The 143503-nt window shown below is 48.5% G+C and overlaps 1 protein-coding gene, 1 long non-coding RNA gene and 1 other non-coding gene across 6 annotated transcripts; 1 reads left to right on the plus strand and 2 right to left on the minus strand.

The window, feature by feature from the left end:
• The first annotated feature begins 3429 nt into the window (after positions 1-3429).
• On the plus strand, positions 3430-118249 carry KCNB1 (potassium voltage-gated channel subfamily B member 1). Its single transcript, XM_025263308.3, has 3 exons — positions 3430-3770; positions 4975-5707; positions 112689-118249. The coding sequence occupies exons 2-3, from the start codon at positions 5141-5143 to the stop codon at positions 114696-114698; spliced, it is 2577 nt and encodes an 858-aa protein (XP_025119093.1). The 5' UTR covers positions 3430-3770; positions 4975-5140; the 3' UTR covers positions 114699-118249.
• Positions 62564-74378, minus strand: LOC102390067. 4 transcript variants are annotated; one of them, XR_006544311.2, is made up of 8 exons: positions 73405-74168; positions 72591-72686; positions 71833-72011; positions 71557-71729; positions 68826-69086; positions 68094-68278; positions 65406-65690; positions 62564-64626 (listed from the first exon to the last, which is right to left on the minus strand). It is a non-coding gene; the product is annotated as an uncharacterized LOC102390067 (long non-coding RNA). The 4 variants fall into 4 exon arrangements; XR_006544310.2 differs by lacking the exons at positions 71833-72011; positions 73405-74168 and adding an exon at positions 74278-74378; XR_006544308.2 differs by lacking the exon at positions 71833-72011 and having other exon boundaries at positions 73431-74168.
• Positions 82002-82074, minus strand: TRNAE-UUC. The gene has a single exon. It is a non-coding gene; the product is annotated as a tRNA-Glu (tRNA).
• Positions 118250-143503: the final 25254 nt, after the last annotated feature.

A 143503-nucleotide genomic window follows, 5' to 3' on the forward strand; every position in this document is an offset into this window, starting at 1 on the left:
GGCACTGTGGGAATAGTGTGGCAGACACTGTTGACTGGCCACCCAACTTTAATCTCCACTTCTTCCTTGTTAAATAAACTTCAATTTTGTAAAGGCAGTAATTGGCCTAGGCTTCTGGTATGAATCTTATTTTCTTTGACAGTGATTGGTATGGAAGTGACCCATGAAATGGAACCTGGTAGAGACTGCCGGGGGATAAAAGCATAAAAGGAGAAATATTTTTTGCCACATTGGCCATCTCCTTTCTGCCTTTGAATATGGCTTTATGGAGGCCAGTGCCTGGAGTGGTGGCAGCCATTTTGTGACTATGAGGCAACAAGCCTGGGACAAAAAGCCAATATGTTGAATAAGGCAGAGCAAAAAATGGAAGAAGCCAAGGTCCTTAATAGCATAATGAGCTGTTTAATCAATGTTTATACCACCCTCTTCCTGAATTTTTATGTGAGATAACTAAATATCCTTATTCTCTAAAATCCTGTTAAGTATTCTGATAGTTGAGATGTGCAAGACAGACCACTTCCTGCCCTTGGGTAACCTATAATCTATCAGATGATGAAAGCTAGCAATGAGTACATGCTTTCTATGCATTCCTCATAATAATTTCCATCCTTATTTTACACAGAAAAAAATCAAGACTCAGAGAAGTTAAACTACTTGCCCAAAAAAACTTCTTGCTGCAAGAAATGGCACCAGTCGTTCTGACTCCAGAACTCACTCTCTGAGACACTAGCCACACTTCCTTCTTGAGTAAGTTTGCACTTAATCCTTTGCACTGAGTAAATGAATAAACAAGTAGTAGCAATATGACTTTTGCAAAAAAAAAGTTACAGAGCTGTTTGTACTATCTGGGCTTCTAAGATCCACTGTACACAGATCTTTATCTGAATCTGGAGCCAGAGTAAGAACTTTGCAGGAATCAGGCCACCTGGAGTGATGAACCTGAATGACATGGAATATCTAGCCTTGGGCTTGCAGAGGACTCTCCCTTGTCAGAGCCCTGTGACTGTGAAGTTGCCCGGCCATTCCACTGCCACCATCCCAGTCCAAACCACATTATCTTTGACCTGGACAATTGTGGAAGCCTCATGATGGGTCTTCCTGCTGCTACCTTTTGTCCCTCAAATTCTGTAAAGCACACAGCAGCTAGAAGAATCACCACAAAATATATAGCAGCACATGGATCTTCTCTGCTTAAAACTCTATCATGGCTTCCCATTATGATTAAGAAAAAAGCCAAACTCATTCTTTAACCTTGAGAATAAAATTCCAACAGGGATCTGCCTGGCCTGACCCCGTCCACCTCTCTAACCTCTTTTCCCAAGCTCATTTCTACTTTAGGACTTTTGCTCTTTCTGTTTCCCCTGCCTGTTTCCCCTGCCCCCTGAGGATGGGGGCAAGGTATATAGAACTTCACATGATTTTCTTCTCCCTGCCCTCAGGTTCTCATCTTAGATATACACCTCCTCCAGGAAGCCCTCCCTGCCTTATCACCCTATCTAAAGTTGCTGATGCCTCTTCCAGTCATGCTGTCTCTCACTTCCTCTCACTTATTTTTCTTCACAGCATTTCTCACTATTCAAATAATCTGGTTTATTCATTTACTTGTTCATTAACTGTATCCCCCACCAGAATAAAAACCCATGGGTATAGAGGCTGCCTGATTTAGTCTCACTGTATCTCCAGTGTTCAGAGTAGTTGCTGTTTAGTCATTAAGTTGCGTTTGACTCTTTGTGACCCCTTGAACTGTAGTCTGCCAGGCTCCTTCATCCATGGGATTTTCCAGGCAAGAATACTGGAGCGGGTTGCCATTTCTTTCTCCAGGGGATCTTCCCTACCCAGGGATCGAACCCACGCCTCCTGCATTGGCAGGCAGATTCCTTACCACCGAGCCACCAGGGAAGCCTGTTAACCTGACACATAACATAGTAGGTGCTCACTAGTTACTGGCTGAGAGAATAAAATTTTCAGACTGGGAAATACCTTTGCCTTCTATTAAATTGATCTAAGGTTTATTGACCTCGACACTATTGACATTCAGGGCTGGAGAATTCTTTATTGTGGGGCTCTGACTTGGGCACTGGAGGATGTCTACCCACATCTGTGGCCTCTACCTACAAGAGGATGGCCTCTGGGACATGGATCATGATAATGGAGATGGCGAGAAATGAACTGATTAAAATATATAATAATATTATAGCAACTATGTGGAAATGAATCTCAATTTTAGAAATGAAGGAAAGGGTTGGGGTGGGGCGGGGGGGACCTGTACCTTAGGGCACTGTGACTTGCTCAGTTTTTGCTCCAGCACAAGGGGCTCACTGCTGTGTCCGCAGCATCCATTTACTTACCAGGCAGGAGATATGTATTTGAAAGAGTAGACAAGTGGGGATTTCCCTGGCAGTCAACTAGTTACGACTTCGCCTTCCAGTACAGGGAGTGCGGCCTGGGAGCTAAGATTCCATATCCCTCACGGCCAAAAATCATAAAGCAGAAGCAATACTGCAACAAATTCAATAAAGACTTTTTAAATGGCCCACATTTTAAAAATCTTTAAACAAAAAAAGAAGAGTAAACATGGGGGCCCAACTGTGGCATCCTTAGGGAGGCCTTGCTCACTTCTCCAGGTAAGTTATTCAACATTTTTATTCATTTCTGGAGATTATTCAATCCATCCATTCTCCCCCACTGGACAGGGAGCTCCAGAGAAGGACATGTTCCTTGCTGAGCCTGGCATAGGACCTGGCACACAAGAAGCTCTCAAAACCAATTGTCCAAAGTAACATGAATGAATGAATCATCAAGGTTTATAAGCTAGCTTACCCCTCACTCTCTCTTCCCATCACCTTGCTTTATTTTTCTTCTTAGCAGTTATCACCAGCTGCCACACTGGATATTTATTTGTTGATATACTCATTGCTCACCTTCCCCCACTAGAATCTAGAATTCATTTCTAGAATTAGAGTTTAGAGTCTAGAATGGAAGCTTATGAAACCAAGGGCTATTTAAAATTGCAATTCTCCCCCCTCACTCCATCTCCCCTCCCTCCTCACCACCACCCCCATCCCCCATTCCCTTTCCTCGGCGCTTATCATGGTCTGACATATTCTTTGACTTTCTTGGTTTTGATCTGCTTCCAACCAGCTCCACAAGGGCTGGATGTTTGCGTTTGGTTTACAGCTGTATCTCAGACGCTTATCTCAGGACCTTGCATACAGTAGGCGCTCAAGCCACACTGATGACCGGATGAAGGAAGGTGGAATTGAGAGGCAGGCAGTCGTTAGGGGCACATCCTTTGCCCAAATCCCTAACCCGCCCCCAGCCTCACCAACCGGCCGGGCCGGGCAGGCAGGAGTTAAGAGGCGCGCACGCTTCCAACCCGCAGGTGGCGCCGTCCCGCCTCGGTGCCCGACTCCGGGCACTCAGAAGTGCGGGACAGAATCGCAGCGAGCGCGGAGCCAAGCTCAGCCCCGACTTGTTGATCTCGCCCAAGCAGCCGCCACCGCTGCCGCGGGAGCAGAAGAGGAGGAGGTGGATCGCGAGGCGCCGCCCGACCTCAGTCCTGCCGCCCGCGCCCCCAGCGCCCGCCCGAGCCCCCAGCCTCGGAGAGCGCGCTCCGGCCCCGCAGCGCCTGCAGCTTCGGCGCGTCGCCTGCCCGGCCGGCGTAGGCCAGGCCCAGCCCGGCCCCGGGTCCGCCGCTGCCCGTGGGCGGGGGCGCCCGGGCGACCGCGGCAATGCGCGGTCCCTGGTCCTGGGAGGCGGCCACCCTGGGGGTGAGTGTTGGGGCGCGCGGCGGGGACGCAGGGGTGCCAGGAGAGGGGCTCGCTTGTCGTGGTTCGGCCTGTTGGTCTACCCAGGCTCCGCGGTTTCAGGCTGGGGGGTGGAGGGGGGGTGGCGGGGCTCAGGGGAGACGCGCGATCCTCATTCTTGGGTGAGGGGGTAGGGCGTGAGCTTCACATGCCTAGGGGCTCAAAGGAGCCCTGAGATCACCAGTGCGCGGAGGGAGGAGGGCTCGTTTTGAAAAGGCCAGAAAATTCAGCTCCTTTCCCCGCCTCCCACCTCCCCCACCCCTTCCCTTCCAAGCCCCGGGAAAGGCGCAGAACCCGGAGTTATAAAAAGCCATCGCAGGAGAGGAGCGAGGAGGAGGAGGAGGAGGAGGAGGAGAAGGAGAAGGGGGCGGGGAAGGAACTAGGGGAGGACGGGCCAGGTGGGTCCCCCGGACTTTGTGCGCCAACCCCCGCCGTGGGGCAGGGGGCGCGGAGGGAGGGGCGGGACCCCGCGCAGAGCTTGGCTTTGCGTCTTCAGTGTTCACCTCGTCTCCGGAGAGACCTCAAGAGGTGCTCCCGTGTGGCCTGGGGAGAGGGGTCGCTCCAGGACAGTGGGGCTGTCGTGACTATCCGGTCTGTTCTGACCGACAGGTGGGCACCTGAAACGCTCCAGAATTCCCCCAAATCTTTAAAGGTTTAGAAAAAGCAATCCCCCTGCCACCGCCCCGCCGCCTCCACCCAGCCTTCAAATCCTAATTATCTCGGAGCAGGGGAAGGAAAAGATAAGTATTAAAAAAAAATAAAAATAAAAAGTTTTTTCATTCAGCTGCCCTCCTCTCCGCATGGCGGGGCCAGGTGCGGCCCTCGACGGGGAGACCCAGAGAAAAGCGAGTTTCAGCACTCGACGGGGCGGACAGCGCCCCAGGCGGCAGAACAGAGCCAGGGCGGCGGAAGGCCGGGGTGGGGCCTCCCGGGTCCCCCCTGCGCCTCTTGAGGGCCCTCTCCCCGCTCCGGAGGGCGGCCCCTCCCTCCAGCCACGGGGTGGGGCGGACTTCAGCACCGGCGGGAGGGACAGCGCCCAGCCCGGCTGCGGCCCTGAGCCGCTTAAGCGCCGGGAAGGTCAAGGCCGGCAGGGGCCGGGGTGGAGAGGTGGGGAGGGGCCGCGCACAGCTCCTCGTCCGCTGACCTGCGTCCGCTTTCTGCCTCACAGCCGTCGGGATGGAGGTGAGAAGACGGCCGTGACGCGCGCCCGCGCGGCCCCCTGCACCCCCAGCAGCCCAAAGCGCTCCCTGCCCCCCTCCCCCGCGGCGGCTGGCCTCGCCGTCCAGTGACAGCGGCCTGGGGGGGCAGGGGGGGCGGGGGCGGCCGGACCAGCGATGCCGGCGGGCATGACGAAGCATGGCTCCCGCTCCACTAGCTCGCTGCCACCCGAGCCCATGGAGATCGTGCGCAGCAAGGCGTGCTCGAGGCGCGTCCGCCTCAACGTCGGCGGGCTGGCACACGAGGTGCTCTGGCGCACCCTGGACCGCCTGCCCCGCACGCGGCTGGGCAAGCTCCGCGACTGCAACACGCACGACTCGCTGCTGGAGGTGTGCGACGACTACAGCCTCGACGACAACGAGTACTTCTTCGACCGCCATCCGGGCGCCTTCACCTCCATCCTCAACTTTTACCGCACCGGGAGGCTGCACATGATGGAGGAGATGTGCGCACTCAGCTTCAGCCAAGAGCTGGACTACTGGGGCATCGACGAAATCTACCTGGAGTCCTGCTGCCAGGCCCGCTACCACCAGAAGAAGGAGCAGATGAACGAGGAGCTCAAGCGCGAGGCGGAAACTCTCCGCGAGCGGGAGGGCGAGGAGTTCGATAACACATGCTGCGCGGAGAAGAGGAAGAAACTCTGGGACTTACTGGAGAAGCCCAATTCCTCTGTGGCCGCCAAGGTGAGTGTGAAATCCGGGCGGTGCTGGACTGGGGCGGGGCAGGGGGGGAGTTCTGCCTGTGTGCCCAGATCGAGGACCATGGCTTGGGGACTGTGGCTTAATTCCCACAACTATGAAGACCAGGAAAGAGAAAGGGCTGTGGCTGAGACCTCACAGGTGAGAACCAACAGCCTCTTCAGACTGTTCGTTCCTGTATGGCTCTGGCCACCTCATCCTTTTATTATTCAATACTTTATACCCCAGCTTTGCTGGAGAAAAGCCTTTATGGAGACTTAGGAAAACCCACATCAAGAGAATGGACACTGCAAATAACAGGGCACAGAGGGACAATAAAGCCTCGAGATGGAGTAGAGTTGGGTTAGGTCTGTTCTACATAATGCTCCCTTGTGGATGCCTAGACCCAGGCTGGAGGAGAGTCACTCTGCAATTTTAATACTTATCCCTATATTTATAACCCCACTTTGCTCCAAGGAGAGAATGAAGCAGCTTACAGACCTGCTTGGAGGACATTGAGATACTGAGAGGCAGTTTTAACATAAGTGAGAAAAATGAGGCAAAGGGACTGAGTGCATGATGCCTGCGGCCGGGTGTGGATGCCTGTGGGCGAAGGGTCACCCCTGGTTTGTTCTTTCTTCATTTATTTGGTGAATTGATTTCCAGAATGCTTGATGCAGCTTCTAAAGATGCTTTGGCTGTCGGAAGAGGATGTAAATTTTGAAATAGGGGAGAAAAAAATGAGGCAATGTGAAAAAGAAAGCAGAAGAAAGAGGCAGGAATGGGTCTCATCACAATGGATAGAACTATGTGCTGCCAGGTTAAAAAAAGGGGGGGGGGCTGTAAGGGATGAAGGAAGGCTTGGGGTGTGAACCAGACCAGGGCAGGAGGTCATCTGCTGATGAGCAACTTGTCTGTGTTAGGCTGGGACTCGGGGATGCCTCAGAGAGATGGGGCCTATCTTCACGTGGCCAAGGTGCTGGGAGTCACGAGGAAATGACAACACACTGTGTGCAGCGCGACAAAAGAGGCCACGCGGGGCCAAGGGAGCCAGAAAAGAGAGGCGCTCTGGTCAGAATCCAGGGAGACCACGCTGGGAAAGATACGTTGAACATAACTCATTCCCTGAGAGCAGGGCCAATAAGACAGGGGAAGAACAGGTAAATGTATTCATGGCAAAAAGAAAAAGAGAGAAGGAAATCTGCATACCAGCCATGATGTGTGAGCTCGGGCTGCCTCCTCGACAGCCTACTGTCCAGAGGCCTGTCCTGCCCTCTCATTGTGGGTGCCCCCTGGCTCAACTGGCCCCTCACTAAAGGCCCACGTGGAGGGCCAGGTCTAGAGGGGGTTTTGAGGGGGCCCTCTCTCCAGAACTGGCTGCCCCGGGAGAGGCCTTTAAGAATGTGAATGTAGGACTGAGTGGCTTGTTGGAGCATGGAGAGAGGTTTTCTCTTTTCCCTGTCCACCCTAAAGAGGACGCAGAGATTCCTAGGCCCGTCTCCTCTTTGCGGGCTGCCTCTGGCCATAATCCTGCCCCAGGTTTCGTGTCCAAAAAGCCTCTGTCTTAAGACATAGTCACTCGCCTTTAACCAGCTTAGGATCAGCAGACTTATTTTGCTATTTCCAGGCCTGACCAGGTTTCTCCCTTCTACACCTGGTTTAGACCCAGATATGACTCCCTCCTCTCTGTTCTGTCCCTAAGACAAGAGAGTGAGGGGCAGAGCAGGGGAGGGTCCATTTCCCAGAAGAAGTAGGCAAAGGGCTCTGTTTGGGTTGGTGCCTGGCAGCTAGGCAGGTGGCTCAGGCTTGTAAAAGGTGCTGGTTGGGAATAAACAGCTTCATCACTCCCTTGGGTTAATCCGATCATAGGGATGAGTTTCATGACCTCTCTGTGATCATGGGCTGGGGCTGCTGGCTAGTCCTGGCAGATGGTTGGTCTAGGATATTTGCAGCCAAGGCTGAAATAGTGTGGCAGGCAGGCTCATTGGCCCTCAGCATAGAAATCCTGCCATTGATCACATGTCCACTGTATATGGAAAACACATTTAGGCTTATACCTATTATTATATCCTACATTTCAAAAAGAGGGAAGATCAGAGAGGTTAAGTAACTTGCCTAAGGTCACACAGCAGACAAATGGGAGTAGCCAGAAATTTAGACTCAAGTGTGATTTTGAATTACTCTTCTTTCCACAGTGATTAAGTACCATAGTCTCCTTCCCAGTCTCCCTGCTTCCACCTTTGCCTCCTGCAATCCATTCCCCATTCAGCAGCCAGAGTGAGCTTTTCTAGGTATAATTGGATCACATTATTCATCCGCTCAAAATGCTCCAGAGAGTTTTCCCATTACAGAATGAAGTCCAAACCCTTCACCACAAATCCGGCCCCATGACCTCTCCAGACTCATCTCTTGTCTCCTCTGGTTCACTCAGTTTCAGCCCCACTGGCCTCCTTGCTCTTCCCTACACAGACCCGTCTCTGTCCTGACTCAGGGCCTTGGCACTTGTTCTTGCCACCTGGGATTCTCTTCCCCATATTGTCCCATGGCTGGTCACTCTCTCATTCCTTTTAGGAGCTGGTCCCCATGCAGATGTCCCCTCCTCTAAAAGACCTTTCCTGACCTCTATCTAAGACAGCCTCTCTCTTCTTACACTGACATCTTGCAGTGTCCTTCTTGCACAGGGCTTGGGCACTATCTGAAATTGTACCGGCTTCCTTGTATTTCTCAGTTCCTCCTCTATAAGAATATGAGTGTCATGAGTTGTATTCACTGCCCCATTCCCAGTACCCATCATGGTGCCTGGCACAGAGCATCTCCAGATAAATCCAGGTGGAAGGAATGAATGCAGCGACCAGTCAGTGAGTGTGTCTCAAGGACCTGTCACTCCTTCCTGTCAACCCACCTGCAGCCCAGCTCTCTGTGCCTCTGGCCTCCTTAGGGGATTTGTTCTTTGCCCTTCCCACCCGCCCCCAGCTCCCCAACTCGGAAGCTTCAGTTGTTAGAACATCAAGGCCTGTAGAAATTTCTCAGAGTTCGCAGGATTAGAAGTCAAATGGAGGACCACGGCTGGGTGATTATGAGATACAGAAATGCCATATCTTACATACGTAGGACCAAAGACAGACCTGGGTTTTAAGGCCAGGTTCACCGTCTCGCCAGTTTCTGGCCTTTGGTGAGTTCTTCCCCTCTCCAAGCTGTAGCCTCCAGCCTGTAAAGTAGATAAAAGGCCCACCTTGAAGGGTCATCGCGTTTGCCAGAACTGAGCACAGTGCCCACCCAACAGTACATGGGGCTTGTTTTCATAAATAATAAGCAGCAGAGTCCTTTCTCTATGGCTGGCTGGGCTGGGTTGCGGCAAGTCTTTTCCTTCTGATAGCAGCACTGAGTGGCTGAGCTGCTGCTGTTAATAATTGATGGATGTTCTGGCAACACCGAGACAGACCAAAGCACAAGCCCTTGCCTTCCCCATCAGGGGAGTGAAAATCAAAATCCATTAGACAAAAGGCAATGTGATTGATTCTAGTTTGGAAGCTGGGGTCAGTCTCATCAGAGTGATGGGGTTGTGGCTCTGGGCCACTGCTGGGTTTGTGCTTTCTGGGAAAACTACAAGCTTTTCTCAGTAGGAGAGACAGAGAGCTAATTTGCCAGGCCAGGAGGGTCTTTGGTGCCTGGAAGAGTCTCAGGGTTAAAGCCTGAGATAATTTCCAGAGGAGCTGCCATTTGTTGTGCCAGGCACCGATTAGTGATGCTTTCTATGCACTATCATTGAAATCCTTTCCACAGTTCAATCAAGGTAGTCTTCCCACTTGGGCTACAAGTCACAGAATAGGAAACCAGAAGTGACTTCTATAAGGAGGAAGATGCATCTTCTCACCTAACAGGGAGTTTCAAGGTAGCTGGCTTTGGGCTAGTGGTTCCCTGATACCATTAGGATTCTAGATTCTTTAAATGAATTAATTAGGCTGTGTCGAGTCTTAGTTGCGGCACGAGTGATATTCATTCAGTCACATGGGATCTCTCACTGGGATACACTGGACTCCCTAATTGTGTCAAGCGGGTTCCAGAGCGCTCGGGGCTTCACGCAACATGCAGTCTAAGCTGTTCTATGGCACGTGGGATCTTAGTTGCCGGACCAGGGATGGAACCCGAGTCCCTCGCACTGCAAAGCAGATTCTTCACCACTAGACTACCAAGGAAGTCCAAGGATTCTAGATTCTTTCTGTCCTTCTGCTCCTCCAGCTCCTGTAGGTAGCTTGGTCCTCAGGCTGGATGCCTGGTATCATGAGATGGCTACCCAGTTCCAGCCTCCAAATAGAGACACATGATGTCCAACCAGTGAAGAAGAGCATGCCCTCTTCTATGCCAGTTTCCCCCCCCCCACCCCCACCCCCCAGCTTAACCTTTTCCAGCAGCCCCCTGGCAGACTTCTTTTTAAATCCCATTGGTCAGGTCGCATGCTCATCCTTTATCCTCAGGGAAGCCTGGGAAAGCAAGTGTCTGGGCTTTTCAGATGAAGGGGGGGAATGGATTCGATGAGTGGTGTTAATATTATTTTACAAAGAAGAAATGGAAGCTCTGAGAGGGGCAGTCACTTGCTGGAGCTCACGCAATTAAGGGTGCTCAGTCAATATTTGTTGAAGGAAAGAAAATGGCAGAGCGAGGGTTTGAACCTGGGTTGGCCTGGTTCCCGAGCCTGTGCTTCTTCATCCCAGAATCTTGGGCAGATCATTCAAGCTCTCTGAGCTTCAGTGAACTCCTCTGCCAAAGGGTGATGGCATAAGTGCCCACCCCTTGGGATTTCAGATGGCGAATGTAATTTGCAAATGAAAGTACTTTATGAATACGAATCATTGTTATTATATTCCAAAGTGGAAGTATCCTTCATTTAGAGACGCTGGTCAGTGGTTTGCCCACCACAGATTTGATTAGGAATCACCTCTGGGGCTTCCCTGGTGGCTCATTGGTGGGGAGTCCGCCTGCCAGTGCAGGATGGGTTAGACCCCTGATCCAGGAGGATCCCACATACCACGGAGCAACTGAGCCCGTGAGCCCCGTCTACTGAGCCTGTGCTCTAGAGCCCAGGAACTGCAACCACTGAGCCCGTGCCCTAGGGTCCACGCTCTGCAACAAGAAAAGTCACCCCAGTGAGAATCCCACACACGACTAGAGACTAGCCTCTGCCCGCCACAACTCGATAAAAGCCCTCACAGCAAATAAGACCCAGCATAGCCAAAAATAAATAAATAAATAAAAACTTAAAAAAAAAGAATCAGCTCTGGAGTCCTACAGATATGGTTCATTTCTACATCGATTACCAGGAATATGACACCTCAGGCAAGTTCCTTTCCTCCTCTGAGTCTCAATTTCCTCCTCTAGAAAATGGGAATTATAATGGAGCCCACCTCTTAGGGCCTTCACAAGATAATCTGCAGAGAGAGCTTAACCCAGTGGCTGGTATATGGTAAACATTCTATAAACGCCAATAGTGATTATTTGTATTATCACTGGATTCCTCTATTTTGACTACTCCCCCGGTTGGCCACATCCCCTATTACAGTGTTGTTGATTGTAGGCTCACTGCCTGCCCGCTTGGGATTTCATACCTTTAGTGTAATGATGTTTCTGCTTCCTTGATCTGATCCAGGGGGCATTCACGTTTTATCATCAAGAAAAATGAGGGAGGGATTTCTCTGGTGGTCCAGTGGCTAAGACTCCGTGCGGCTCAGGTTCCATCCCTGGTCAGGGAACCAGATCCCACATGCTGCAGCAAAGACTGAAGATCCTGCATGCCACAGCTAAGACCTAGAACAGTCAAATACATAAATACATACAGTTGAAAAAGAAGAAAACTGAGGGAAACCAACTCAGAATCCATGGGGCCAGTCCAGTGCCATGAGTCATCTGGCCGAGGCACCTGCTGGCCCTGGGTCAGTCATCCTGGATGTTTGCATTTATTCCTGGGAAACAATATACCAGAGATTCAGAATCCCCGCTGTGGGGTCACAGAGACCTGGATTTGAATCCCAGCCCTGACACTGCCTAGCTCTAGATTTTGGACCAATCTCTTCACCTCTCATAGCTTCTGTTTCCCCCTCTATAAATGAGAATGGAAGTAAAGCCACCTCCCAGGGGTGCCCGGAGGATTTAGTATGCCAGTGCATGGAAAAGGCTGAAGCTTGATAAATCCAGCATCCTGATTTGATAAAGGGAAACACGAAGGATGCTTCAAGGATTTGCCAGGGTCACACAACAAGTTGGGCAAGATCAGGGGCTATTTTCAGGCCTTTCTGCCCCCGCTCCCCTGTTACCCTTACTGAGGTTCCCAGGCCTTTCCTTTCCATCCCCTGATCAGGTCATACCTTGGCAGCTGGTCTCTCAGGGGTTTTGAAAGGCTCTGAAAAGCTGCTGCTGCTGCTAAGTCACCTCAGTTGTGTCCGACTCTGTGTGACCCCATAAACGTCAGCCCACCAGGCTCTCCTGCCCCTGGGATTCTCCAGGCAAGAACACTGGAGTGGATTGCCATTTCCTTCTCCAATGCATGAAAGTGAAAAGTGAAAGTGAAGTCGCTCAGTCGTGTCCAACTCTTAGCGACTCCATGGACTGCAGCCTACCAGGCTCCTCCGTCCATGGGATTTTCCAGGCAAGAGCACTGATTGTCAAAATGCTTTGGAAGGAAGAGTCCTGGACAAATGAGCAGTTTGGCCCAAGTTTAATTAACTGAAAGAGAACAAGCCGCACACGAAGCGCTGACTCCATCCCCAGCACTGTACGTCCCTCTCATACCTGACAGCACCACGGACAGGAGCCCTGATTTTAGAACTGGATCGCCCAGGTCCAAGGTCTGACTCCTCTACTTACTCACCACGTGATGTGTGGTAAACTGCTTGCCTCCTTGCACCCCGGTTCTTTCACATAAAATGGGGGCATCAGCAGGACTGTCTCATCCCATTGCCATCAGAATTAAATGAAGTAATGCACACAAAGCCTTTCAAACAGGGTTTGGCACATGAAAAGCCCTCAGTAACTCTTAGGGGGTTTCATTTTGTTTTGTGAGTTTTTTTTTCAATCAATATTTTATTTTTTTATTAGAGTATAATTGCTTTCCAATGTCGTGTTACTTTCTGCTGTGCAACAAAGTGAATCAGCTATTGCTGCATCGCTTCAGTCATGTCCGACTCTGTGCGACCCCATGGACTGCAGCCTACCAGGCTTCTCTGTCCATGGGATTCTCCAGGCAAGAACACTGGATAAAAAAAAAAAAAAAAAAGAACACTGGAGTGGGTTGCCATTTCCTTCTCCAATGCATGAAAGTGGAAAGTGAAAGTGAAGTCGCTCATTCATGTCTGACTCTTAGCGACCCCATGGACTGCAGCCTACCAGGCTTCTCTGCTCCTGGGATTCTCCAGGCAAGAACACTGGAGTGGGTTGCCATTTCCTTCTCCAATGCATGAAAGTGGAAAGTGAAAGTGAAGTCGCTCAGTCATGTCTGACTCTTAGTGACCCCATGGACTGCAGCCTACCAGGCTCCTCCATCCATGGGATTTTCCGGGCAACAGTACTGGAGTGGGGTGCCATTGCCTTCTCCCATATCCCTTCCTTTTTTTTGTTTTTTTGTTTTATAACATGTTTTATTGTATAATATGTGTTTAACATCTTCCATGTCAAATTAGGGTTCTATGTCCTTCATCTTAATGACTTTATTATATGCCAACTGTGTTTGTCTTAATTTTTATTACTTATTCCCTAGTCTGGAATTTTTTTTAATGTTTTATTTTTTTAATGTTTTATGTTTTTTTATGTTTATGTTTTGTTTTTAATTGTCGTTTCATTTAACCCTCCAAACTGTCCTGCCAGATAAATCAGATCCTTTTCAAAAATTCATTACTCTTACAAAATGATACATCATAAGGATGAGATAGTTGGATGGCATCACCGACTCAATGGAAATGAGTTTGAGTAAACTCCGGGAGTTGGTGATGGACAGGGAGGCCTGGCATGCTGTGGTCCATGGGGTCGCAAAGAGTTGGATGCGACTGAATGACTGAACTAACTGAAGGTGAATTTACATAACTTGGTTCAACATCACATAGGCAGTTGGAGCAGAACAGGGACCCGATCGTGATGGAGAAGATATGGTCAACATCTCAACCACATCCTTTTAGCTCTTAACTTTTGCAGGGTCACTAGCCCAGTTCAAGCTACAACACCTGCAGTTCTTTGCCTAGAAGCTTCCTCTGGCCATTGGAGTGCAGTAAAGACAGGGAGTTCTGGCCCTACCTGGAGGAAGCAGTCCTCAACTGATAACTGATGGAGAAGGTGTATAAATACTTCAGCTCCCTCCCCTTGGTGCATGCTCACATGCATGCTAAGTTGCTTCAGTCGTGTCTGACTCTGTGACCCCATGGATTGTAGCCCACCAGGCTCCTCTGTCCATGGGATTCTCCCAGGCAAGAATACAGGAGTGGGTTGAAATGCCCTCCTCCAGGGGATCTTCCTCACCCAGGGATGGGGCTCGAACTCACGTCTCTTACGTCTCCTGCATTGGCAGGCGGGTTCTTTACACCTGGGAAGCTCCCTCCCCCTGGATAGGTGTATAACTCCGAGGTGCATGGTCCACAGTGGCCCCCAGAGGTCCTCAGCAGAATCCAGCCCCAGGTGCCTGTAGTGGTTCCTTGCTTGATAGTACACTCTGGCCTCTTTCTCTTCCCTGTCTCAGATCTCCTCTGGTAGGGGCAGCGGTGTGTCCTGGGATCACCTCCCACCTAAACCACTTTACTCAGATTCTTGTCTTAGGATCTGGTTCTGGGGCTGCAACCAAAGACTTTTGGGAAACCTCAGACTCCTATCTGGGATCATCTTTTTTTTTTTTTTTTTTTTTTTTTTTAGTATTTATTTGGCTGCACGGGGTGCAGCACGTGGGGCCGTCATTGCCGTGCACCAAGTCTCTAGTCGTGACACACCGACTCAGTAGTTTGCAGCACGTGGGCTTAGTTACTCTGCGGCGTATGGGATCTTTGTTCCTCTCCCAGGGATCAAACCGCGTCCCCTCCGTTGGAAGGCAGATTCTTAACCACTGGACCACCAGGGAAGTGGCTGGGATCAGCTTCAAAGAAGACATTCCAGGGCTGGCTGGGCTCAGTCAGCCTCACCTCCATCTCCTGCAGAAAATAAAAACAGTAGCAACCGCAGCAGCAGCCACCCCTCTGCTTACTGTGTCCTGGGCGCAGTGCAAAGAGCGTTGGATGCACAGTGGTGTCTGATCCCCAGTCACCCCACTGCTGCTGCTGCTGCTAAGTCGATTCAGTCATGTCCGACTCTGTGCGACCCCATAGACGACAGCCCACCAGGCTCCCCTGTCCCTGGGATTCTCCAGGCGAGAACAACGGAGTGGGTTGCCATTTCCTTCTCCAAGCCATGAAAGTGAAAAGTGAAAGTGAAGTCGCTCAGTCATGTCCGACTCTTCGAGACCCCATGGACTGCAGCCCACCAGGCTCCCCCGTCCCTGGGATTCTCCAGGTGAGAACACTGGAGTGGGTCGCCATTTCTTTCTCCAGTGCATGAAAGTGAAAAGTGAGAGTGAAGTCACTCAGTCGTGCCAGACTCATAGTGACCCCATGGACTGCAGCCTACCAGGCTCCTCCGTCCATGGGATTTTCCAGGCAAGAGTACTGGAGTGGGGTGCCATCGCCTTCTCCTAGGGAGGGGCAATTATCCTCATCTCACAGCTGTGGAAACTGGGGCCCAGAGAGGTGCAGCCACTGGCCCAGGGTCACACAGTGAATGGAAGGATTGTGAACCTGAGATCCGGCCTCCGTACCATGCGACTGACCTTCAGGAAGTGAGAAGCAAGTTTCACACGGCCTCTTCACCTTGGAGAATGGAGATGCTCTGGATGTGAGAGGCCTCCAGGGTCTCCCACCTGACTTCGAAGGGTTTCTGGCTTCTGCTCCTTTATGAGCTTGGCCCCAAAGGGCTATGGGCCAGGACTATTGGAGACAGTGTCTTAGAAATAAGCTTTATTTTCATGGATAATTTAAATAGATCAGGCTCTACCTTCTTGAGGGAGGATGTTCTTGATTTTGGTGTCTGGTAGAGCTGGGCCCAACCAGATGGGGTCAGGGACAGATGGACCCCCCACTCCCAAATTGGAGGAGGAGCCGAAATTCACATGTTTGTATCAGGAGCACCAATTCTCCTTTAAAATTTTCCCTGATGACATCAATAACAAATAAGACATATGTAACCACATGAGACATATTCCTGCCGGTACGGGAATGGCCTGGGTTCAATTCCACCCCCACTGCTTCCTGGCTGTATGAACCCACAAGGCACCTCACTTCTGCAAGTCTGGGGGTGGGAATAATAGGTAGGGTGCTCTTCACTGAGCAGGGATGTTCACCCCCATCTGAACATTTGGGTCACCTGAGCTTCGACAAACACCTGTGCCCAGGCCCCATGACTGAAACAGTCTCTGGGTGATTTATTTTAATTAATTAATTAGGCTGCCTCAGATCTTACTTTCGGCATGTAGAATCTTTGTTGCATCATGGAGGATCTTTTATTGCAGCGCCCTCGGACTCAGTCATTGGGGCACCTGGGCTCTGGAGTGCATGGACTTAGTTATCCCAAGGCATGTGGAATCTTTTCTGGGTCGGGGAGTTCCCCTGGAAAAGGGATAGGCTACCCACTCCAGTGTTCTTGGGCTTTCCTGGTGGCTCAGATGGTAAAGAATCTGCCTGCAATGCAGGAGACCCTGGTTCAATTCCTGGGTTGAGAAGATCCCCTGGAGGAGGGCAGGGCAATCCACTCCAGTATTCTTGCCTGGAGAATCCCCATGGACAGAGGAGCCTGGAGGGCTACAGTCAGTGGGGTCGCAAAGAGTCGGACACGACTAAGCGAGCAAGCCCAGGATAGCACAGAGGCTGAGACCATTCGAAAAAACAAATACAGGTACTTCCCTGGTGGTCCAGTGGTTAAGAATCTGCCTTGTAGGGGACTAAGGTCGCGCATGCCGCAGAGCAACTGAGCCCACCCACCACAACCAGAGAGTCTGTGGGTCACAACGGAAGATCCCACATGCCGCAACTAAGACCCGGCTCAGCTGAATGAATACGTAAATAATTAAAGAAAAGAAAGTGCCAATGAAGCAGAAACCTGAAGGAAGGGAGAGAGTGAGGCAGGTGGACTTGAGGGGAAGAGTGTTTCTGATGGAGAAAACAGCGCGTCTAAGGCCTTGGGGCAGGAGCACATCTGGGAGAGTCAAGTGGGAGGAGTGGGGCAGGCGTGGGCGGGGAGGGGAGATCAGAGGGACCACAGTGTTGCTGTGGGACTCTGGCCTTTCTTCAGAGTCTGAGCTTCTACACTGGCCTCCCTGCCTCCAGCTGCCCCTTTCCAGGCCATCCCCTGCAGGGAAGCCAAGCCGTCTTTCTCAAAGATGATAATTTGCTCATGCTCACCCTTCCGTGGCTCTCACTGCCCCCAGAGTCAAGTCCAGACTCCTCGGCCTGACCTTCAAGACCTCAACTCACCGCTCCACCGTGGTCTCCTGTCTGTTCCCCGTGGTACCCTCTGCCCACATCACACCCACCTTTTCACGCTGCCTGAATACTCCAGCCTGCCTGGGTCCTGCTCCACGCTTCCATCCAGCCGACTTCTCTGCCCTGCACCCCGTTCTTCCTCCTGTCTGCCTGCAGCCTCCCTCTCTCCTCGCCCTCCAAGGGCCAGCTTCTCCCTCCCCCTCCACCCACACCCGTTTCAGGCAACGCCGCCTGCTCCTCCACCCCCGTCTAGGCTCCGGAAACCTGATGTTCATACCTTCCTGGCACAAAACGCTCTGAAGACTAGCTTGTGAGTTGTTCTGTGGATGCCAGGCCCACAGAGAGAAAGGGACGCGTAAGACAGCAAGCTCTGCAGCCCGACTGCCTACACTCACATCTCAGCTCAGTGGCGATTCAAGCTGTGTGGGCCCTTGGGGGAATGACAGTTTCTCCAGGCTTCGATTTCCTGAGCCGTGATTCGGATGCCTGACAACAACCGGAGTCATTGTGACAATCCTATACGAAGTCCGCCCCTGGCCTCAGCAAGTGTTCAATACGAGTTAACTGCTGCCGCTGTTGTTATTTTTGTATTGCAGTTAAGGGTTCATAAATGTTTGTGGAGTGAATGAATGAGCAAATTGGCATGATCCTATGGTCTCTCTTATCAGGCAAGGGTCTCCCAGGCGTACCCTCCCCCAGGAAAGGACTTCTGAGCTTCCATTCATAGCAGGGAGGCATGGTTAAATTAGATACTTGAGATGTTCTTTCGCATCTTGACTGCTCCATTTTTGTTCTGTAGCCGGGCTGGTCTCCACTGTAATTGCCGACCATGGCCTGGCACGCAGACACTGTCTTTGAGAGAATAATGTTCCACTGGCCAGTTCCACACATCATTCACATCCGCCAGGTAATGGGCCTGGAATCAAACAGCTTCTAAAAATAGACCCTTATATTTCTCTAATTGCTACCTAGGGCCATCCCTGAGACTTTCCAAGGCCTGTGTGATGCTTAGGGCCCTCGACCTTGGTCAGCATTGATTCTTAGAGTCTTTGTAGACCCAATTGTACTTAACAAAGAGGCAACCTCTGATTGCCCTGCTGCGGCATGTGAGAAGAGGAGAGACAGGCGGCGGTGGTGCTTGTTCAGCCTAAGTCCTGTCTGACTCTACGAGACCCCATGGACTGCGGCACGCCAGTCTCCTCTGTCCTCCACCATCTCCCAGAGTTTGCTCAAATTCATGTCCGTTGAGTCTGTGATGCTATCGAAGTATCTCATCCTCTGCCAACCCCTTCTCCTTTTACCTTCAGTCTTTCCCAGCATCAGGGTCTTTACCAATGAGTCAGCTCTTCACATCAGGTGGCCAAAGTATTGGAGCCTCAGCTTCAGCATCAGTCCTTCCAGTGAATATTCAGGATTGATTTCCTTTAGGATTGACTGCTTTGATTTCCTTGCTGTCCAAGGGACTCTCAAGAGTCCTCTCTAGCACCACAGTTCAAAAGCATCAATTCTTTGGTGCTCAGCCTTCTTTATGGTCCAACTCTCAAGTCCATACATGACTACTGGAAAAATCATAGCTCTGACTATATGGACTTTTGTCAGCAAACTGATGTCTCTGCTTTTTAATACACCATTTAGGTTTGTCATAGCTTTCCTTCCAAGGAGCAAGCATCTTTTAATTTCATGGCTGCAGTCACCATCTGTAAGAAAATAAATTCTGTCACTGCTTCCACTTTTTCCCCGTTCTGTTTGTCACGAAGAGATTGGACCAGATGCCATGATCTTAGTTGTGGTTTTTTTTTTTTTTTTTTCCAATTCTCACACCCATTTTCTGGCTTTTTTTTCTTTGCACTTAAATGATTTAATTATTTATTTTCATTTCATTATTATTTATCTTTAAATTTGAATTTCTAATAGTTATTTTATAGTTTTGCAGAATATTATCATTATTTGGGCTTTTTTTTTTTTCCTAAACACTCTCTTTAAATAAATCTATATTATCCACTTTTGAACACTTTAACCATTTTTTGTGTGCTCAGCCAGTCAGTCATGTCCCACTCTTTGAGATCCCATGGACTGTAGCCTGCCAGGCTCCTCTGTCTATGGAATTTTTCAGGGAAGAATACTGGAGTGGGCTTCCATTTCCTACTCCAGGCATGATCTTTGTTTTTTTGATGTTGAGTTTCAAGCCAGCTTTTTCCTATTTCCCATTCTCAGTCTCATCTCAGATCCAGCCACTGTCACTCTCTTTTTTCACCCTCATCAAGAGGCTCTTTAGTTCCTCTTCACTTTCTGCCATTAGAGTGATATCATCTGCCTATCTGAGGTTGTTGAAATAGACTTAAAGTTCAAATGGACTTAAGCAAAAAAAAAAAGATAATTGAAAAGACCTGCGTTAGGTAAGGCTTCAGGTAGGGCTGGATCCAGGGGCTTAACTATGTCATCAAGTACTGGTCTCCAATCCATCTAAGTTTCTTCATAACCATGTTGGCTTCTCAGCAGGCTGTGCAAACATGGCTGGAAAGATAGCATCCAGCAACTGTATGTTTCCATTCTGGGGAAAAACAGAGTTTACTTCCCAATGATTCCAGCAAAATCCTGGGGCTGATTCTCACTGGCCCATCCCTAAGCCAATTACTTAGCCAGGTCTGGATCACATGACAATGGCTGGCTCTGAGGTGAGACTGAGAACGGGAAATAGGTAGTTCTTCAAAGGAGAATTGAAATACTGTTGCTAAGAAAGGAGAGAATAAATGTAAGCTGGCAAAAATAACCCATAGCCATTAGGAAACTTATAGCCTGCTGGAGGGAGATAAGCATTAAACAAACAGAAGGTTAAATGAAAGAATAATCACAAAGTGTAGCATGTGTGCTGGGAAGGAAAGAAGGTGTTTTGATAGAGAGTAACAGGCCAAGGTCAAAGAGGAGCACAGGCGGCCCTTTCTGAGACCCTGAACTTGATTTCTCTCTTTTCTGAGCCACAATAGTGATTGTCTTCTACAAATTCTGTTTCAACCTCTCCTGCACCATTTAGCATGCTCCCTCTTCTGTTCTATTTTCTTCTCATCCTGTCTTATAGCTCCAGCTAAAGCAGGATATTCTAGGACTTTATCTTACTCATTGCTGTGTTCTAAAGCAGGATGGGTGGTCAGTTTTGTAAATAAAGTTTTATTGGAACATCATCATGTTCATTTATTTATTAACGAGGGCCACTTTTGGTAACGACAGCATTTAGAGGGAAAGCTTTCTGACCTGTGTTCTAAAGTCATCCCAGAGCCTGATGCAGGCGAGTGGATGACTTTTTCAGAGGGAGTCTGTCGAAGGACTGGAGAGATGGAGCAAAGGCACAAGCTATCTGTGTGAACTTGAACAAATCACTTAACCTCTCTGGGCCTCTGGCTCTGTATCTTGCGATGCCAGCTGTCCCTTCTCCTCCTTCAGATCTTGGCTCATATGGCACCTCTTCAGAAAGAATCTCCCTGACCTTGAACTACCAGTTTGGACTTGGTGGCATATCCGCTCTTTCCATGATAAAAATCTCTCTGGTTTATTTTGAGATTAGGCCCACTTGAGGCAGGCGTCCTTCCCCTCCTCTTCACCAGTGTTTTTCCTTGTCTCCTATGCCATCACCCTGGTGGGATGAGTGGAAAGAGCTTTGACTTGGAACTCTGGAGGCCTGCGTTCATAACTCCAGCATCACCACATAGGAGCTATGAGACCCTGGGCAAACAAATCCAGCTCGTCTCTGGTTCCCAGTTTCTTTACCTGAAAAATAGGCTTGGTAACTTGTCAAGCAGGACTACTGGAAAGACAGCTGCACTCTCCTGTGCTGGAGTGGCCAGCACTGTGCTGGCCAGGAATGGATGCTCCATTCATGTTGCTTATTTTCCTTTTCTCTTCCTTTTCTCAAGAGGAAGAGGGGGGAAAGAGGCTACCCTAAACCTTGCCTTAATCAGGCCTTTGCGTGCTCAAACCCTTCATGCAATGACTGTGCCAAGGAGTAACCCAGTCTCCATCACCCCGCATCCTTTGATGTGGACGCATGGAGCTTTCCCCATCTTACACAAAGCCCCAAGCAAATGCAACCCAAGCTAAGTCCCCTAGTCCCTCTGCCTCCCTCCAGGTTTCTATCTGCCAGTATGCCCTGTGTAAAAATTGTAGATTCTTGCTGGCCTCATGACTGGGAGGATAGGCCAATCCAAAGAGGTAATTTTCAACTCTCAGCCTTAGTGTCAGGGAAGCAGGAGGGAGTGGTGCATACCGCGGTGACCTGGAGCAGACGTGCCCATCTAATGAGGCAGCTGGATTCAGGTCTAGGCTGGATTCTGAATCCAGCCTGGGTTCTGGGCCCAACCAGGAATGTGAGCTTTCACTGAGATATCCCAATTTTTCAATGCTGCTGAAGAATTTTTTAAAAATTAAAAACATTTGAGTGAGCCAAACAGAACGCCTCTGAGGGCCATATTCAGCCTTTGGGGTTCCACTTTTTAACCCCTGCAGCATAGAACCTTTGATGGCTAGAAATGGCAGGGGGGATCGCTTCTTGTCTCTGAGACCCTCCCATCTGGAAGGGAGTGGGGTAAGGGGGATAGAGCTTGGGTGACAGAAGCAACAGATCCCCTCTCCTTACTCCTGGCATCAAGGACAACACAGGGTGGCAAGTGTCTGTTGAATGAATGACTGTCCCGCACACATGGAACTTGGCTCCAAAACTCGAGGCAGCCCATTCCTGGTGAATGCCAACATATGTCAGGGAAATTCATGCGTTTTCCTAAATTAACTAGCTAATAGGATCCTAGGTCCCCCTCCCCAATCTCCAAAGATAGCAGGATGAAAAATCTGCTGAAGTGATTAGTTAAGGGCTGAATATTGAGTCAGCAAGCCAGCTTGACTCTGAGCCTCAGGTTCCTCATCTGTAAAATGGGAATAGTAAATTCCTGGGTTGGTCCAGAGGATAGAATGAGATATAGCATGTGAAGCGCTCAGCAAAATACAACAAATAATTGTTAGCCAGAGTCCATCATGAGAAACGCTGGGCTGGAGGAACAAGCTGGAATCAAGATTGCCAGGAGAAATATCAATAACCTCAGATATGCAGATGACACCACCCTTAATGGCAGAAAGTGAAGAACTAAAGAGCCTCTTGATGAAAGCGAAAGAGGAAAGTGAAAAAGTTGGCTTAAAGCTCAACATTCAGAAAACGAAGATCATGGCATATGGTCCCATCACTTCATGGCAAATAGATGGGGAAACAGTGGAAACAGTGGCTGACTTTATTTTTCTGGGCTCCAAAATCACTGCAGATGGTGATTGCAGCCATGAAATTAAAAGACACTTACTCCTTGGAAGGAAAGTTATGACCAACCTAGACAGCATATTAAAAGCAGAGACATTACTTTGCCCACAAAGGTCCATCTAGTCAAGGCTATGCTTTTTCCAGTGGTCACGTATGGATTTGAGAGTTGGACTGTGAAGAAGGCTGAGCACCGAAGAATTGATGTTTTTGAACTGTGGTGTTGGAGAAGACTCTTGAGAATCCCTTGGACTGCAAGGAGGTCCAACCAGTCCATCCTAAAGGAGATCAGTCCTGGGTGTTCATTGGAAGGACTGATGTTGAAGCTGAAACTCCAATACTTTGGCCACCTGATGTGAAGAGCTGACTCGTTGGAAAAGACCCTGATGCTGGGAAAGATTAAGGGCAGGAGGAGAAGGGAACGACAGAGGATAAGATGGTTGGATGGCATCACCAACTCAATGGACATGGGTTTGGGTAACTCTGGGAGTTGGTGATGGACAGGGAGGCCTGGCGTGCTGCGATTCATGGGGTCACAAAGAGTCGGACACGACTGAGCGACTGAACTGAACTGATTATTCACATTGTTGTTTTCATCCTCTTCATATCATCCAAGCTGCTGACTTGTTCTGGGGGCCATGGGCCTGTGGGAGAGTTTATTGTGTAGAGTTTAACTTTAAATCCTTGTGGAGTCATGTTGGCTCTCCAAATTCAGGTGGGAAATTTTGGGATTTCAGAAATTCTTGGTGGAGACTAGGGTACCTGGGATTGGAATTCTGGTGTTCAGGGTTGGAATTCTGTCACTCAAGATCACTGCTGTGATTGATTGTTCATTCTTGGAGCATCGCCATTCAAGGTCACTGCTCTGTGGTTCAAGGTCAGAATCCTCAGATTTGTCACTGTACCCAAAGAAGTACACCGCCAGAGTGATCAGCGAGGTTGAATTGCTGATGTTTCTGGTTGGAATTCATGGGTGGAGTTGGAATTCTGAAGTTCAAGATCAGGGCACCTCAGTGGCCTTCGTGATTGGAATTCTGGCGGACACATTTGGAACGCTGGTGTTTAGAGTCAGAACTCTTGTTTCCAATTCGTTATTTGTGGGTCTCATCCCTTGTATGTGTCATTACCACTCATCATTCACCTTCCTGGCAGAATTCCTGAAGAAATGCAAGCCACAGAAGGTCCCCAAACATTGATTTAGCCAGAGGGGTTCTATTATAGCTCTTTTCGTTTCTGACGCCCAGCCACTCAGGTGGTGCCATCAGAGGTGACGTGATCCTCAGGAAGGCAGCCCAAGAGTGACTCCCCTGCCCCACCCTTGCCAAAGACCCTTCAGCCAGTCATCAGCTCCACTTCTTGCTGGTGGGCCTGGAGCAGTGCCAGAGGCGCAGTCCTGCCAACCCCTTGGGGGGTACCTGGATGATCATACCACCCTGTTACCCAGAGAAAGACAAACGGTGTCAGGCAAAGGTGAGAACAGAGTGCCAAGGGCTCGTGGCTTCCCCACGTGTGGCTGGCAGCAACACGGGGGGACGTGGACGAGTTTGCTGGTCACTGTGGTCACCACAAATGCATTCTTGGTGCCAACAGGAAGGGGAGCTTCATTGATTGTGGGGTGGAGAGGTACCAAAAAATCATCTTTAAACTCTGCTTCTTGTTGTTTTAGTCACTAAGTGATGTCTGACTCTTTTGCAACTCCATGGAGCGTAGCCCTCCAGGCTCCTTCTGTCCATGAGATTTCCCAGGCAAGAATGGAGTGGGTGCTGTTTCCTTCTTTGGGGATCTTCCTGACCCAGGGATCAAACCCACGTCTCCTGCATTGAAAGGCAGATTCTTTACCGCTGAGCCACCGAGAAAGCCCCAAAACTCTGCTTACAATGGTGCAAATAATGGACACTCAAGGGGCACTGAGTGGAAAGGGGTCTTGCAGGGAGTTTGCTGGGTCGCATCCACTAGTAAATGGTTACAGCACCCCCCTCCCGACCTTCACACATTGCATTCCTTTACCTTCTTTTGTGTTTTCTCATAGCCCTTTCCACCACCTAGAATGCTATATGTTTATCCGGCTCTTGCCTGTCTCATTCTACTGCATTATAAGCCCCATTAGACAGGAACTTGGTCAGGTTTTACTTCTATCTTCCCAGTGCTAAAACTGTGCCTAGCATATAGTAGTTCATAAATAAATGTTTATTGAATAAGTGAATGAATGGCTTCTGATGAATGGCCCCTTCTAATATAGTCTTTTTTTAAATATTTATTTTTTTGGCTGCACCAGGTCTGAGCTTTGGCACGTGGGATCTTCAGTCTTCACCGCAGCACGTGGGATCTAGTTCCCTGACCAGGGATTGAGCCTGGGCCCCTTGCACTGGGAGCGTGGAGTCTTTGCCACTGGACCACATGGAAGTCCCTAGTGTAGTCTTAGAGAGTTTTCTAAGCTCTCAGATCATGAGCTCTCTCTCATGCAGAGCCCACCTGCAGCAGCATCCACTCCACCTGGACAGTCTTAGATGGGGATAAGGGGGAGCAGCGACGGGAAGAGGCATCCACCCCGCCATGGCTCATCGTTGTCCTCAGGATAATTTCCAAGTCCTTATCTGGCTGCTAAGGGCTTGTAAGAGCTGCCTCCCCACCTTCACGTTACACACACGTCATATGGCTCCTTATCTCCTTTCTCAAATCTTCCAGACACCATTCTGGGTCTCATCTCAGGGCCTTTGCACATGCTGTGCTGATTAGAACAATCCAGTTGCTCCTACCCTGGCCTCTTGGCCTCCTTAACTCATCCTTTAAAACTCTACTTGAACACCCTTCCCTTGACTTCCCAAACTTTTGATTCTTCTTTACCCCCACCACCCTTTTTTTTTTTTAATTTTCCCCCACACTTTTTATTTATTTATCTATTTTTTAGCCATGCCGCATGGCTTTTAGGAATCTTAGCTCCCCAACCAGGGATTGAACCCGGAACTGTGTGTAGTGAAAGTGCAGCGTCCTAACCACTGGACTGCCAGGGGAGTCCCCTGACTTCCCAAACTTGATGTCATTCTAAGCCGTACAATGGGCCCTGATATTTCTTTCAAGGATTTGTCATTAGACCCTCCTCGGTCACTGCTTGTGGATTCCCAAGTTCACGACTCGGAGATAATCTTCCCTGAACTGGCAGTTCCTTGGAGGAGGTGCCCAGAGTCCCTTCCCTTTCACTCAGAAAAATGCAGAACCTGGTTCCTCCTCCCAGATATGAGGCATTCTCACTCCAGGGAGGAGGAGTTTTCATCTCCCAGGAAGACTTCTTAGCTGCCCTCCTGAGTCTGTCTCATACTAACCCGACACTGTGGACCCTGTGTCCGCTCAGTACATCTCACCCTCCAGCTGTCCAGGCCTCCCTGGGGACTCTGAGGACCTCAGAGGCACCACCCCGCCTATTTTTCTGGCCACATCCACATAGCTGCACTCCTGTACCACTCATACAGATATTAACTCAGGCAGCCCTCACGACCCCCTCTGTGGAAGATACTGTGTTTTATCATTTTTTAATATTTATTTCTTTATCTGCACTGGGCCTTAGCTGAAGCACTTGGGATCTTTCAGTTATGTCTTGTGGGGTCTCATCCCCTGACCAAGGATTGAACCTGGGCTCCCTGCATTGGGAGCATGGAGTCTCAGCCACCGGACCACTGGGGAAGCCCTGAAGGTACAACAGTTATCCCCATTTTACAGATGTGAAAACTGAGCCCTAGAGAGACGGAGTAATACACACAAGGATGCAGCTAAGATGGGGCAGGGCAGCGTCCGACTCCAGCTGTCACCTGCAGAGCCCAGGCCAGCACCCGCTCTGTTCTCTTTCTCTCCACAGCTCTCCCTCACGTGCTTCTTCCTTTTCTTCTTGGAATTCTTGCCTTTCTCTTGTGACTCGTCTCCCTTTTCTCCTTAAGTAGCTCAAACACCCTTCAAGTTTTAAAAAGAACCCCAATTATGTGGATGTTTTGCTGTATTTTTCAAATTCCAGAAATCATCGAGCAGTGGGTGTTTTCACATCTTTGTGATGTAAAGGGGGTGGAGGGGAAAGGTGGTGATTTCCAATTGATCTGCTGGAGAAGACGGTGGAAGGGGAGGCTAAATGCCCTTCTAGTGTTGAGCAAGGCCTCCCACCTTTCTGACTTTATCTCCACCACAGTCTCCTGGCTCCCTGTGTCCAGCTACACTAATCTCATACTAAATTCCTTCCTGCCTCAGGCCTTTGCACATGCTTGCCCTCTGCCTGGAATTCTTTCCCCATTCTTCCTCACCCAGTTATTGCCTGTTCATCCTGAAGCTCCCAGATCACATGTCACTTCCTCTAGGAAGCCTTCCAAATGGGGCAAACCTCCCAGTAATGGTTTTCAAAGTTCTATGTACCTCTTTTGGATGGCCCTTGTTCCCACTGTAATTTCACATTGATCTTGGGGATTTAGCTGATTACTCTGCCTTCCTTTCCCCATGCAGATTGTGAACCGCCCAATGGCAGGACTTCTCTGCTGTGTTCACCTGTCTCTCCTGCACCTAACACTGTGCCTACCTCATGTAAGCACTCTGTAGGATTGTGTTGAATGAACTGATGGATGAAAGAATTCGGAGGTTAGTCACAATCGGCAGGAAGTAAATATCCAACTCTTTAGAGTGAGGAATGGGTGAAATCATTTGAAATGTCTGGCTGGAACTCCAACCAGAAGGCTCTTATCATCCCAAACTGAAAGAAACAAAGGTACCAAATTCTTTCTGAAGAGCCAGCTATCTTCTCTGGTGCCCAGAATGTACTGATTGATATTTAGAGTCTTCTATCAGCTTTTCTAAAAGGTGCTTACTTGCGTTATCTTTTATAGGGTGCTATTGAGCTTGTCTAAAGCAAATGCCACATAGGAAGACTCTAAACCCAGGAAACAGAAGTTCTGAGGGAGGTTTCTAAATGAAAGATCCCAGAAAATTCACCAGAAATATGGTGCAGTTGGAAGTTAACGCTACCTTTGGGGGCAGATGGACTTGGTTCAAATCCCAACTCCACCACAAGTGCCTGGAGCCTCCAACAGGTCACTTCCTCTCTCTCTAAGCTGACATTTTCTCTGAACCTCATCTTCAGAGACCAGTGCCAGGAGAGAGACTCCCTTCCTCTTCCCTGGCTGTTTCCGCCAAGTCCCAAGGTTGGCTCTGATTGGCCACACTTGGATCACGTGCTCATCTCTGAACCAATCCCTGTGGCCAGAGGAGGACATCATTGAGGGGACCCGCTTAGGTCAGAAACCACCACTGAGTGCAGGGCAAATGCCCGAAACGTATTTACTTAATATTTGCTTAATACTCTTATTTAAAAATATTTACTTAATATTCTTCTTTAAATTCATTAATTTATTTTACTTCAATCAAATTATTTTAAGAGAATTATCATGAAGAATTGGCACAATTCGCCATAAATCATGTTGTGATATTCTAGCCAGATGCTGGAGCCTGACCCTTGCTTTCTTTGGGTTCAAAGGGGCGACTTTTGTGTATTAGAGAGTTGTGACAGCCTTAGTAGCTTCCAACACGGACTTTCCCCTTGAGGGAGTCTGAGGGTTCAAAGGAGAATTGGAAAAGCCAGCACCATCTCACTTTGAATCAATCGGATTTGATGTCTTTCCCTGAACAGCTAACCCCATCTTGGCTGCCTATGAGAATCACCTGAGGATCTTCGAAAAATCCCAATGCCAGCAACCCCCTCCCCTCCAGACCAATTAAATCAGAATCTCTGGGGGTGGGACCCAGGGACTGGTATTTTGCCAAGTTCCTAGGTGATTTCAGTGTGCATCACGATTGAGAAATCAGATGTCATTGTGTCTGGTACTGGCGGTGTGTGTTCCACACTGGCACGCACAGAGGTTCAGCAGCCCCACTGGGCTGCAGCCAGGGGCTCACTGAGAAGCTAGGGTGCCCTGGGCTGGTCAGAGTGGTCCAAAGGCAGGTTCCTTTTTCCCTAAGAAATTAAGTGAGCAGGAGTCCAGGGAGGATCATTTAACACCCTCAAAATGGAAGGAAACACTCATCTATCTCCCAGTTCAGCAGCATAAGATTCCTGAAATGAAATTCAAGTCTCACCTGACTGCTTATATCTGCTGATATCTGACTGCTTGCTATCTGAACCAGCTACTACCTCTCCATCTGTCAGCCATCCCAGACCCAGCTCTGCGGCAGGCTAGCTGTGCTGCCCCAGGCAAGTCACTCAGCCCCTCCAGTCTTCAGGTTCCTCGTCTGCAGCCTGGGAACACGTTGCTGGGCTGTGTGATCTTTAAGGGCATTTCTACCCTGGGGACCCATGGATCTTCATCAGGGAGGCAGCCACAGGCTCCTCAACCACCCACCCAAGCCCTAGGTCAGGGATTGTCAAACTCCAGCAGAATACAGATTCCCAGGTCCAGCCTCCAGACTACAGAATCAATGTCTCTAGAGGCAGCCTGGGATCTGCATTCTAAACAAGGATCTCAGTTGATTCTGATGCTGGTGGTCCTCAAAGTACACTTTAAAAATATAGCGTCTCTGCCTTGGGGCTCACCATAAAAACCTCTTCTTCAGCCCACATGAGCCATGCCCTTCTCCCAGTAGCTTCCTTTTTATAGGTGGGGAAACTGAGGCTCAGAGAGGCCAAGTCCTTTGCCCAGGGCTCTGCCCTGAGTACATGGCATAGCTGGGATTCGAACACTGAATCTGCCTAACTCCAAAGCTGAAGTTCTCTCTGCATCCATTTTTAATTTTTTTCCCCACACACTGGCATGCAGGATCTTAGTTCCCTAATCAGGGATCAAACTCATGCCTCCTGCAGTGGGAGCACAGAGTTCCTAACTGCTGGGCCACCAGGGAAGGCCTCACCATCCATTTCTAAATGGCACCTTCTGACCCTGCACTCTTTCTGCCTTCCCTGCTTTGTTGTCATTTTCTTCCATAGCAACTGTTCCCTTCTGGCCCACCTAACTCCCGGCCAACTTGCATATATGCTCCATGTGAGCAGGGCTTTCTGTTTTGTTTATTAAAGTGTCCCTAACACCTGAACTAGGGCCAGACACCCAGCAGGTATTTAATCAACACGTGTAATGGACTGCAAGGAGATCCAACCACTCCACCCTAAAGGAGATCAGTCCTGGGAGGACTGATGTTGAAGCTGAAACTCCAATACTTTGGCCACCTGATGCGAAGAGCTGACTCATTTGAAAAGACCATGATGCTGGGAAAGATTGAGGGCAGGAGAAGGGGACGACAGAGGATAAGATGGTTGGATGGCATCACCGACTCAATGGACATGGGTTTGGGTGGACTCTGGGAGTTAGTTAGTGATGGACAGGGAGGCCTGGCATGCTGTGGTTCATGGGGTCGCAAAGAGTCAGACACGACTGAGTGACTGAACTGAACTGTTAATGAATGAAGTCACCATACCTCTCTAAGCCTCAGTTTCCCCATGGATAGACTTTGACTCCAGCTTCCCAGGTGGTGCTAGTGGTAAAGAACCCGTCAGCCAATGCAGAAGACATAAGAGACACGGGTTCGATCCCTGAGTCAGGAAGATCCCTTGGAGGAGGGCATGAACACACTCCAGTATTCTTGCCTGGAGAATTCCATGGACAGAATTCCTGGCAGGCTACATATAGTCCATGAGGTCACAGAGGGTTGGACACGACTGAAGCAACCTAGCATGCATGCATGCACTCAGAAGTTTGACTTACCCACTTCAAAGTTCTGAATGGGTGTTTTGCTCACTGTAGATTGCTGTTCCCAGGGAAGGGGGTTTGAGCTTGGCATGAGTGAAGGGGAGGTGTGGGCCGGCTCCGGGCCAAAGGGTCTGGTGCCTTGAGCAGCCGGGGCGGGGCTGCAGGCCAGGCCCTCACCTCCCCAGGACCCTCTGCCTCACCTCTCCTGCTGCACCACGCCCCCTTCTCGCAGGATCAGATCCCACCATCCTCCCACGGCCTGTTCAGGGCCTTCCCCGAGGCCCAGCCAGGCCACTTTGTCTTTCTTCTCCTTGTAACCTTGTCCACACCACCTGTTCCTCCAGTCTGGCCCCCATACCGACCTCCTTGGGTGAGGCCTCCCCAGTGAGCAAATTAGCTCAGAGCGTCTGAAAGCAATGGTTTCAACGTGCCACCCTGAGTGCCTCGCAGATTCTAGAATCCTACAGACAGGATAATTCTAACTTGTACTCTGTGGACCCAGATATGCAAAGTGCTGTTTCTTTTTTAATTTCTTATTTTTTCAAATACTAGATTCCTTGGCCTGCCACGCAGGGAGGATGGTGGAAACTGAATCTCAGCTCACTCCAGTCTTTTCCTCATTTTCTTCCAAGGGTCGGCCCTGATTGGGGAGGCTTAGGGCTTGATGAGTTAACTCAGTAAGTCCACGGGCTGGATGCTGTAGGAACCTCATCTACATCCCTTTCTGGGCCTCCCTCACTCACTGTCTCCTAAAGTTCTTCCTCAGGGAAGCTTGTGCATCAGGCTCTCAGTGTCTGCTTCTGGGGACACCCACCTAATGGTCATCAGGGGAACTGATTGTGTTGACATTTAAAAAAATAATTTTATTTATTTATTTATTTTTGGTTTGGGCAGTGCTGGGTCTTCACTGCAGCCCAGGCTTCTCTCTAGTCATGGTGGGCACGGGCTACTCTAGTTGCGGTGTGCAGGCTTCTCATTGCGGTGGCTTCTCTCGTTGCAGAGCACGGGCTCTAGGGCACATGCGCGTCAGTCGTTGCGGTTCCTGGAGCTCAGGCTCATTAGTTATCACGCATGAGCTTAGCTGCTCCTCGGCATGTGGGAGCTTCCAGGATTAGGGATCGAACCCAGGTCTCCTGCATTGGCAGGCGGATTCTTTACCACAAAGGAATCCGGGAAGTCCCTGTGGCTCAGATGGTGGTAAAGTATCTGCCTGCAATGCAGGAGACCTGGGTTCGATCCCTGGGTTGGGAAGATCCCCTGGCGGAGGGAATGGCAACCCACTCCAGTATTCTTGCAGAGCCTGGTGGGCTATAGTTCACGGGGTCACAAAGAATCGGACGTGACTGAACAACTAACACACACAATTACTAGGGACTGACAACTAAAAGCGATCCTCCGTCTAGGGCAGTCCACCCCGTCCCCAGCATTCCTGCCCTCCTCCTATCTCCCTTCCATCTTCAGGATGACCCCAGACCACTCCCCATTGTCCTGCGGGGCTGAAAGCTTTAGCGTCTTCTGCTGACTCAGTGGGGACAATGGCCAGAGTGGGCTGCAGCTCAAGCCTTCGTGTGCAACAGGCTTTTAAAGGCTGGCCTGGCCCTCCTTCCCTGCCCTCTCTGCCAGGAACGCCTCCCCTGCCCAGTAGAAAGCGCTGGCAAGCTGGGCCTTGTTTCCCTTCGGCCTGGGTGTTTTCTGAGGTTTGGCTTGGCAGCCTCCACGCCGACCTTGGACTGCACAATGAATTCGGGAGAGGCTGTGTGCCAGGTCCCATTAACATGGCCCTTGAGGGTGTCTCGGGGGCTCCCGAAAGATTTTGGCCTGTTCAGGTCAGGAAGTAGAGAGGGTGAGCCAGGCAGGGAGAAAATGATAGATTCAATGGTCCTAAGGCCCTGTTTGACCTTGGACAAGTCACACCCCCTTGCTGGGTCCCTGATCCCCCAACTCTAAAGGAGGGCATTGGGCTGGGTGATTCCTCCCAGCTCCCTGATGCACCCATTCATTGGAAAAACATTTACGATGTGCTGAGTATGTGCCAGGCACTCTCCTAGGTTCTGGGAGTGGTGCTGGTAGTGTTAGTTGCTGGTCATTACTCGTGTCCAACTCTTTGCGAACCCCATCGACTATAACCCTAGGCGCTTCTGTCCGTCAATAAATGAAACAAAGTCCCTTCCTTGTGGGATAGCATAGCCCTACTTGGGAGAATAGAAAGAATGTGGATTTTGAATCAGAAGACCTGGATTTTTTTTTTTTTTTTTTTTTTTTGCCACTGACTTCTCCAAGCCTCAGTCTCTTCATCTGTAAAGGAGGGTTGTGCTGGGACATTACTGAGATAGGGAATGCAAATGTTCTTGGTAGTAGCCACATCTAACATTTATTAAGTGCCTACTGTTTTTCAGGGCATAGATATAGATAATACTTTGACCGCCTAATGCAAAGAACCAACTCATTGGAAAAGACCCTGATGCTGGGAAAGATTGAGGGCAAGATGAGAAGGGGGTAACAGAGGATGAGACGGTTGGATGGCATCACAAACTCAATGGACATGAGTTTAAGCAAACTCAGGGAGATAGTGAAGGACAGGGAAGCCTGGTGTGCTGCAGTCTGTGGGGTTGCAAAGGGTGGGACACAACTGAGCGACTGAACAACAGCTGTGGAGATAGTAACCCTCATAGTCTCTCCATGAGGAGGGGTCCTCTAAGGATGGTGAATGAAGGCTCTGCAGCCATATTGGGTTAAATCCAACTCTGCCACTGCCTAGCTGTGTGACCTGGGACAAGCTTCTGCACCTCTCTGTGCAGGTTCCTTACCCATAAGAAAGGGGTCCACGTACTAAGCTGGCTAGAAGAATGGAGTGAGTTAGGACTTGTACAGGCCTCAGAACAGTGCCTGGCACATAGTAAGTGGTCCATCCAGGGGAGGTGGGTGCTAGTCATTCCATTTATGGAGGAGAAAGCTGAGATTTTACATACTTTCCTGAGGTCAACCAGTGAAAAAGAGCTAAAGGAGATGCTGAAGGAACCTTCCCGTGGTCTGATCCCAGTGCCCAGAACTCCCCCATCTCCCTTTAGCCAACTGGGACCTTGGAGAGGCTAATTTGAGCTGCAGACTGAAGCTGTTGGATTTACAGCTCAGAAACACCCCTTCCTGAGTGTGTACCCGGTTGCATCCCTGAGCTTGTACATGGTACATCCATGCACGTATGTGCAACCGTGCATGCTTACTTGAATGTGTCTGAATATGTTAACAGTCATCATCTCTATATGAGCTTCAAGAACAGGCAAAATGAAATTTGGTGAAAGAAATCAGAACAGTGGTTGCCTCTGGGAATGTTGACTGGAAGGAGGCCCCGAGGGAACTTTCTGGGTGATGGAAATATGTGTATCTTAATTAGGATGGTAGTCACGTAGGTATATCCGTTTATCAAAAGGTATTATGCTGAAACACTTAAAACTTGTGCATTTTATATGCGTAAATTATATTTCAATAAATAAAAGCATATCGGAGGAAAATGATCAGGATGCGATCTCGTTCACTGAGGGCGAACTAACCACGTATCAGGCACTGTTCTGGGTGCCGTGCTGGTGTCTACCGTTTCCTCCTCACAGCAGCCCCACACAGCATGCCTGTGTGTACCTTGTCTGCAGCTCTTTCTATGCAGACGTAGGAGTGGGTCACCGAGCACACACATACACTCATTCATTCCCAAACTTGAGGGCCTCAGCAGGGCAGGCACGAGGGTGCACACGTGTCCACAGAGACATCCACCGGAATAGATGTCTACCAGCACCTGTGTGCTATATGCAGAAGCATCACTGGACCATAGTCAGATGCTAATGGCATGCCAGGCCCTGCTCTGTGTAGACAAATCAAGCGCTCTTTCAGACAATAGTGGCAAGAGACCGACAGCCCGCCGCCTGTGCCAGGGAGGGGTGGGGACTCATGGGCACCAGGCAATTAGCATCTCTAAAGGGCGTCTTGGCTGACTGGTGGCTAATTTGCAGACGTCCCATCAGCCAAGCACAGCAGGGGGGTGATGGGCCTCCACCAACTTGTGAGCCACTCTTGGCTGTTCCTGGAAGGAACCCACACTTCTAAAAGTATGAACAGAGCCTGTCTGCTCACGCCAGCCCAGCCTCTGTCCTTTCTACCACCTTGTGAGTTAGGGAGGACATGGAACCTCAGAGAGGCTTAGCAACTTGTCCAGGGTCAAACAGCTAGCAGGCCAGGGACCCAGGACCCAGAGCCTTGCAGTCATGTGTGTCTCTCGCTACCGTCAGGCACTCACATGCAGCTTTCGAGATTTTTTTTTTTTTTCCTTTTCCTTTTCCTAAAGCTAATATTGTTTTCTTAGTATTTTTCCCATAAATGGTTCACTTAAAATTTTTAAGTAAGTTTATTTTCAAAGGACTCTACCATGAATAGAAAATGAGGATCAGATACCCATAAACTGAAGTAGGGTGACCAACCTTCCCTGTCCCCGTTTGCCTGGGACCGAGGCAGTTCTCTGGACATGGAAATTTTCAGTTTTAAAATTGGGATGGTCCTAGCAAACAGGGTTGAGTTGCTTACCCTGAATGGAAGGCAAGTTTAAAAAAGAAAACTGTGTAAATGAGCCAGATTATTAAACTGTGGCCTGCCACAGGCTGGGAGCCTAGCGTTTGGGACTTGGAGAACCTCTTTACTGCCATCTCCTCAAAAGTCCCAGGGTCCATTCTGATTGGCTTGGCTTGGTCATGTGCTCCAACTGAGCCAATCCTTGTTGCCAGGGGAATGCACAGTTCTGATTGGTGAGCTCAGCTCAATGAGCTTCCTGGCTCCAAAGCCAAGGGATAGTTCCTCCAAAGAGGGAGGGGGGAGTCCAGTGCTTAAGATTTCACCTCCCAATCCAGAGGACCCAGGTTCGATCCCTGTTTGGGGAACTAAGATCCCACATGCTTGACATAGGCAAAAATTAAAAACTAATTTCTTTTTTTTAAGTGAGGGCATTTTTTTTTACCAGGAGGAAGCCCCCCAGGCAGACACAAAACAGCAGTTGACACCCCCATTCTCATAGGAACAGTCTCCTCTTACTCTCCCAGGCCTTGGTTCCCAACCTGCTTCTTGCTCCCTGTGCCCCTTCCCTTCTCTGCATCAACAAAATGGAGGGTTGAGGGAGGTTGACTTGAATGATCTCTAAGAATCTTCCAGGCTTTGGCATTGTGAGATTTGTCTTCCCTAGAACAATTATTAGGTGGAATATAGTGGTTGTTACTGTTTTTGTCCCTTTCAGTTGCTCAGAGATAGATGAGAAAAGGGGAGGTCAAATAGCATGAATAAAGGAGCACAAGACATTTCCAGACTCAAATCCCAGAGGTCACTCTTCCTGGCTCTGTGATTTTGAGCAAGTCACTTCATTCTCTGAGCCTGTTTCCTCATCTCTAAAATGTAAGAAAGATAGAACCTATTTAGAAAGGTTACAATGAGGATTAAAAATGGCAGAAAGTCTTTCTAAAGGGAATATGTCTGCAAGGAGGCATTTGGGGGCATGAAACAGAAAAGCAAGTCAAACTGGCAAACGCAATGAAGGGCATTTATTGGATGGTGTAACAGAAAAGTCTCAGTGAGTTTTGATCCAGGGGTGAAAGAGGAGTCACATGTCTTTTTGGTGTCTATGATTAATTCTGCTTTGCCCTTCTCTGTGAGTCAGTTTTGTTCTTGGGCTGGTTCCCCTCACAAGAGCCCTAAAGGTAATTCTAGACTTCACGTTTGCATACAATGTCATCCAGAAGAAAAGAGATCGCCCAGCATTCCAGCAAAAGTCTCAGAAGTCAATCTCATTGGACTAGTTTAAGTCACATGTCACACTCTGAGCAATCTCAGTGGTTAGAGGATGCAGTATGCTGATTGGCTTATTGCTGGGGCAGGAGTGGAGTCAGCCTCCTGAGGCCCAAATGGATCTCTAGCTGACCAGGAAGAGGACGGGAAGGGAAAAAAGCATGCTGGGAATGATGCAATAAGAGGCTGAAGATTACCAGAGACTCTAGTGATGACAAGGATGAAAGAGTTCTCAGGGACATTTCTTGTCCTTCACTATCGTTTACACAGAGGAAACTGAGGCTCAGGGAAAAGAGGTGCCAGGTGGGTGTCACCTAGAAAATATGAACTGAGATCTGCCTTTGGTGGGTTGCTGTTAGATCACATTGAGATAATAATAATGCTTTAAGAAGGAAAAGAAGGACTAAAATGCACTGTATACCTACTCCATGCTAGATTTTCTACCCTCATCGTGTCATTTAATCCTTGTACTCATTCTGTAGGTTCTGTCATTGCCCCCATTTTACAGATGTGAAATGTAACATCGAACAACTCAAAGTGACCTGCCCAGAGTCACACATGCTAGGACATGGTGCAAGTGGGGTACCAAGCTGCTTGTATATGAATTCCCATCAGAAGGACACTTGCATTTCATGGGACTTCCCTGGTGGTCCAGTGGCTAAGACTCTGAGCTCCCTATAGAGGGGGCCTGGGTTCGATTCCTGCCCAGGGAACTAGATCCCACTTGCTGCAACCAAAGCTCCCCCATGGCGCAAGGAAGATCGAAGCTCCCGCATGCTGCAACTAAGACCCAGTTCAGCCAAATAAAAAATTTAGAAAAAAGGCCACTTGCATTTCGTGTGGACCACCTGTGTGCCAGATGCTTCCCTGGACACCATCTCTTGCCTGAGGACTCAGTGGGCCTGTCCCCATTTTGCCAAAAACCCGGTCTGTCTGTGTTCTATTGTGTGCTAAGTCATTCAGTCGCCTCCGACTGTGACCCTGTGGGCTGTAGCCTGCCAGGCTTCTCTATCCATGGAATTTTCCAGGCAAGACTACTGGAGTGGGTTGTCGTTTCCTCCTCCAGGGGATCTTCCCAACCCAAGGATTGAACCCGCGTCTCCTGTGCCTTCTGCATTGCAGGAGGATTCTTTACTAGCTAAGCCATAGGGTAGCCCCTGTGGAAGGGGGTTTGTTCTCAGGAGATATCAGAAATTCCTTCTTGGCTTCCAGAAATGGTCTGTTTTTCAAGTTGTATTTGCTAGCAGGGACTTTGTGACTTGTCTCTTCCTCTTTCTATATCCTGCTCCTCATACCATGCCCCCAACCTTTTCTGGCCTGGCAGTGCCCCATTGGGAGGTTCTGCGTCTCTAAGCTTCCTGATACGCAGCCCTGGGGCTGGCCGAGGAAATTTATCTGGACTCCCCGGCCTTTGTCTCCCTGGGCCCCAGGGCTCAGCCCCGCCCCCAGCTGCCCCCTCCCTGGCCCCTCCCCAACACTGGTTTGGGGCCAATGTTTGGGCTGCTGTGGCCCTGGCCAGGCTCGAAAAAGGAATTATTTCTGTCTCCTTGCATAGTTCTCAGACCAATTCCCAAAATGGGAAGTGGCCTGGGAGGTGGGGAGGGCCTCCCCACCCCCAGCTCCAGTGAAGGAGGGAGGAAGGGAGAACTTGGCAGAGCTGTGAGAAAGGAAGGGGCCCAGCCAAGGACTCCACGCACCACCCCCAAACACACACACACACACACACACACACACACACACACACACACACTACAGCCCTTCTCCAGCCCGGCAGCCTGTAAAAAATAGGAAGGCTTTAGGGTGGTCCCAGGCCCTCAGCTACTTCATAGGAAGAAAGGGCTCCAGGGATGGAACAGGGCATGGTGAAAATAAAGACACGGGGAATGTGTGTGGACCCCATGCCCAGTACTGTTAGGGGACTGAGGCTAAGGAAAGAGGAGGCACAAGCTGGAAAATTGCCTCCAATCCCGGCTGAGGGAGGGGCAGCTAGCCTGCCCAGAATGCTGTGCTCCCGCCTGTTGAGCCTGGTCTTCCCCGCTCCTCTTCTTAGAAGGCTTCCCTGACTGTACAGGTGTTTGTGTCAGGGTCCTGCAAGGGGTGTTCAGACCCCTAGATGGTTATTCCGTGACCACCTGTTTCCCAACATCCTTCACAGGGTCCAGTTACTACTCTGCCCAGCCTGTATCATTATGATGACCAACTGGGTCACTGGCAGGGGTCAGGGGGCAGGTTGGGCCGGACTGGCTGGATTGTTGACCAAACCACTGACTAGAGGAGGAAAGTCTGAGTGATTGGCCTGGCGGTTGCCTGACTTCCTGATGACCTGTCCATCTAACAAACTGGTCACACGCCCAAGTCACTGTTGGTCTGTCTGTCTTCCTGCCTGGGTGTCTGGTTGACTGGACGGTTACCTGACTGGATAAACAGTTGTCTGACTGTGTCTTTCTGTCCAGCTAGGTGTCGGCCTGACTCACCTGTGCTGACTGAGCGGGTGATGGACTCTTTTTCTGTCTCCAGGCTGGCTGAGTGGTTGCAAAACTGAATGGCTCCCTGTCTGACAACACTGGCAGAGCTCTGACTGAAAGGATGACTGACTGACCGAGTGTTGTAGCTCACTAATTGAATGCATAACAAGCGGTCCGTCTCCTTGTTTAAACACCTTTGTGAGTGTCTCACTGACTGGCCATCTGTCTGCCTAGGTGTCTGACCCAGTGGTTTACTGACCGCCTGATGGTCTGCCTGCCTCCATGTCTCTCTGACTGGCTGACAGTCTGTCGGGCTATCAGTTTTCCAGGGTGTTTGGCTGTAATTAGATGTATGACCAAGTGTATTTCTTCATCTCCTGGTCTGCCTGGCTGGCTGGCTGTCTCCATGTCTGACTGGCAAGAGGGTTGACAGCCTGTTTGTCGACCTGTCTGCTGGGTGTCTGTTGTATCTGACTAATGTCTGTCTGTCTGTCTGACTGACTGACCGAGTGACCATTCGTTTCTCTGTCTGACTGACCGTGTGCCTGATCAAATGGCTGAATGACTGACTCGTATCTGCCTCTCTCTGTGTCCAACTGACAAGATGGCCGACAGGATGACTGGTTGTTTTTTCGCCTCCACGTCCCACTAACTGGCTTACTGGACGTTTGACCCTTGACTCCCCAACTAGGACACAGCTCACAGGCTGTCCCCGGTAGTGACAGGGCTTGAAGGACGCACAGCTGGAACACCCCCAGCCCGCCTCAGCAACCACGCTTCCCGCCATCTCTTCACGTACCACCCCCATGTGCCCCCTTAGTCCCCGCCACCCGCAGGAGCTAACATCCTTTGCCCTCCAAAGGAGGGAAGGGAACTGGGTGGGAAACTCAGCATCTGCTCCATCTCCACGATTTCAAACTGTCTGCACTCTGGGCAGGAGGAGGGAGTCGTGATGAATGTGTGTCCCTCACCCCATCCCCCGGCCCTGTTTTCGGGGAACCCCCAGAGGCCGTACAGAGGAAACATGCTTCAGGGAGATCACAGGGTCTTGCTCCCAGTGGGCTGAGTACCGCCCTGGCCCTGCCGCCCTTGGAAGAGGGGGATCCTTTTCAATCTTTACACTCGTGTTGTTCACACACGGGCGGATTCCCAGGCTGGCCATCTGAGGGGCAGGCAGCTGCCGCCCGGGGAGACAGATTCCTTCTGCCAGCAGCCCTCCTCCTCCCACAGGGAGCTCTGCGGCCCCTCAGAATGGAGCCAGGCTGTGGGGAGTGGGTCAAGCTTAGCGGAGAAAGAGGAGGGCCCTGTCCTTTCCCACTGGCGGAGCTTCCTCCTGACGACAGAACTCTCCCAGCTGCGGGGTGGCTGTCTGCCCTCCCTTCCTTAAAGACAGGATCCTGCCAATGGGTTTTATTTCAGGGTAATTACTGTGCATGACTATGGGAGGAGATGGGCAGGGAGAAAAAGGAGGGGTTTTAGAGCCTTTGGATGGAAAGGGGCCTCCCAAGAATCTAGCTCCATCTAAATCATGCCTTCCTTAGCTTCTTCAGGGCTCCCCAGGTCCCACCAGGCTGCCCCCGCTGCCTCCCAGAAGCGGCAGTCTGGACGATGTTCACGCAGGTTAAGGGATGGATTGGTCCAAGCTCAGGGAACAGTGGGACGAGGGAATTCTGGAAGATCTCCAGACCCCTGGATGGTAGACAGCAGCAGCTGGTGATGGTGCTCTGTACCTGAGGCCAAGGTAAAGCTCAGCATATGCCCAGGAGCAGGGCTCTCTGCCTGTGACCAAGGTCATGGCTCACCCTAGGGCCAAGTCAGAGTTGACTCTGTGGCCAGAATTCGGGATCTGTCAGTGACCAGTTTCCGGGCTCAAGCGATGAGCAAGATCAGGATTGAGAGTGTGACCAGGACCAGGGCTCAGGGTGATGCGGGTCAGGGCTAATTCTTGACAAGGATCAGAGCTAAATTGGAGACTGAGGTCAGTGTGTGACCTGGATCATAGCTCTCAGCGTAAGAGTAGGTCTGTGACCAGAACCGGGGCTCAGACCATGACCGAATTGAGAGCTCTGTTGTAAGCAGGGTCAGGGCTTAGACTGGGATCAGGGTCATGAAGGAATCTGTGGCCAGAATCAGAATTCAGTGTGACCAGGATTAGAACTTAGTTTGTGACCCAGGGCAAGGCTCCTGTAGGAACCGGAACTAGATTCAGTCTGGATCCTTGGGCTCTAAGAGTCAACTCAGGTCCTCATCCTAAAGGACAGGCAGGCAGAGGCACTGTGAGTTCCTGGCGGTTCCTGCCCCTTCTGCTCCCTCCTGCCCCCTCCTGCCCCTGGGCTCCGGGGGCAAAGCCAAGGTGCCGCGTGCGCCTCGGGGTCAGGTGAGCTACAGAAGGATGCTCCTTCACCCTTGTGTGTTCTGCTGGAGGTGGGACCAGAGAGCCATCCTCAGGTCTGGAGAAGGGTGTAGAGGCAGAGGAGTGCCCCTGATGAACAGGGAAGAGGAGGAAAAAGAGAAGAAAGTCACGAAAGGAAGTATTTACAAGTCTGGGATCTAGAGTAGACAGCCCAGTTTTCAGTTCTGGTTCTGCCACTTACAGCTGTGTGACGTTGGGCAGTTACTCATCCTCTGTGCCTTTGCTTTCTTATCTGTAACATGCGGATAAAAATCCTGCTGACCTCATGAAAGTGAACATGTTAGTCACTCAGTCGTGTCCACCTCTTTGCAATCCCATGGACTGCAGCCCGCCAGGCTCCTCTGTCCATGGGATTCTCCAGGCAAGAATACTGGAGTGGGTAGCCACACCCTTCTCCAGGGGATCTTCCCAACCCAGGAATCGAACCCAGGTCTCCTGCATTGCAGGCAGATTCTTTACTGCCTGAGCCACACTTTAAGTCCATTTACTTCATAGGGTTGAAGTAAGGACTAAGTAAATTAATATGTGTAAAATGCTAACAGAGTGCCTTGTTGTTGTCAGTCACTAAGTTGTGTCCGACTCTTTGTGACCCCATGAACTGCAGTATGCCGGCTTCCCTGTCCTCCCCTATCTCCCAGAGTTTGCTCAGACTCATGTCCATTGAGTCTGTGATGCCATCCAACCATCTCATCCTCTGTCGCCCCCTTCTCCTCCTGCCCACAAAGTGCCTGGTAGGTTGTAAGTTCTGGGTTATAATTGTATTAGTTCCAAAGCCACACGGGGCCACACCCTGTGAACAGCCTAGGAGGGAAGTCCTATCAGGGGAGAGAGGGCTTGAGCCTAGGCTCCTGACCCCTGGCCAACTCCCCAGATCCGTAAGCCCTCTCTCTGTTAAGTTCCGATGCCCCTGTAATCTCCTGGACACCATCGTTGTATCACGAATAATGCTGGTAGTGGATCTGTGCTCCCAACCATAGTATCTACCCCTCGAGGGCTGGTTTCTCATCTTTCCTGCTTAATGCTGTACTCTTAGCACCCAGCGTAGCAGCTGCACACAGTAGGTGCTCAAGAAACAGTTACTGAATATGTGATCATAATGAAGGCATCCAGGCGCTGTGCTTTGCCTCTGATTTTTTGATCCAGTCTTTTAAAACCTGATCATTAAAATGAATGCACCTACCCAGTGAAGACGAATTCAAATGATACCAAAGGGTATAAATGGAAAGATAGCAATCTCACCCCCACATCTCCAGGTTCAGGGAAAAAAAAATTTTTCTGTACTTCTTTTAAAAATCTTTTTCATGTGTTTGTTATTTTCATACTCTAACATTTCACAAGCACTGCAGAAATAAGGATTTTTGTCTGTTTTGTCCACTGCTATATTCCCACTGCTTAGAACAGAGCCTGGCAAGGAGCGCGTTTTCAATAAGGGTATGCTGAAAATTCAATTTTTTTCTAATACCAATGGAATTATGTCATACATCCTGCTCTGTACCTTGCTTTTTAACTCCTAATAAATTAATAAACCTTAGAGCTCTTTCCACATCAGCAAAAACACATTTACCTCATTTGTTTTTAACGGCTACATAATCATCCAGGCCATGGATGAACCGTAATTTATTTAAGTAGACCCTCCATTGAGGTAGTTTCTGTTTTTTCATATTTCTTTTAATTTAATGTAATTATTTTTGACTGAGCTGAATCTTTATTGCTGCATGAGGGCTTTCTCTAGTTAAGACAAGCAGGGGCTGCTCTCTAGTTGCGGTGTGCAGGCTTCTCATTGAGGTAGCCTCTCTTATTGCAGAACATGGACTCTAGGGCTATCGAGCTTTAATAGTTGTGAATCACAGGCTTAGTCGCCCCGGGCCATGTGGACTCTTCCCAGGCCAGGAATCAAACCTGTGACCCCTGCATTGGCTGGCAGATTCTTACCCGCTGGACCACCAAGGAAGTCCTGGTTTCCATTTTTGTGAAACCACACACTGACTCTGCAAGTGGTTGTCTCTGATTCTGACTAAGACAACATCTCAGAGGGGTTGTCACTTGCCCTAGCTCACCCAGCACACCTCCAGACCCACTCCACCACCACACTGAGGCCCACCACTGAGTTTTTCCATCACCAACTCAGAGAAAGCTGCCCTGCAACACTTTTATCTCCTTCACAGGGTATGGACCTTCAGCAAGGGTCTCCCAGACTTTGCAATGCTTCCCAAGAACCTAACGCAGACTCAGGAGAGTAAGAGGCTAGATGGACCTGGGATCCATTCCTCCAGAGCTGTGGTTCAGGCAACAGTTCTCAGCCAGGGGTGTTTTGCCACCCAGGGGACACTTGGCAATGTATGGAACATTTTTGGTTATCCCACCCAGGACGATGGGTGCTATTGGCATCTAGTGGGTAGAGGACAGGGATGGTGCTAAACATCCTCCAGTGCACGACCCTCTAGACAAGAAAGATCCAGCCCCATGGTGCCTTGGTGGAGAAACCCTGTGTGAACGGCGTGGACTCTGGCCCAGGCTTCCTGGAACCGAAGGAAGTTTATCAGCTGAGAGATCTTAGGCAAGCTGTTTAACCTCTCTGTGCCTGTTTCCTTATCTGTAAAATGGGGATAAGAATAGGGACTCTCGGGACTTCCCTGATGGTCTGGTGGCTAAGAGTCCGAGCGCCCAATGCAGGGGCCTGGGTTTGATCCCTGGTCAGGGAACTAGATTCCCACACGCCACAGCTAAAGACCCTGCGTGCCCACACTGAAGATTCCATGGGCCGCGACTAAGACAGGGCATGGCCAAATAATAAATAAATAAAGGAGCAAATGAAAGAAGATGCCGTTTCTTCCAAACTTATATGTATTAGGTTTGTAGAGCACTTTGGCAAGAGCTTACCTATGGTAAGCTCTCAGTATATGAGACCATAACTGGAATCCTTGCCCTGAGAATCTAGGTGTCAGAGTGAGCTGGAGGAAGATGTGCTCTGTAGTGAAAACAGGGCAGCCAGGCCGTTCCCTGCTCCGCAGCCCAGCCTCCCTCAGGGAGTGTGACCATAGTCCACAGATAGAAATAGAAGCCCCTGGATGCTACTGACCTCTGATGGGTCAGGAATGGAGAAAAAAATGCTCAGAAGACCGTTTCCATTTTGGGGGCTGAAAAAGCAGCTCCCAGGGGACCCTCAGATGGCGAGGATTTTCCAGAAGCTGAGCATGGAAAGGTCTTAGAGACCAACAATCCCAAGCTATTAATTTTACAGATGGGGAAACTGAGGCCCAGAGAGGTGGGTAGGACTTGCTCATACAGCAAGGCAGTGGCAGATCTGAGCTGCTGCTGCTGCTGCTGCTGATGCTAAGTCGCTTCAGTCATGTCCCACTCTGTGCGACCCCAGAGACAGCAGCCCACCAGGCACCCCGTCCCTGGAATTCTCCAGGCAGCAACACTGGAGTGGGTTGCCATTTCCTTCTCCAATGCATGAAAGTGAAAAGTGAAAGTGAAGTCGCTCAGTCATGTCCGACTCGTAGCGACCCCATGGACTGCAGCCTGCCAGGCTCCTCCATCCATGGGATTTGCCAGGCAAGAGTACTGGAGTGGGGTGCCATTGCCTTCTCCACAGATCTGAGGAGCTCCACCCAAAGGCCCTTCTCAGGCACAGACCGATATCCAGGTTATAGTCATTTTTCCCTCTTTGATGAGAGGCCCTGGAGTCCAGCCTGCCTGGAAAGCAACGTCATATAAGTGTTCACAGGCACAGCTTTGACCTCAGACAGACCTTGGTTCAAATCCCAGTTCTACCAGTTACCTGCCATGACCTTGAGTAGGCCACGTACAATTCTCTGAGCCTCAGTAAAATGGGCATTAGCATTTTTTGTCATTGAAAGGGTTAAGACAATGCCTGGGGGCTCTAGCACGTTGCTGGTGGAACGCAAATTGGCCAAATTTCTTTGCAGGATGATCTGACATTTGGGAACACTTAAAAGGCATCTGGGGACTTCCCTGGTGGTCCAGTGGTTAAGACTCCACGCTCCCAATGCATGGGGCCCAGGTTCCATCTCCGGCCAGGGAACTAGATTCTGTATGCCAAAACAAAGACCCTGAGTGCCGCCACTAAGACCCAGCTCAGCCAAATAAGTAAATAAAAAGAAATATTTAAATTAAAAGATAAATGACATCTGCCATTTCTACTCCTGGATCTCCTGGAGGGCATGGCAACCCGCTCCAATATTCTTGCCTGGAGAATCCCATGAACAGAGCAGCCCAGCAGGCTATAGTCCATGGGGTTGCAAAGAGTCAGACATAACTGAATGACTGAACACACACGCGGAACACACACATGTACACAGCTATGCCCTCTGCTGCTGCTGCTAAGTCACTTCAGTCGTGTCCAACTCTGTGCGACCCCATAGACAGCCACCCACCAGGCTCCCCTGTCCCTGGGATTCTCCAGGCAAGAACACTGGAGTAGGTTGCCATTTCCTTCTCCAATGCATGAAAGTGAAAAGTGAAAGTGAAGTTGCTCAGTCGTATCCAACGCTTAGCGGCCCCATAGACTGAAGTCTACCAGGCTCCTCTGTCCATGAGATTTTCCAGGCAAGAGTACTGGAGGGGGGTGCCATTGCCTCACATGTGGGAAATATATGTACTTGGATAATCTTTGCAAGGTTGAGAAATGTGGCCTAAGACGGGACTGGTTGAAGGATTTATGGGACATGAACACAAAGTCTTTGACACAATAATTTAATTAATTTTGAGACTTTGTGTGTACTGATCTGTAACAACCTCCAAGACATATCATTAAGTGAATAAGTAAGATCCTGAAGAGTAGGTATAAAGGGTGCTACCTTTTTGTGGGGAAAGAAAAATATGAAGTGAAGTGAAGTTGCTCAGTCGTGTCTGACTCTTTGTGACCCCATGGACTATAGCCTACCAGGTTCCTCCATCCATGGGATTTTCCAGGCAAGAATACTCAAGTGGGTTGCCATTTCCTTGTCCAGGAGATCTTGCCAACCCAGGGGTTGAACCCAGGTCTCCCGCATTGTAGGCAGACGCTTTACCGTCTGAGCCACCAGGGAAAATATAAATGCTATGTATGAATAGTACATTAGTCAGGAAGGCATGCAGCTGCAAGGAACAGAACATTCAACAAACAATGAGTGAACAAACACAACAGAAGTCTAGAGTTGGGTAGACCAGTGCCAGCCCAAATTCCCAAGGATTCAAGCATCTTCCTTCTTCCCCATTTAGAGTGTGTGGCTTTGATCCTTGTGGTTTCAAAATGGCTGCGCTGCCTCCAGGCATCGAGTCCACATTCCAGGCAGGAAGGAAAATGAGAGACAAAGAGCAAAAGGAAAATAAAAAGACAAGTCTTCTTTTCTAGGTGCTTTGTCTTTGCGGGGAAGTAGAAAGGGATGCCTTGCCCAGAGACTTTTGCCTACATTTCACTGCACAGAACTGAGGGCTGGTCCTTGTTGGGATTCTGTTAGTAAGCTGGAGGATGGATATTGAGTAGGGGTCCACCACTCATAGCTCATCACTGGAAGGATCCATAAGAAACTGGGGACAGTGCTTGGTTCCAGGGAGGGGAGCTGAACCACAAGGAATGGGGACAGAGGGAGATTCCCCCCTTTAGCTGTATGTATATCATCTTGTACAGTTTTGATTTTCAAATGATATACATGTATTACCTTCTCAAAAAATATTATTTATGTAAAAATGTAATTTAGAAAAAAGGCAATGTCTACAAAATGCCTGGAATATAATAGGCTGTTAGTAAAACTGACTTTCTATTTAAGCACTTGTTTTAGCATCAGATGTGGAATAGATTGCCAGGTCTGCCACATCTAAGGCAGGTATCTTCACGATCTAGGGCAGGTATCTTCATCTTTCTGTGCTCCCATTTCCTTGAACAAGATACAGAAAAACACATTCTTTGAGCGGCTGGCAGAGAATTCCTCCCAGGAGCCCAGTGCTGTTGCAGAGACCTCTTTAAATAAGTGAGCTTCTGGAGGCAGTGGGGGTGCAGCCAATGCTTCCCAGGAAGGGAGTGAAATTATGCTTCGTGAGATAAACAGAAGAATTGCTGGTGGGAATAGGCCATTGTTGTTCAGTCGCTCAGTCGTGTCCAACTCTTTGCAACTCCATGGACTGCAGCACACCAGGCTTCCCTGTCCTTCACTATCTCCCAGAGTTTGCTCAAACTCAAGTCCATTAAGTTGGTGATGCCATCCAACCATCTCATCCTCTGTTGCCCCCTTCTCCTCCTGCCCTCAACCTTTCCCAGCATCAGGGTCTTTTCCAATGAGTAGGTTCTTTGCATCAGGTGGCCAAAGTATTGGAGTTTCAGCTTCAGCATCAGTCCTTCCAATGTATATTCAGGATAGGTTTCCTTTAGGATTGACTGGTTTGATCTCTTTCTGTCCAAGAATCTTCTCCAGCATCATAATTTGAAAGCATCAGTTCTTCAGTGCTCAGCCTTCTTCATGGTCCAACTCTCACATCCATACATGACTACTGGAAAAACCACAACTTTGACTATATGGACCTTTGTTGGCAAAGTGATGTCTCTGCTTTTTAATACACTGTCTAGGCTTTTCATAGCTTTTCTTAAGTGCCAACCATGTGCCAGGCACTGTTCCAAGTGCTCTTACATACATTTGTTCACTTAACCCAGACAATAGTCATTCAAGGGGTCTATTATTATTACCATTTTATAGATGAAGAAACTAAGTCTGGGCACTTCCCCAGGCAGTCCAGTGATTAAGACTCTGAGTTTTGAATGCAAGTGGCGCATGTTCCATCCCTGGTGGGAAACTGGGCTCCTGCATGCCATGTGGTGCGGCAAAAAAAAGAAAAAAGAAAAAAGAAACTGAGTCTGCAGTTAAGTCTGCCAGAATGACAGTGCCGGATGGAGTTGGGTTTCTCATGGAAATTGGTAGTAGAGGCTGAGCCAGGGCCCAGGTGGGGCCAGGACACCTGGTCACAGGAGAGAGACGCAGCAAGGATCCTCAGTCTACGCTTTCATAGGAGTTTTCAGGGTTCTGGGTAGGGTCTGTGGATTGGGTGTTGACCTTGGACAGTGCAAGGAGTTCAGACTGATCATTAGGTAGGAAGCCCCCTCTCTAAAAGTCCCTGCAAATGCCAGGGCTGTAGGGAGGTGCAGGCAAGTCCAAGGATGGGATGGTGCACTCCACGCCAGCCCCTGAGCACTTCCCACACCTCCTCTTTCAGCCTCCAGGCCAGGCCCCCATCATCTCTCACCTGGCCCATCATGGTAGCCTCCTCCCTGGTTTCCCAGCTTCCCTCCTGCCGACTTCCACCCCCAAGTCCACTCTCCATCCCCAGCCAAAGGGCGTCCACGAACACCTGAGTCAGAACCCATCCCCGCTCTGTTCTCAACTGCCTCATGGCTCCCACCTCACTCAGAATAAGGCTACCGTTCTCAGCACAGCCTACCAACCCCTCCGTGATCCAGCCCCCATCAATTCTCTGGTGTCGCCTCCTGCTATCCTCCCCCTGGCTCCTTACATTCCAGCCCCACTGGATTTTTTTTAAAACTTTTTTGGGGGGGAGGGGGGAGCTGCATGTGATCTTTAGCTGCGGCATGTGGGATCTAGTTCTGTGACCAGGAACTGAACCCAGACCTCCTGCATTGGGAGTGTGGAGTCTTAGCCACTGGACCACCAGGGAAGTCCCCAGCCCCACTGGATTATTTCTCCTGCCTCAGTGCCTTTGCACTTGCTGTTTCTCCAGGTGCTGTCCCACCAGATATCAGTGACTCCCTCCATCTCTTCACTCAGGTTCAAATGTCACCTCCTCAGAGTGGCCTTCCTGAGTGCCTTGTCCCTGCCACCTATCCCTGTCTTCCCTTCCTGCTTTATTTTTCTTCTCTCCACAAGTCAAATGACACTTTTATTTGTTCCCTTGTCTCCTTCTTGTTACTTCCTGAGAGGCCAGGCATTTTGTTTTACTCACTCAGCTCATAAATATATCTATCTATCTGCATACACATCCACATATATATAACAGTTCTGTTGAGATATTGAGATGTATCATTTACCCATTTAAAATGTACAATTCAATCATTTTCAGTATATACAGAGCGGTGCAACCATTACCATAATCAATTTTAAAGCATTTTAAAAATAGTTTTGTTTGATAAGAGGAGAACCTCGCTCACACAAATGCTCTATCATTTTATTTTTTTGGCCGCACCGCACAGCATGTGGGATCTTAGTTCCCTGACCGGGATCGAACCCAAACCCCCTGCAGTGGGAGCATGGAGTCTTAACCACTGGAACAGCAGAGAAGTCCCTGAAGCATTTTTGTCATCCCAGAAAGAAAACCCGCACCCACTAGCAATCACTCTTCCATTTCCCCACCCCCTTTCCAGTCCTAGGCAAACACTGATCTGTTTCTGTCTCTGTGGTTTGCCTATTCTGCACATTTCACCTAAGTGGGGTCATGCAGTATGCAGCCTTCTGTGTCTGGCTTCTTTCAAGTGCATAATGTTCTCAAAGTTCTTCCACGTAACATGTATCAGTAGTTCACTCGTTTCTATGGCTGAGTAACATTCCGTTGTATGGAGGATGCTGCACTTTGCTTATCCTTCAACAGCTGATGGATGTTCAGGTTGTTTCTTCCTTTGGCTATGATAAATAATGCTGCTGTGAACTTTAGTAAACAAGTTCTTACGTGGACATAGGTTGTCACTTCTCTTGGCTATATGCTCAGGAGTGGATTGCCGGATCATTTGGTAACTCTATGTTTAACCTTCTGAGGAGCTGCCAGACTGCTTCCCAAAGTGGCTGTGCCTTCCTGCATTCCCACCAGCAATATTTGAGAGTTCCACTTCCTCTACACTTGTTCAGTTCAGTTCAGTTCAGTCACTAAGTCGTGTCCAACTCTTTGCGACCCCATGAACCGCAGCACGCCAGGCCTCCCTGTCCATCACCAACTCCCAGAGTTACCCAAACCCATGTCCATTGAGTTGGTGATGCCATCCAACTGTCTCATCCTCTGTTGTCCCTTTCTTCTCCTGCCCTCAATCTTTCCCAGCATCAGGGTCTTTTCAAATGAGTCAGCTCTTCACATCAGGTGGCCAAAGTATTGGAGTTTCAGCTTCAACATCAGTCCCTCCAATGAATACCCAGGACTGATCTCCTTTAGAATGGACTGGTTGGATCTCCTTGCAGTCCAAGGGACTCTCAAGAGTCTTCTCCAACACCACAGTTCAAAAGCATCAATTCTTCGGCGCTCAGCTTTCTTTATAGCCCAACTCTCACATCCATACATGACCACAGGAAAAACCATAGCCTTGACTAGACGGACCTTCGTGGGCAAAGTAATGTCTCTGCTTTTGAATATGCTGTTTAGGTTGGTCATAACTTTCCTTCCAAGGAGCACATGTCTTTTAATTTCATGGCTGCAATCACCATCTGCTGTGATTTTGGAGCCCAGAAAAATAAAGTCAACCAATGTGTCCACTGTTTCCCCATCTATTTGCCATGAAGTGATAAGACCGGATGCCATGATCTTCGTTTTCTGAATGTTGAGCTTTAAGCGAACTTTTTCACTCTCCTCTTTCACTTTCATCAAGAGCTTTTTAGTTCCTCTTCACTTTCTGCCATAAGGGTGGTGTCATCTGCATATCTGAGGTTATTGATGTTTTTCCCGGCAAACTTGATTCCAGCTTGTGCTTCCTCCAGCCCAGTGTTTCTCATGATGTACTCTGCATTTAAGTTAAATAAGCAGGGTGACAATATACAGCCTTGACGTACTCCTTTTTCTATTTGGAACCAGTCTGTTGTTCCATGTCCAGTTCTAACTGTTGCTTCCTGATCTACATATAGGTTTCTCAAGAGGCAGGTCAGGTGCTCTGGTATTCCCATCTCTTTCAGAATTTTCCACAGTTTATTGTGATCCACACAGTCAAAGGCTTTGGCATAGTCAATAAAGCAGAAATAGATGTTTTTCTGGAACTCTCTTCCTTTTTCGATGATTCAGCGGATGTTGGCAATTTGATCTCTGGTTCCTCTGCCTTTTCTAAAACCAGCTTGAACATCTGGAAGTTCACAGTTCACGTATTGCTGAAGCCTGGCTTGGAGAATTTTGAGCATTACTTTACTAGTGTGTGAGATGAGTGCAATTGTGCGGTACTTTGAGCATTCTTTGCATTGTCTTTCTTTGGGATTGGAATGAACACTGACCTTTTCCAGTCCTGTGGCCACTGCTGAGTTTTCCAAATTTGCTGGCATATTGAGTGCAGCACTTTTACAGCATCGTCTTTCAGGATTTGAAATAGCTCAACTGGAATTCCATCACCTCCACTAGCTTTGTTTGTAGTGATACTTTCTAAGACCCACTTGACTTCACATTCCAGGATGTCTGGCTCTAGGTCAGTGATCACAACATCTTGATCTACACTTCTTACTGTTTTGTTTTTTTTTTTTAATTCTAGCCATCCTAATGGGTATGAAGTGGAATTTCCCATTGGTTTTTTTTTTAATTTTTTAAAATTTATTTGACTGCACTGGGTCTTAGTTGCAACATGCAAACTCTTAACTGCAACATGTGAGATCTAGTTCCCTGACCAGGGCCTGAACCCAGGCCCCCTGCATTGGGAGCATGGAGTCTTAGCCATGGGACCACCAGGGAAGTCCCTTCCCAGTGTTTTTGATTTGCCTTTCCCTGATGGCTAATCATGAACATTACTTGAGAGAGTGAATTGAATGACAAAATCTACATGGCTCAGCCAACTCAATTGCTCTCCAGATTAGGACAGGGCTGAAGTCTGATGCTAAGAGGTGCCCCACCCCTGAAACACACACACACACACACACCATCGCCAGCCAGGATCTGTCTGAGGCTGGCCACTCTCCAGGGCATTCCTCCACTCTGACTGGCAGGAGTGGCTAGCTTTGAGGGCTAATCTCTAGGAAGCATCACTCAGTCTCCTCCCCAGTATTGCAGAACTATGTCTGGGTCTCCCCTCCTTCCATTTGCTCCTCAGCCTTTGTGGGAGCTGCTGCTACCTCCTGAAAAAAAAAGTGAGGCTCTGACTTCTGGGCCCTGGGACACCATCTGAGCCCTATGCCAACTCAGTCAGTGGGGAGGTTCCAGCATGGCCAAGACTCAGCCCACGGAGCTCTTCCTGTAGTGGGAGAGTTACATAGTGCACATGTGGACAAACATGGAAGGTGATCTCAGGAAGGGATAAGTGCAGTGAAGAAGAGTAGAGAAAAGGGAAGAGTAGAGAAAAGGGAAGTTGAGTGACAAGTAGAGAGGCTGCTGATTTAGATGATAATAATAGTACTAGATGTGACTTCCCAGATGGCTAATTGGTAAAGAATCTGCCTGCCAATGCAGGAGATGTAGGTTCGATCCCTGAGTCGGAAAGATCCCCTGGAGAAGAAAACAGCAACCCACTCCAGTATTCTTGCCTGGGAAATCCTATGGACAGAGGAGCCTGGTGGGCTACAGTCCATGGGGTCCAAAAGAGTTGGACAAAACTTAGCGGCTAAATAGCAATAGTACTAGACACTTCTGTGGTGTTTACCAAGGGTCAGGTGCCGTTCAAAGCAGTTTATATATATTTCCAAGTGAGGCAATCAGAGAAGCCTCTCTGTCACAGAGAAAACAGATCCTGCTCCCCCACCCCCGCCACATACACACACACACACACACACACACGCTTCATGGACATTGACTTTAAATCAGAAAACTAAGGAGCCATGTGAATTGCAGCATGAGGGCGCTCCAGAAGTGAAAGCATCAAGTGCAAATGTCCTGGGGTGGAAATGCATTTAGTAGTTTCTAGGACTGGTAGGGAGGCCAGTGTGCAGGTGTGGGAGGAAAGGGAGGGAGCAGGAGGTGAGGTCAGCAGGCTTGAGGGGAGGTGCAGATCAGGGTGAGTGACCTCGCAGGGAGACCTCTAGCAAGAACCCAGATTTGAGCCTGGCTCTCAGGACCTGTAGCCCAGGGCTCTCTTGGGGGCCACACACTCCTCTTCTGTCACACTCGCTCTCTTCTCCACTCCCAGGAGAAGGCATCTCATGGGGGTTTGTAGCTCTTCTGCCCAGAGGCTGGGAGGACACAATGTGACCCTCTTTTCCCAGCCCTGTTGGGGCCCAGCATCAGCCTTCACTGGAGCCCAGGTCCTCCACTTCCCAACTGCGTGGCCTTGGCCAAGGAATCTGACCTCTCTGGGCCTCAGGTTCCTCCTCTGCCAACTGGAGATCTCACTTCAGAAAGTCTGTGTGAGAATTAACATAGGCTGAGATCGCGACTTCCCTGGTGGTCCAGTGGTTAAGAGTCCACCTAGCAGTGCAGGGGATGCGGGTTCGATCCCGGGTCGGGGAACTTAGATATCACGTGCCACGACGCAACTACTGAGCCCTCGAGCTCTGGAGCCCAAGCACCACAGCTAGAGAGTCCATGCTCTGCAACAAAAAGACCCCACATGACGCGAGGAAGATTCTGAGTGCTGCAACTAAGACCCAAAGCAGCCAAATACATACATGTATTTTTTTTAATATATTCAAATGAAGCTTTAAAAAAAACAGGGTGAGATAGACCCAGTGCTTAGACTGACACCTTGTAAATGCTTAACAAATCTGGCTTTTATTATTTCAATTGCTTTTTCATTTTATTTTTACTCCTGGCCTATACTGTGTGTGATGGGCAGGGGTTGGGGTGCTTCTGGTCGGCATAACTTGGAGCTAGGGATCTGGGGGCAGAGGGAGGAAGGGGAGGGTCCAGGGCACAGACCCCCAGGAGGGGTCTCATCTGACATTGTAGGCCCAGTGCTAAGAGGATAAGTGAGTGAGCTGTGAGTCAGGAAGAACTTACAAGGGCACTTCCCTGGTGGTCCAGTGGTTAAGACCTCCCCTTCCAATGTGAGGGTTGCAGGTTTGATCCTTGGTCAGGGGAGCTAAAATTTTACTTGCCTCATGACTAAAAAAATAAAATAAAACAGAAGCAATACTGTAAAAAATTTAATACAGATTTTTTTTAAATGTGGTCCACATAAAAATAAATTTTTTTAAAGAAGCTTGCAGGTTACCTACGATGTGCCAGGCCTGCGGCTAGGCATAAGTGGAGTGGGGATGGAGAACCAGAGTTAGCATCACTGCGGACACCTCCCCCTCCCACTGCCACCCCCACCCTCAGGCCGGCAGCTCCAAACCGACCACAGGCACTGTCTCGAGCTCCCAAGTCCTGCAGTAGCGCTGGGCTCCACGCTCGGAAGGGCCCCACACTTTGTTTATGCTCTGCTGTCACTGTCTGGAAAATCATAATAATTTCTGAACAAGGGGCCCTGCATTTTCACTTGGCACTGGGTTCTGTATATCAGGCATCCAGCCCTGGCTGACATGGAGCTGAGCTTAGAAGGCCCCCCTTCCCTTGCCAGAGCCAGCCAAATAGATGCTTGCTTTCTGTTGGGATCTGGAGACATTATTTGATCTCTCTCATCAAGCGCCTTGTGAGTTTCCTCGGAGGGTCAAGTGTTTGTCTTTTAGAAGAACCAGAGAGCCCAGGAAACAGGGAGAGAGAGGGCTGCGCCATGCTCTAACAGGGAGGAGGTGGGGACTGCAAAGAGTTGGATATGACTTAGCAACTAAACAACTGCAACAAAAAAAGATAGGCCGGGGTTGCTGATTACCAGGGACTTTGTCCCCTGAGATTTTTCTATAAATCACACCTCTCACTCCCAGGACCCCAGAACCTCCTGTAAGGGAAGGGAAATACCACTGGTCAGCACCACTTTGTGCCCAGAGCTTTCTCTAATGTTATTTCACCAAACTATTTCACCAAACTATCATCATTATTGGAGAAGGCAACGGCACCCCACTCCAGTACTCTTGCCTGGAAAATCCCATGGATGGAGGAGCCTGGTGGGCTGCAGTCCATGGGGTCGCTGGGAGTCGGACATGACTGAGCGACTTCACTTTCACTTTTCACTTTTATGCATTGGAGAAGGAAATGGCAACCCACTCCAGTGTTCTTGCCTGGAGAATCCCAGGGATGGGGGAGCCTGGTGGGCTGCCGTCTATGGGGTCGCACAGAGTCAGACACGACTGAAGCGACTTAGCAGCAGCAGCAGCAGCATCATTATTATTATTATCAGTCCGTTTTACACAGGTTGAAGCTGAGACTCCATAAGGCAATGCTGATTGTTTAAGATCCCCTGGCTCGTGGGAGCAGGGGAGGGAGATGGAACAGCGGAGGGTGGCAGAAAGCAGGACCATGTTACCCTTTTCACAGGCCCTGAGAACTTTGGCCTCGCTCCCCAAAAACTACTAAATGTTACATTTGATGGCTGCATTGATACAAAGGTGAACAGAGTAAGATTACATATGAAAACATCTTCTGCAGTCTAAAAGTCCGTTGTGTTTCGGGGATTTTCCTGGTGGTTCGGCAGTTAGGACTCCTCGTTTTTCACTGCCAAGGGCCGAGGTCTGATCCCTGGTCAGTGACCTAAGATCCCTCAAGCCATGCAGCACAATCAAAAAAATTAAAAATTTGTGGTCTTCCTTCTAATTATAAAGAAGTGAGAACACTGGGGAGAGGTCCCTAGAATCCACGTGAGCCCCACACTCTGTCCCTCAGGCATTTCATAGTGAAGTTGGCCCTGGCAGGTGTAAAGGCAGAGAAAAAAGAGAAGAGAGGAGCAGGGAGAAGGTAGAGGAAGAAGAAACATCAAGACTGCAACGAAACAGGATTGGCCGCAGCCAGGATTTCCGCTCTCTGCCCAAGCATTTGCACCCTGGGACTCGCCTCCCCTGATACTCCCCTCTCCCTGACCACCTGGACTCACCTCCTCTGGAAGCTCTCTTTTTTTTTTAATTTATTTATTTATATTATCACACTGCATTAGATGTGGGAATCTTCATTCCCTGACTGGGGATCAAACCCACGTTCCCCGCAGTGCAAGGGCAGGGTCTTAAACACTAGACCACCAGGGAAGTCCCATCTCTGGAAGCATTATCTTCCCAGCCTGCACCTGTCTGAAGCTACATCTAGATCAGCCCTGTCCCAGGACCCCCACCCCACCGGTTCTAGAAGCCACTACCCCGCTTTCCAGACTGGACCTGGATCTTCTGCTTTATGCCATCACCTTGGCGGGCCACACCAGTCATGCAGCCAGCAACACTGTTACCTTTTGCTGCCATCAACACGGCTCTTTACTCCCGGTAAAATGACCTTAATTTATCAGGCATTATGACTAATACCAGATGGTTATGGCCATTAATATTTATGGTTTTCAGTCCCAGGAGGGGACTTGGGTGCTATCTGGCACTCTTCTCTTTGCTTCTTTTCTCAATACGGCTGCCGTTTTCCAGTGTTCTGGGTTTCAGCTTCTTAGTTTCAAAGGGAACTATCGCGTGAGGCATTTTCTTATTTCTGGATAATTCTCTCATTCCATTCCCTCATTTCCTTCTGATCCTGTAAGCAGTCTAGAAACACGCCGGATGCACTGGGGGCTCCAGGATACTGACGAAGGGCTTAGGTCACGGCTGAGCGGAAGATGGCTGCGCTGAGCTGCCAGGAGAGGCAGTGCTTCTGCCCAGGGGAAGGGGAGAGGGAGGGAGACAGCAGGGAATGTGTACATTTGCCCAGAAACAGAGCCCCGTCTCAGACACCCACGCCTTCCTCTATCTCTAATGGAACACTTTCTGGTCTTTTTATATAAGGTGGAATCTAAATCAACCCCTCCCAACACCCCATCTCTGGATTGGTTGGACAAATGGGGGTGTTTGGGGGCTCAGACTGGAGAGGACAGATCACACTCCTTCTGGCTCTTAGGTTTTGGGGGTACTGGGAGCTGATGTTGCCTGCGCTGAGAGGTGTCCTTTGTCATTTCTCCTTTTCGAATGGAAGATATGTTGCGACTGGCAGCCTGTTGCCATGGTCACTAAGGCGCTTCCTTCTGAGGGAGGGGGGGAGTGGCCTGCCTGGGGGTCTCCGGACAGCCTCGCCCACTCCCGTTTGGGCCCCCTCTGCTGGGGCTGGACTCTCATCTCAGAACGCCTTTCTGGAGCTGCAGGCGAGTGAGGTGCCAGAAGGCCCCTGGGCTGGGATGGAGCGCTGGTATCCGGACTGAGGCCACAGTCCAGCTCCGGGAAATGGCAACCGTGCCAGAAAATGGGCACAAAGTACTGCCAAACCTCCCGATTATCTAAATGAGAAGCTGGGTTTATAGGCTCACTCTCCCAATTACTTTTATTGTTGGCAAAGACGGCACATGGTAAAAATTTTAAGAACAGCATGGGCCAAACAAAACACGTGCGTGGGCCAGCCATTTTTGTCTGGCCGGTTCAGCAGTCGTTCCGCGACCAGAGCGGAGAAGCGTCCTCCAAAACGGCAGCCCTGCTTGGCGCGCTTTTGGGGTCGCGAGGTCAGCGAATCCAGGAAAACCGCTTTGTAAGGAGACACTGGAAGGCAGATTCCTAGCCACTGCTCCACCGGGCGAGTCCGTCCCTGTTCGTGTTGATCCTGGGCTCATAGAGGGGCGCGTGGCCTGCGGCTGCCCCCAGCTTGCTGAGTGCATTTGAACTCGCCGCCCTCCCAGGGTCTGCCCATCCATCTGTCCCATGATGGGACTGGATCATTTCGGAGGGTCTGACTACTGCTCACTGACTGCCCCTCCTATGCTCATTTACTCTGTGTGACATGATGTCCACTCTGTGTGATGCCCAGAAATTTCCAGAGATTTCACAGTCAAGAGACTGCTGCCTCCGTCCGTTCACGTCTTCATTACCAGTGACCTGTCGAACAGCCTCTGTGACCATCGTCGCTGAACGGGGAATGGGGATGAAACCCTGAGGAGGATAGGCAAGATCCCTGCCCACATGAGCTCACCTCCTGCTGGTAGAGGCAGGAAAAGTGGAAGGGTCATCTGCATTTCTGCTCAGACACTGGCGAGATGCTAGGCTTAACTCATTACCTGCATTGGTTTGGACAATGTCCTGCCTTTTTAGACTCAGCTGAGCTCTTATAGCCTCCAGGAAACCTTCCCTAACCAATTTCCCCACCCTTCTTCCACCTGCCGCCCCCGTGAGTCAGTATTTGCCTCTGATTTTTCAACTTCCGCACTGTTGACATCTGGATAATTCTGGAGTGGGGGCTGTCCTGTACACTATAGTATGTTTAATAGTACCACATACCTCTACCTACTAGATGCCAGTAGCACCCCTGATATGCACACACACACACAGACACACACAATTATTGCACCAAAAATGTCCTGTGGAGGGGGAAAAAAATCACCTTTGGGTAAAAACTGCTGGTTTGAGACCATTATGGTGGCCCCATTCCTTTTGCCAGTGATGGCTTAGATGTGGATATGTGATGCCACCCATCAGATCTGCTGGGACACTTCTGGAAGGGTTGTCATCTATTTCAGAAAATGATAGGCGGATGAGAAGGACTTTTTTCGTGTTCTTGGTTGTGGCCGTGTCTTCACATGATGGTCAGATGGTGGCAGCCACTTTGGGTCCATGAGGTGAGTGAGCCTGGGAAAAGAGCCAATCCTCTGAGGTTGGTAGAGCAGATGGTAGAGAACTTGGATCTCTGATAATATTGTTGTGAGCCTCAGTGATGGGGTAAGTCTGTCTTGGGACATTTTGTTCCTCTGAGGTTGGTAGAACAGATGGTAGAGGACTTGGATCTCTGATAATATTGTTGTGAGCCTCAGTGATGGGGTAAGTCTGTCTTGGGACATTTTGTTATGTGAAGCTATAAATCTCCTGCTTGCTTGACCCTTTCTTAGTCAGAATTTTCTACTTCATGAACCAAGAGCATTTCTCACTGTTAATCATGCTTCAGACCTTATCTCACATGTCAACTTCCTCACAGAGATCTCCTCTGCTCCCTGATAGAAATTAGGTTGCCCTTATTATTCTGAACTTTCCTCTGGTGGCATTCATCCTAGTTTGTGTTAATATTTTGTGCATCTCTTAAGACTCATCTTCCTCTACTAGTCTGTGAGCTCCATGAGGACAAAGAACCTGTTTTATCTTTTCTTCCCACCATACGCAGTGACTAACACAGTGCCTGACATGTAGGAGACCCTCGATATATTTTTGTTGAAATAATGAATGAATGGGAAAATGGGTAGGCATATGGATAGAGATATGAAAAGGTGTGTGTTTGAAGCTGTGCCTGAACACTTTGGTGGGGAAGTCTTCTTAGGTCTGCAAACCCCAAAGCTGAACCTAGAACTTCAAAAGTAAAGGGAGGGCCCCTGAAAAGCATCTCATTCAGCTCTGAAGAAAGCACGCCTGTGAAATCACATTATGCAAATGCTTCACCTGACAACAACCGTGTCTTCCTTGAACCTAGACTTCAGGGTTATTGGAGAAGTGGCTACAGAGGCCACAGTGCAGAGCAGCCTGCCAGGTAATGGAAGCACAGAGTCGAGAAAAACAGCACAGATTTAGCCTAGAATCCCTGGGTGGGTGGAGGTCTGAGAAAAGCTGTTTGTCTTTGTTCAAGTGAAATCTGATGAAATGTGGAGAATCATTCTATCAGAGGTAGTGAGGAGTGTTCGGGCTGAATCACCCGCCTGGACAGTGAAGGGGGCAGTGAGCTGGGATTTTGTGGTTCAGATGGGGAAACCAAGGCCCACAGAGAACGAGGAACTTGACTGGCGTTCCCCAGCAAGTGGCCCCAGGTCACCTGGCTGGTTGCTTGTATTGTGCTGTAGCTGAAAGCATCACACCCTGTGTGACCTTGGGTAAGTCACTTCCTTTCTCTGAGCCTCCATCTCTTTGCCAGGGTAATCGGGGTGGCAAGGTTCTCTCGAACTAAGAAAGGTGGATGGCTTCAGCAAGACATCAGGGAACAAGCCCACAGGTGAATCGTTGGGGCTTGGGATTGGAATTCTGTCTTGAAAGCCTTCTTGAGACATCCAGGAAGACAGCACGGGGCTGCCTGAACTGGGGATATTTTCTTATTTGTGTGTTTCCCTTTCTAACTAAAACTCTGTTGTCATGGAAATGCTTCTCGGTATTTTTTAAAAACTGGTTTGGTTGGGATGGAATTCACGGCATAAAATTCACCCATTTAAAAGGTGTAACTCAGGGGTTTCCCTGGCAGTCCAGTGGTTAAAATGTGAGCTTCTACTTCAAGGGGCGTTGGTTCAATGCCTGGTCAGGGAACTAAGATCCTGCATGCCTCAAAGTGCGGCCAAAAAATACATAAATAAAATAAAACCCTCTGAACCTATGTATTTTTTAAAAGGTATGACTCAGTAGTTTTTAGTGTATTTGCAGAGTTTGTGCAGCCATCACCATAGTCTAATTCTAGAACATTTACATCATCCCCCAAAGAAACCCCATACCCATGAGCAGTCACGCTCCATTCCTGGGTTCCCTCGGCCCCTGGCAACCAGTAAGCTGCTCTCTGTCCATTTAGATTTGCCTCTTCTGGACATTTCCTGTAAACGGATCATACAGCAGGTGGCCTTTTGCGTCTGGCTCCTTTCACTTAGCGTGGTGTGTTCAAGGCTCATCTGTGCCGTAGCGGGCAGCAGCGCTTCATTCGTTTTTATGGTGAATGATATCCCATTGTGTGTATTTGCCACACGTGGTGCATCCTTCGTCAGTTTGTCAGCATTTGGGTTTTTTCTACTTCCTGGCTTTTATGACTAAGGCTGCTATGAACATGCGTGTACATGTTTTCGTGTGGAGAGAGGTTTTCGGTTCTCTTGGAGCTACACCCAGGAGTGGAACTGCTGGCTCGTATGGCACGTCTGTTGAACAGTTTGAGGAACTGCTCTCTGGGTCTCTCTCCCCCCAGACTGTGGAGTAGAAATCAGGCCAGAGCTGCTCTTGCGGGCCAAGGCTTTTACCTCGTGGTTGGATGTTGCCAAGGTCTCTTCCTCTACTTGAATATTCTAAAGAGATCCCACAGGAAGACATTTGGGATTCAGGTCTGCTTCTTCAAGGTTGTGTGATCCCGGGCAGGTGACTAAACCTCTCTAACCTGCATTTCCTTCCTTGCAAAATAAGGAAAGACGCCATTCCTAGCCTGAAAGATAATTATGACAGTCAAAATGAGGACACGTGTGAAAGAAGTATTTGTAAAAGCTAAAAACAGCTGTGTGTTACTGTGCAGCTGCTATGCCGTGTCCAACTCTTTGTGACCCCATGGACTGCAGCACACCAGTAGAGATGTTATTTATTCATTCAGCAGATATTTATCAAGAGCCTGTTATTTGCCAGATACTATGTTATGTGATGGATATGGACCTGTGACCAAGGCAAATAAAATGCATGCCCTCTGAGATTTTACATTCTGGTCTTTTCAGATTGTGGCCAGCCACTCTATAATCTTGAGCAAACCATGCTTCCTTTTCAGGCCTCAGTTTTACTACCTGTTAAATGGGTGTGCTGGATACATCCAGGTGCAGTCCATTAGTAAATGAACCATACTGGGCACAAATGAACCATACTGTATGGACACAAACTCCCAAACTGCAGGGATCATCTTTAGGAAACAAGGACAGGGGGCTCTTCCTAGACATTCAGAATAGTTTAAGATGGTCCATCCAGGAAAGGCGTGTGGACTAGAACAAACTTCCTTCCCCCTGTCTTCCACATCTCTGGGACTCAGTGACGCCACCATCCCCAGGCAGCTCCCAGCCTAACAGGCATGATTCTGTTACATCTGCTGGCTCTTTCCTGTTGGAACCAGCCTGGTGGTCCAGACCTGCCTGCTGGCCACAACTGAGAAAGGGGCCCTCTGGGATGTGTGTTCCTCACGAAGAACAAGGATGTAGGCAGCAGTCTAAAATAGATGTGGAAAAACACTGCTTTTTGTTTTCTCTCTGGAAGGGTGGCTGAGTGAGCCACGGCAGGGGACCCAGAACGTCTGTACTGAAAACACTATTATTATAAGACAGTGAGAGGAAGGAGCCAGGAGGGGCTGATGGAAGACACCAACCTTATCACCCCTGTATGCTCTCCAGACTGGGGTTTGGCCCCAAGAGAACCCTGAGCCAGACTTGATACCAAGGGTGATTCTCACTCCTGCTTCCCCACACCCCTGCTGGCTCTGACCGTGTCCCTTGCCTTGCAATCTTCTGTGGCTCCCCACTACCCTCAGGAGAAGCTGAAGGACTTAACAAGGCATTCAAGGCCCTCCAGGTTCTGGTCCCATCTTCCCACTCCAGGCTACTTCTTGGCAGTCCTAGAACTTGCCCTACACTTTCATGCCTTTGCTTACCCACCTGGAACCCCTAGATTAGTCCATCAACTCAATTCTATCTAATCAAAGCAAAGAAATGTCTATGCCCCACTCCCTCCCTCCCAAACCAAGCTTAGTGACCTCAGCCTGGAGACCTGGCTTGAGAGTATAAAATTCTCCAGAGACTGCATGTGGTCAGGTAAATGAATGAAGGTGACCAAGTGGGGTGCCCAGCAGACAGAAATTCTCAAGCTCAGTCTAAAGGAGTGGATGCTTCTCAGACCTCCCCAGTTGCTGAGATGCAGGAACATATAGCTTGATCCTCCAGTTTTGCAAGAGAAGGTGAAAATTGGGGATATAAAATGAAATCTCAATTTTATGAATGTTAGCAACTAATTTAATGTTTTGTAAACACTGTTTAGACCAAACAAAATGTATCTATGGGCCAGATTCAATTTACAGGCCACGAATTGTCAATTTCCCTTTCCTTGTTACAAACAAAAGAAGCTAAGTCACAGTGTTATATGTCAATAGTCTCCAACCTTTTAGGCACCAGGGGCCGCTTTTGTGAGACACAATTTTTCCACAGACCAGGGGAATGGGGAGATGGTTTGGGGATGATTCAAGTGCGTTACATTTATTATGTACTTTATTTCTGTTATTATTACATAAGCTCCACCTCCGATCATCAGGCATTCAATTCCAGAGGTTGGGGACCCCTGTTACAAGTGATACAGACATATTTGGCCTTATCCTTGAGGCTGGGTTGGGTGCTCTCTCCTAGGGTGGTCTTGACAGTATCTCTCTGAGGAGATGAGATTTGTGCAAAGACCTAAAGGGAGTGAGGGAATCAGGTTGTGGTTAATCTGGACGAAGAACTTTCCAGGAAGTCAGAACTGCAAACGCAGAGGCCCTGAGACAGGAAAGAGCCTGGTGTGTCTGAGGCATAGCAGCAAGGCTGTGGGCTGGAGTGGAATAAGACAGGAGAGGGGAAGGGGATGAGGAGTGATAACCAGGTCCATATCCATACAGGGCCCGTGGGAGCCTGAATTTAATTCAGAATCAACAATGAAGACAACGAATTGATGAATGAATGAATGAATGAATGGGCTCCAAACTGCTCACCGGAATATTCATATTTGCTGTGGGAGTGTGGGTGTGGCTGCTTTGTCTTAGGGTCTGAAGTCTTTCAGAATTATGCTGGAAGACGTTGGTCTGTGGTTAACAGTGCCAGGTTGCCATCAGTCTGGAGCTGTTTTAATGGTGCTTGATTAGAAGCCTCAGATGGAGAGGGGTCTTCATGAGGGTGGGTATGTATGAGAAAGACAGACAAATGGAGAGGAACCAGGCAGAAAGAGACGGGGCTCACCAGAGTGCCCGACTAGTACCCTCATCCCAGCAGGCCAGGGACACCAGGCCTCCAGTAGGGGACTCTGAGCTCCCCAGCGTGCCCATGAGACTTCTGATCACCAAGTCCTCAGGACTCCTGCAGCCACCTCTGGTGAACCCACTGGTGATAGCATGTGGCAGACCCACTCCTGTCCTTGGCCGCACTTGGCCTATGAGACTATTTTCTGCCTTGACTCAGGCACTGGCATCCTAGCTGCTGGCAAGCGAGCCTGGTGGGGTTGCCATGGCGACCCTCGGGCATGGATTCCCAGAGATGCTCCCTGCATCCTCCCCGAGCCTGCCACTGCTGATTGCTGGGGGAGAGCGTGACTCACCGTTAAATATATCACGGCCGTCCCAAATTGGCGGCTCAGCCCCGGCAGCCGGATGTGGGGACAGGCAGCATCTGGGGGTGTGTGGGGTTGGGAGACTGAGAGGCATGACCTCCTGAGCATCTTCAGAGCCTTCAGCTCCTGTCACTCCCGGGCGGTACCTTCATCAATCCCCTGCCCAGATATCCTGCCCTTCCCAGTCTGTCTGGGCAACTCCGTTCATTTGCTAGCCGGGTGACCTTGGACAAGCTTTCCTTCTCTGGGTCTCAAAGTCCTTATCTGTAAAATGGGGGTGATGTGAACGCCGATGGTTGAGAACTGTGGAGGGTCTGAGCTTTCACTTGGCTTGCAAGCTAACAAGTGAGCCTGCCACAGTTGAGTGGATACTGGCAGGAGACATGAGCTGGCTGTGTCAGAGACAAAGGACTATTACAGCCCAGCAGGCGGCATGAACTTCATGTTCCCATCAGCCCTCTTTGCCCCCAGGTTCCGTGGGAGCCCTGCAAGGTGCCCCAGATGGCTGCTGCTCCACCTGGACTTGTCACAGCTGAGGATCCCTGGGCTTAGGAAAACCCCAATTTTATAAGAAAGCTGCTGGCAAAGCGGCTCAGCCTTTGCCCTGGTAGGAGACCTCATCTTTATTATACTGATAGGGAAACAACTCTCGGTGCACTATTTCTATCTTCCAAGGCTGCTGGCTAGACATCCTTGAGAAGAGAGTCCAGAACAAGGCTCTCATTGTCTCTTGCTCGGAAGACAGGCAGACATGGAGTGACCCGTGGAGAATCGTCTCCTGCATCAGTCTGTAGGGCTGTTGGGAGAGCAAAGGAGTTCATACACGTAAACTGCTTCACACGGCCACCTGGCGAAGAATAAGCACTTAATAACGTCAGCGGTTATCATATGACTCTCAGCTTTTGTTGTTGTTTAGTCACTAGGTCATGTCTGACTCTTTTGTGACCCCATGGACTGTAGCCCAGCAGGCTCTTCTGTCCATGAGATTTTCCAGGCAAGAATACTTGCCTGGACTGCAAGGAGTTGCCATTTCCTTCTCCAGCGGATCTTTCTGACCCAGGGATCAAATCCGCATTTCCTGAATTGGCAGACGGATTCTTTACCTCTGAACCACCAGGGAACTCCCTTCATAATATAATCTCTTTTTAACTAGTAGGAAGTCAGAGGCCTTCTGCTCTGTGGTTTCCCAGCTAGGCGACGAAGAAAATCCCGGCTTCTATCCTTTCTCACCAGGACATGCCCACTTATCTCCTGGGCTCCTCAGAGCTTTAACAACCCCTAGTCCACGCCCCGGCTCCTCCCTCTGACTTCTCTGGGTTCTTTTTTTTTAATGGCTTTTTTGGAGAAATAATGTATATACCATAACATTCCTTCATTTTAAAGAGAACAATGCAATAGTTTTTAGTAAATTTACGGAGCTGTGCTATGATCCGATTTCAGAACATTTCCCCAAGAAAAAACTTCCCGCCTACTTGCATTCACTCCCCATTCCACCCACAGGCCCAGGAAACCACACATCTGCTTTCTGTCTCTCTGGATCTGCCTCTTTTGGACATTTCATAGAAACAGACTCACACAGTACGTGGCCTTTGGCGTCTGGCTTCTTCCATTGAGCATAGTATTTTGGAGGTTTGCGGCATTGCATGCATCAGCACTTCATTCCTTTTTTACAGCTGAGTAGTATTTCATTCTTTGTCTAGTCCACACTTTGTATCCAATAACCTTCCCTAGGTTCCTGATGAGAGCTCTTGGGATGCTGTCATTTTCTGCACGGGCACTGACTATCACAGCTGGGATCCTGCTATTGGCACTCCTTAGGCCTTATCCTGTCATCTTGGCCCTTTGGGGAGTCCTGGCGAGCTGAAAATAAGAGAGGAGCAGTTTGGCAGATGGAGTTTTAGAGACTTTTAAAACCACATGGCACATCTACTTCCATGAAAAGCAAGCAAACCCACTTCCATGGAGCCAGTCCAAGCCCTGGAGAAAGAGGCATTCATGAAGATTTTACAGGCCAAATTCCCCTACCTCTTCCCAGCTCCATCTCCACGGCAGTCCCACACAATCGTCCAAAGAGAAGAGCAGGAGAGATTTCTGGTGCTTTCCTATATGATGGTCTTATCTCCTTAGACATTTCAAATAGGACAAGAACTCCCAGATAATTCCATGTTCCATGAAAAATATGTGCAATACAGAATTAAAGGAAAAATCTATTCTCCACCTCTGCCACCTTCACCCTTGACTATGAAGGCTCTGGGGGTGTGTTTGGTTAATAAAGGATTCTGTCTCAAAAAAGGAAGAGTCCACGACTGTTCTTAGCTATTCTAGTTGATGAACTGGAGAGACAGGGGAAACGTCAGCAGGTGAAGTTTTCTGGCCTGATTTATTGACCTTCCTTCAAATAACCAGAAATCGGGATTCCCTGGTGGCTCAGACAGTAAAGAGTCTGCCTGCAATGTGGGAGACTCGGGTTCGATCCCTGGGTCGGGGAGATCCCCTGGAGAAGGAAATGGCAACACACTCCAGTGTTCTTGTCTGGAGAATCCCATGGACGGAGGAGCCTGGCGGGCTACAGTCCTTGGGGTCACAAAGAAGCGGACACAACTGAGCTACTTCACTTCCTCCTTTCCTCAAATAGCCAGGCTTCTCTGTTGTTATTCACATCCTCCATCTGGATTTGGGGTTCCTGCAAGATGTAGGAAATGCCTTCCAAGTTGGGGAGTGTGTTGGGAAGGTGTTCTGGTTATCTTTTTTGCGTAACAAGCCACCCCCAAGACTTAGTGGCTTGAAACAAAATCATTGATTTGTTCATGAATCTGCAATGGGTACAGGGATGGGTGGGGCTAGTTCATTTCTACCGGGCACGTGATGCCCACTGCGACACCTCAGCTGGGGCTCCCTCACACAGCCCAGCCTAGGAGTCGTTCCTGGCTGTCAGTTCCTCTCCATGGAGCATCTCCTCACAGCATGGTAACTGGGCTCCAAGCGTAATCACACCAAGAAACAGGAAGTGATAGATGGCCGTTTCTCACGGCTCGGGTCCTGAAACTGCCAGCACATCATTTCAGCCATACTCTATTGAACAAGTGATTGCAGAGCCCAAATTCCGGAGGAAGGAACATCAACCGCACCTCATGACAAATGAGAGGCAAAGATCGTGATGGCAGTGTTCTCTTCTGGCCGTGCTGTGCAGCGTGTGGGATCTTAGTTCCCAGACCAGGAATTAAACCCGCACCCCCTGCCACTGGATCACCAGGGAAGGCCCTGAAAGTGAAGTTTTAAGACTCACGTGGCTAGCAAGTTCATGGCACGTCAGTAGGTCAGGAGGTTTTGGAGGAAGACGTGATGGGACAATCAAACCCAGAACAAGACCCCCCCGACTGCCTCGTGTTGGCCAACCTGGCATACGTGCTCAGTCGCTCAGTCGTGTCTGCCTCTTTGTGACCCCTTGGAATGTAGCCCCCAGGCTCCTCTGTCCATGGGATTTTCCAGGCAAGAGTACTGGAGTGGGTTGCCATTTCCTTCTCCAGGGGATTTTTCCAACTCAAAGATCAAATCTGCGTCTCCTGCATTAGCAGGTGAATTATTTACCACTGAGCCACCTGGAAAGCCCCTGGCCAAAGTTGGTTTCAGCCAAATTTCATTTTGTCCCATGGGCCAAACGTAAAGCAGGACCCCACCCTTCCAGTTCTATGCCCCCAGGTCAGTGTCCTGCCTTTGGAAATCCAGGCCTTCTTGCTCAGTCTTGGCCCACAACATCCTCTCACAAGTGGGGAAACCCAGGGAATTTCCTGGCAGTCCAGTGGTTAAGCCTTCCAACACAGAGCATATGGGTCCCATCCCTGGTCAGGGAGCTAAAGTCCCACATGCTTCCTGGCAAAAAAACCAAAACATAAAACAGAAACGATGTTGTAACAACTTCAGTAAAGACTTTAAAAATGGTCCAGAGCAAAAAAATCTTTAAAAAGAAAAAAAAAAAGAATGGGGAGACCCACTAATGAGTTGGTCTGGCAACACACAGGTGCCTCGCCAGGTCCCTAAGCCCCTGCTTTAATGGAATCCAAAGAAACCTCTCTAGACACACCTTTCATTAGAGCTTTTAGGGAAAATAGCTAGAGCTCTCCAGCTTCTTCCGGGAACACACCAGCAGTGAAGCATAACCCCCCCCAACCATGAACTCAGGGTACCACATGACTGGACACCCTTGTCATCTGGATTTTCTAGAACCCTTTTTCTTCAGACCCTGGGCAGCAGGCCTGTCCTTACCTGCATGGCTGTCTGCGCAGCAAATTGCTAATACCAGTGTGCTTAGAGGATCTCTTTTTGGATAGGAGGGGACAAGACCAGGTTTTGGATGCTGTCTTCCGCTCTCAGTGGCTGTGGGTCATCGGGCAAGTGACTTCACTTCTCTGAGTCTCCGTTTCCTTTTCTGGTAGGCAGAAATACCATTCCTGGATATTGCGAGAATGAAGTAGACTGTGTACCTATTATACTCCATACAGTGATTTGCCCCATAATAGCTGCTCAGTTAATAGTAACTATCCTTATGATGAATGATCATTTTCTGCCTAATAATGGTCTTTTGGAATGGGGAGCCAATTCCAAAGAAAGCCAGTTTTGCGTAAGATCTCATTTGCTGGGACCTCGCTGGGGGTCTAGTGGTTAAGACTCCACCTTCCAAAGCAGGGGGCCCTGGGTTCATTCCCTGGTTGGGGAACTAGAGTCCACGTGCCACAATGAAGATGGAAGATCCCGAGTGTCACAACTAAGACCCAGCACAGCCAACTAAAGAAATAAATAATATTTTATTAAAAAAGATTTCATTTGCTGTTTACAAAGGAACATTTCCTAGTTCCTTGGTAACCATGCATTTGGAGCAGTATGTCACTATACAAATATTACCTTGAGCCCAAAAAGTTCTCATTGTGTTTCTTGACTACCTTGGCTAAACAGAGCATGCTTTGCCTGCAATCAAACACACAAAACAGGTATTGTTACCGCAGTGACGTGGGCAGGTGGCCAGCAGAAAAACTGCCCAACCCCAGTGGGAAGTCAGATCTGCATTTCTTGGAAGGAAAAATCCACGGGGCATTTCAGAGCTTCTTAGTCCAGTTGGAGTACTAAGGAGTCTGGATTCACTTGTTTGTTCTCCAACAAATCTCTCTGTAGTGTCTACTGTACACCAGCCCCTTGCTAGGCTCTGAGCCTACAGTGATGAAGGAAAAGAGCCAAGGCCCCAGAGCTCATGAAGCTTACAGCCTAGAAAGGACAGAGGAACAAAAAAACAACAGGACACCATGGAATATATAATATCTGTCCACAGACACACTTCCCTGGTGGCTCAGTGGTAAAGAATCCACCCGTCAATGCAGAAGACACAGGTTTGATCTCTGGGTCAGGAAGATTCTCTGGAGGAGGAAATGGCAACCCACTCCAGTGTTCTTGCCTGGAAAATCCCATGAACAGAGGAACCCAGTGGGCTACAGTCCATAGGGCCACAAAAGAGTTGGCCATGACTTAGCAACTAAACAACAATAAATCCACAGATGTAATAAGGAAGAGCACAGATTTTGATGGAAAGTTGGTGGCATTTGAAGGAGGTCAGGGTAAGCCCTTCTGGGGATGTGACATTTAAGCAGAGATGCGAAATAAGTGAAGAAAAGAGATGAGTGTTGTGTGGGGGGTGGAGTGTTCTAGGCAGAGGGAATGGCTAGTGCAAAGGCCCTGAGGCTGGAAGTGTCTGGTGTGTTCCAGGAGCAGCAAGAAGGCCAGTATGGTGGAGCAGAGTGAGCAAGGGGAGGAGCGGAGAGAGGCAGGCCAGAGACGGAAGAAGGGCCCACCACGCAGGGCCTTGCGGGCCTCGTAAGGACGTCGGCCTTTGCTCTGAGTGCATTGGGAGACGGTAGGGTTTTGAGCCAAGAAGACAGCAATGAGCCAGCTTAGGTTCTGGGACCCTCAGATGAATGTGGAAAATGAATCTATTTGTCATAGGCACAAGGACAGAAGCAGGAAGATAGTGAGGAGGCAACTGCAACAGACCAAGCAGAGGAGGATAGTGGCCTGGCCCAGGGGCGTCAGTGAGGGGAGGGGGAGAAGCGGGTACATTCCAGATACCTCTTTTTTTTTTGGTCCACACTGTGAGACACGGGATCTTAGTTCCCCGACCAGGGATCGAACCCACGCCCCCTTCTGTGGAAGCCCGGAATCTTAACCACTAGACCTCCAGGGAAATTCCCCCAAAATCTCTTGAAGGTAGATGTGACAGGTCTGGCCGATGCATTAGCTCTTCTGAGATTCCCTGTCACTGGGGCCTCCACCTGCTCCCATCAGCAGGCTCAGCAGCACAGTCTAGACCAGGTCAGCTGGGCTCTGCCCACTTGGGGAGATGGCGGCCTTGTCCACCCATGCCCTGGGGACCCAGGCACTGGCCCAAGGGCCATCCTGGCTTCTCCCAGGTGGTGTCTCAGAAAGAGTTCTGGACTAAAGAGCCTTACCATGGGTGACACCCCCCACTATGTGACCTTAGACAAGTCTCCTTCCCCATGCTGAATCTCAGCTTGCCTATCTGTGAAGTGGGAATTTTGAAACCAACCCTACTTCCTCCTGGGGTGGCTGTGAGAAGTCAGATGCAGGCTGGGCACGAGTTCCGAGGACACTAAAGGGCCACATTTACAAAGGGGTTAAACTCAACCATGTTATCAGTAGTGATATTTGGTCATTTCTGCTGTCCTGTGGGCTGCTGGGGAACTTTGACCTTGGTTCAAGTCAGGCTACAGCTATGCTAAATGAACACATCTCACTTTTCTTATTGAAGCATAGTTTATTTGCAACATTAGTTTCAGGTGTACAACCTCGTGGTTCTATATTCTCACAGATGATACTCCATTTAAAGTTACCAGAAAAGATTGTCTCTATTCCCTGTGATGTGTGGTGTGTGTGGGTTAGTCGCTCAGTCGTCTCCGACTCTTTGCGACCCCACGAACTGTAGCCCGTCAGGCTCCTCTATCCATGGGATTCTCCAGGCAAGAATACCAGAGTGGATTGCCATTCCCTTCTCCAGGGGATCTTCCTGACCCAGAAATTGAACTGTGGTCTCCTGCATTGCAGGCAGATTCTTTACCATCTGAGCTACCCTGTGCTGCATATTAAATCTTTGTATCTTATTTATTTTATACCTAGTAATTTATCTCTCTTAATCTGCTACTCTATCTTGCCTCTCTCACCACTGGCTAGCCGCTAGTCCAATATTGATTCATTTATTTCATTTTCTTAGATTTATAAGTGAAAACATACATCTCTTACTTCAATGCTGTGGCTGAACAGCCTGGGCTGCGTGTGGGGTCGGACAGAACTGAGTGGAGCTTCTAGCTCAGTTTCCGGAAAGTCAGCTTAAAAAAAAAACCAATGATCCCCTCAGTTCACAGGCAGACCAGCCTTCCAGCCTGGTATTCCCTCCTGCCCCCTCTCACCCAAGGTTCCCAGAGGGGAGCCAGGCCCCGCCGCTGCATCCTGGTGACTTTGTCACTGTCCCCCGGGAATGGCTAAATGTGGATCGTGGGCTCACTGTTCCTCTTCTCTGAGCTTCCCTGGTCTCTCCCTAAGAACTGGGTCCTTCAGGCCAAGAGAAACCTCAATTCAGTTCAGTTGCTCAGTCGTGTCTGACTCTTTGCAACCCCATGGACTGCAGCACACCAGGCTTCCCCGTCCATCACCAACTCCTAGAGCTTACTCAAACTCATGTCCATCGAGTCAGTGATGCCATCCAACCATCTCATCCTCTGTCGTCCCCTTCTCCTCCTGCCTTCAATCCTTCCCAGCATCAGGATCTTTTCCAGTGAGTCAGCTTTTTGCCCCAGGTAGCCAAAGTATTGAAGACTAGAAGACTTCTATTTTTTGAGATTCCTGGAATATGAATTTATTTTCTTAAACCCCCAAAATGAAGACCTCCCAAAATTTGCATAACATTTAAAATATTAAATTGAACAAATTCATGCTTTTGACCTACCTCCACAAAATTACAACAGTGTATGTGTGAGGTTCACAAGAAAACCACAGGATTTGTTTTATGTGCTTATATATTCATATTTTAAATTCATGCTGTTCTTGTAGCCTGAGCCAGTAATGGGATGCAAGAGTGGTGAGGTCTGGCGAAAGCGGTCTTATCTCATCATCATCACTTGTGTCCTGTTTGGGTATGTAACCCATTTACAGTTAAGGTCAAAATTCTAAAAATATTGGGATGTCAGTATTTTAAATAGGTGATATATTTTCTTGATGTGAAAGTTAGTGTTAAAAAAGGCATACAGTGAAAAGTCCTTCTTCCACCCCTGTCCCCAGCCCTCCTCCCCAGAGGCAGCCACAATTACTAATTTCTTCTGATTCCTTCCAGAAACAATTTAACCACATACAAGTTCATCCTAATTCATGAGTGCATAGATCCTTTTTCTGTGCTTTATTGAAATGGGGGCTGGCTACACACATTGTTCTCATCTTGCTCTGTTTGCTAACATTATTCCTCAGGGATTATTCTCTATTTATGCATATTGGGCCATCCTGCCCCTCCTTTACAGCTGCATAGTATTCCATTGTATGGCTGACTCATTGTTGATTTAACTTGCATTGTTGATGGACACTGAGGTTGTTTCAGATCTTTCTAATCTAATAAACAACAATGCAGTGAGTAACTTTATGCTTATATCATGAAAACTTGTTGAAGACCCTTAGATTATGAGGTCTGGGAGGAATGGCTCCTTTTTTACATACCTTCAACCCCTTTCTGGAAGGTGAAGCTTGATTAAGTACAGCATCACAAAACGGACAGGGAACATTCCAGGCAGAGGGGACCGCAATCCAAAGGCCCTAGGGCAGAAATGAGCTCAATTTATTCGGAAATGGCAAGATGGCCATTGTGGGTGGAGTGGAACCTGTGAGGGAGAGAGGTTAGAGAGGACTTCAGCGGGTAATCGAGCCATGGTGAGGTGAGGCAGGAGGGAGCTAATGAATGAATGAATGAAGCCATTCACTGACATTCATTCAGTGACAACTCAAGACATCATATTCCAAGAGATAGGCATGGCCCTCCCCTGACCTCTGGGAAGATTGGTGGCCGCCCCCCTTGGGTCCCCTAGAGCTTTCCCCAAGGTCATCCACAGAGAGGAAGGAACCCTCCAGGTCTTCAATCAGCTGGGTTCTGGCCTCTCCCAGTGCCCACACAGGCACGGGGCAAGCACTTTTGTTCATTATTTTTATTGTTATTTTATTTATTTTTATTTTTTGGCTGTGTTGCATGGCATGTGGGATCTTGGTTCTGTACCAGGAATCAAACCCATGCCCCTTGCATTGGAAGTACAGAGTCTTAACCACCAGACCAGGGAAGTTAACCACCAGGGAAGTCTCACAGATTTTTCAAATGGGAACTCATGGGTGCTGAAGTGGGCAGAGCTCAGAATATCCCACTGCTTCAGCCCCCCTAAAACACTCTCGTCCATCTTTGCATGGCCAACCCATCTCTCTCTGAGCAGCTCACCTTCCCAGGCCACCACTGATCCATTTCCTCCCTCTTCCGGTCTCCACCCACCTGCCCAGCTTGCTCCATCTCCTCACCGTTCGGAACCACCTGGAAGCCTGGTGGTTTCACAGCCCCACTCTGCCCAGACAAGCTGTGAGCAGCCTGGTTTCACTGCTCATAGGGGTGAAGGCAGTACTGGCCCCCACCTTTCAGGGCTGGATCGAGATGCAGTAAATGCACATGAAGTATTCTGAGCAGGGTCTGGCTTGGAGAGTGCTCAGATCGGGCATTGCTTTTCCACCCAGGGCCTTAAATCTCATCTCCTTTCATTCATTGCTCGTGTGTCATCGGGCTCCTGTTCTGAACCTTGAGCTCAGGAAGGGAGTGTTGCCAGTCCGATTCAGCCCTGTGAACCCAAGTGATATTTAAAGAGACCTTGGAGGAGAAGTCCAGAGTTATCTGGGGCAGGAGGGATGGGGAGAGAGCAGAGGCCGTGAGTGGACCCTGGGGGCAGCCCAGTGGGGAAAGGGGAGGGGGCCACGGGCTGTGGGGCAGTGAGGCAGTGAGGAGGGACATGCGGACTAGAGGGGGAGGGGGGCAGGAGCCAGACCCTGCAGGGCCTTGAGAGCCACAGCTCCGGGGTCTGGGTTCATTCCCAAGGTACCGGGGAGCCATAGGAAGCTCGAAAGCAGAGGGGTGAGGCGTTCAGATCCCGAAGACAATTCTGATCTTGGGGTTCTCCGGGAGGAGGGGTTAGAGGAGGCAAGAGAGTGGGCAGCGCGACTCAAACCATGACTGCCTACTCGGGTCTGTCTGTCCGTCTGTCCCGCTCCTCTGTCCCCCTCCCCCCTCTTTTTATTCGCTGTCTCTCCCACTCCTTCCTTCCCTGTTTCCTCCTTGCCTCTTCTCTCCTACCATCGTGTCTCTCTCGTACTCACTCACCTTCCCCTCTCCCGCCGGCTCCATCTCTCCCTCCCTCCCGCCGCTTCCCTGAACAGAACTCTAATTCATCTTCCCCACGCTGGCTGGCCCTGGCGCCCTTCCTTTGGCAGAGCTCATTATTTTAATTAAACTCTGGGATCTGTTTTACTAGCCTGACATCTTGCTTAGGGAAACCAAAAGAGGAGCTGCCCGGGGCCAGGACGGGAAGCCGCCGGGCATTGTGGGAAGGTTTCCATCGCAGTCTGGGGAAGGGGCCCTGCTCTTAAAGGGGCAGCTGGGCGTGGCGGCTAGGGATTGAGGTCTGGCTTGGCCTCAAAGCCCCATCACTTCCTCGGGCAAGCTCCTTCCTGGGCTATAAAATGAGGTATTAATAATTCTTCTTTCATAGGGTTTTGAGAGGTTTAAGTGAGTTAACACAGTACTTTTCAACCTGAGGGTCATAAAATCAATTTAGTGGGTCACAACCACCATTGAAAACCCAAGAACATCAGCAACAAACAAACAAACAAAAATGCCAGAATATGTCTCACTAAGAATCCATGTTGTGTGAGGAGCCTTTATTTCAGAATGGGAATGCTCTCTGGTTTGTTTTGTAAATGTCTCTCTTCCTCAGGCGGCCCTTCTTAAAGTCTTGAAAGTACCATTAAAATACTCAACAAAGTTCATACAGTAGACTCTCAAACTGTGGTGGCTGATGTTTTCTTGTGGGTAGCAAGAAAAGACTTCCTGTTGACTTCTCTACAGTATCAGCAGTTTCACCCCATCTTACACACAGGAAAACTGAGTCTCAGAGAAAGAAGAGGCTGTCCCATGCCAGTGAACCAAGCAGAGCTGCAAACCCTGGCCTGACCAGGCCTGAGTACTGCCTACCCTCCCCCATCTAGGTCTGCAGGCATGCATGCGTGCTAAGTCATTTCAGTCATGTCCGACTCTTTGCGACCCCATGGACTGTAGCCTACCGGGCTCCTATGTCCGTGGGATTCTCCAGGCAAGAATACTGGAGTGGATTGCCATACCCTCCTCCAGGGATCAAACCTGTGTCTCTAAAGTCTCCTGCATTGGCAGGTGGGTTCTTTACCACCAGCGCCACCTGGGAAGCCCCAGGTCTGCAGGAGGTGGAGGGGTAATCCTCTGACTGCTAATGAGAACTCCCGCCTGGCAGGACTCGGTCTGTCTGGGCAGGGGCTTCTGGGGCTGGGGCTACCCTTGGCTGTGACCCCAGAGGCAGTGCAAACCCCCAACCCAGTGATCTTGCCTCTCTAGTACCCCACCCCCAGGTCAGAGGGGAGAAGGCTGTAGTTTTTCTGCTTCTTTATAGACTTTCCAAAAGCCAGCAAGTCTAGGGGAAATTCCCAAGTGGAGCAAAGGAAGATGCGTTGGCTTGTGCAGGGCTGTGAGGAGGGGCGGCCAGTCTGGGAGGGTCTGCAGGCTGTGGAAAGGCAGGGGTGGGGGTAAGAGGGGAGGGGAGGGGAGGGGAGGGCTGAGAGGAGGGGACCACTATGAGGTCACAACGGAAAACAGGCCCTCAGCTGAGAGGCGGAAAACCTGGGTCCCAGGCTTAATTCCCCCCCAGCAGGGTTGTGTGCCTGAGGGCCAGTTCCTTCCCCTCTCTGGCCCTCAGATTCCACACCCGTATAATGGGCATGGTGGCTCAGAGGCCCTTTAGGAAACTCACCACTCAGATGTCTTAGAAACGCTCCTATAAGCCTGCAATTCTGATTCTGAAAAATCTCCTCAACTTCCCCAGTGGGGAAGGCCTCGTGTACTTATTCATCCAACAAACATTTATTGAGCACCTCCTGTGTACAGGGAGCGGGGGACACATAGGGGACCAAGGCAGACCCAGTCCCTGCCCCTCATTCTAGTGCATGAGACAAGCCAAGAAAGAAATGACCGAGTGCTTTCAAAGCCCTGGAAGAGGGTCTAGGGATAACAAGTGAGGGTAGGGGGCGGGCTGCTTTACCAAGATGGTCAGGAAGCTTCTCTGTGGAGGTGACATCTGAGCTGAAACCTGAAGAGGGAGGAGGAAAGAGACCCAGGGAGACCTCAGGATAGTGGACCACAAGTGCCAAGGCCCTGAGGCTGGAAGGCCAAGAGGCCAGGGTGAGGAAGAGGTGGGTAAGATAGGAGAGGCAGTCAAAGCCAGATCAGGCAGGGCCTTGAGGCCTTTGATTGGCTTTTGTTCCCAGTGCGCCAGGTCACCCTAGGGGCTTTTGAGCAGGGCAGTCACAGAATCATCGCGTTTTTAAAAGATGCTTCTGAGTGGAGAATGGGTTGCAGGGATGAGGGGGGACACCAATAAGGGGACCACTGCCATTGTCCTTGCAGGACTCAGGAACCTGGAGCAGGGTGGTGGTGGAGGACATGGGGACAAGCGGTCAGACTCTAGGTCCATTTTGAAGGTGGAGAGAGCAATCAGGGAGGGCTCCCAGGTTGGTGGCCTGAGGCTCTGGGAAGACGGGAGTGCCCTCTGCCGCAACAGGGAAGAGCCAGTACAGAGCAAGTGGGGGCTTGGCTTGGCCTCGTGAAGTTGGAGACACCAGTGGGACATCCAAGTGTCAAAGCCAACGACCTCCCACCCAGTCCAGCCCCGCCCGCCCAGATGGCGTGTGGAGGGGAGCCCGCCTTGCGGCAGAGATTAATTCCCGTGACCCAGTTCTGTCTGCCGGTGGCTATGTGGGTCACCTGGACTGCAGGGCTTTGCCCCTCAGAGCCTGTCCCGCACCCACCCTCCCCTCTCTGGTGTTCTCAGTTCTCAGGACCCTGCGGCCCCAAGAACACTGAGGGAGGGAAACCAGAACATAGCTGTTCCACTGGCCCGCCTGTGAGCCCTGGATCCCCCTGTCTGTGCTCTTGTTGCTCCCTCTGCCTAAAATCCCTTTTCCCCTCCTTTTATTCTTTTTTTTTTCTTTTTTAATTTTTGGCCACACCCCACAGCATGTGGGACCTTGGTTCCCCCGCCAGGGATGGAACCAGTGCATTGGAAGGTGGAGTCTTAACTCCTGGGCCTCCGGGGAAGTCCCTCCGCCCCACTTCCCCTCTCAACTCTCACATATTCTCTCCACCCTTTTATGTCAAGCCCAGAAGCCGCCAAGAAACCTTCCTGGCTTTCTACTTAGAATAATAGGTACCATATTTTAAATGCCTATTAAGTGCCAGGCTCTGTAAAAAGTAATTTATCTTTCTGGTCTCATCTAATCTTTGGAGACAGAGATGACTGCTTCTGTTTTACTGATGAGCAAGTTAGGGTTGAAGGAGGTAAAGTCACGATCTTGAGGTCATGTGAGGGAAGCGGCAGGGGTGGCAGAAATTCAAACTATACTCTGTCATGTTTTACAGAGCAGCTTAGGTACTTCTGTGCCTAAGGGACCCTGGGCTCCTCAAGGGCATAGATTGAGTGTATTTAGTTTTTGCATCCCCAGAATCTGGCACAAGCCCTCCATACATGCTGGCTGGCTGGCTGGATACATAGATGGATACGTAGGAAGATAGATGGATGGATACCTAGTAGATGGGTGGGTGGATTTGTGGATGGGTGGGTAGATGAATTATAGATGAACAAGTGGCTAAATGATGGATGGATGGATGGATGGTGGGTAAGTACATAGATGGGTAGACGGAAGGAAGGAAGGATGGGTGAGGTGGATGGAGTAGAAAAAGACAAGAAAGGTGTGAGAGATAGACAATTTCCACATGAGAAAGCTGTTCTTGCACATTAAGTCATTGGTGATGCTCCCCAATGATCAAGGATCATTGATCAAGGATGCTCCCCAAGGATCAAGCAGTTCAGAGGCCAACTCCTTTCAAAGAAAACTGGAAACAGATCCACCATTTATTCAGCACCCATTATGGATCAGGCACCATCCTAAGAACCTTATGTGCATTAATCAATCCTCACAAAGCCCTATGAAGAGAGTACTATTCTTATTTCTCAGATGAGAAATCAAACCACTTACCACAGGAGTGAGACCCTTGTGGACCATCATAGCACAGCCTGCTGGTGGGATGTGAATCAGAAGCTACAGTAATTTCAAGGTGGCACAGAGGTAAAGAATCTGCCTGCCAATGCTGGGGACACGGGTTCGATATCTGGGTTGGAAAGATCCCCTGGAGTAGGAAATGGCAACCCACTCCAGAATTCTTGCCTGGAAAATCCCATAGACAGAAGAGCCTTGCGGGCTACAGTCCATGGGGTGGCAAAGAGTCAAACAGGATGGAGCATGCAAGCGTCATCTCAACTCTGAAAGGTTTTCTGACCCCATGGCCTTTGTACTTACTGGTCTCTGCTTGGGGCCATCTGCCCCAGGCTCCTTCTCACAGTCAGATCTTAGCTCAAACATTTCCTCTTAGAAAGGCCGTTATCAACCACCTTACTCAGCAGCCCCCCAACTATTCTAAGAATTACTTAGGGACAATACAGATTTGGCTGCTGTGGTAGAGACCCAAATAGATGTGGCTTATGCAATATCAAATATGTTTCTTCTGTTTCTCAGTAAGGAGAGGTCACTGGTTCTTGAAATGTGATATATACATCTGAGGTGTATGGGGCCCCCACAAAGCGGGCAGGTGCAGTGGTCGAGAGAGGGCTCTGAACCCAGCTGTGCCTGAATCCAAATCTCACCACCACCTCTCACAACTGAGGTCAGGTGGACCTGGCACAAGGATCTTAGCCTCTCTGAGCTTGTATTTCCGATCTGAAAATTCAGCTGTTAATAACATCCTATTTCATAACTATCCCAGGAATGGATACACACAAAATGTCCAGAGCAGGGTCAGCAAGCCAGGGCCTACTAGCCAAGTCTAGCCCACCAACTGTTTTTGTATGGCCTGCAAGCTACAAGTGGTTCTTACATGTTTCACTCACTGAAAAATATCAAAGAAGAAATCTCAATTCAGAGAATATGAAAATTATGTGAAATTCAAATTTTACTGTCCCATAAAATTTTATTGGAACACAGCTCATTTGTTTCTGTTTGTTTCTGGCTGCCTTCATGCAAAAGATGCTGCTTCCCTGGTGGTTCAGATGGTAAAGAATCTGCCTGCAATGCAGGAGACCTACCTGGGTTTGGTCCCTGGGTTGGAAAGATCTCTTGGAGAAGGAAATGGCAACCTACTCCAGCATTCTTGCCTGGGAAATCCCATGGACAGAGGAGCCTGGTGGGCTACAGCCCATGGGGTCACAGAGTCGTGACACAGACACGACTGAGTGACTAACACTTGAACTTGTACCAAGTGCAGAGTGCAGCGGTTGCGACAGACCGTGTGACCCACGATGTCTGGCCCTTTACAGAGAAAGTTTGCCGAAGCCTCGTCTACAGAGCGTTGCCTGGTACACAACAAACCTCAGATGGTGTTAACTCAGTGAGGCCCTTGGGAAGCTGCTATGGCGCAGGGGCCAGACTGGGTTTATTAAGTACCAATTGTGGGCTGCGCCCTGGGCTAGGAACATTATGTGGGCAAATCTCATCTCAGCACGTGGAATTAGGTGTGACTATGTCCATTTTATGCGGAGAAGGCAATGGCACCCCACTCCAGTACTCTTGCCTGGAAAATCCCATGGACGCAGGAGGCTGGTAGGCTGTAGTCCATGGGGTCGCTAAGAGTCGGACACGACTGAGCGACTTCCCTTTCACTTCTCACCTTCATGCATTGGAGAAGGAAATGGCAACCCACTCCAGTGTTCTTGCCTGGAGGATCCCAGGGACGGGAGAGCCTGGTGGTCTTCCGTCTATGGGGTCGCACAGAGTCGGACACGACTGAAGCAATTTAGCAGCAGCAGCAGCAGCAGCCAATGGCCAAGACTGCACTCTCAAGGCAGAGGGCCTGGGTTTGATCCCACCTGCTGCAACTGAGACATGATACAGCCCAATAAATCCTTTAAAAAAAAAAAAACAAAGGCGATCCCTGAGCCCTACCGCAGACCTCCTGAATCAGCCTCTGTGGGGGGACCCGGGATGCTTCGCCAGCAAGAGTCCCCAGAGGATTCCAGCATCAGAGGGGTGGTTGGCGGGAGGAGGTCCCCATGGGCTGCAGCTGGCAGAGGGTGGGGATCTTCCCAAGGAAGGGTGAGCTGAGGAAGAGTTGGACAGGTAAGGGGAAAGCAAGGGGTGGCCTAGGCAGGGCAGCCTGCCCGTGCGGAGTCGAGGAGGCAGTGTTGAGGCTGGTCTCCACGAGCTCTGGAACTCCGGGGAGACAGGCAGCTCTCCTACCCGGGAAGATCTTCCTTTCCTCTGGGATTTTAAGAAGAAACTGGAAGCTCCTCACTCCAGCCTCCAAAACCCCGTGTGATCTGCCTTTCCGTCATCATCTCTGACCTTCCTTTCCTTGCTTCTTCCACCCTGGCCTCCTCTCTGGTCCTGAAACATACCTTGTTCCTGTCTCAGGGCCTTTGTACTTTCTGCTTTCTCCATCTTGCTCATCCTCAGACTTCAGCTTAACAGCCAGCTCCGAGGGACCTTTCCTGACCAGCTGCCTTCTCCCTCATAGGCATCTCTCCCCACAACCACATCCCTGCTGTTATTTATCTGTTTATTGGCTCCTCCTCTCTCCTGGGGCTTCCCAGGTGGCTCAGTGGTGAAGAATCTGACTGCCAATGCAGGAGAGGCGGGTTCGATCCCTGGGTCAGGAAGTTCCCCTGGAGGATTAAAAATGGCAACCCACTCCAGTACTCTTGCCAGAAGAATCCCATGGACAGAGGAGCCTGGCGGGCTATGGTCCGTGGGTTCGCAGAGTCAGACACGACTGAGCGACTGAGTACACACACACCTCTCTCCTGAGAAATGACTTCCTGCTTCCTTCACGGCTGTGCTCCTCAGAGCCCAGCACAGTGCCTAGAACTCAGATATTATCCAGTACCTGGTGGCCAAATGAACGAAAAATGTGAAACATGCCCCAGAGAAGGGCTGAGCCAAACTTCTAGGCTCTTGTCCTGGTGAAGTACTCAGCACCCAGGGAGCGGCCGGCTAAGGTTTCAGATGAGAGCTCTGTGGCATGAAAGTGGGTGGAGAGGGCCCTCCCTGGTGGTCCAGTGGCTAAGACTCCACGCTCCCAATGCCAGGGGCCCACGTTCCATCCCCTCTCTGGGAACTGGATCCTTCATGCCGCAACTGAGACCCAGTGAGGCCAGATAAATACTAAAAGAAAAAAAAAAATGTTGGGGAGAATTCCTGAAAGAGAAAACAAGGCAGCTGAAAGGGCCTTTTCCTTCCTCTTACCCCTTGGAGAGGAAGACATGCTGTTGCCTTCTGGAATTCTCCAGTCATCTCACTGCCTCCACAAACCCGGGAGCCACCCCAGCTCCCTTCACTGAACAAGCCCTGGACCAGCCCTCCACAGGCACACTCCCGTCAGATCCCACCACTCAACGAGTGACGAAGGGTCCCTGCACCCATTTCACAGATGGAGAAACAGATTTGGAGAGGGAAAGGAATTTGTCCTGGGTCCAGGGTGAAACCCAAACACTGGAACTCAGCCCTCTCTCTAAAGCCCCTTTTCTCGGCCCCCATGTTGCCTGCCGCTCAACCCCATCATCCATGCCACTTCTGCATACTCCCCTAACACGCCACTGTCAGAAAGCTCCTCTGCAATCTAACTCAAAGCCAGGAGACAGGCAGCTTTGTTTCTGTTTCACATGCAAATTTAGGGCTCAGTTTCCACCAGAAAGGCATAGAGAGGTGAAATATTTATTTGGCTGCGCTGTCTTAATTTCGGCATGTGGGATCTAGTTCCCTGACCAGGGATCGAACCTGCGCCCTCTGAATTGAAAGTACAGAGTCTTAGCCACTGGACCACCAGGGAAGACCTCTGCCTCAAGGTTTGAACCAGAGAAGTCAAAGAGTGAGCAGGAGAGGCAGGCCACGCTCCCAGTTTTATTCCCAGTCACAAAATTAGGCTGACTCTGAAGGTCATTCATTGTACATATGGGGAGGGTAAGGCCCAAAGATGGGGAAAGACTTGCTGAGGTCACATGTGGCAGAGTTGGACCCAGAACCAGACTCGGTTTCCCCAGCCATAAAATGGGTTAGACTGGATGGGATGGGGAGCCTGGCAAATGTTCTCTCCCAGGCCTCAAGTGGTGCCTCCTGTAGGAAGTCTTTCCTCCGGCTCCCTGGTGGACTCAGATTCTCCCAGGCAGTGGGCTCTCCCCCTCTCCCCTGGACCCTCTCACTCTGCTTTGCAATAAGTTGTGTGTCTGTCCTCTGCTACTAAACAGGAAGGAGGGTTGGGTCTTCCTTGCTCTTGCAGACCTGGTGTCTGGTCCAGAGTTGATCACCTTTAGTTAAAATGTATGCATTTTTATTTAGGTGTATATGCAGTATCAGAGAAGGCAATGGCAACCCACTCCAGTACTCTTGCCTGGAAAATCCCATGGACGGAGGAGCCTGGTGGGCTGCAGTCCATGGGGTCGCTAAGAGTCGGACATGACTGAGCGACTTCACTTTCACTTTTCACTTTCACGCATTGGAGAAGGAAATGGCAACCCACTCCAATGTTCTTGCCTGGAGAATCCCAGGGACGGGAGAGCCTGGTGGGCGGCTGTCTATGGGGTCGCACAGAGTCGGACACGACTGAAGCGACTTAGCAGCAGCATATGCAGCATACCAGCCCTTCATTCATTCAACCGGCGGCCCCCGCGCATCAGGCACCACAGCGCCAGGAGTTGCAGGTTTGGCGATGGACACAATGAACACGGTAGACTGGGCTCCACTGCACAGAGCTCCTAGCAGACTGGTGGAGATGGGCATTGCTCCTCATCCTGCAAACATTCAAACTCACGTTGGCGGGGCCAGGAAGAGAGTGAGGTGCCCAGGGCGTAAAATTTAAGATGTTCACTCTCGAGGTGGTAGTGTATGCCCCCTCCTCAGCCTGGCCCTGAAAGCATGAGCAGAGAGACGTGCCCTCATCAGGGAGGCAGGAGAGGGTCATGGAAGGCAGTCCTGAGAAGGGAAGATGTATAAACACACGCATCACTCAGGGCAATGGTTCTCCACTCCCTAACCAATCCAAGCCCCTTTTATATGACAAATATTCTGTGAACTCCTCACCACTAAATGAAAGTCATAGATAATATACTTGACTTGGTCGGGAAGATCCCCTGGAGAAGGAAATGGTAACCCATTGCAGTATTCTTGCCTGGAAAATCCCCTGGACTGAGGAGCCTGGCAGGCTACAGTCCCTGGGGTCAAAAAGAGTCGAACACGACTGAGCGACTTCACTTTTCCCTTTTCCCTAGCAGTCCAGTGGTTAAGACTCCGCATTTCCACTGCAGGGGGCACTCCCAAGGGTTTGATCTTTGGTTGGGGAACTAAGATCCCACATGCTGCACAGTCAAAAGAAAAAAAAGAAGCAGATACTAGACTTTGCCTGTGTACATAACTCATCCCCCAGCCAAATCAATACACGTAATGCCCTAACTTTAGCAGAAAGAATTACAAGGAAAATAATTTATATTAAACTTGTATGTATTTCAATATACAAATGCCTGGTCACGACAGTGACTCCAGAAAACACGATGAAGCATCGGGTGCATACCCTATACATAGACTCCAGAAAACACGATGAAGCGTCGGGTGCGTACCCTATACATAGACTCCAGAAAACACGATGAAGCGTCGGGTGCGTACCCTATACATAGACTCCAGAAAACACGATGAAGCGTCGGGTGCGTACCCTATACATAGACTCCAGAAAACACGATGAAGCGTCGGGTGCGTACCCTATACATAGACGCGCTGCAAGTGCGACAGAGGGAGAAACAGAGCCACAGGTGTGTTGGCAGCCCACGTACCACGAGTGGCGCTGCCATCGGTCATGTGGTTTTTCCAATGTCGTGAGTAACTCTCAGTAAAGTTCTGAACAGATGAAAGTACGGTACTACAGCTGTTTCAGTCAATGGTTGCATTTCTGGAAAATTCGGGATATGTTGAATCTTGGCACTGGCGGGAGATTTTGATGTGTTTAGATGTAAAATGGAGTCAGAGCCTAGGTTCGAGAAATCGTAAGCAGCCCTGTTTTGTGCGGTTCAGGTCGCCCAGCGTACCAGCCTCTGCCCCCTGGGTGCCCAAGTGCCCCCCCAACTATCCTCAGGACAGCCCCACACTTTTCCAGGCCTTCTGGGCAGAATCACTGGAGCCAGCCTCCAGCTTATAGCCAGTGTCCAAACAGAAGGCCACTCTGTTATCTGCTGGTCCTTCTATTCTCAACCTAATGGCTTGTTTACGCTTTATTTACATTATCAGGGGCCTGGCATGCCTCCGACAGTAGCTTTTTTTTTTTTTCTCCCCAATTTGTGCACATCCTTGGCAATTAGCCTTGTAAGTAAAGGAGACAACATCAGCAGAAATTTCCTCCTGACCGATCTGAACCAGCCTTGTTCCCAAGAAGTCAGCAGCCCCTGGCTGACTCCACTGTGAATTCTCAGCTGCTCCAGACCAGCCCTGTGGACAATAACCAGCTCCCCTGTGCACTCACAACCAGAAATGGCAGCTCATGAGGTCTGGAACCCCTGCCGTTGTTTTTTAGAACCAGAACCATAGTGAGTGCTTCTATGAGCTAAAGCCTTTTTTAAAAAAAAATAATTTTGTTGATTTATTTTTTTGGCTGTGCTGGGTCTTAGTTGTGGTATGTGAGATCTTCAGTCTTCATTGAAGTACGCAGTATCTTTAGTTGCGGCAAGTGGGATCTAGCTAGCTCATCAGGGATCGAGCCCGGACCCCCTGAATTGGGAGTGTGGTCATAGCCACTGGACCACCAGGGAAGTCCTTATGAGCCAAAGACTTAACTCCAACAGACTTTCTTACCCAAGCAGCTAATGCATAACTGGGTTTCTCTTCCTTGAGAAGGAAGAGACAGAAAAAGAAAATTTCTTTTATTTCCTCCTTCATCCTTTCACCTTTCCCTAACAAGCCCCCGCCCCCCACCCCCCCACAATTAGACATGCAACTCCTGGTCTCCAAGAGGGAGATCTTATCCAGAATAAAGTACTTCACTTCTTGCCTTTAGAATTTCCAGATTTTAAGTCCTCCCTATTGAAAGCTAGGGATCTTTTAAGAGTAAAGGATGATGATTCATGATTCATCTTATATAATTATCCTTGGAACCAAACCCATGAGGCATGCAGACCTACTGTGTGTTGTTTCTACTCATCCTCACCACCTCCAGGATAGACCTTTCTCATCCCCGTGTTGCTGATGAGGAAACAGAAGTTCAGAGAGGGCTGTGACTTGCCCAGGGTCACACAGAAGGTCCGCTGCAAAGTCGGAGTTCATCCCGGATCCACTGTTCTCAGAGCCCACCCTTGTTACAGTCGCCCTGCTGCAAAGTCCTTTTCCTTCTCCCAGGGTAGAAATAGCTGTTTACCCTATTTTCTATGAACAGGTTTCCAGTGAGGCCTCCAGAATGTGTGTGATCAAGCCAGCAAATTCAAAAATACAGCTCTTATTACGGAACTTAGTATTAGCCAGCCACCCACCCGCCTGGCTCTAATTAAAGGCCTGTCTGTCTTCGGCTTACAAATCTCGGCTTTCTGGGGCCTATAATTTAACCAGTTGCAATCAAGCCCCAGAGAGTTGCTGGTAGAAGACTGGCCTCTCCACTCCCCATCTTACTGAGGCTAGTGATAGACAGACAGGGTACCATTAATATGGCCTTGGGTTCGAACCCTGACTCGGCAGCTCAGAGGTGGGGCTCAGGTGAGGCCGGCAAGGTACAAAAGTCCAGAATCGATATTATTGATTTTTTCTTTTCTTTCAGACTCCAAGATGGCTCAACATGGCAAATCCTGTCTTTATATAAGATATAGATATTTTGTTCATCATGCATTTTTTTTTTTTTTGCATTAAGTATGATTTTCTAAAACAGTGCCCTAAAATATTATGTATCTTGATTTCTGAGTTTTGGGAGACTTCAGTTTTGCACCCTTAAATTTGTTCACTCTAGTCTTGGCCCTGGTGCCACTTCATATAACCTTTGTCAAGTTACCACCCACTCGCCTCCAAGCTGCAGTTTTCCCACCTATAAAGTGGTGTTACTAATAGGACCTACCTCATTGTGTGGCTGGATCTCAATCTCTGGCATACAGCTGGCACACAATAATAGCTGCCAGCGTGGGGGAAGAGAGAAACTGGCATTGGCATTGGGGGTGGGATGAGACTTTGATGCAAGACTGTGCATCATGGGGCTTCTCCCATCCTGAGCTCCCACCCACTGAATACCAACCCCACATGTGACGATCAGAAATGCCTGCCCACCCGCAGTTTTCCCAGTGCCTCCCAGAGGACCGTGCCACCACCACCAGGCTAGGTCACCGTCTTGGAGTCACACAGACCTGGGCTCAAATCCATGTTGTCATTTAGCTGTGTGACCTTGGGCAAGTTCCTTACCCTCTCTGAGCCTCTCGTTGTTTTTTTTTTTTTCCTCCTTCATTGGCAAAATAACACCAGTATCTCATAGGGGTGATTTGAGTGTTTGACTCTCCAATTTGTGGTAGTTGCTGCTGTTATGATTATGTCATTTGTATTCAAAGCAGTAAGCTCTTCTTGGAGCAAAGCTCTCTTGTGGCAGTTTGTGGGGGAGGAGGGAACCAGCTACCAGATGAAGTTGTGAAGGAAGAAGCAGATCTAGCCTGCTAATGTGTATTGTTTAAATTGAACTGTATTTACATGTTTTAATTAGCTGCCAGCATTAACAATTTGGAAGATTTCATGGGGAAAAACTAGACTTGTTTGTTTGTTTGCTTCTCTTAAGAAGTCAGAAAATGAGGCCACCTTTGGACCACCTCTTTTCCCTCCAGGAGCTGGTGAGAGGGGCCTGAGCACCCCTTCCTGCTCCGGGAATTTTGCATCCAGCCGGCTGGAGCTGTTTGCACTTCCTGCCTGGGTCTCGTAGGCCACCCTGTTTGCAACCCCTGGCTGGCTGTGAGGGAGGGGGAGGGACGGAGCACTCCTTAGGAAACTGGAAGGACGGGTTCCAAAAGGAAGCAAGGGAGTGGGTCTGGGTTGTCAGGGAAATTAAGAAGCCCTGGAGGAATTCGGAGTGCCTCAAAAGTGGCTGAGAGAATCAGGTTTTATTTGTTCAATCTTGCAAGCTCATCGCAAATTGCTAAGAGCCAGGAAAATGTTAACATTCTAGGGATGGAGGCTGAGAAGAGGCATAGCGAGAACAAAAACCTGGACTCTGGAATCCTCCTAAATTGCCCAAGGAAAGTGGGCAGAGGCTGGGACCAATCAGATAGGGGATGGAGCACCAGGTCAGGAGACCCCTAATCTAGTCCTGCCCTGCCGCAGACTGGCCTGAAGACCTTGGTCAGTCACTCCTCTCTTTGGGCTGATCCTAGACTCTTACCCTAGAATGAGTAAAAGGGAAGCATTGAACCAAGGAGGGGCCTTCAGGCTCTGAAATTTGAGGTCATCTTCTTCATTACACTCATCGTCATCCCAGTACACAGTAGGTGCTTAAGCAGCATTGTACTGTTTTTCCACACAGGTGCATGGAGCTGTGTGGCAATTTTGCCTCATCCAGGGCTGTATTCTCTGAAGGCAGGGCTTAACAGCTCTAGGAACAGCCGGAGAAAGGAGCTGTGTTTATAATCGCTGCCTGGGCTTTGGGCTGGAACTCTAGGGAAGATTCCAAACACAGGCAAGACAAAAAAAAAAAAAAAAAAGGGTTAAATGAGAGCTGGGGTCCCTTGGAGGGCTGAGGGCTCAGGAGACAGACTGTAGGGAACCTGGTCCTGAGCAACCACTGGTCCGGCTCAACTGTGATCTCTCTGAGGAGGGAATGGAGTGGTGAGTACCTTATCCATGGCAGCTGCCACAGGGCCTGACATGCTTGAGGGATGCGTGAATAATTGATGAAAAGAAAGATGGAGACAAAGATGAATATAGGAAATGAGAGAGAGGAAGGGATGGATGGATGGATGGATGGTAGAAGACTAAAGGATATTGGATGCTGCATAAGTGGATAGAAGATGGATGAATTTTAAAATGCAGAATGAGTGGAAGGAGGAAAGAATGAAGGGAGGGAGGGAAGATAAGGAAGAGAGAAAAGGAAAGTAGAGGAACTGACAGGTGGAAAACTGGGTGGATGAATGAACAGGTAGACAGTAGGGCAGTGAGACAGAGGAAGATGGACCATATCCAGTTGGATGGATGGATGGATGAGTGGACACATAAATGTAAACTGGTAAGTGGCTGGCTGGCTGGATGAACGTAAGAATAGAGAATGGGTGAAAGGAAGGAATTAGATGTGTAATGAGATGAATTAGATGGTAGGTGAATGAATGGATAGAAAACGGAGTGGATAGATGAAAGGGTGGAAGAAAGGAGGCTTAGGTCTGCCTCTGAAAAACAATCCACTAATAAACATTTATTGTGCCCCCACTGTGTGCCTAGCCCCATTCTAGGCACTGTGCAGACAGAGAAGTAAGGTCAGGCTCCTTCCCCACCTCGCTTCCGTATTCCAGAACCGCCTCCCCCCAACACAAGGAATTCACTGTCCAGTTGGGGAGAAATATTCAGAGGCTGGGTCTGTTGGCTAAGACAGCTCAGGTAATAGCTACAATCCCCAGCAGTCCATCAAGTCAGCCTGCAAACCGGGCTCCTCCACTGCAGTCTCAGAACCCTGAGTAGGAGCAGAAGATCCTGGCCAGGCTTCTTGTGTGGGCTGCGAGGAAGCTTTCTGAAATGTCTCCCTGACTGGCAGCTTGGTGAGGGCAGGAACCACGTCTGTGCTCACCGCTGCACCCCAGCATCTAGTGAAGCCCATCCTCACACAGAACGCAGTCAATGGCGTTTCTTCCATAAATGAATGAGTAGGTGAGGGAATGAATGAATGGAAGCCTAGTAGCCTGTCCTATGGCAGGAGGCAGACTCCATCACCTTTGCAAACCTCAGTGCCCTTGCACCTGCCTGGGATTTCCCTGGTGGGCCAGTGGCTAAGACTCCAAGTTCCCCAATGCAGGGGGTCTGGGTTCAATCCCTGGTTGGGGAACTAGATCCCACATGCAGCAACTAAAAGTTCACATGCTGCGAGGAAGGTCGAAGATCCTGAACTGCAACTGAGATCCGGTGCAGCCATATAAATGAATAAATAAATATTTTTAGAAGGAAAATGCTTTGTAAACTAGGTAGAGGTTTACAGATGGAAAGCGTGACATTAATAGAGGCAATAGTAGTAACATTAGCATCTATCATAGGAGCAACAATGGCCCCAGAAGTGATTATGTTGGTGGTGGTGATGATGGTGTTATTACTGGCAGTGGTAACAGAAGTATTAATGAAAGTAGTGATTTTATTGATGATGGCAGTGATGGTTATTTTCTTGGTGATAGGAAGGACAAAACTATCAGTAGCTGGGGAAAAGAGAAGGGAGGACGTTCTAGGAGGAAAAAAATATTCTGAGTTCAGTTGCAAGTGACAGAAATCCAATTCAAACTGGCTTATGCTCGAAAAGAAGGGGAGGGATGATTTATTGGCTCAAGCAACTGGAAAGTCCAGAAGTAGCTCTGGCTTCTAGCCCAGATAAACAGGCCCTCGAACCATATTGTAAGGACTTGTCACTGCAACTTAGTCTCTCTCCATCTTTGGTCTCTGCCTTCCCATGGGTGAGCTTCATTCTCAGGCAAGCTCTCTGGGTTTCCTGACCTCCCATCTCCCAGCTAGACATTCCCCTTCGAAAGAAAACTGCTCCTCTCCAGTCCCAGGATGCTATCCAAAGTCCCAGGGCTTGCTCTCATTGGCCATTTTGTATCACATGTCCATCATGCAGCCAATCACTGTGTCTAGGAGGGTTGGAATATGCTGACTGGACCAGCCCAGGTCGTATGGCCACTCCTAGAACGGGAGGTGGATAGGTGACAACAGGGAAGGAGGAAAGAGATGTACATGGCAGGAAACCAGTGGGTGGCCTTCAGAGGCAGCGCCAGGCAGGTGACAGAGGTCAGAGGGCCTGGTGCTTGGTAGGTGCTCAGCAATTAATTTTTATCCTCCCTGTGCTCTGGGGATAGGGAATAACTCTTAAGTTGGATGACAGAGCAGAGCTGGGTTCACATCCTGGCTCTGCCATATGCTAGCTGTGTGACCTTGGGCAAAGTAACTTCTCTGTGGCTCAATTTTCTCATCCATAAAATTAGATGACAAGAATGGATCATTTTGAGTGTTAAACAACTTATTGCTTAGAGCAGGGCCTGGCACATAGTAAGTACTGAATAAACAGAAGTAATGTTGCCAATTTATATAACTTATGGGGGTTAAAATCTCTTCTCTCTGACTGGACACTCGTCTCCTGGATCTTCCTACAGCTGTATCCTTCTCCTTCAGGTCTCAGTTCAGATGTCACCTCCTTCAGGAAGCCCTCCCTGACTACCACAGCTAACAATACCCTCCCCACACCCAGTCACTCTCTATTCCATTAACCCATTTTCTTTGTAGTATCTGAAGTGACCTTGTTAATTTATATTTTCCCATTTAATATCTGTTCCCCACACCCAACTGTCAGAGACTTGAAGACAAAGTCTGTGTTGGTCACTGCTGTGTCCTGAGAATCTCAAACAGGGCCGGGCACATAGCTTTGGCTCCATAAATGTTTGCTGACGGGAATTCCCTGGTGGTCCAGTGGTTGAGACTTCGCCTTCCAATGCAGAGGGTGTGGATTCAATCCCTGGTCGGGGAACTAAGATTCCCCCCATGCCTCTCAGCCAAAAAAATCAAACCATAAAACAGAAACAATATTGTAACAAATTCGATAAAGACTTTAAAAATGGGTCACATCAAAAAAAGAAAGAAAAAATCTAAAAAAAACATTTGCCGGATGAATGAATGGATTCCTCTTTTTTGCCCTGACACAATGTCTTTGTACAGTATTTCCCACATCAGGGAGGACTCTGGGATAGAGATGCGGGCATGGGGGAGCGGTGCGGAGCCGCACTCCCCACAATGGCCGGGGTGGAGTGGTAGCGGGGTGGGGGGGGCGGTGCCTGGATGAGCCTGTCACCCTCTGCCTTCAGAGAAGTGTTCCCTTTAGTCTCTGTCCCTGGCTGTGTGCAGGGTCGCAGCTCTGGGGGGCCTCGTGGGGCCAGGGTGTCCACCTTGACTTGGGTCAGCCCAGCCAAGGTCAGGCTAAAGCCGGAAGGCTAGGACGCTCGGATTACACATCCTTACATGTCCAGCTGCTTAGTAGGGATTAGTGCAGACACCACGCCTACCTGTCCTGTCCAGGACCGAGACAGGGGCCCAGGAGGGTGGGTCACAGGCTACTTCTGTGTCCCCACCCTTCAGGCCCCATCCTGTCCTGGGGAAGCCTCAAGACCCAGCAGACACTGGGCCGGGGCTGGCAGATAGCATGCCTGTATTTTCCGAGCATCTTCATTGCCATTTCTGAACCCAGCACTTGATAGTTTCTCATTTGGTCCTTCAAGATTGCAGACTGGGTGGGGAACTTCTCTGGTGATCCCGTGGTTAAGAATTCTCGCTTCCATTCCAGGGGGCATGGGTTCAATCTCTGGTCAGGGAACTAAGATCCTACGTGCCATGCAGCCAAAAAATGAATTAAAAAAGCAAAAGGTGGCTTTAAAAAATAAATGTGGTTCCTCAATAAATAGTCATGTAACACCTACTGTGTGCCTGGCACAGGTCTCAGCACTGGGGACACAGAAGTGATAAAGGTGGTTGCTATATTCTTGGAGCTTTTAGAAGGCAGGACAGACAGTCAGTGAGGAAATGAAGATTGTTTTTAAATGCACTTCAGCTCCTAAAGCAGGGGATGGAGGAGGGGAAGGGAAGCCATGGGTCAGCGGGTGAGGACCCCCCCGCTTATCCTCGCTCTGGTCTCAGGAAGGTGATCTGTGCCCCAAAATCCTTTGTTGGTTGGGAGGAGCATCGTTGTCTAGAAGAGAGTTAAATATGCCCCTCTGCCCATGGAATTCTCCAGGCAAGAATCCTGGAGTGGGTTGCCCACTCCTTCCTGCAAGGGATCTTCCCGACCTAGGGATCGGACCCAAGTCTCCAGCATTGCAGGCGATTCTTTACTGACTGAGCCGCCACAGAAGCCCGAATGTGAATCATTGTCCCATAAGCATTGGCTGAATGACTGAGTGACTATTCTGCTGTTGCTCAAAAACCCTCCATGGCTCCCCATTGCCTGCAGGCTCCCCTGCAGGCCCCGCAACCAGTCTTCACAGCCCCCAGTCCTCCTCTGGCCTCACCGGCGTGTTCCTCCCTGTTCTCGCCTTCTCAGAAGTGGCTGCCACCGGCCTGCTGGTTGCTCAGGACAGAACCCAGATTCCTCCTTGACTCTTCTTTCCCTCACCTCACGTGTCTGAGCCATCAGCAATTTGGTTCGTTTCACCTTCAAAATATGCCTTGAATCTGTTTTCTGGATTCTCAACAGCCACAGCCGTCTCTCGCCCGGACGCCTGCCGGGTCCTGTCACTTAGATTCTTGCTTCCATGTCAGTCTCCCCACAGATCGTTTACCGAATGCAGCTGGAGGGTCTTAAAAACCTGCATGACACCGTGCCACTAGCCTGCTGAGAAGCCCTCCGCGGCTTATGTGGTTCTCAGAATCTAAACATCCTATCAAGTCTTCAAGGCTTTCTTCACTTCTCTCTAGGACCTCATCTCCGACACCCCTTGCCTTCCTCCCAGCTCTGGGTGCATAGCTCGCCTTTCTCTTCCTCTTAGAATCTGTTCCCTGCCTCAGGGCCTTTGCACTTCCTGTTCTCTCTCCCTGGGACACCTTGTCCGCACGTCTTCCCATGCCCGGCTCCTTTGCATCCCTCAGATCTGCCCCCAAACGTCAGCCCCTCAGAGAGGCCCTCCCTGGCCTCTCACACTAAAGTAGTCACTCCTCCCCTCCCTATTTTTTTAAATCCCGTTACTTTGTTCTATTGGCAGGATGAGGAGTGGAGAATGGTGGAGGGGGAGGGCTTCAGGGAGGTCTAGAAATGGAAGAAAATGCAAAGATGGGTCTAAGGGCAGGGGGAGAAGAGGGCAACAGAGGATGAGATGGTTGGATGGCATCATCGACTCAATGGACATGAGTTTGAGCAAACTCCGGGAGATAGTGAAGGACAGGGAAGCCTGGCGTGCTGCAGTCCATGGGGTCGCAAAGAGTCGGACACGCCTGAGCGATTGAACAACAAAGGAAGACAGCATGACCAGGAAGCGCAGACCGTAGCACAGAGCGGTGGGGGCTAGAGCGGGCGAGGGTTCCAGCCCCACACCCCTGATCCAGAGTATCCCATGGGCCCAGCTGCAGGCCCAGCGTCCTTAAGGGGCCCGTGACTGCTTCTTTGGCACTGTTTGATCCTTTCCCTCATCGCTGGCCACACTTCTAATGATTTATTCCTAGGCTCACAGACCGAGATCCCTGCAGAGGCCAAGCAGGCCTCATAAACAACTTGCGTGGGCTGCCTGTAAGACTTTAAAAGCTCAGGCTCGGATGAGCTGGCGCTCAGCCCCAGCCTGGGGTTCACAGAAGAACATAGGCCCAGAGGAGCCAGAGCGTCATTTTTTTTTTTTTTTTTTTTTTTTGAGAAGTTGGAAATCTGGGTTCATAGGGAAATAAATGTTGGCAGATAATTACTCTGTAGGCTCAAATTACCCGTCCGTAGGCAGGCGGAGCCCTCCAGTTGGAGGGTGGTCTGAGTTCGTACTTGGCATGGCCACTCACCCTTCACCGGTACCAAGTGGCAGTCTGGGGTGTGCATGCTTCCCCCATGGTTTCATCCCTGCCTCCCAAACACCCGTGTGGTGGAGACTATCCTGAACCCCACATTACAAATGAGAAAACTGAGGTTCAGAGAGAGGTGTAATTGTCCATGCCAGGGCTCAGCCTCTACATGGCCTCATGTGGCCCCAATGCTAAAGAGATTCTAAACTCTGAACTAAAAGGTTTTGCCTGATTTGCCTGATTTCTTCCTCCATTCCTCTCCCCTTCATACAACAGGAAACTAAGGCTCAGAGAGGTTAAGTAGTGTCCCAGAGGTCACCCGGCTGGCAAGAGCCAGGATTACAGCCCAACTTCTGCCCAGTGTCAGAGCCTGCAGATTAAACCCTTTATTATCTGTCCAGCTCCAAAGAAAAGCAGCTCTGAAAAGTTCAAATGGCCACAGAATCCTTGGCCATGCTGAAACCGTTAACCTGTGTACACAGCTAGTAAGTGTAAGTTTCTAAGTGCTAGGACCCTGGGCTCTTCCCTGGAAACCTTGGGTTGCAGCCAGGACCCTCAGATGGCATTTTTTGAAGGGACTGGAAATCTCAGGAGTTTTGTTTAAACACTGACATCCTGGCAGCTAGTTCATTTTATTTGCCAACTCCTAAGTCTTGGTTCCCACTCCTACCAGACCCCAACACAGTTTGAAGGTTTCCAGATGGAATCTGGAACCTGAACAGCAGCTTGGAGCTCCACATGGTGTATCTCTTCCAGTCCTCCATCCGCCACCCTGTGGTTTGTGGGGGAAGGGAACTGGCATTTACTGAGGACTTATCGGATGCCAGGCAGCTTCTGTGTTGTATCTCAGTGTGACTCAGTCACTTTCTGGCTGTGTGTTCCTGGGCGAGTCACTTTGCCTCCATGAATCTTAATTTTCTTGCATGTTAAATGAAGAGAAAATTTTGTTAGCCAGGTCACTTTTTATTTGAAAGAATCAGAAACCCAAATCAAAAAAGGGCACTGATGGGTTCATATTATTTCAAAGTCCAGGGAATGATTTCAGGAATGGCTGTATCCAGCTGCTCAGCTAGTGTCATCAGAAACCTGCCTTTGTCTCTTAGCATGGAGTCCCTCTACACTGGCTGTATTCTTGGGCAGATTCTTTCCAGAGGGCCAAAAATTACTCTCTGGCCCCTATAGGTGGATATCCTGTCAACTCAGCAGTCTCTGATGAAATTATTTCCCAATAATTTCAGAAGCAATCCCAGAACGAAACTTGATTAGCCAGTTTGAGTCAGGCCCACACTGCTAAACCAATCATTGTGTCCAGGGGAATAGATGAACTGTGGTCTTGGAGAAGACTCTTGAGAGTCCCTGGGACAAGCAAAGAGATCAAATCAGTCAATCCTAAAGGAAATCAACCCTGAATATTCATTGGAAGGACTGATGCTGAAACTGAAGCTCCAATACTTTGGCCACTCATTGGAAGAGCCGACTCATTGAAAAAGACCCCGATGCTGGGAAAGATTGGAGGCAGGAGAAGAAGGGGATGATAGAGGATGAGATGGTTGGATGGCATCACCACCTCAATTGGACATGAGTTTGCCCGAGCTCTGAGAGATGGTGAAGGACAGGGAATCCTGGCGTGCTGCAGTCCACAGGGTCACAAAGAGTCGGACGTGGCTGAGCAACTGAACAACAACAGCTGGTAAACTTGGATCTCGTTCTCACCCTCCCTGGGACTGAGGACTACAATCACCTTCACTCAACCATAAGAGTGGAGGAGGGTTGATTTCCTCCCAAAACACTGAAGTCTTAAACATCAAAAACTACATGGGACTTCCCCGAAGGTGCAGTAGTCAGGACTCAGCGCCAAGGGCCTGGATTCAATCCCTGGGTGGGGAACTAAGATCCCACAAGCTGTCTGTGCAGTGCAGAAAAAAAAAAAAAAAAAAAAAAAGACAAAAATATCTACCTCCTAGGTACTTGTGAGAATTAGAAGAGATAATATGTTGGGCCTGGCTCTTAGTACCTGCTCGGTTAACAACCTGCCTTTGTCTTCTCTCTCCTGAACCCCTGACTATCCCCCTGACTCAGCATGCCACCCTAGAGTTAGGCAAGGCTGGGTTCAAGTTCAATCCTAATTCTCCTGTGTGACTTTGGACACGTTTTTTAGCTGCTCCAAGCTTCAGATTGGTCCTCTGAAAAGTGGAAGTGATAAAACTTACCTCCTGGGATGGTTGTGAGTAAAAGCCTAGAGTGAGTGAATGGTATACAGTAGGTATTCAATAGGTGGTGGCTTCCAGCCTTCCCTCTCTGTACACACCTGCCCCAGCCAGACTGGACTGACTCTCAATCCCTACCTCCAAACCTTTGTACCTGCGGTAACCTCCCCCTGAATCACGTCCTCCTTCCATCTCTACCTGCTGGAATCCATCTCAAGTCCTTAAGTCCAGATGAGTCCTGGTAAGGAAGGCTTCCCTCTCTGTGCCTTGGTTTTTCCCAACTGCAAAATCAGAATGAGAGTGTCTTCATCTTCGTGTTGACTTAAAGAGTTAATAAGATGGAACTGCTGATGGAAAGCAGTTGGCACTCTACCTAGCATGAGTAATCAATAAATACTAGCTGTTATTATTGTATCATTGTTATTAGATGTTCGGCTGCTAATTCCAGCTTGTGTTTCCCCATAATGCCTCACGCAGGGTGATGACTCAATAAACTTGCTGCATTTGGGTGGTCTAGCTGGGGCCACAGTTTCTGAACCCACCCACTCATTCATCCATCCAACAACCATCCACTCATCTATCCATTCATTCGTTCATTTGTTGCACCAATATTTCTGAGCGTCAACTCCTTATCGAGCTCTGTGATGGGCAATAGAGATCCAGCCTTGCGAGACAGACACAGTTGCTGTCCTCACAGTGCTCATCTGGGTGGGTGGGCAAATGAATAAACAAGATGACTGCAGATTGTGGCTCATCCCCAACAAAGTGAAAGAGTGTGTGGCGAGACTGAGTGAGTAGGGAGGAGCTTACTCTGGATCAGGTTGTCAGCGCACCCTCTCTGAGGAGGAAATGTGAGGAATAAGAAGGAGCCAGCCACAGAGAAATCTGGAGCGAGGGCATTCAAGGGAGAGCAAATAGGAAGTGCAAAGGTCCTGAGGCAGGAATGATCCTGGTATGTTAAGGGGCAGTTGGATGCCAGTATGATAGAAGAGAGGGACTGTGTGGGAGAAAGCAGAGGAGAAGAAATCTGAGAGGCCAACGTGGATCAGATCAGCAGGGTCTTGTAAGCCCCGTAAGAGACGGGACCTTATTTTGAACGCAATAGGAAGCCGCTGGAGGGTGCTGTGGGGGGCAGCTGTAAGAAGGGGAAGGACGGGCCTAGCCTCTACCTTAAAAAGGCTGCTATGACGGGGACAGTAAGAGTTGAGCCACACATCAGAAGGGCATTTAATTCAGTCTGGGGAAAGTTGAAAACGCTTTTTTGAGGAGGTGACATTTCTGCTGAGTCCTGAAAGAAGTCAGGAAGCAAAACTGTGTGAGGGAGAGGGAGGAGGGAAAGGGCACTCCAGGCCCAGGGGCAGCAAAGGAGAAGGTGCCGAGGGGTCCGCTGACCCCGTTATGACAGGAAAATGAGAGGCTGCTGGGATCCAGAGAAGGAAGGCGTCAAAGAAAAAAATCAATGAGGCTTGTTAAGATGGGAAGGCCGACTTTATTCAGGACCCCTGAGACCAGCGTGGGGACCACTGTAACGGATGGGGTTTTACGGTAGGAGAGAGACGGGCGTCAGCTCGGAGCACGGCCAGAGCGAGTGGGATTTAAAGCCAAGGAGCAGGCTGGGGTCAGTGGACGGAAGATCACTAAGAGGAAATACCAGCGGAAAAGGGGGACTCTGCGGACTTCCCTCGTGGTCCAGAGGCTAGGACCCCACACTCCCAGTGCAGGGGGACTGAGTTCAATCCCTGGTCAGGGAACTAGGTCCCACAAACTGCAACTAAAAAAAAAAAAAAAGATCCCTCGAGCTGCAACTAAGACACAGCACAGCCAAATAAATTAAAAGATAAATAAAAATAGATGTTTTTTAAAAGGGGGGATTCTAGCCAAATTGACCTGACAGGATCCGTGGCTGAATATCTGAGGTCTGCGGGACTCCTTTCCAAAGTGGATCCTTGGTGGGGCCGGAAGAAGCGAATCAGAGTGAAACTGCTGCTACAAATACTAAATACTAATACGATCTGTCCTGCCCTTAGTGTGTGAGGCCCAGAAATCCTTTCACATCCTCCCTCATGACCTCTCGCACCTCGTCTCCTCTCCCTCTCCCTTTTGCTCACCCTGCTTCAACCGCACTGGCCAACACGTTCCCACCTCAGGGCCTTTGCACATGCTGTCCCCTCTGCCTGGAATGCTTTTCCTGCTGATGGTCACATGGCAGCTCCTCCTTATCATTCAAGTCTCCTATCCAGTGTCACCTCCCCACAGAGGCCCTCCCTGACCCCTGCAGCGGCAGTAAACTCACCTCATGGGCATCTTCTTTCCCAATAACCTGCTCCACTTTTCCCTAGCAACTGTCACCAGCCAAAATAATCCTCTTGGCTTGCTACTGTTCACTGCATGTCCCTTCCCTCTACAAGGTGGTCAGCTCTACACAAGCTGGGATTTTTGCCCAGTTTGTCCACTGCTGTATCCCTAGAGGTTAAAATGGTACCTGGCATCATTGAACAAATGAATGAGGTCAATCTTAATAAAAACCTCACCATGTTGATATTATTATTCCCCTTTTACAGATGGGGAAACTGAGCCTCAGAGAGAAGTTCCTTGTGTAAATTTTCACAGCCGTGTGAGGAATACAAACTCTTTGGCCTCCCTCCAATGAATAGCAGCAATAGCTAATTGTAACAGTCCCACCTTAGAATAATCTTATGTTGGGATTTCCCTGGTGGTCCAGTGGTTAAGACTCTATGCTTCCACTGCAGGGACCCCAAGTTCAGTCCTTGAGTTGGGAAACTAAGATCCTACACATACATGGCATGGCAAAAAAAGAAAAAAGAAGTCTTGAGCTGAAGTCTTCCTCTCAGTTTCTTTTTTTTTTTTAATGAGCCACTAACTTTCACTGAGCCCTTACTGTGTGCCAGCCATTATCTCGGTGAATCTTCAGTCAAGTAGGAACTGCTTATCCCCATTGCAGAGATGAAGAAATTGAGAGGCTCGGTAAGGTTAAATAACTTGTCCAAGATCTCACAGCTGGAAAAATCAAGAAGCTGGGATTGAAATGCAGGTCTAGTTCTTAACCAGTGCATTCTAGTACCTCCATCTCACTGTACTAGTTCGCTCATTCATTGTTTTTAAATTCACTTATCCCACTTTCTGCTTATATGTGACGAATGAATGAAGGCAGGCTCACTGTTAAAGAAAGTGGATGAAAATCCATATTACAGAGTCTCCCCCATAATGACAATCTGGCAAGATCATCATTGTTTTTAACCTCACATTACTATTGAAAGACTGACAGCTGGAGGAGAAGCATCAGTTTAGCTCTTGTCTTGCTGTTCACCTGGGCTTGCATTATTAATACTATCTCCAAGCAGTTGTTTCTTTGCGAGGATCTTTGTAAGCCATTTATCTTTGTCTGTGGTCTTCCCTTGTGGCTCAGCTGCGATGCGGGAGATCTGGGTTCGATCTCTGGGTTGGGAAGATCCCCTGGAGAAGGGAAAGGCTACCCACTCCAGTATTCTTGCCTGGAGAATTCCACGGACTGTATAGTCCATGGGGTGGCAAAGAGGCAGACACGACTGAGTGACTTTCATTTTCACTCTTTTCTTTGTCTTCAAGGAATAGTGTGGTTAACACCAGAGTATAGGGGACTTCCCAGGTGGTGCTGATGGTAAAGAACCCATCTGCCAATGCAGGTAGACGTAAGAGAAGAGGATTCAGTCCCTGGGTGGGGACGATCCCCTGGAGGAGGGCAGGCCAACCCACTCCAGTATTCTGGCCTGGAGAATCCCATGGGCAGAGGAGCCTGGCGGGCTGCAGGCCAAAGGGTCACCAGAGTCGGGCACGACTGAGTGACTAAGCACAGAGGACACAGAGTAAGGAATCTGGACTCCAGCTCCACCAGGCGGATTCGGATACCTGAGATTATGCTGCAGTACGTACACACACACACTCTCATGACTCTACGTCAAAGTTTATTCCTGACTCGTGCCATTTCCACCAAGGAACCAGTAACAATCCTGCACAGCTCTCTTCTGAGTGGTGACCTGAGAATCCAGTAGCCCCATCCTCTCAACATGAGACCTCCGTTCCTGCAGCAACAGATCCTCAGTGGATATTGTGTGAGAAACATCAGAGATGTGAAGACACTTGGCTTGAGAATGCCTGTGCTAAGTTGCTTCAGTCGTGTCCGACTCTTTGCAACCCCATGGACCGTAGCCCACCAGGCTCCTCTGTCCATGGGATTCTCCAGGCAAGAATACTGCAGTGGGTTGCCATTTCCTTCTCCAGGGGATCTTCCCGACCCAGGAATTGAACTTGCGTCTCTTAAGTATCCTGCATTGGCAGGCGGGTTCTTTAGCACTACCATCACCCGAGAAGCCCTAAGAATGCCCAGCCAGAATTAAAAAGCAGGCCTCTCAACTATCCACACATCCATTTTACTTCAATATGAATCTCTAGAAATACCTAAATGCTACATGAAAAAGAACTATTGTCAAGCCGCCCAAAGGCCTCTTTCTAAATGTGTATTAGAGGAACTCCCTGGTGGTCTAGTGGTTAAGACTCTGTGCTTTCGCTGCTCAGGGTCCAGATTCAATTCCTGGTCAGGAAGATGAGATGCCACAAGCCATGCAGCACAGCCAAAAAAAAAAAAAAAGAGTAAAAGAAAAAATATATTGGCCATTAACCAGCAAATCTGGCTATTGTCAAGAATGACCACTAGGGACCATCATTCTGACATTAGCCAGAGTAGTACCCAAAATCTCAGCTTCCAGACTAACACGTTTAGTTTCTTCTAGCAACCCAGCCACCTCGGCCAAGCTCTCAGACACGATCCTTCCCACCCCCATCCTGCCAGACTCAGCAGGCAAGGGGACAGGTTTGGGGCTCAGCAGAGCCTGTGGACACTGTCCTGGTTTAACATCTCGTACGTGCCTTGTTTTTTATTCCAAACGCTGCTCTCTGCAGCAGAGATGGACTGATGCCATTCATCACTGTTAAGACTTCTTCAGCTCCTCCTCCCTCAGCAGATATCAGGACTTGGCGATCACTCAGGCAGGAAGGACGTTGCCCCACATTTTTACCCATCACCTCCTCCTCCTACCAAGATCAGAGTCAAGTTGCCTCCCCCATCTGAGGCATTGTCCTCGGACGGGCAGGACGTTGTAACATCACCAGCTTCTAGAATTCCTGCTTTGGCAAAGCTCGTGGGAACTGAGCTGACCTGTTAGGAAGACCCAACCCGGAGCTTGTTGGGAAGAGAGAGGTCCTCTAGGGGAGATGGTTCAAGTGAGGGCATATATTAAAAACATCACCCAGACCCCAGGATGGTAGGATAAGATGGTAGGAATGGCCCTTGGTTTCTAAAGAAAAGGGGGGACGCTTCAAAGTCTAGTAGATATTTAACCTGCCTCTGCCCCTTTCCTGTCTCTTTGGGTATTGTCTTTCCAAGCCTCAGTTTTCCCAACTATGAAATGGAGAGAGGGGACACAGCACACCCTGCAGGTTGTTTGGGGGATGAAAATGAAATCCTTTATTCCATAACACATGAAGCACCTACGGTGTACTCTGAGGATTCAAGTTTGAGAAAAATCAGACACAAGCCCTGTCCCCCGGTTGCTTACATTCTACAGAGGAGACGTTATTGTAAGATTGCCACTTGGACAGTGTCGTGAGGAGAAGGACGTGGGACTGTTAGAGCCTGTGATGAGGGATTTGACCTGGTCTGGGATGACTTCCCTGAGAAGGTGGTGCCTGAGCTAAGAAAGAGGATGTGGAGTTAACCAGGCAGAGAGGAGGGAAAAACATTCCAGGCAGAAGGAACAGCAAGGGCCAAGTCCTTATAGTAAGAAGGATCATGGAGACTACAAGAGACCAAAGAAAGGGTAATGTGTCTGAGATGAGAAACCAAAGGGGAACATGGAACAAGCCGAGGCTGGAGAGTTAGGCAGGGTATAGGCTAAGCGACTGTAACTATGAGACCCAAAAGCACAGTGGCTTCAATAAGATGGCTGTTAGGAGGAGTTGGCAAACTTTTCCAGTAAAGGGCCGTTCTATGGCTGGAATTAGCTTCCATCTCAGATCCGAGACAGCTGCTCCTGCTCTGCCCATCGCATCTGCCTCCCCTCCAGCAAGAAGGAGGAGGAGAGAGGGCAAGCATCATTTTTGCTCACATTCCACAGGACAAGCTTAGTCACATGGCCATATCTAACCACAGGGGAAGCTGGGAGATGTAGTCTTCATTCTGGGTAGCCGTTTGTCCCGCTAAAACTCTTACAGTGAATGAAGGGAAGGATAGCTACTGGGGACATCTAGTAGTCTTTGCCACAATGGGCCAGAGTGGCTTTGGGGACACCAGAAAGAGGTCTGTTTGCAGGGGTCCAATGGGAGGTGATGGTGACTTGGGACAAGGTCATGGCTTAGCAGGTGGAGAGAATGGAACAGATCTAAGATGTTTGTGAGCCCGAATGAACACTCGACGATGGTTTGGATATGGAGGCAAAGGATAGAGTTGGATGTGGCAAATGTGACCCCTAAGTCCCTGGTTTGTGCAATTAGATGCAGGTCTTGTCTGGAAAGTTCTTTGTATATGGTAGCAGGTCAGTTAAGTGTCGCTGTCTTCAATGAGTCCAGGATGGCAAACCCAACACCTACAGAGACCTGATAAGATAACGAAACGGGTGAAGGGGCCTGTGGACCTGGGGAGCACATGCCCTGTCTAAAGGGGCAGTTGCTCCTTAGCGCCAGCAAGTGGCTGCCATAGGGAAGGCAGGCTGAATGTGCAGGCTCAGCATCTGATGTTCCAAGGGCAATCTGAACATCTAGAGATTTATGTGAACCCTCTGAATTTGGACACTTGGGCAAATAAGTAAAAACAAATTTCTCAGCCCCAAGGCCTCTGGTTTATGATGCCTGGGACACCCCCCAGCAATGCCACTGCACCCTATTTACGCCTTTGTGACTTGGTTGCCTTCTCACGGTGAAGCCCTCTGTTGCCTGGCTCAGCCTCAGGCTCTCACCCTCTGCCATCCCTACATTCCTGTCTCTTGTGCCCATGAGCGCCTCCTGCAGGCTCCTGACTCCCTTTTCTCACCAGACCCCCACCAGAGGCCCCTACCTCTAGAGAAGACAGTCAAAACCATCAGCCTGCTCCCAATCCCCTTAATCGGATCTGCACCAGTGACCCTTCTGATTAAAACTCCCCATCTGTAATCCCCCTTTAAAGCTGGGGAAGCGGAAACACCATAATAGGAGAGCAAGGCTCGATGGTCCGGAAACCGCTACCTCCTACGTCCTTGAAAATGTCTTGGAGAGAAACACAGACCCGAGCTGGGAGTCCCAGATCTAATCTTTGCAAGTTGTGTGGCCCTGGAAAAGTCACTGCATTCTCTGAGTCTCCTTTTCATTCATTTGCTTGTTCATTTCCTTAACTATTTAGGGAGCACCTGCTCTGTGCCAGGCACCATTTCAGGAACTGGAAATACAACAGTACCAGACAAGCCTGGGCCCTCCTGCAGCTGACATTCTATTGCAGGACACAAAGGGGAAAATTCCAGCACAGCAAGATCAATGCTGTGAAAGGAGAAATTCAGGGGCTGTGAGAATCCCGAGGGCGGATATTCTCAACCTACACGTTGGGGTCAGAGAAGGTTCACTGGAGTTTCAATGGGCAGTAGGAATCAGCCAGGAGAAGTAGAGGAGAGGGACTTCCCTGTTGGTCCAGTGGTTAAGAATTCATCTTCCAATGCAGTGGATACAGGTTCAATGCCTAGTCGGGGAACTAAGATCCCATATGCCTCGGAGCAACTAAGCCCACATGACATAACCAAGACATGAAGCAGCCAAGTAAATAAATAAATGTAACTAATTAAATATTTTTTAAAAAGAGGTGGGTGAGAAAGGGCACTCCAGGCACAGGCAAGTATCTGGAGGTGTGAGCAACCATGGCAGAGCGGCTCGAGCCTTGAGAAGTGTACAAGGTTTTGCCGGGATTCATTATGGGATGTGCAATGGGAAATGGAGAGAATGGTCTGGAGAGAGAAGGAAGGTGGTCTTGAGACAAAATCCAGATCTCCTTGTTGCGCCTCCTGATTCTCCAACCTCATCTGCTCCCACCCTCTACCTAGCTCATGCAGCCCCACCCACACTGAGCTTCTTTCTGTTGCCTGATATGCCAGGTTCATTCCCACCCCAGGGCCTTTGCACATGCTGTGCTCCTACCTGGAATGTTCAGATTTTTGAATGACACATTCCTCACCTTCAAGTCTCAGAACCAGGACATCTCCCATGAAAGGCCTGCCCTGACCAGCCAACCTCATGTGGGCTCCACTAGTGCGTCTCTGCTTCTCGGTTTTCGTTTCCCAGTAACATGCGGCGCATAATACTATCTGACGTCATTTTGCTCCTTTATTGGTTTATGGGTTTTTTGGCCTGCCTTTACCTACCAGTTCTTTAAGGCCAGGGAAATTGTCTTTCTTATCCACGCTACATCTCCAGCAAAGAGCATAGCACTTAGTAAGTGCTCGGTAAATACATGCCTAATAAATGCCAAGAGATCAGAACTTGACAGGGAGCCGTTGCAGGTTTTACAGCAAGGCTGTGGCTAGCTCAGATTTCTGCTTCTCTCCTGTAACCCATCAATGTGATTGTGAGGATTAGAATCAATGGGACACTCTTTATGGAAAGCAGCCTTTTATTTAACTTATTTGAGGCTTATTTTACATAGCACAGAATTCACCCATTTCCAGAGAGCAATTCGATGACTTTTCAGTAAATTTGCCAAGTTGTACAACCACCATCCTCAATCGATTTCAGAATGTTTTCATCATCCCAATGAGATCCTTCATGCCCATTGACTGTTACCCCTTGTCCCTACCCCGGCAACAGCTCACCTGCCTTCTATCTCCATAGAGGCACTTTTTCTGGGCACTTCATATACATGGAATCATACACTATGTGGCCTTTTGTGTCTGGCTTCTTCTACTCAGCATAATGTTCTCAAGACTCATGCATATTTTATCATGTATCAGTATTCCGTTCCTTTTTATGGCTGAATAATACTCCATTGTATAGATAGACCATGGTTTGTTTATCCATCAGCTGATGGACATTTGGATTGATTTCCTTTTTTCGTTCTTACAAATAATGCTGCCGTGAAGGTGGAGGTATATGAAAACAGCCTGCAGGACCTGAACGCTCGGTACAGCCCTCAGCCCTGTCTGTACAGCGTCACTGTACAGACTTGACCCCAGTGAGCTGTGTGACAGTCAGCTAGTCCCCTCCCCTCTCTGCTTGAGTCCCCTCATCTTCCCAGAGAGGAGCCTGGGCCCCTTTCTGCACAGACGTTCTGTGCTTTGTCCATATTCATGGAAGACCAGGGGAGTGTTCAAAGCAAACAATAAGCAGTCTGTTTATTGCTGGAGCCAAAGGTAGTCGTCCTGTGATCAACCACCAGAGGCAAAAAGATATTCTTTTTAGGATGCCAAAGACCTGGGTCCAACACCTCTGAGTCCCTCCCTGGGCGCTCCGACCTGCTAATCTCTTCTCTCAGAGGACCAAAGCTCCCTTCCACATTTGGTGCAGACAGGTGGGCTGCAGGATTCAGAATCTCTTCGCAGGGAGGGAATTTGGGGACAGTCTGCAAATTCTGGTCCTGGTTCCTGCCTCTCTGCTCCCTGGGTTCCTGGAGTTCTGCCCAAACCTGATTGGGCTCAGATCCCAAGAAAGCAAGGCTGGAGATGCAGAGGCCTGGTCAGGAGTTTGAGCTGGGTCAGGAGGACTGGGCACGGGCCACTCCCCAGTCCCTGGGGCCCATCCCAGAGATCAGACCAGCACTGTTCATCGGGGAACTTTCCTGCTGGTCCAGTGGTTTAGACTCCACGCTTCCAATACGGGGGCACAGGTTTGATCCCTGGTCAGGGAACTAAGATCCTACATGCCATGTGGTACAGCCAAAAAATAAAACAGAATCACACAGCTTGAAAAAAAAATTAAAAGCAAAAAGAACGACTGAGAACGGAGGGGGAAAAAAAAAACAGCTTAAAAAAATAAAAACAAACAACAATAACAACAACAACAAAAAACGCTGTTCATCTGGGTTTAAGACTGTTTAGAGGATGCTTGCTGCCTTCGCCAGGCACTGGGGTCCACATACCTAGTCCTGGACTTCCAGAAGCCCCCAGTCCAGAAGCTGGGGGAAGGGGGGACAATAAATTACCCAAATAATAATTTAATAACATAAAATATATATTAAATGACTGTTTTGTGGTTCAGTTCAGTTTAGTTGCTCAGTCATGTCTGACTTTGCGACCCCATAGACTGCAACTCTCCAGGCTTCCCTGTCCATCGCCAACTCCCAGAGCTTGTGGTAGGTGCTTAATTACTTTCTTCTCCACTTTAGAGATAAAGAAATGGAGTCTCAGAGAAGGGGAGTGACTTGTCCAAGGCCACACAGCCAGTGGGGAATAACACTAGTGCTCGAAGCCAAGTCCAACCAGCGTATAAATAAGATGCTGTGAAATTATGAAAGCAATAAACGTTGAGCGAAAGGCCTAATGAATCCATTGAATTCTCTTTGCCACCTTGCAGTGGCCATCCTCCCATTCTTACAGACGAAGAAACCGAGGCGCAGAGGGTTTAACTTACATTGAAAAGCTCCCCAGTCGGGAAGTCTAACCCTGACCCGAAGGGTTTCAGCGGGTCTGGAAGAGAAAGCAGTCTCGTGGGCAGGGCGAGGAGGGTGGGTCACACTGTTTAGCACTCAGGATATTTGATGCATGCGTGTACCAAGGCAGGAGGTGGGGCGCGCTCTGACCCTCCCAACCCAAGCCTCAGCCCCTCTCCAGGGTGGGGTGAGCCTCTGCCCTAAGCATCTCAGGCTGAGAGGAGGGGAGGGGCGAGCACATTCTTAGGTACAAAGTAGGGGGAGCCGCCCTAGAATAACAGCGCCAAGGACTGTACAATAGGTGGGTGCATAATTCATGCAACTGTCAGCCAACATCAATTATGTGGGCCCCCCCCTGGGGTTGTCTGGGGGTTAGAAACTGGAGCAGGCTTCCCTTGCCAGCCTCTGGGGGAAACCAGACCTCCCAGTTCTTAAAGTGGCAGACTCTCCAGGAATCTGCTCCGTCCCCTGCAGCCGCCCTCGGCCTTGGGGCCCAGAGTCAGAGACAGCAGTGCCTCCACGTGGAAGGAGGACTCAGCCCAAGGTCCCCGGCAGGCCGCCCTGGAAGGTCAGACCCTCCATGCCCAGCTCTGGGTTGACAAGTCTTTTCCCTCATTCTCCGGCTTCTGAGAAGCTGACTGCTGTATATCCCAGAGTTTCTCAACCTTGGGACTATTAACATCTGGGACCTGATCGTTCTCCGTGGCGGGGGCTGTTCTGTGCATTATAGGATATTTAACAGCATGCTTGTTTCCACCCACCAGCTGCCAGTAACACTCCTCCTCCAAGTCGTGACAACCAAAAATTTCTGCAGAATTTGCCAAATGTTTCCCAGGATGGGGCTGGGGCATACCCAGTTAAGAACCACTGGAAGACCCTCATTTTACAAAAAAGGAAACTGAAGCAAGAAAAGTTGCAGTGTCCAAGGCCTCTTGACCAAAAAATGGCAAAGCTGAATTCCAACTCCAGGGCCCACACATTTTTTGTGTTATTTTGACCACACCGCCTGGCTTGCAGAATCTTAGTTCCCCGACCAGGGATTGAACCCAGGCCCCAGGCCTGAGGACACCTAATCAGGGGACTGCCAAGGGATTCCCCCAGGTCCACATTGTTAACCTCAATGTGAGAGTTCCACATGCTTATTCCAATGATCACCTATTTAATGAATATTTAATACATATATCCTTAGCTATGCAAAATCAGCAGTTTTGCAAAGATTATGTCTTAGGACAAGGCTAAAATAAAACCACGTAAGTAGTGTTTATTGTTTTTTATTCTTAGGGAAAGTGTAGCAGAAGCAGTGGTGGCTTCCCAGGTAGCCCTAGTGGTAAAGAACCCGCCTGCCAGTGCAGGAGATGTAAGGGATACGGGTTCGATCCCTGGGTCCCACACCAGTATTCTTGCCTGAAAAATACCACGGACCGGAGCCTGGTTCAAAGTGCTGCAACGAGTCAGACACGACTGAGCGACTAAGCGAGCAAGCGTATAGCACAGGGAGCTCTACTTAATGCTCTGCGGTGACCTGAATGGGAAGGAAGTCCAAAACGGAGGGAATATATGTTTTTGTGTGACTGACTCATTTTGAAGTACAGTAAAAACTAACCCAACATTGTAAGGCAGCTATACTCCATAAAAAATTAATGAAAAAATAATAATTTGTTCAGGGATACATACATTTGTATTAAAAACTCTACAGAAAAGGGACGAGGATAAAAATTCTGATTGTCTCAGGCATGGAGAAGGACACACCGGAACTGCAGTGTTATTGCTCCGTGCCCTGTTTTTTGGGTGGTGGGTTCACAGGTGTTGGTTTGAATACCGTTCATAAATGTACATAAATTAGGTCTACTTTTGTATGTGTCAGATATGTCACTTTAGAAGGTTACTGTAAAAAAAAAAAAAAGAAGGTTACTATAGAATTTTACTTTTTTTTAAATTTATTTTTTTTGAAATATAGCTGATTTACAATGTTGTCATTCCAGTGTACAGCAAAGTGATTCAATTATGCATATATAATTTTACTTTTTCAGTGAGTGCTAATCAAGAAATTAAAACACAAAAGTTTTCTTTTTACGATATGGAACATGCCAGACAGCTATACATGCATGTTAAGTCGCTTCAGTTGTGTCCAGCTCTGAGCAACACTATGGACTGTAGCCGGCCAGGTTCCTCTGTCCATGAGATTCTCCAGGCAAGAACACTGGAATGGGCTGCCATGGCCTCCTCCAGGCAGCTAGAGCAAAAAAAAACAAAAACCAAAACCAAGAAGGTGGTGGAATAACAGGCTGTGGAAGTTCTGCGTGGCGCGACACTCCCTTTCATCTTCCGAGCTGGCCTAGAAAGACACTAGAGCCCTCCTGCTACCTGTGGTACCCCCAGTGCCTTGCAACATGCCTCAGTCGTCGAAGATGGTTAACAAGCAGTAGCCAAATCGAAAACTGACTCTGATCCTGACCTTTCCATGGGTGCTCCAAGCACTTGAGCCCCAGCCAAGAAATACCATGGGAACCAGCTGTCCTAGTTGCTGGGGGTATAGAGATGACTCTCAGAACCCATCCCTGTCCCCTCCAAAGCTCACAGTTTCTGGGCGGTGATGTGCACGCACACACACACACACACACCTGTCATAGGCTGTGTGTGCTAAGTGCCCCCAAGGCTTGGCAAAATGATGAGGGAGCCCTGTGGATGGAGTGGTTGGCCCCTCCAGGGATGACCCCTGTAGGGAGAGGCCATGTGGGCTGGATTTTAAAAGACGGATTGGAATTCACTGGACAGAGAGGAAGAGGCACAAACCTGCAGAAATGACCAACAATAGCGTGTGATAAGGGAAGTGTGGAGCCTGGGTACCTGTGGTAGGAGAGACCAAAGAGAGGAGTCAGAGTTCAACCCAGAGGGACTGGCCAACCATGCGTCCTGATCGCAGATTCATTGCAGGGGCCTGAACCCACTCATGCTCACCCAAACAGCACTGGTGTTTGCTTTCAGGATGCGGCAGGCAGTTTCAGGTCAAGGGTGAGAAACGAAGACTAGCCAGCGGCTCGAATGCTGGGTGGTCTGGGCTGATAGGGTGGTGTGTGCTGAGCTATTTCCCCTGTAATGACAGGTGGCATTTATTAGACATTCACTAGGTGCTGCTGGAAGCTGTCCTGAGTGCTCTGTGTGTGCTAACCCATTTAATTTCACAGCAGCTCTCTGAGGTAGATACTGTTATTATCATCCCATTTTGCAGATGAAGAAACTGAGGCTTAGAGAGGTTAAATGCCTGGCTCAAGGTAAGAAAGTGGAAGCTCTGAGACTTGAACCCAAAACAGCCTGACAGCAGAGCCCAAGCTCTTAACTGCAGCCCTCTCCACCCTTTTTCAAATCCTCTGTGTCCTCTCTGCCCCTTTTTCTCTGCCTCTTCCCTTTAATCCCTGGCTTCTCTCAAAGGTTCAGCTTTCTCCGATTTTTTTTTTATGTCTTTTCTGATCCGCTACAACTTGGGGAAAAGTTGCTTGAGGCTTGGGCTTATCATGAAGCTGGTTCAGGCCTAGGTGGTACTCGACCATTTAATTCAGAGGCTCACCATCCCGGTAACCTACCCTCCTCTGGATCCTTGAACTCAAATCTCCCATGGTGGACTGGTTCGGCCCAGCCTGGATTTTCTGTCCACCCCTGAGTCATTCAGCAGTAGTCAGGATCAAATAATACAGGCATAGAGCCCTCACCCCCACCCCCAGCTCTTCAGCAGAGGCAGAAGAAAAAGAGGGGCAAGCCTATGAGAAGAGGACAGTTTTGGGGAGGAGTGAGGAGGGCTGATAGATAAGTTTAGGAGTTTCGATTTTCTCCTGAAGAGGCCTGGAAATTTATTAAGCAGGAGAGTGATGTGATTAGATTTGTACTTTGAAAAAAAAAGACCCCAGAGCAATGTATTACATCTGCTTGCATTTCTGCCTAAGCTGTAGTCTAGCCTAGGTTCTATTAATTTCTATAAACATCCAGTGAGTCCAAATATCTGGAGTAGACCCTTTTCTCTTTTTTAAAAATGTATTTATTCATTTTATTTTTGGCTGTGCCGGGTCTTGGTTGTTGTGCAGACTTTTCTCTGGTTGCGGAGGGCAGAGGCTGCTCTCTCGTTGTGGTATGCAGGCTTCTCATTGCAGAGGCTTCTCTTATTGCTGAGCATGGGCTCCAGAGCTCTCGAGCCTCAACAGTTGCAGCGAGTGGGCTCATAAATTGGGGTTCCTGGACTGCAGAGCGCTCCAGCCCAGCTTCTGTATGCCATGTGGGATCCTCCTGGACCAAGGATCAAACCCATGTCCTCACTACGGGCAGGCAGGCTCTCTACCACTGAGCCACCAGGGAAGCCCCCAGATCCTCTTCTTGATTCAGGGAACTCAAAAGTAGTTAAACTGTGATCCTTAGCCTCAAAAATTCATAGTCATACTCTGGAATTACTAACATGAGACCAGGATATCTATGCCTCCCTGAAAATCATCTGCAAAATCTTGAGTGTTTAGCAAAAAGGTCTGTAGTTTTTATCTCATTTCTAACATAACCTTAAGAGCTCATGTACTGGAGGCAGACAAACCCAGGTAAATATCCTGGCTCTGCAGCTGACTAGCTTTGGAAGCCTAGGTTTCCTCATCTCTTCTCTGGAGGTACAATACGATAATGGGATTGTTGTAAGAGTGAAATAAGGGGACTTTCCTGGTGGTCCCAAAGCAGGGGATCCAGGTTTGATCCCTAGTCAGGGAACTAGGTCCCACATGCCCCAACAAAGGCCTGGAACAGCCAACTAAATAAATATTTTTTTAAAAAGAGAATGAAATGAGCTTCATGGAAAGTGACTAGCACAGTGCCTAGCATACAATGAACACTTGATAAAGGGTAACTTATCATTAGTCGGAGAAGGCAATGGCACCCCACTCCAGTACTCTTGCCTGGAAAATCCCATGGATGGAGGAGCCTGGTGGGCTGCAGTCCGTGGGGTCACTAAGAGTTGGACACGACTGAGCGACTTCACTTTCACTTTTCACTTGCATGCATTGGAGAAAGAAATGGCAACCCACTCCAGTGTTCCTGCCTAGAGAATCCCAGGGACGGGGGAGCCTGGTGGGCTGCCGTCTAAGGGGTCGCATAGAGTCGGACGCAACTGAAGCGACTTAGCAGCAACAGCAGCATTATCATTAGCATCATGTCAGGAAAGCGGTACCCCAGTCCATAATAGTTATGAACCACTGGTCTAGATCACAAGACAACAAACTATGACTTGCAGGTCAAATTCAATCCACTGCCAGTTTTTATAAATAAAGTTTTATTGAAACAGCTATGTTCATTCATTTTTATGCTACAGCTGCAGAGTTAAGTGGTGGCAACCAAGAATTCATGGGCTTCAAGGTCTTAAATATTTACTATCTCGCCTTTTATAGACAAATTTGACAGACCCTTGGGCTTGATGATTAGCTTTAAACCATTTCAATTATCTGGTTATCAGTTTCCAAGTCTAGGGCTTCCCTGGTGGCTCAGAGGCTAAAGCGTCTGCCTGCAATGCGGGAGACCTGGGTTCAATCCCTGGGTCAGGAAGATTCCCTGGAGAAGGAAATGGCAACCCACTCCAGTGTTCTTGCCTGGAGAATCCCATGGACGGAGGAGGCTGGTGGGCTACAGTCCATGGGGTCGCAGAGTCGGACACAGAGTGACTTCAATTCACTTCACTTTACTTCCAAGTCTATGTGATAAATGAATTTGAATAAATAATCTTTTATCTCAAACATCCAGCCATTAGCTAATTGATGAGATATGAAAATGCTCTTGAGAGTTGAGGAATGTCCTGCAGACCCAGAGTATTAGGATAACCATCCCATTGGTGGTTGTTAACTAAATCCCACTCTCTTCTCCTCACAGATCCTTGCCATAATTTCCATCATGTTCATCGTCCTCTCCACCATTGCCCTGTCTCTCAACACCCTGCCTGAGCTGCAGAGCCTTGATGAGTTCGGCCAGACCACAGACAACCCCCAGCTGGCCCATGTGGAGGCCGTGTGCATCGCATGGTTCACCATGGAGTACCTATTGAGGTTCCTCTCCTCCCCCAAAAAGTGGAAGTTCTTCAAGGGCCCGCTCAACGCCATTGACTTACTGGCCATTCTGCCGTATTATGTCACCATCTTCCTCACTGAATCCAACAAGAGCGTGCTGCAGTTCCAGAACGTCCGCCGCGTGGTCCAGATCTTTCGGATCATGCGTATTCTCCGCATCCTTAAGTTGGCACGTCACTCCACTGGCCTCCAGTCCTTGGGCTTCACCCTGCGGAGGAGCTACAATGAGCTGGGCTTGCTCATCCTCTTCCTCGCCATGGGCATCATGATCTTCTCCAGCCTTGTCTTCTTTGCCGAGAAGGATGAGGATGACACCAAGTTCAAAAGCATCCCGGCCTCTTTCTGGTGGGCCACCATCACCATGACGACTGTTGGGTATGGAGACATCTACCCCAAGACTCTCCTGGGGAAAATTGTGGGGGGTCTCTGCTGCATCGCAGGGGTCTTGGTGATTGCTCTTCCCATCCCCATCATTGTCAATAACTTCTCCGAGTTTTACAAAGAGCAAAAGAGGCAGGAGAAAGCCATCAAGCGGAGAGAGGCTCTGGAGAGAGCCAAGAGGAACGGCAGCATCGTATCCATGAATATGAAGGATGCATTCCCCCGGAGCATTGAGATGATGGACATTGTGGTTGAGAAAAATGGAGAGAATGTGGGTCAGAAAGAAAAAGTGCAAGATAATCACTTGTCTCCCAGCAAATGGAAATGGACCAAGAGGACACTGTCTGAAACCAGCTCAAGCAAATCCTTTGAAACCAAGGAGCAGGGATCCCCTGAGAAAGCCAGATCATCTTCTAGTCCTCAGCACCTGAACGTCCAGCAGTTGGAAGACATGTACAACAAGATGGCCAAGACCCAATCTCAACCCATTCTTAATACTAAGGAGTCAGCCACCCAGAGCAAACCAAAGGAAGAACTTGAAATGGAGAGTATCCCCAGCCCCGTGGCCCCTCTGCCTACTCGTACAGAAGGGGTCATTGACATGCGAAGCATGTCAAGCATCGATAGCTTCATTAGCTGTGCCACAGACTTCCCTGAAGCCACCAGATTCTCCCACAGCCCTTTGGCATCGCTTCCCAGCAAAACTGGAGGTGGCATGGCCCCAGAGGTTGGCTGGCGGGGAGCTCTGGGTGCCACTGGTGGTAGGTTTGTGGAGGCCAACTCCGCCCCTGATGCCAGCCATCACTCCACTTTCTTCATCGAGAGCCCCAAGAGTTCCATGAAGACCACCAACCCCTTGAAGCTTCGAGCTCTTAAAGTCAACTTCATGGAGGGCGATCCCAGTCCATTAGTCCCCATTCTGGGGATGTACCATGACCCTCTTAGGAACCGGGGGGGTGCTGCGGCAGCTGTGGCAGGACTGGAGTGTGCCAGCCTCTTGGACAGGCCTGTGCTGAGTCCAGAGTCCTCCATCTACACCACAGCGAGTGCTCGGACACCCCCCCGGTCGCCCGAGAAACACACAGCAATAGCATTCAACTTCGAAGCAGGTATCCACCAGTACATTGATGCGGACACAGATGACGAAGGGCAAGTCCTCTACAGTGTGGACTCCAGCCCTCCTAAGAGCCTCCATGGGAACACTAGTCCCAAGTTCAGTGTCGGGACAAGGTCCGAGAAGAACCACTTTGAAAGCTCCCCCTTACCCACCTCCCCTAAGTTCTTAAGGCAGAACTGTATTTACTCTACAGAAGCATTGACTGGAAAAGCTCCCAGTGGTCCAGAAAAGTGCAAACTTGAGAACCACATCTCCCCAGACGTCCGCGTGTTGCCAGGAGGCGGAGCCCACGGAAGCTCACGGGACCAGAGCATCTGAACCACCCCGACATGGAGGAGAGACTTCTGGCAGGGTCCAAAGAGGGGTGCTGTTCAGCTTACCTGCCGCGGAGGTTTTCTGCATGAACTCTGAAACAGAAAGGCTGTGCAAAGCCCCCAGAAATAAGAGAGACTCCAGAAGAAGCTCCCGTAAAACCTTGAGAGCTGTTAACGGGTCCATCAGAAGAAAAGCCGGCCAAGCCGTGGGGTATGGCGCCTCCTTGTAACAACTCTACTGCCCTCTTTGGAAGATGACAAGAACAGAGCTCGCAGCCACCACTACCACGTTCCAGACACCACCGAGGCCACCTACTCCTCATTCTTTTCTCATGGCTCTCCACCACAGCCTCCGAGGGCAACATCTTCATCCCTCCTGGCTTCTGCTGAAGAAGGATGCTGGAACAGGTGGCCGGTGTTCAAAGAGTGGGTTGACCATTTTGGTTTTGCGTGTTGCCTGGCCACCTCTAGGAACTTCTGTCCATCACCTGCTGGATGGATCCCACCGTTAGAAGGCTACCGGGGATGCTCATGTCCTGGGGAAACCTGCACCATAAGCCAGGATCCCAGTGCAAAACCCTTCCTCAAATGTCTTCATTGACTTCAGTATTCCATAGTACCTGAGATTTTATTTTGAGATATCATCAGGGTGAGTTGCACCACCTGTACTCAATTCTAATTGCCCCCTGGCAATCTGGAAAGGGTTCAGAAGGCGGGTGCTCAGGCAACAGTATGAACTCTGAGCACTGCTTTAGGGTGGAGAAGGAAAATGCTTTCTGTACATCGCTAAGGTAGACTCAAAAGATATGCAAGTGTCAAATATGCAAAAGAATAGCTTATTCAAAGCGACTGTATGTTACCGAAGAACAGAATAAAATCTGTTTGTTTTTTTTAACCTGAAAAAAACAAAAGGAAAAAAAAAATCCCCAATTGAAATGCCCACTTCAGACTTTTGAATCCTTCCTGCTGAGGCAGGGAAAGGACTTATTATAATAGAATTCCTTTTTTGTTTCCTCTGGTATTTAAGTTTTAAGAAAAAAGTTAAAATAAAAAGCACTTTATGTTTTTCAAAAAAAATAGGTTTTACCAGGGACAGTGTCAACATCTCGCACTTTAAAACGAGCATGATTTCCCGTGGGCCACTTCACTGGGACTACAGCTGAGTTTTTGCTCCAGGCGTGTGTCTGGCCACGGTGGGTGATACTGTGCTGGTATTGCTGTCAAAGTCTGTGGGCTCCTTCCCTGCCCCCCTCAAGCTTCCCCTTAACCCTCTTGCATCAGAAAGGGTACTTGGCCCTTGCATGGGGTCCTGTGCTTAAGTCATGTGTATAGGAAACACGAGCATCTCAGAAGAATGATGTAGATGTTTGGGCATTGGGTGTTTTACTCTGTTCTCTTTCTTGTCCACCAGGGGTGGGTGTGTTTTCAGTGTCACTGTCTGTACTAACAGCTCAGCTCTCCTTTCTGCAGCCATCAATGCAGCGAGTACAGACAAAAGCAATAAGTATTTGTGTGCATTGTGAGCAGTTCTGGTCGCTCTCTCTCGGTGTTGGTCTTCCTGTCTTAGTTTGATGACCTGGCGTTGACCTGCCTGATTTTAGTTCAACAGCATGGTGGTGCTGGCCATTCCCCAGTTCAGGAACACTGGGTGGAGCCACTGGTTAGCATGATGCCATGCTGTTGGCCCATCTGTTAGTGAAAATGACACGTTATTGATCTACTTGTCTTCAGTACAATGGGGCAATGTCGTTCTAACACAATGTTGACGGATGGTGTCCCAAGTACAATAGCGTAGTTCTGCCGATCCTCAATATAGTGCCAGGCATTCATCTTCCTGATGGAACAAAACGTGGTTTGCCTGTCCTTCATAGAATCTGTTGTTGGTCTGCCTGTTAGTACAATGGCACAATCCACCTGTCGTACACAAGCATCACAGAATTGTTCTGCCTGCCCTCTGCACAGTGGCATGAGATTGGGCCAACTGTCACAGGTATGATGACACGGGGTCATTCCACTGCCCTTAAAAACGTTGTGTCCTCCGCTGCATATGCACCTGGTTCGTACTGCTTCTCAGCATCTCCAAGGGCTGTAGATCCCTCCAAGAGGGTGCAGTCCTGTTTTTTGCTGCGTTAACACAGTGTCTGGACTCCGGAAGTACCAGAGTACTCTTCCGTCAAATCCTAAGGGATTTAAGGGGCAGGGAGTACGAGGTTATCCTGGGCTGGTGGCTCACCAGAAAGAGGAAGTGCAGGGCCCCCCAGGTGCTTTGCTGAGCACACAGTACAAGCTGGGGGTCGGTGGAGGAGTGGCTGCAAGACCGTCTTCCCAGGGCCATCTCTCGTGTCTCTTTGTTTCTGTCACCATTCACATCTGCCATCAGCACAAACGTGAAAATTCAGGGAAAACAAACAAATGCTTTTTGATAAAAGTAAATAGTTGTGATTTCCGATTCAGATATTTTTAGAGCTGATGCTATCTGTAAAAATTAATAATAATAATATAGTCTATTTTACATATCAGAAAAGTGAACATGTTTAAATATAGCCATATATAGTGAGAAGGAACTTATCACCCCTTCTTCAAATCGAGGCATTTCATTTGCTGGTTGAAGCAGTCGAGAAGTGTACAGATTAGAAATGATTTCTTTTTTCTTTTTTTTTTTAAACTAATAACCAATTGGTGCAACTCTCCTTGTAACCAAAGGCCCTATCTGCCTTGCGTGGTCATGCAGGACCTATCCCTTTCCTTCCTCATGTATTTTGTCTGAATTTAAAGTAGCATTTTATTGAGTCACTTTTGAAGGATGAATTCAGAAGTATCATGAAGAACCTACCTGTTCAGGCTTAATAGCCAGAGTCCTATAGAGTTCTTATAGAAACAGAATAACTGAAACTCAGCATATACTATGCTTAGAAAGTATTGCATTTTGTTTTGGGTTTTCCTTTTACGTGTGGATGTTATTGTAGGAAAAAGTTTTTACCCTGTGCCGATTCAAAATAGAATATTGTAAGTTTCCCCAGGCCCCTATCTGCCAAAAAGAAACATGCCCAGATTTTTTAAGATGTGTACACCCTACTTGTACATGTACTGTGTACGTGCACTGGGAAATCTACCTAAAAGTCTCCACTGAGAAGCTAACCTTGATAGACCGGTGTTGGTGGAGGAGAGAAAAACAATGGTTTGGAGGCAAATACTGCTTTAACCTGGTGGTCCCACCCATTCCTGAACCAATGAAAGTGGGAGGAAAAAAAACAAAAACAAGAAATGTTATTTCATCCCAAAGAAATGAATCTAGGGGCTGGAGGTGGATGGATGCCTGGTCCCTTTGGCACATTCAGTAAAACTCGTCAAGAACCCCAGCAAACTTCCACCATTATCAAAAAGGGCTAGGGACCAGGTCTGGACACAGCTGAGCGTGTGTGTCAAGACACAGGCTTCACGGGACAACGAAAACAAGGGACCAGGTAGCTATGCACTCTGATCACCCGGGGCGCCGTCGCCGACCAGCAGAGAGAGGTGGGCAAGCTCTGGAGGAGTCCGTTTACTCACCTTTTTATCTTGGGGTAAAGGAAACAATAGGACTTCCGTGCAGTAGATTTCTCAGTGCCTTCTTTAGGAGTTTTATCTTAAGCACACTCAATGGGGAGAGAAAAAAGAGGAAAGAACATTCATTCCCACGAAGCCCCTTTCTCTCAAGGCATCGGGGATCGAGAAGGAAGAAGATGATAATGGTGAAACAGCAAAATCCTGAGGAGGCCATTTCCTTTCAACCCACCTGGCTCACCCCTGAGAATTGCTGGTGACACAGACTTTTTCAGACTGATTACCCAACCTCTCCTCCGCGGTGTCTTAGTATCTGTAAGCCTCATCCTTGCCCTTTCTCCTGATAAGATCCACGTTTCTAACGAGAAAAAAAAAAAAAAAAACAGAACGGTTTTCTCTTCTGTAAAACTGTAATGTATTGTTGATATTTGTAACTATTGTATATTTCTGTCTTGCTCCAAGTCTTGGCTGGAGTGTGTAGTCCATGGGCACGGGGGGAATTTAAAATTTACCAGACAAGGGTTACTAAAGCTCGATCTCTCTCTCTCCCTCTCTCCTTTCCTCATTTCTCTGCCAACTGACTAGTCTCAAGTAACATGACCCCAAGCCTCAGCCTCCAGTCAAGTAACTTTGAATCCTCTGCGAGGGAGGCGAAAAGCCTCTAGCACATGATCCTTTGAGAAAGGACTTTTTCTACCACCATGAAGTTGGCAGGAGATGAAAGAGTCCTCCCGTGACTCCCCCAGCAGGACTGTGGAGAACCTCCAGCCCTGAGCTGAAATTTCCTCACCTCCCATTGCTTATATGACAGCATCCAAATACTTTTACTCAACCCCGGGCGACCCAAACCAGCGCTGGCTACATCCAGAAATAAGAGTTACCTCTGCGTTTTCTGTTGCCATTTTTCTGGCTCTAGAAATATCTGATGCGTGACTATGTCATAGGATGTCTGCGCATCTCAGAGTAGTCTATTTTTCTGTTCAAATAAAATATATATATAATATATATATGTATTTTTAGCAAATTTATAATTGGGCCATTGAGTCTACTTTCTTCTTTTGTAATACACAGTAACATCTTAGGATTTCTATTGTTAGTCATTATCGCAGCTGATGTCTTCTGGTCTCTTTCATTTCCTCCCATTGTTCCTTGGACTGTTTTTTTCTTCTTTTTTATTCTGATTTTCTGGAGGTGAGGAAAGACTTTGGGGTTCTGACGGCCTCATGCAGGCATTTTCTAACACAAGGCCTAGAATCTGTTGACCTGTTACTTTCCTCATTCGCTCTGTTCTTGTTTATTGTTCTCAAGAATCCAGAGCACAGATACAAGAGTGAGATCAAGGGGAGCAGGGCTACAGATGGCCCTCAAAATCAGGATGGGATGTGGGCAGGTTTAGCTCATCCCCCACACCCTTCTGCGGTTCTAAAGGGACTGAGTTTTCTTCTTCCCAGAGATCTTGGAATCTAAAATCTCATGCAAGAAAGCCTCCCTCTGGCATTTCTGAGATTCAGAGGACACCAAAACCCCTCCTAGCTGGCCTGTTGCCGGATCCGGCACCCTGCTGCCTGTGACCGATTGGATCTGAAGATCAGAGCACTTTCAGGTTCTCAAAACCCAGAGAAGATCCTGGACCTCAGATCTCATCCACTTTTAATCAGTTCTGCATTTCAACCCGTGTCCAACAGCCTCACCACCACCCTCGGCCAGACGAGCTCGCAGCCAAATCCTGAGAAGGGACTGTCCCCAGAATCTGCCATCTCATCTCCCCTTCCCTCTCCAGCTGCCTGGCTCCACAGAGCCAGAGATTCGTGGCAAGGATGGTGGTGTTTTTCCAGTTTCCACCTATCAGAAAGTGTCTGGACTGTACCGATAATTCATTCCACCAGGCGGTTTCCAGGCCTTGGGTGGGCCGGCAACATCTCGTGAAGCAGCATCTTCACCAGAAGATGATTCTCCATCCGTCAGTTCGTGCAGGAAGAGGAAGAAAGCCCAGATCATCTCCAGCGGGCATCTGTAGATTGTCATATCCCACCTGCCTTGCTGGGCAGGGCTCTGTCCTCTGCCCAGGTCAGAGATCTGAGCCAAGTCAGGACCCCCTAGATGGCAGTGAACCATCACCCACCAAGTCATCAACCCCAAGGGGAAACCAACAGAACAACGAACGTACCATTCTGGTGTGTATGTTTGTCGCTCAGATGTGTCCAACTCTTTGCAACCCAAAGAACTGTAGCCTGCCAGGCTACTCTGTCCATGAGATTCTCCAGGCAAGATTACTGGAGTGGATTGCCATTCCCTCCTCCAGAGGATCTTCCCAACCCAGGGATCGAACCCTGATTCTTTACCATTTGAGCTACGTTCTGGGCTAAGGCTCTAATCAGAGTTTTCCCACCTCCCCAATTCCCAGTAATCTGGTTTGAAACAAAGCCAAATAAAATAGACAAGATTTTTAAAAAACAAAACTTTTGCACAAGAACAACAACAAAACTGTCTCCCAGCAGGTTGCTAGGCTCGATGGTCAGAAAAGCAACACCCTTGCCTGTGGGTGTCTGTGGGTGGTTCATCTAGGAAATGTTGTGTCGCTGGGGTTTCCATCCACTGCCCCGATATTGTCTGAACCTGGAATTTCTCCTGAACTCCCCCAAATGCCAACTTGAAGAAATAGATGTGGAAGGGAGTCTGTTCGTCGAGTAGCCCCTCTTCTTCACTGCTAACTCTTAACTCTCCATTCCTTCTTGAGGGGATCCTGGAAATATCTAAAGGCTGGATGGGGATGGGATGGAGTGGGGCCGTTCACCTGAAGAAGGGACCACCTAACCACAGGATGGCTGCATGCCAGTCTCTGCAAGTTTCTCCTGTACGAAAGGGACCTGGCAGTCAATTTCAGCTCAGATTAAGAAAGTCCTTCACCTAGACGGGGCTGCCTCCCCATGGAACTTGGTGCCATGTCAGGTCATGAGATCTCTGACACCACAGGTATTTAAAAAGAGGCTACTTGATGTATGAAATGGATGTTGCTGAGGGCACCTAGTACTGCATACCAACTGCATACTGGACTGAATATCCAGGGAACGTCTCTCTCTACCACCTCCTCCCCACCCCCTTCCAGTGTATGCCTGTGTGTGCATGTGTGTGTGTGGTCTGAACATCTGAGCACAGGCTTAAGCCACGGGGGCAAAGGCAGAGGGCGCAGTTAGCAGAAGCTCAGATTCTAGAGTGTGGAGCTTTCTGAGGGGGTATCAGGGAGGGAAGGGGCAGCGGGACACCCCAATCCTCTCTGCTCCCCATCTTGGACGATTGTAGTGACGCCACTGGTCACCTGTCCGTCCCCAGTGCCCTGACAGGGACCACACTGTGTTGGGATGAGGCTCCTGCTCCCCTCGCACAGGCCAGCCACGGAGTGAACCCCCCCTTCTCTGGCTGGCCTGCTCACGGTGCTTCAGCCTTCTGCCCAGATCCTGTGCCCTCGCAGGCCTCAGGCTTTCTGTACAAGAGACACAGTTATCTTTTACCCACTCGCCAGCTGCCTAAGGAACCGACTGGCCAGGCAACGGCAAACAGCATCATCCCCAAAGGGCTTTTCTTTTCAACAAATAAAACAAGAAATCCCATTCCAGACCCTTGAAAGTCCCCACCCAATGAAGGAAGTCCAGAAGGGCCAAAAGAGAGAGACAGCTGCAATCTAGTTTTACTACAAAACGAGGCTTCTGCTATGGCGGCCTGCAGGCGGAACGTCCACATCCAAGGACAGCATTTGACAAAAGAGGTTTTGAATTTCCTCCTAATTGTGGATGGTGGGCCTGGAGGAGTGGGGACTTTGTCCTCAGGGTGACCCCACATCCAGGAAGTCTCAGGTCGCTTCATCACAGGATGAGGGAGAGGTTTGCCTGGATAGTCTGAGCAACTGCCTTCCTCCCAAGCCAAAATTAAACAAAAGCCTGGTTTCCAAGACCCCCCTTGAGGCCCTGTCCTGCAGAAACAGCACAAGTGGCTGGCTGCCATGACATGACCATTTTGGAAAATGAAGAAAACTCCCAATTCTGTCCCATTGGGATGTCCTCCGGAGTCCTGCATGGATCGCCACACACTTCCTGCCTCCCTAAGCTCATCAAGGCTTGGAAAACAAGGAAAGAAGCACGGGAGAAGACGCCCACAGGATTTGCACTTCTCAGTGTGGCTCAGGCCCTCTCGTCTTCACTAGGACTTTGGGAGTCTCTCTCCGATGAGCTTGACATCTGAGCTCCGAGTGCCTGGGGAGTGGGGATGAGGAAGATCAGCAGAGGTCAGGCTGTATGGCCCCTTTGCTCTCCAGGCCTGTCCTGGCTTCAATCCAAGGTCAAGGAACTCAGGGTTAGCCCCTAACATATGACTTTGGCACCCAACCTGTAGGTTTTGGTTTTGTTTTTGTTTTTTTCAGTGAGTGAGTAAATGTGAAAATGATTGACTTCCGAGTGAATGAATGGATGAGTGAATGGGTGAGGGGAGAGAGGAGCTCATTCTGGAAAGGAGGAAGAAACGGGAGGCCCTCCCATTGAAGCCTGTAAGCCCCAGCATTGCCATCTGTTCTTTGACTCAAGTGGGGGCCAAGATGACAGTCAAATTTTCTGCCCTGAGGGTCTTCTCGGAGCTACACTTCCAGGGGCCCATGGGGGCAGCCCCAGTCTCTTTTTGGCTCTCCTGCCCTGCATTTTCACCCTCAGACCCTACTTTAGCTCACCCTAGCCCATAGCACAAGGTTGTTTTCCAGTAGGCTAAGCCAAGGGTCCGAGGTCACGGTTTCCCCTGGGCTGGGACTTGCTGGGGGCAGGAATGTGGGAGCTGATATCTGAAAACTGGACTGCATTCCCTGAGCCATGGCAGTTGAGCTGGAAAGCAAGGCCAGCCTGTCCTCCAGCTTTCAGAGCCAAGGGTCTTCCTTTTTTTCTGAGCCCAGTGCCCCCCATAGTAGCATGCTCCCTGATCCCGCCAGCTATGACCCTCTGTCTCTCCCAGGAACCGCGGGGGTGACATTGAGGCTTTTCTGCCAGCAAAGCCATTCTGATCGCCCCACCCATAACAGGGGCCAAGCCAATCACATTAGCCATAAACGACCAATGTCCTTAGCCACTCTTTTCTTGGAGTCACGTTCATGGGTTCTGTTCATCTCTGGTCAGTTGCCGTCTCTAGTCCTTCCTGTAAAGGTGAAAAACAAACATCACACACACACACACACACACAAGGAAACCAAACAACAAAAAACCCAGTGTCTTTTTATGCATGTGATGAGATGAAATTGTGACCTCCAGCTGCTGTCCTGTCTTGTAAAATACGTCCAAATGTTTAAGAATTTCTAAGCAAATGGTCCCTTAATGAGTCTGCAGAATTCAATAAAAAGGTATGGAGAAAACAGGCGTGGTGGTTTATTTTCTGGAGGGCACAGGGAGGTGAGGATGTGAAGATCTGTAAGGGAGGCTGAACTGGAGAGCCTAGGGACCTAGAGGAGCAGAGCTTACTGTTATTCTTCATCCGAAAGAGAAGAAGCATGAGAATCTAGCTGACTTGTCATCCCAATATACAAGCAGTGGTAACCCAACCCATGCTGTGTCCATGGAATTCCTGTTCTGGTCATTTGACCCTCATGTCAACCATGCCTGGGTATTCCTGATCTTGATACTTCATAAAAATTCTCCTAGTACAAGTTACAACCTCAAATGCCATTAGGAGTCAAGCAGGTAACATAAATGACGAAAGCAACCCAGGTAAGAGACATAAGGGAGTGGTGGTGAGTGTAGCAAACTTAAGATCACATTTCCTGTCTAAAAGGGTGAACTTGGGACTTCCCTGGAGGTCCAGTGGTTCAAACTTTCTGTGCTTCTAATGCAGGGGACTCGAGTTCAATCCCTGGTCAGGGAAACTAAGATCCCACATGTTATCCAGTGCAGCAAAAATAAATAAATAAATAATTTTTTAAAATAAATAAAAGGGTGTACTCTATTCATCTGCAGCTGGTTGTCACCAAATAGAGATGCAGGCTCAGCAATGCCAGATCTTCAGACTTTTTCAGAGAAGTGAGAAATCTTGATTTTTATGGGAAAGATATCACCTTTTTAGTGTTAACAACTAAATCCTATTTTTTTCCTTTGATCCTGTAGTAGCCAAATGAAAAGCGTGGGCAGGCCGCCCCTGCTCATACGTTGCCCTTCTGTGATCTCCACCTTGACTGACAGGGCTTGATGATTTCTATATTAGTTATCTACTGCTGTGTAACAAATTACCCCCAAGTTTATTATCTCACCCAAACATTTATTATCTCACCCAGATGTTTATTATTCTCACTCCCAAACATTTTTGTGGGTTAGGAATTCAAGAGAGTCTTTAGCTGGATCGTTCTTGCTGAGGTGGGGGCAGTATATATTATGAGGTTCAAACAAGACATCAGCTGCATTCATCTGAAGGCTTGACTGAGGCTGAAAGATCCGATTCCGACATAGTTCAGGAGGCCTCGGGTCCCTACTGGCTGTTGGGAGGAGATCTCGTTTCCTCACCACATGGACCACTCCACAGGACTTCTTGAACGTTCTGACAGTATGGACAGCTGGCTTCCCCCAGAGTGAGTGATCCAAGAAAGAGAAAGCAAGGAGGCAGTACAAGGCCTTTTGTGACCTAGTCGCAGAAATCAGACAGCATCACTTCTACCAAGTTCTATTCATTAGCTCATACTCAAGAGGAATTGCAAAAAAAGAAAAGAGGAATTGCACCTCATAAACAGAGATATATAGAAGAATTGGTGAACATATTTTAAAGCCACTAAGTTTCATTTACTGGAAAGAGTAGTTTTCAACTGCAGAATTTCATAGGCCAATAGAATTGCCTGTTCAGTTTGGGAAAGTACAAAGGCCTTGCCAGCACTCTATTTTGTCAAGTAAAGATGTTGAAAAGTAACGACCATGTACTATCGCTATTTCCTAGTGAAACGAAAGATTTCATGTCTCCCTCCAAAAATACAACCTCAGAATAAAAGACTATCTTTAAAAAAAAAGAATGTTTGTTTTTTCCATAGGTCAGGGTTTCCCGGCCTCCGCGCTACTGACGTCCAGGGCTGGATCATTCTTTGAGGTGGGGGCTGCCCTGCACACCACGGGATACTTAGCAGCGTCCCTGGCCTCCACCCACTGGATTCCAAGGACACCCTCTCCTCAGCTGTGACAGCCAAAAATGTCTCTAGACATGGCCAGATGTCTCCTGAGGGACAAAATACCTTCAGTTGAGCACCCCTGGAGGAGGTACCAAGTTCAAAGTCCAAAAGGTACGGTGAAAAGTGAAATTTCCCTCACTCCTCTAGACCCCAGGCCCCTGTCCCCAGAGGCACTTACTGCTACCAGGTCCTTATGTATCTTTCCACTGACATTCTTGACAAACACACATGTCCAAGTGTGTGTATGTACGGGTGTGTGTGTGTTTTGTTTTGTTTAAAGCACCCCCCCAAAAAGTAACATTTGCACTTTGCTTTTTTCATTTAAAGTATCTTGAAAATCACTCTGTACAAGAATGCAAAGAGCTTCCTCATTCTTTTGCAAGCCTGTGTCCTGTTCTATGTGCACAGAAATTGTGAGTCTCCCAGAGCTGAGCACTGAGGTTGCTTCCAAACTTTTGCTGTAACAAACAGTGCTGAAATGAACGGCCTGTCAGCAGAGTGGTTCCTGTGGGCTCTGCCTTCAAAATAGATCAGGAATCTGCACTTCTCACCCCTCCGCTGCTATAGCTCCGGGCCACCTCATCACTGTCTGTGGCCTAACAATTGCAGCAACCTCCAGATCAGGCTCCCTGGTTCTGCCCTTGGTCCCTTTCAGGCTCTTCTCAACACAGTGGCCAGAGGGATCCTGTCAAACTGTCAGTTCGATCACATCACTTCGCTGTCAAAACCTTCCAAAGGCTCCCCATCAAGTTTTGAATAGAATCCAAAGTCCTTGGCATAGACTACAAGGCCATACATCCCCCAGTCCCTGCCTGCCGCTCTCATTTTGTCTCTGTCTGCTCTTCCCTGATGGTGTCCTGCTCCATCGTCACTGGTCTCCTGGCTGTTCCACAAACATGCCCACCACGGGCTCACCTAGTGATGCAGCTCTTTTTAGCCCCCCTCCCAGATCCTTCCACCCTCCGATCTCCTTTCTTATTTCTACCTCCTTCATCACCCCCTCACAAACATTAGGCCCCAGCCAACTTTCCAAGACATCAAGCACACTTCCACCCTAGGGCCTTTGCTCTGGCTCCCCGCCCCCTCCCCCACCAGGAACATCTTCTCCAGGCAAGTCATGTGGCTCACTTCCTATTTATAGCAGCAATACCCCACACCACCTCCCTCACAAGCATGCATCTCCCAGTCCATCCCCTTCTCTGCTTTATTATTCTCCATAGTCGATTACCATCTTCTGACATACTATATTTTATTTATTTATTTTACTGTTTACTCCTTCCAGTTGAATGTAAATTCCTTCCCTCCAGCAGAACAGAAACTCAACAGCAGAAAAGCAAAGAGAGCAAAGACTGAAAAGAAGAAGAGAATATACGAGGACCGACTCAATGGACTTGAGTTTGAGCAAACTCCGGGAGATAGTGAAGGGAAAGGGAAGTCCGGCATGCTGCAGTCCATGGGATGACAAAGAGTTGGACAGGACAAGGAACAACAAAATTCAAGGATGGTAGGGTGACTACAAAAGGTTTGACATGTGTGTAATGGGAGCACCAGAAAGAGAAGAAAAAGAGAACGGGACAAAAGACATATTAGAAAAAAATACATTGAAAATTTCTGCAAAATTAATGTCAGACATCAAACCACAGATCCAGGAAGCTCAGTGATCACAAAGTAGGATAAATGCAAACAAACAAAAGCCTACACCCACGCAGGACTCTAGCAGCTGCTCTCTCACTGAGGAAGGGGTGGGATTGGCATGGTTCTCTTCTTGAACTGGGCCTTTCACCTCTGGACCCTCAGAAGGATGTCCTGGGCTGTGGTGGGTGCAGATGAACGCCGGTGTCCATGGTAGGGAGTAAAGTCTGCAGAGGCTGAACCCCTGCCAGGCTCTATATTCACCAGGAAGTGTGTGCGGTAGGAGTTTCCCTGCCCTGGGGCATCTCAACCTCTGCCAATGGAGTTGACTTAGCAGGGTGAGGCCCGCCTCCCAAGGGACCTTGGGCAAGTACCTTTCTCAGGTCTCAGATCTCACCTGTGCCTGCCAAGGTGGCGGCTATTTTGCAGGATGATGTTGGTTTAGATGCAAATGCTAGGCATGGCATTAGGCTCTGCTTATTATCCCGATGAACCCAAATGCCCCAAGCCTCCACTGTATCCCACGTGCACTGGGGACATTTTACTCCCCATGATCATTAACAGGAAAACTTCTGAACCCGGCTGGAGGAACTGGCACCACTACCCCCCAACTCCAAGACAAATTCCTTAAATTCCATGTATTCCTTCACCCCTTTTCTGCCTAAGAATGCCTGTTAAACTGAATTTAGCAACATGCAAAAAAAAAAAAAAAAAAAATCCTAAAAGAAGCCTAAGGAAAAAAATCACCTCATCTCTGGAGGAACAAAGAGAAGGATTACACCTGACCAGCAAGAAGAGAATGGAATGCAAAATTTAAAGTATTGAAAAAAAAACAAACACTACCAGCCTAGAATTCTGGACCATGCAAAATTATTCTTCAGAAGGGGAGAAACTGTGATTTTTTTCTCAAACAAAAACTGAAGGAATTTGTTGCCTGTAGCCCTGCCTTGCATGAAATGTTTTCTAAAAGTTATTTAGAGAGATGGAAAAAGATAGAAGTTATAAACTCAGAACTTCATAGCGATGTGGGAGTTCCCTGGTGGCCAAGTGGGTAAGATTGCAGCTTTCATTGCCATGGATCAAGTTCAATCCCTGGTAGGGGAGCTGAGATCCTGAAAAACTCAGGGTGGACAAAAAAGAAAAGAAAAAGAAAGAAAGATACCTGTTTCCATTGGGGAAACTGAGATACTGCAAACCCGAGGGTGCCCAAAAAAAGAAAAAAAGAAAGATATCTGTTTACATAAGGAACAATCATCAAAGAAGAAATAAGCAAAGACAAAATAAAACTTCAATTTTCTTATTATCAGTTCAGTTCAGTTCAGTCACTCAGTTGTGTCCGACTCTTTGCAACCCCATGGACTGCAGCAAGTGAGACTTCCCTGTCCATCACCAACTCCCAGAGCTTGCTCAAACTCACATCCATTGAGTTGGTGATGCCATCCAACCATCTCATCCTCCATCATCCCCTTCTCCTCCCACCTTCAATCTTTCCCAGAATCAAGGTCTTTTCAAATGAGTCAGTTCTTCACACCAGGTGGCCAAAGTATTGGAGCTTCAGCTTCAGTATCAGTCATTCCAATGAACATTCAGGACTGATTTCCCTTAGGATGAACAGGTTGGATCTCCTTGCAGTCCAAGGGACTCTCAAGAGTCTTCTCCAACACCACAGTTCAAAAGCATCAATTCTCTGGAGCTCAGCTTTCTTTATAGTCCAACTCTCACATCCATACCTGAGTACTGGAAAAACCATAACTTTGACTAGACAGACCTTTGTTGGCAAAGTAATGTCTCCACTTTTTAATATACTGTCTAGCTTGGTCATAGCTTTTCTTCCAAGGAGCAAGTGTCTTTTAACTTCATGGCTGCAGTCACCATCTTTCACTCTCTTTTTCCCTTTCTGTCATAAGGGTAGTGTCATCTGCATACCTGAGGTTCTTGATATTTCTCCCGGCAATGTTGATTCCAGCTTGCACTTCATCCAGCCTGGCATTTCGCATGATATGTTCTGCATATAACAGAAAATAATAATAACATCTTATTATTAATTGATCTAATAAATAACAAAGATGGGCCCACTAAAGACAGAAATTGTATGGACCTAACAGAAGCAAGGAGAAGGCAATGGCAGACCACTCCAGTACTCTTGCCTGGAAAATCCCATGGACGGAGGAGCCTGGTAGGCTGCAGTCCATGGGGTCACTAAGAGTCAGGCACGACTAACTGATTTCACTTTCACTTTTCACTTTCATGCATTGGAGAAGGAAATGGCAACCCACTCCAGTATTCTTGCCTGGAGAATCCCAAGGACAGAGGAGCCTAGTGGGCTGCCATCTATGGGGTTGCACAGAGTCAGACATGACTGAAGTGACTTAGCAGCAGCAGCAACAGAAGCAAAAGATATTAAGAAGAGGTGACCCAGAGGGATGGGGAGGAGGGTTCAGGATGGGGGAACACATGTACACCCGTGGCTGATTCATGTCGATGTATGGCAAAAACCACCACAATATTGTAAAGTAATTAGCCTCCATTAAAATTAAGAAATTAATTTAAAAGAAAAAAAAACAGAAGAGATGGTAAGAATACACAGAACTATACAAAAAAAGATCTTAATGATCCAAGTAACCACAATGATGTGATCACTCACCTAGAGCCAGACATCTCAGAGTGCAAGTGGGCCTTAGGCAGCATCACTACAAACAAAGCTAATGGAAGTGTTGGAATTCCAACTGAGCTATTTCAAATCCTAAAAGATGATGGTGTTAAAGTGCTTCCCTTGATATGCCAGCAAGTTTGGAAAACTCAGCAGGGGCCACAGAACTGGAAAAGGTCAGTTTTCATTCCAATCCCAAAGAAGGGCAATGCCAAAGAATGTTCAAACTACCACACAATTGCACTCATTTCATATGCTAGTAAGATAATGCTCAAAATCCTTCAAGCTAGGCTTCAATAGTATGTGAACCAAGAACTTTCAGATGTACAAGCTGGATTTAGAAAAGGCAGAGGAACCAAAGATCAAATTGCCAACATCTGTTGGATCATAGAGAAAGCTAGAGAATTTCAGAAAAAAATTCTACTTCTGTTTCACTGACTATACGAAAACCTTTGACTGTGTGGATCACAACAAACTGGAAAATTCTTAAAGTGTAGGAGTACCAGACCACCTTATCTGCCTCCTACGAAACCTGTATGCAGGTCAAGAAGCAACAGTTAGAACTGGACATGGAACAATGGACTGGTTCCAAATTGGGAAAGGACTACATCAAGGCTGTCTGCTGTCACCCTGCTTATTTAACTTCTATGCAGAGTATATCACGTGAAATGCCGGGCTGGATAAAGTACAAGCTGGAATCAAGATTGCTGAGAGAAACATCAATAACTTCAGATACACAGATGACACCACCCTAATGCAGAAAGCAAAATGGAATTAAAGAGCCTCTTGATGAAAGTGAAAGAGGATAGTGAAAAAGCTGGCTTAAAACTCAACATTCAAAAAACTATGATCATGTCATCCGGCCCCATCCCTTCATGGCAAATAGATGGGGAAACAATGAAAACAGTGACAGACTTAATTTTCTTGGGCTCCAAAATCACTGCGGACAGTGACTGCAGTCATGAAATTAAAAGACACTTGCTCCTTGGAAGAAAAGCTATGACAAACCTAGACAGAGTATACAGAGGTCTGTATAGTCAAAGCTATGGTTTTTCCGGTAGTCACGTACAGATGTAAGAACTGGACAATAAAAACGACTGAGCAGCGAAGAAATGATGCTTTTGAACTGTGGTGCTGGAGAAGGCTCTTGAGAGTCCCTCAGACTGCAAGGAGATCCAACCAGTCAATCCTAAAGGAAATCAACCTTGAATATTCACTGGAAGGGCTGATGCTGAAGCTGAAGCTCCAATATTTTGGCCACCTGATGTGAAAGCCAACTCATTGAAAAAAGACACTGATGCTGAGAAAGATTGAGGGCAGGAGGAGAAGGGGACAACAGAAGACGAGATGGTTGGTTGGCATCACTGACTCAATGGACTTGAGTTTGAGCAAACTCTGGGAAATAGTAAAGGGCAAGGAAGCCTGGCATGCTGCAGTCCATGGGGTTGCAAAGAGTTGGACATGACTGAGCCACTGAACAACAGCAATAATGTATTCCATTAGTATGCTTATATACGTATACACATATAAAAATGCAGGAGACGTAAGAGAAGCAGATTTGATCCCTGAGTTGGGAAGATCTCCTGGAGAAGGGCATGACAACCCGCTCCAGTACTCTTGCCTGGAGAATCTCATGGACAGAGGAGCCCAGCAGGCTACAGTCCATAAGGTAGCAAAGAGTCGGACACAACTGAAGAGACTTGGCACACACAAGCACACATGTGTATACAGGTACATGTATATATATATATACATTTCAATATATATATGTGAATTGAGTAACAGTAATGATACAAGAGACAAGAAGGAGAAATTTGGATTAGTTACTATAAGGTACTCAAACTATGTGCCAAGTCTTACAGTGTTATTCGAAAGTGAATTTGTATTAGTTGTAAATATATACTGCAAGTTCCAGGGAAACCACTAAAAAAGTTTTGCTTGTTTTTTTTTAAGTATAATAGGACTTCCCTGTTTTTTCAACAGGACTTCACTTATATATAGTGAAATGTATATACATATATATACCTGTATACACATGTGTGCTTGTGTGTGCTAAGTCTCTTCAGTCGTGTCCAACTGTTTGCCACCTTATGGACTGTAGCTTGCTGGGCTCCTCTGTCCATGAGACTCTCCAGTGCCTAAGAGTCTGTGCTCTCAATGCAGGGGGCCCGGGTTCGATCCCTGATCAAGGAACTAGATCCCACAGGCCGAAACTAAGAGTTCACATGCTGGAAGTCAAAGATCTCATATGCCGCAACTTAAAAAAAAAAAAAAAAAGATTCCACGTACCACAACTAAGACCCAATGCAGCCAAAGACACAAATAAATAAAATAAAATATAAAAAAAGAAAGGATGGGAAAGATATCCCATGCAAATGGAAACCAAAAGAGAGCAAAGATAACTGTACTTATAAAAGACAAAATAGACTTTAAGACAAAAACTGTAGGAGACAGAGACTTCATCTAGTGATAAAAGGGTCAGTTCAAGAAGATATGACAGTTGTAAATATATAGGCACCTAACATGTATTAAATAAATACCAGCAGATCTGAAGGGAGAAATAGATAGCAATACAATCGTAGTGGGAAATTTAAGTAGGGATTTGAGTGGATTAAAGTACCACTTTCAACTATGGATAGATCACCCAGACAGAAAAATCAATGCAGAAACACTATATTTGAACTATACTTTACACCAAATGGACCTAACAGACATATATAGAACATTCCATCCAAAAACCCCCAAATTCACGAAGAACAATGTTCAGGACAGATCATGAGTGCATACTCAGTCATTCAGTCTTACCCGACCCTTTGTGACCCCATGGACTGTAGCCCGCCAGGCTCCTTTGTCTGCAGAATTTTCCAGGCAAGAATAATGGAGTGGGTTGCCATTTCCTCCTCCAAAGATAGATTATATTAGGTCACAAAACAAGTTTTAACAAATATAAGAAAATTTCTACCTTAGCAAATATCTTCTCTGAACACAATGCTATGAAACTAGAAATCAATAACAAGAAAAATGGAAAATTTCTGTGTGAAAATGAAATAACACATTTCTGAACAACCATTGAGTCAAAGAGGAAATCGAAAAGTATCTTGAAAGAAGCAATAATGGAAATGCAATATTCCAAAACTTACAGAATGCAGCAAAAACAGTTCTAAGAGGGAAGTTTATAGCTATAAACCTGTATATCAGCAAAAATAATAATAATAATAATAAGTCTTAAAAAACAATCTAACTTTACACCTCAAGAAACCAGAAAAAAGAAGACCAAAGTAAGCCCAGCGTCAGCAAAAGGAAGAAAATGAAGAAGATCAGAAAAGAAGTAAATCAAATCAAGACCAGAAAAGCAACATAAAAATCAAGAACTATTTTTTTAAAGATAAAACTGACAAACCTTCAGCTAGGCTAAGGGGGAAAAAAGAGATAAGACTTGAATAAATAAGTAAAAGGTGTACATATTGGGAAGGAAGACATAAAACTGTTCTTGTTCACAGATGACATGATTATCTAAGTAGAAAATCCAAAAGAACTGACATAAAAAAATTCCTAAACTAACAAATGACTATAGCAAAGTCAGAGAATACAAGTTCAATACGCAAAAGTCAATCACTTTCCTACAAACCAGCAATAAACAAGTAGAATCTGAAATTTAAAAAACACAATACCATTTACAGTATCAACCCAAAAACTGAAACAGGTATAAATCCAACAGATACGTATAAGATCTATATAAAAGAAAAGTACAAAGGATGCGCACAATAAAAGACAAAAACGGTAAGGACCTAACAGAAGCAGGAGACTAAGAAGAGGTGGCAAGAATACACAGACGTGTACAAAAAAGGTCTTGATGGCCCCAGTATCCACAATGGTGCGGTCACTTACCTAGAGTAGGACATCCTGGAGTGTGAAGTCAAGTGGGCCTTAGGAAGCATTACTAGGAACAAAGCAAGTGGTGGTGACGGAATTCCAGTTGAGCTATTTAAAATCCTAAAAGATGATGCTGTTAAAGTGCTGCACTCAATATGCCAGCAAATTTGGAAAACTCAGCCGTGGCCACAGGACTGGAAAAGGTCAAGGGGGCCTCGAAGAAACCACACACACACACACACATAGATCATGGGTGCCTGCAAGAAACGTGCTGTGACCCAAGATCTCCTGTGTTCCAGGAGCTTTGCTGAGCCCTTCCCATGTGCCATCTCCCCCAGTCCTCGTGAAACACTACTAGGAAAACATCATTATCTGCATTTTGCAGCCAAGGAGGCTGAAGCAAAGCGCAGTAAGGTGACTTGTCGAAGGTCATCTAGCTAACAACAGGCACAGCCAAGATTTTAACCCAGGTCTGTCCAATTTTACCAGGTTGTGTGCATGCTAAGTCGCTTCAGTCGTGTCTGACACTTTGTAACCCTATGGACTATAGCCCGCCAGGCTCCTCTGTCCATGGGATTTCCCAGTCAAGAATACTGGAGCTTGTAGCCATTTCCTCCTCCAGGGTATCTTCATCTCTGAAGTCTCCTGCATTGGTAAGTGGATTCTTTATTTTACCACTAGCGCCACCTGGGAAGCCCATTTACGAGGCTGGTGTTCAGCCGCTAAGTCGTGTCTGACTCTTTGCGACCCCATGAACTGCAGCACACCAGGCTTCCATGTCCTTCACTTCTTCCTGGAGTTTGCTCAAATTCATATCCACTGAGTTGGTGATGCCATCCTACTCTCATCCTCTGTTGCCCCCTTCTCCTCCTGCCTTCAATCTTTTCCAGCATCAAGGTCTTTTACAGTGAGTAGGCTCTTTGTATCAGATCTCCAAAGTATTGGAACTTCAGCTTCAGCCTCAGTCCTTCCAATGAATATTCAGGGTTGATTTCCTTTAGGACTGACTGGTTTGATCTCCTTGCAGTCCAAGGAACTCTCGAGAGTCTTCTCCAGTACCACAATTACCTGGTAAAAGATCGAGCATAATAATTTAGTAGAAGAAACTGTGCGGTGTTTGACAGGTCTGGTCTGGAGCCAGACTCAGTTCAGTTGCTCAGTTGTTCCTGACTCTTTGTGACCCCATGGACTGCAGCGCGGCAGGCTGCAGCTAGACTGCTTGGGTTCAAAATCCTGACTCCTCCACTTAGTGCTTATATGGCATCAGGGGGTTCTCTAGCTGCTGTGTCTCAGAGTTTCCATCTGTAGAATAAGGCTCGTTTCCTTAAGCAATAGTTATATATTAAACCTCTCGGAGCCAAGAATAGGATGAGGTGACCGAGGCTGAATTGTACCAATGCAGAGTTGCATTCTGTCATTATCTGAAATGTTGATACTTTGTTCATCGTAGATTTTTTGCATTAATTTTTTAATAAGCTTTACCTAGTTTGCCAAGTTTGGGCCACACCCTTAAATCTCTTGAGAAATGAGTGCCTCACTCACCTCATCTTGGTCCCATCCCTGCCCTTGGGGGACTCAGCCTTGAGCAAAGCAAATTCCTACCTTAAAGAGATGCACATCCTAGAGGGGAAGGCTGCCAATCAATGGAGTTTAAGTGTATGACACATCTGAAGCTAAGAAGAAAAACAAAGTTGGGGAAAGAGAGAGACACGAGGAGGAAAAAAAATAGAACCCACCTCACAAGGTTGGTATAAAGATTAAAATAAATAATTTACATAAAGCACCTAGTATAAAGGCGGGCACCTGCTAAAGTGCTCTGCAGACACTGGCCATTAATGTGACTTCAGTGTTGGCTCTGGGGGCACATTACAGAGACTGCAGGGCTCTGCTCTCCTGGAGCTTGCTGGGGCAGTGTTGGTTTCATAAACTGGGAGCTGGGCCCCACTGGTGCCAGGATTCTTAACCTTTTTGTGGACCCCCAGGCAGTCCCGTGAAGCCCACAGACCCCTCCACAGATAATAATTTTAAGTGCATAAAATAAAGTACATAGGTTTACAAAAGAAATCTGTTGACATGGAATTATCAAAATATTTTAAAATACATGATGCAATAATACATGGGCTTCTTAGCAAATTAAATAACAAGAGCTAGCAGTGGGTCTGAGGCGGGAGGTAGATGACGCCCCCCACTCCAAGCAATTGGAGATTTATTCCCTGTGAACTGAAACTCCAAGACGAGAATAGCAGGACAATCAAGGAAGGCGGCTGGGCACGGCTCTGATCACATATTTCTCATTCTCCAAGTTAAGAGACCTCCCTGATCACACATGTGCAGAAAGGCTCCTTGGAGGTCAGAGGGAGAGTGATGCCAAGAGATGTTCTACCCATACGCCTTTTCGGTAAAATCCATCTTGGCTAAGAGATGCATGCACACACATGGGAGGACCCCGAGATATACCAGATGTGCTCTGTGAGCGGCAAATCAAAATGATTGGCCAAAGGAAGCCCAAAAGAAATGTCCCATATAAATAATTCAAACTACCATGAGGGACTCTCCTTCTGAGTCTGCTCATGTGTCTATCCACACACACTGTATCTTTTCTTCCTGATAAATACTTGCTTCACCATTTTCTGTCTTTGTGGCAATTCTTTTCTGCAAAGCCGAGGATCCAGGGCCCTTGTCATTGACCATGGTCTAGTGGCTAGGATCTGCAACTCTCACCGCCATGACCCAGCCTCAATCTCTGGCTGGGAACCCAAGCCCCACTCCAAGCCATTCCAGGCCGAGGCCACCTGAGATCAGGTCTAGTAACTACCATAATTTCAAGGGAGTAAAGCATTTCTTTTCTTTCAAGGAAGTAAAGCATTTCTTGGGTTTCCTTGGTGCCTCAGATGGTAAAGAATCTGTCTGTAATGAAGGAGTCCAGGGTTCAATCCCCTGGGTTGGAAAGATCTGATGGAGATGGGAATGGCAACCCACCCACTCCAATATTCTTGCCTGGAGAATTCCATGGACAGAGGAGGCTGGTGGGCTACAGTCCATGGGGTCACAAAGAGTCAGACACAACTGAGCGACTAACACACACAAAGCATTTCTGGGCTGCTTCAAGGGATCTGCAACAGCATAATGGGGATGCAAAATCATATAGTGTTTGTTAGTGACAATATCACAAATACTGCTTATATTACTAAGATTTTTTTTCTCTATAACTGAAGGAAGTGCTACATTTCAGCTAGAGGTCAGTGAAAATAAAACTATCGAGTATTGTCCCATTAAAGTTCACGGACCCAGCTTACAAATCCCCGCATAAAGGGGTCTTTGAAATCTATTTCATTGGTCACAACTAGCACTTTTTTGGATGAAATAATGATATAGACCAGACCAGATTAGAACAGAATATAATAGATCGGCATGCATTGCTCACAATAAAATGAATTCAGATTCATGAAACTTTCATTTCACTTGTGTGTGTTGGTGGTGGCGGTGGGGGGTGTGTGTGTGTGACAGTTCACAATGCGAAAAGAGTTCTGGGCTTCCCTGGTGGTGCAGTGGTTAAGAATCTGCCTTGCAATGCAAGGGACATGGGTTCAACCCCCAGTCCAGAAAGATCCCACATGCCGTGGGGCAACGAAGAGCAAGTACAGCGACCACTGAGCCTGCCGCCCTAGATCCCGTGCTCCGAAACAAGAGAAGCCACTGCAAAGAGAAGCCTGAGCGCTGCAACCAGACAGCAGCCACTCTCACCACGACTAGAGAAAGACCACACACAGCAACGAAGACCAGCACAGCCAAAAATGAAATTAATTAACGGTCAGAAATATCTGAGAAGCAATGGCTCGAGGGAGGGCAGATCCAGCACGGCCGTGGCCCCGTCGCAGGGGCAAACTTCCTTGTCCCCCGCTCCGGGCCCCCACTGGCCTTGGCTTGGTCCTTGTCTGCCCTTCTGCCTACACACAAGTATAGACACAAGACCCAAGCTCAGAAAACGCTCTGCTGTCAGTGGCTACACAGCTGTTTCCCCCGTCCTCAGGGAGAGGAGCAGGTGTGGCGATGCCCATGTCCTGAGCTCATCGCCTGTCTGGGGACATGCCCCTCCTGATGGCCACATGCACATATTAGGCAAATATTAGGCAAGCTGTTTGTGAAGAGCCAGCTGGCAGCTTGTCTGGAAGTGCCAGGCTCCAAAGGTTTGGGGCCAATTAAACAGCCTCTGATGAGCTGCTATAGGGAGCGAAGGCTGGGCAGATACTTTGGTGCTTTTTTCTGAATGTGTGTGTGTTCCTATTGCCCAACCTCAATAGCAAAGGTGAAAGTCTGGGGACTCCCCTGGTGGTCCAGTGGCTAAGATTCCGTGCTCCCAGTGCAGGGGATTCCTGGACAGGAAACTAGCTCCCACAGGCCACAACTAAGACCTGAAGCAGTCAATAAGTTTTCTTTAAAAAGGTGAGAGCGTGGGAGAGGATATTGGAATCAGAAAAACAAAACTTCTAAGGGAATCGACTCTCTGGTTTCCCAAGGGAAAGGGGGTTTGACCCTCAGCAGATGGGAGCTGAGGAAACAAATTATTCGCTTGTCAGATGTGCTGGCAATTAACCCTGTGCTAATAAACAGGAAATAGCTAAAAGGGAAAGATGGGCTTTGTCGGGCAGAGGTGGGAGGAGGGGGGATTTAAAGCTGCAGCTCAATCTAGTGGTTCAGAAGGGAAACGCTAGGGTCTGAAGCATCATACTTTGGCCACCTCATGCGAAGAGTTGACTCATTGGAAAAGACCCTGATGCTGGGAGGGATTGGGGGCAGGAGGAGAAGGGGACAACAGAGGATGAGCTGGCTGGATGGCATCACTGACTCGATGGACATGAGTTTGGGTAAACTCCGGGAGCTGGTGATGGACAGGGAGGCCTGGCGTGCTGTGATTCATGGGGTCGCAAAGAGTCGGACATGACTGAGTGACTGAACTGAACTGAAGCATCTGAGTTCAAATTCTGCGTACACTATTGCTTTGCTGTGTGACCTATGTATGGCAAGTCATTTTTCCTCTGTGGATCCTTGTTTTTTTAGTGTATAAAATGGGAAAATAACAGTGTTTACTTTGAAAGACTACTGGAAAGCTTTAACAAAAAGATGTTAAAAGCCTAGCCCTAGGCTTGGCATACATAAGTACTCAATAATGGCCAGCTCTCTTTGTGACCATCAATGTTATTTGTCCCATAGCCTGGGGCCTATATCAGTTCCTTCGTGGAGATCAATTGTTCAGGCTGAGTTCCTCACAATGCCAGAAATCACAGAGAACATAAAATCCTGCTAGTTAAGCTTTATTGAGCATTTACTGTATGCCAGGCACGGTTCTGAGCACTTCACATGCATTTATTTGCTAATTAATTCTTAGCAACGACTCTATAAAAATCAACCTATGAAATTATCATCATGAGTATTATAAAATTATCATCAACAACAATTCTGTGAAACTATCATCGCCCTCATTTTACAAATGAGGAACTGGGTTAGTTACCAACTGCTGTATAACAAGTTACCCCAACACTTAGCAGCTTAGAACAATAGTAAACACTTATTATCTCACAACTTCTGTGGCTCAGGGATTTGGGGACTGCTTAGCTGTGTGGCTCCAGGGCCGACGCTCTGATGAGGCTGCGGTCAAGATGTTGGCCAGGGCTGTAGTCCTCTGAAAGCCTGGCTAAGCTGGAGGACCCGCGTCCAAGATAGCTCCCGCAGGGGCCTGACAAGTTGGTGTTGGGGCTGTTGGCAGAAGGCCTTGGTCCTTCACCACACGAATCTCTCCATAATGTGTTTTCCATTTCTTTACAATATGGCTGAGGGCTTCTCCCAGACTGAGTGATCCAAGAGAAAGACAGAAGCTGGAATTTCTTTTTGCTCTAATTTGTGTGTGTGTGTGTGTGTGTGTGAAAAAGAAAACACATGTAACACAAACTTTACAAACTCTAGCCATTTTGAAGTATACGGTTCTCAGTGATATCAAGTACATTCATATTGCTGTGCAGCCTTTACCACCATCCATCTCCAGCATGTTTTCATCTTGCAAAACCGCAACTCTGTACCCGGTAAACAATAGCTCCCCATTTCTCCTTCCTCAGTCCCTCTTGACGCTGAGGAGGTGGTGATTGTGTGACAAGATCTAATTGACAGAAGGAGCTAGCCACCAAGAGAGCTACTAGGAGAGCTTTTCAGACAGAAGGCACAGCAAGTGCAAAGGCACTGAGGTAGGAACACTCTCAGGAGACCAACTTGGCTGGTGCAGGATGAGTAAGAAGAATGATAGGTAGGAGGTGAGAGAGGTCAACAGGGCTTGATCACACAGCACCTTGTTAAGCAAGGTCACTCTCAGAGCAGCCATGGGGGCATTTAAGGCAGGGACCAACACAGTCCTGGCATCTAGGTGATGGTGGTGGTTTAGTCGCTAAGTCGTGTCTGACTCTTGTGATCCCATGGACTACAGACCACCAGGTTCCTCTGTCCATGGGATTTCCAGCCAAGAATAGTGGAGTGGGTTGCCATTTCCTTCTCCAGGGGATCTTCCTGACCCAGGGATCGAATCTGGGTCTCGTGCATCGCAGGCAGACTTTTCACCGTCTGAGCTGCCAGGGAAGCTTGCATCCAGGAGCCTCTCACATAATGAAGACAGTCCCAGATGAACCTAGAAGAATCTGCTCCTCCAAGGCAATGTCTGAGAGCTCAGCCTGGAGCAGCTCAGCCAGAGTCGCTACCATCCATCCTCGTTTCAGCCTCCCTGTAAGCCAGACTAGCATCCCCATTAATATAAATGAGGTCTTTGCTGACTTTGATTTCCAAATGAGCCCAGCCGTTCAAGATCTCTATTCCAGGAAATGAGAAATTTATGTAATGAAAATTAAAAGAGAAACTGGGGAAGCGGCTCTTTAAGTGCCTACTTCCTGGGTAAGTGAGTCAGATTTGGCAGGAGATGGATGAAGATGCCACCCTAGGTCTCCTGGGAACCTGTGACCAGCAGGGAGGCAGGGAGCATCCTGGCTACAGATCCCCTTCCTTTACTCCAAAAAACAGCCATGATAATAATAGCTCATCTTCACTGCTCCTGTTCACCTGCCCAACCCTGTTCTAAGCACTTTACTTACATGGGTTATTTCATTCAACCTTCATGACAAAAAGATAGTATAGGCACTACTATGTTCCCCATTTTACAGATGGGAAAACTGAGGCTCAGGATGTGACCTGATCAAGGACACATAGAAAACAGTGGCCAAAATGGGACTCGAGTCTTTTGTCTATCATCTCCACAGATCCTCTAGTCCAGAGCTCAGACAGTGTGGAATGGAAGGAAGGCTCAGGAGGCAGAGAGATTTGGGTTCGAATCCAAGCTTCAACTACTGACCAGCTATATGACCTTGAACAAGCTGCTTACTTCCCGGCGGTTCAGTTCCTTTATAATTTTTGCCCCTTCTCCATTGAGTTCATCCCTGAATTAAAGAAGATAATGTATAAAGATGGCAACACATGGAGAAGGAAATGGCAACCCACTCCAGTATTCTTGCCTGGAGAATCCCATGGACAGAGGAGCCTGGCAGGCTACAGTCCATGGGGTTAGAAGAGTCAGACACAACTTAAAAGACTAAACCACCAGAGAAAAACTACCCTCGATTTGGCAGCAAGTGACAACGGTCCTTAAGATTTCTTTTTTTTTCCCCCTGATAGAAAAAGAAAACACTTGGAAAATGAAAATAATAAATTTTCTATTCAAATGTATAAATATATATTTTTTTCTTTCAGTCTATTTTTCTATACATTCAGAGGGATAGCTATAGCATTTATATATGTGGGATATATTGTTATTGCTTTATAACCTTTTTTCAGTTAATATTTTTTCAGGTAATTAGAACTAGAAAAATCTTAGAATTTTTTTTAACTTTTATATTAGAATATAACTGATTAACAATGTTGTGATAGTTTCAGGTGGACAGCAAAGGGATTCAGCCACACACATGTATCTATTTTCCCCCAAACTCCCCTCCTGTCCAGGCCTGCCACATGGTGTTGAGCAGAGCTCCCTGTGTGTACAGAAGGTCCTTGTTGAAAACTAGAAAAACCTTTTTTAATGTCTACATGATAATATTCTATAGTATGGTTAAAACAGTGTTTATCCAGACTCCCACGGTTAGCCTTTAAGTTGTTGCCAGTTTTTTGCTATTATAAATAATGTTGTGATTAACATCTTTGTCTGAGTCTCTGACTTTTAACTTACGATACATAAGTCCTAGAAATAAAATTACCAACATTAAAAAAAAAAAAAAAAAGATGGCAACACAGGATTTCAGATGCCTTCTCAAACTAATTTTAAAAACCAATGGTAAACTCTTAGAACTGAGAAGTCTTTGGGCAATAGCTTCAGGTACAGTTGGATCCAGGGGTTCTAAAGATGCCAAGGGCTCAGTTTTTTCTTTTTCTCCATGTAGTAGACCCTCCCTAGGAGCTCGAAGATTATATCAGATTTCTTACTGCTAGAAATCTTGGTTGAAAGAAAGTTTTTTTTCAAACAGCACAGCAAAAGTCCTAGTATTCACTCTGATTGGACCAAGTTGGGTCATATGATCATCCCATCACCAATCTCTATGGCCAGAGAGATGGACAATGCTGATTGGGCCACCCAGGCCATCCCCTCCTAGAGCTACGGGGAGGGGTGCAGAAAACCAGGGCTGAGCCATTTGGACTGTGAGGGGGAGAGGCTAGCCTCCTCCCAAAAACCTGGGGTGCTCTTACCAGAAAAATAAAGAATGTATGCTGGGCCAGCAGGAATACCAGATGGTGATCCTGGCACATAGTAGGCCATAAATAAATACATGTGCAATTGAACAAAAAAATTTCCACCCCAGAGGATGGTTGTAAGGAAAAAGTGAAATAACGTATGTGACTCCCTGGCACATATCAACACTCCATATATCTTGTCTTAGAGAAACAAGAGGTGCTCGGTGAGTATAGCTTCTGGTCACGCACTGATGAGCACAGATGCTGGAAGAAACTGAAAGAAAAGGCTTCCCTCACCTCAGCCAGGCCTCCCTCACATTCATTTTACATCCTGCGGACAGAACAGGACCAGGACTCAGGTAAACAAAGTGAGGCTCTTGCTGTGGCGTAAAATGTAAGGGGACAGGGACTTCCCTGGTGGTCCCATGGTTAGGGCTTCACCTTCCAATGCAGGGGGTGGGGGGTTCGATCCCTGGTTGGGGAGCTAAGATTCCACATGCCTCATGACCAAGAAGGCAAAACATAAAACAGAAACTATATTGTAACAAATTCAATAAAGACTTAAAAAATGGTCCACATCAAAAAAAAAAAAATCTTTTAAAATTGTAATTAGAAAAAAATGTATTTCAGGGACACTGAAAAATAAATAATATTTTAAAAAATCGATAGTACAAAAATCCATGATATTTGAAATATTAACATTTTAAATAGACATATCCTTATGTGCACATTCACATATCACTTCTGTGCAAATATCCAGACATATGCACATATGGACATTTTCACAGACGTATCTTTGTGTATTTCCTCATAAAGAGATGGCATCCTTCCTCTGTGCAGGAACAGCACCTCTGGCTGAACACAGCGGTCCTATGTGTGAACAAACATGTACGCACATCTCCATCCATGAGAAGATTCACAGCCACCCACCCAGCACTAAATGGTGCCACGTAACACCATACGTGCACACATGCCAAACAATGGAACTGCACGATATGGTTTCATACATGCTGACTTGCTTGCCCCAGGGCTTTTGCACTTGCTGTTTGTTTTACCTGGGATGTTCTTGCCATATAACCACGTAGCTCCCTCTCTTGCCTCCTACATCCTCGAAGCTGACTTGTCAGAAGGGCTCTAACACCTCCACAACCTACCATTGTCTAAAATTGCAAACCCTCACCCACAGTCC

This window comes from Bubalus bubalis, chromosome 14 (genome assembly GCF_019923935.1).
Source record: "Bubalus bubalis isolate 160015118507 breed Murrah chromosome 14, NDDB_SH_1, whole genome shotgun sequence".
In the NCBI taxonomy this organism is placed as follows: Eukaryota; Metazoa; Chordata; class Mammalia; order Artiodactyla; family Bovidae; genus Bubalus; species Bubalus bubalis.

What these genes read in the sequence shown, in the direction of transcription:
- KCNB1 (XM_025263308.3), top strand. Translation starts at nt 5,141, where the DNA reads ATGCCGGCGGGCATGACGAAGCATGGCTCCCGCTCCACTAGCTCGCTG. An exon ending in ATTCCTCTGTGGCCGCCAAG is followed by an intron (nt 5,708 to 112,688) that starts GTGAGTGTGAAA and finishes TTCTCCTCACAG; the next exon opens with ATCCTTGCCATAATTTCCAT.